This window comes from Macrotis lagotis, chromosome 6 (assembly GCF_037893015.1).
Source record: "Macrotis lagotis isolate mMagLag1 chromosome 6, bilby.v1.9.chrom.fasta, whole genome shotgun sequence".
NCBI lineage: Eukaryota > Metazoa > Chordata > Mammalia > Peramelemorphia > Peramelidae > Macrotis > Macrotis lagotis.
Genome location: NC_133663.1, coordinates 24,810,496 through 24,954,674, shown reverse-complemented (window position 1 = coordinate 24,954,674; position 144,179 = coordinate 24,810,496). Strand labels below are relative to the sequence as shown.

General features: G+C 35.1%; 1 long non-coding RNA gene across 1 annotated transcript; it reads left to right on the top strand.

The window, feature by feature from the left end:
* The first annotated feature begins 48,934 nt into the window (after window positions 1-48,934).
* On the top strand, window positions 48,935-99,114 carry LOC141491600 (uncharacterized). Its single transcript, XR_012469660.1, has 3 exons — window positions 48,935-49,245; window positions 58,886-59,003; window positions 98,658-99,114. It is a non-coding gene; the product is annotated as an uncharacterized LOC141491600 (long non-coding RNA).
* The last annotated feature ends 45,065 nt before the right edge of the window (window positions 99,115-144,179 follow it).

The window sequence follows — 144,179 nt, the reverse complement described above, 5'->3', positions numbered from 1 at the left end:
TATATGTATGTACTCATTTGATTTGGATTTAAATACAATACAAATACCAGAAGCCATCAATATAAAGTATTAAAATTTTTCAGTTTAGAAACCTGAGAATGAGAACCATTAAGGGACTTGCACAATGTCACCCAGTTGCTAAGTGTTTAAAGTAAAATTTAAACTCAGGTCTTATTGTCTACAGGTTGGGAGCTCTATCCAATGAAGTATAGTGCCTAGAACATACTGATGGATTAACAAATGTCTGTTGATTAATTAATCAACTGATTTTTTAACTGGACAATTTCATCTCATGAAGTATCACCCCTTATAACAATTACAATACATTACAGATGACATAGCAGATTAATCATTAGAATTCTCCATCTTAAAATAATGTTTCTACATTCTTGCATATATAAATCAAATTTTTCTTTTTGGTTAGATAAAAATTTGGCATAAAAGAAGAGAAACAAGATACCAATATTCAAATATGGATGTCAAAAAAGAGACTACAAGTGAGAGGAGCTATTGATATGAAGACCATCTTTTCCCCTAAAGAAAGGGTCAAAGGATAGGGAAACATCTTTCTTATTCAAAGAGTCATTAAAGGTATTCTCTCTCAAAAATCACAACTGTCTCAAAAATATAGAGCAAATAACAGTCATTGCTATGATGGAAAAATAAAAAATACAACATTGGAGAGTAAACTGTTGGCTTTGATTTGAACATGAATGCTACTGCATATATGTGAGAGGATTATGTGTATATATATATATATATATCATATATATATATATATATATATATGGATGGATGTGTGTATTTATGTATGTAGACAACAAAACAATATTTTAGAGGTAGTTTGGACTATGTGGTACGCGTAAGGGTTAGAAATGAATCCTAAGTTTCAACAATTTATGCTTTTATCTCTACCTTAGTTTTACCAACTATGAGGCACTGCCAAATATCCTAACTACAAACATGAATAATAGTCAAACTTAAAAAATTTTAAAAAATAAAGTTATTGTAATTTAGTTTTATGCTTGAAAAACATGAAAGTTGGGCAGAGCCATGATGGTGGCATGAGAACAAGCTTTTCCAGGAGCTCTCTCCAAATTCTTTCAAAAACCTAAAAATTATGACTTTTAACTAAATTTTGAGATATAGAACCCATAGAAAAAATCCAGTGAGGCACTCTCCAGTGCCAAGGTAACCTGGAAGATTGTATTGTTCCATGAGGTTGGAGAAAGTGGCAGTGCATCCAGGATTACTGCTGGAGCAAAGGAACTCTAGCCTTCCAGAAATAGTCGGAAGGGTGCCTGGGTCCCTTGAGTCCTCTTGTGGTGGCAGAAGCAGTTTCCTGAACTGCCAACCCAGGAAACACCAAGCACACCTTGGAAGATCAGCAGGGAAACCTCTGCTAGAGAGAGCATGAAGCCCAGGCCAACTTCTTCCTCAGCACAGCCTCTAAGACCCCAGGAAAGGAAAGCAGATCAATGGTGCCACCCAGCAGGGATCCACCTGGCAACTGCTCCCAAAGTGGTCAGACCCCAGAATGTAAAGGGGTGGGGGGAGACTGTCAGGGTTTCTCCTCTGTCACTGGAACAGGACCCTTGTGCTTTGTCCATATTCAGTTCCTGGTCACAGGCTGGGGACCCATTGCCATAGAGCAGGGACCCTTCTCACAGTTCCAGGGCAGAATGGAGAGCTTGTAGGCATCTACAGACTAGAGCACAGGCCAGGAGAGCAGTCAGAGCCTCTCAAAAAGACCTTGAAGGAACTGAGGTCCTTGCAGGGCTGTCCCAATAATACTCAAAGGCTGAGGAAGCAGTCCAAAACCAGGGCACATATTGGATAAATGGGTAAACAGAAAAAAAAGGAACCTGACCATAGACAATTATTTTGGTCCCATGGAGGATCAAAATACACATTAAGAATATCAGAAAGTCCAAACTTTGTATCCAAAGACTCAAAGAAAAATGGAAGTTGGGCTCAAACTAAGGCAGAGTTCAAAAAAGATTTTGAAATTCAAGTAAGGGAGTAGAGGAAAAATTGGGAAAAGAAATGAGGGAGATGCAGGAAAAAACATGAAAACCAAGTCAGTAGCTTAGTCAAGGAGATCCAAAAAAATGCTGAATAAAACAACAGTTAAAAGCCAGTTTAGGTCAACTGGAAAAAAACAGTCCCAAAAACTGAGAAGAAGAAGAATATCTTAAGAAGGAGAATTGTCCAGTTGGAAAATGAAATAAGAAAGTCCTGAAGAAAACAATTTCTTCAAATGTAGAATGGAGCTAAAGGAAGAAAATGACTTTGTGAGGAATGAAGAAACAATAAGAGAACACCAAAAGAATGAAAAACTAGAGGAAAACATGAAATATCTCATTGAAAAAAAAACAACTGATCTGGAAAACGGTGTCAGAAGAGACACTCTAAAAATCACTGGGCTACCTGAAAGTTATGATCAGAAAAAGAGCTTTGACTTCATTTTTAAAGAATTTCTACCAGAAAATTGTTCTGATATCCTAGAAGCAGAGGACAAAATAGAAATTGAAAGAATTCACCAATCACCTTCTGAAAGAGAACCCAAAATGAAAACTCCTAGGAATATTATGGTCAAATGCCAGAGCTCCCAAGTCAAAGACAAAATATTACCAGCAACCAGAAGGACACAATTTAAATATCATATTGCTGCAGTCAGGATCACACAGGACATAGCAACATTAAGACCTCATAGGGCTTGGAATATAATTTTCTGGAAGGTAAAAGAGCTTGGAATGCAAATGAGAATTAACTACCCTGAAAAACTGACCATCTTCTTCCGGGGGAAAAGATGGACTTTCAATGAAAGAGGGAATTTCAAATGTTCCTGTTGAAACAACCAGAGCTGAACAGAAAGTTTGATCTTAAAGTACAGGACTCAGGTGAAGTATAGAGAAAGTGTGGACAAAAATGGCAAATTATGAAGGACTTAATGCTGATGAACTGCATGTATTTCTGCATGAAAAGATGATACTGATAATACTCATATGAATGTTCTCATTTAATAAAGCAGGTAGAAGGAGCTCTTATAGATGAGATACAGCAGAGAGCCAAATTTGAAGATATAATATATTGTAAAACTGGAGTCAATGGGTGAAAGGGAAATGTACTGGGAGAAAGGGAAAGGAGAAGGAGAATAAGCTACAATATTTCATGTAAAAGAGTCAACAAATAGCTTTTGCAATGGTATGGAAGGGAAGAGGTGAGAGGGCATGAGGGAGCCTACATTCTCATTGGAAATGGCTCAAAGAAATAACAGCATACAAACTCAATAGGGGATAGACATCTAGAAGAAAAATCAGAGAAAGGAGATGGGAGAAGGAGGACAGGGGGAAGGGAAGTGTGATATGGTTGATAGAGGAGAGGGTAGATCATAGGAGAGGATAGTCAGATGTAATTTTCTTTTTAACTTTTTTGCAAGGTGGTGGCCTTGATTGGGTAGCCTGTCCAAGACCAAGGGGCTGAGTGATGGTATCGCTGGGTCTCTGGGGTGGGGGGTGGGCTTGGGGCCTCCTGGCCCTAGGGCTACTGTGCCACAGCATACCTTTGAAGAGGGCCACAGTGAAAGGAGAGAGAAAATATAATAAATGGGAGTGGGGAGGATTGGATTGAAGGAATTACAATCAGCAACAGCAATGTGGAAAAATATGGAAGTAACTTTTCTGATGGACATATGATAAAGTATGTGATCCACCCCATGGTCAGAGCTGATGGTATTGGTACACAGACTGAAGCACAATTTTTTTCTTTCTCTCATTTTATTTCTCTTGGAAGTTTTGTTTTTTATTTTTGTGGGAGGGGGGATTATGTTTAGCCTTACAACAAGACTAATTTAGTAATGTGTAAATAAATAAATAAATTTAAATTTAAGTTAAAAAAAAAAGAAAAATATGAAAGTCCCAAATCTAAGATTACAAATATGATCTCAAAGTTCTGTATATATACTTTCTTCTTTCTTTGTCATTGTTGATGTTAAATGTTTTTAGATCTTTGAAGTGGTCCCATCTGTCTCAGGTTTCAAGGAAAATAACTCTATGTTTTATTAATATATAAACTTTATCACTTCTTTTACAGAAAGTGTCATTGTCTATGTCATATTCTCCATAGTATATTTTAGGGTTGACAGATACTTGAGGGGTATCTAATCCAACCTCTTCTTTGGAAGAAAAGGCAATTAAAATTTATTCTGCTTCATAAAGAGCAGAATAGACATTTTTATTTACTTGGTCATAGGAAGAGTAGAGTCCATGGACTTTAAAATAGATGTTTGAAGATTCTGGGAAAGTAATTGCAACCTTTGGTGATCTCGTGAAGCTGACTAATCCCTTCTCAGAATCAAGTTTTTTAAATTTTTTTTTAAGGCAAATGGGGTTAAGTGGCTTGCCCAAGGCCACACAGCTAGGTAATTATTAAGTGTCTGAGACCGGATTTGAACCCAGGTACTCCTGACTCCAAGGCCGGTGCTTTATCCACTACGCCACCTAGCTGCCCCTAAATTTTTTCTTGATTAAAGATTTCATTTATTTTGAGTTTTACAATTTTTTCCCCAATCTTATTTCCCTACTCCCACCAACCCCAGAAAGCATTTTGTCAGCTTTACATTGTTTCCATGTTGTAGGTTGATCCAAATTGAGTATGATGAGAGAGAAATCATATCCTTAAGGAAGAATGATGTTTTTCAATGCATCAAAAAAATAGAGAGTTTACAAAGAAAAGACAATCTGAGTTTAATAAACAATTATCATGGGGGCAGCTAGGTGGCATAGTGGATAGAGTACCATCCCTGGAGTCAGGAGTACCTGGGTTCAAATCCGGCCTCAGACACTTAATAATTACCTAGCTGTGTGGCCTTGGGCCAGCCATGTAACCCCATTGCCTTTCAAAAATCTGAAAAAACAAACAAACAAACAAAAAAGTTATCATGGAATAGCATTGGTAGATATCTGTTGGAGTCATTTTACTCCCTATTTCTGGATAGCTTCTCATGCCTGATTTAGGGGCTGTTTGGGCCCTCCAAGTGCCATATCTGAACCAAAATATGAGATTTCTAGGGATTATATGAACATGAAATAGAAGAGAGCTTTATTCTTTCAGAGCTTGTAACTCCCTGCCATAACGAGATCCAGTTTGCTTACTATGTTCCCCTATTGATTGTAAGCTTCTTGAGAACAAGGACCATATGAATGCAAGTGTATAGACACAATATAACTATGCATATATTTAAATACTTATATATACATATATATATATATGAACATATATCAAAATCTGTTCATGTTTCTCACAAAAAGAATGTTAGTTTCTTGAAGGTAGGGGTTGATTTTATATTTTATTTTTAATCAGAGTACCAAGATTATACACACACACACACACATATATATATATATATATATATATATATACATACATATATATATATATGTATATATATGTTTTTGGATTGTTTTCTGATTGACAACAGAAGGCCAACATGTGAGAGAAGGTAAATTTGAAAAACAAATGGAGGAAGCATTTGGATCTGGAGGCAGAATCAAAGAAAATCAATTCAAATTCATGCTGTCACTCATTATCTGAGAGACATTGAGCAATTCACTTAATTTCTCTGTACTTCATTTCATCAATAAAAAATTGAAAGCTTGAATAAAATGTCCTGCAAGTTTCTATCCAGCTCTCAATCTATTGTTATAGAAGAAAACTAGAAGCAAAAGAAATTTGGAAAGTCATAGAAGAGGAAGAGAAACAACAAATAGGCACTGTAGGAAAGAATAGTGTTCCTTGGCAATTAATAGAAAAATGCAGAAGTAGAGATAGATTGTGTATTAGGGAAAAAAAGGAAGGTAGAAAGCTCATCTGATAAGAAACACAAAGGTATGTCAATTAAGAAGCACAGCTGCTGTCTCTGGAAGGTCTAAGGACATGAGAAAGTGAATGAGTTATCAAGTTCAATTTCCCTTAACAAAAGCAGGACAGGGCAGAGTCTATAGCTGAGACAGGACTATGATGAATTGAAAGAGAAGAGTGTCACATTTCCTTTGTCATTATAATTCCTTCCCAGAGCATGAAACTTTCAGAAATCTCCCTCTTTATCCCCTATCCACCCACTCCCATGCATGCCCTTGAGTAAATTTATTGTTTTATTTTCATTGTCTATCCCTTTCTGTCTCCTCTTTTTAGTTGCTATCACCTCCAGAGATCCAATGCCAGTCAGTATAGCACTATTAAGCATTAATATCTTTTATACTGATCCAAGGAATGGCAGAGTGACAGAAAAGAAAAGGAGGTAGTATGGGAAAGTAGCATTAGTTTTACAACTCAGTGATTAGTCTAAACTTAGCCTCTTCCTCTTCATGTATATTACAGGAATATAGAATTTTAGATGTAAATCTATTAAGATGATCAAATACTGTACAATCCAGTCCCAATCCTATCATTTTTCTGATGGACTCATTGAGCTTGATTGATTTACTTATGATCTCACAGGTATTAAAAGTCAGAGGTAGAATCTGAACACAGGTCCTTAGATTGCAAAACCAATGATCTTTACACTCTCTCCTATTCATTTTCTTTTTAACTTCAAGGACATAGTATTTCATTGTTAAAGGTTGTTCTGACAATTATGAACATTGCAACAATATCAATATTTTCATGATTTATTAGCTAGTAAATCCAATACTGAAAAAGAGAGGAAGAGAGGAGAGGAGAAAGGAGGAGGTGGGAGAAGACAAAAGGGAGCAGAGAAGTGGGAGAAGAGAGGAGGGGAGGGTTGGGAAAGGGAGGGGAGGAGAGGGGAGCTAATATGAGCTAAGTAGAGAAGGGGAAGAGGGAGGAGGAGAGGAGAACAGAAAGTGAAAGGATTTTGGGGTACAATCAAAGGCACATCTAAATCATGGATAATGGAGTTTTTGTATCCTATTCAGAGAAAATTGAGTGTTTTCATCAAGAAATTAATATTTGATTCCTAAGTTTGACATGGTTTCTTTGCCACAAAAGCAAAATTAATGTGGGAACTAAGAAAACATGAATGAACAGATAACAAAACTACAGCAACAATAAATGTGTGATCTCCACAAGGACAGAGACTGTGTTGCTTTTGTTTTTGCATCCCCAGTACAAAGCATAATATTAGGCAACTAATAAATGCATTTTAAAATTGTAGAATAAAATTATGAAATAGATTCTGGTAAAACTTAAAAGGGGAATGATGAATCCTTTTAATTTGATAGGAATGTCAGTGAGTAGAACAGGAACTCTTACTATATAATTATAGAGTTTAATTTAAAAACCTAAAATAATATCTAAGAAATTGTTAGGCTAATTTTGCTTATGTATCAATTCAACTGAGAGTTGAATGGATGCCAGTTATAAGTACCAATTATGCAGTTTTAGAGGAAAAAGGAACAGAAGAGTCACAGCTCACAAGCAGTTGTAAGGTCTTCTTAAAGGGAAGGATGCCAAGCATCAGGGATGGTCTACCTGACTGTAGACAGCTTTACTTCATTGTATATCACAGCTACATCTTCATAGGTCTAGAAATACAAGGCCATCCATGGAGGAGATGGTTATTTTCTCTTCAACTTAGAGATCTATAGTGAAAATTATAATTGTCAGAAAATTTTCCCTTATAATAAATTTTGGTTCTCATTTTAACATTCTTTTTTTTTTCCTCTAAGGGCAAGAATACGAAATCAGCTTTCTTTCACAGGATAACCCCTTAGCTATGTGGATGTCCATGAGTCTCCTTTACTCTGAGAATGAAGGGTAGGATGTCATGGAGCTTTGAACTTTGAGTCAAGAAGACCTACATTTCATTTCCATGACAGATACTTACTAGCTGAATGTCTTTGGGAAAATTATATTATCAATTATGGCCTCTGTTTTCTCTTCGTCAAAGTGAGGAGTTTGGACTCAATGACCTGCAAGGTACCTTTGATCTCTCAACGTTGTTCCTAGGGAATATGTCTTAATTGACTAACAACAACCCTACTATATAGATGGTGTCTATTTTACAGATGAGAAAATTAATAATGAAAGAAGCTTAGTGACTTGACCAGAATTGTACAACCAAGTAAATATTTGATGCAGGATTCAAATTCAGATTTTTTAAACTATAATTCCAGTGGTATCCACTGAGATACCTAAGCAGAAATAATATTATGGCAGAATTGTATTTAATATAGTTATGTTTGTATATTATTGTTTTATATTTTGTTTGTATATTTTAAAATATTGTTCATGCTAAACAAATTTCTACATTAGCCATGTTACAAAAATACCCCCCCAAGCAAAAAGTATAAATTGAAAAAAAGTCCTTCAATCTACATTCAGAGTTCATCAGTTCTCTCTCTAGAGATAAAGAGCATTTTTTTATCATGGATCCTTTGGAATTAATATAATTCTTTTAACCAGGGTTGCTAAATTTTTCACAGTTGATCATCCTTGTAATATTACTGTTATTAGTTTCTATATTCTCCTAGTTCTGCCTCCTTTACATTTTATCTATTCATATACATTGATCCCAATTTTTCTGTAACCATTCCACTTATAGCACAACTTTTTTTTTCATCAAAAATATATATAACTGTGGCTAGGTGGTACAGTGGATAGAGCACCAGCCCTGAAGTCAGGAGTACCTGAGTTCACAGCTGACTTCAGACACTTAATAATTACTTAGCTTTGTGGCCTTTGGGCAAACCACTTAACCCCATTGCCTTGCAAAAACCTAATAAAACAAAACCAAACACATACAAACAAAAATTATATATATATATATATATATATATATATATATATATATATATACATATGTATGTATATGTATATATGTATATGTATGTGTGTATGTGTGTATATATACATATGTGTGTATATATGTATATACCACACTTTGTTAAACTTCCCCAATGAATGGAAAACCTCTCAACCCCTAATTGTTTGCCACCTTAAAAGTATTTTACAAGAGTAAAAGTATGCTGACTTATTTCATTTTGGAGGGAAAAATAATAATTTTGGTGAGAGCTTGCGCCTGTTCCTATGTATCACATGTATAGATGCAAATCAAGCTAAAAAACTGCTTTCAGAACAGGTCAAATGTAAAAATGAGCATCACAATAAAAATAAATAGGAAATTAAAAGCATATACTATTCAAAAACATAGAAGAATGCAATTACAAGGTCATATACCCACTCTGGGTAGGATGCTCATCTCTGGTAGAAGCCTTGAGAGTTTTCATAGTAGTTAACTTTTTCATTTAAGGACAAGCAGGTTTGGGGGGATATTTTTTAGTTTTGCTTTGTTTTTTGTTTTTTTGTTTTTTTAGTTGGTGCACTATGAGAAAAACATGATGTAATTCTACATAATAAAGTTCTTTCTTGCATATAAACACTATCAGTTAAGGATGATTTGAAAGATAAAATTTCAAGTGTCTGTGTGTATGTAAGAGAGAAAGAGAGAGAGGATTATAACAATAATGGTGCTGGTAGTAGTGATGATGAGATATAAATGAGAAAAAAACATATTATTAGTACACAAAACATGCATTTATGGATATATATATTCATATGTACATATATAAATTCCCAAGGTCATTTTAAAAATGTTAAAAATCTGTAGAGTGACCATTCTTGATAAAAGCTGTTTTTCAGGGCAAAAATATCCAAAATATCCATAAAACTCAAACTGAGTTAAATTATTAGGATTTTGCACACAATGGAGGGAAAAAAATCCCTTGATATTTTAATAAAAATGGATTTCCAAGGTGGACCCTACATGACAGAGAAAAGTCAGGATATTGCCAGAGCTCTCCTTAGTTCCCCTCATAAACAACATTAAATCAAACCACTAAATGGATTCTAAAGTGACAGAACCTACAAAAAGACTGAGTGAAATAATTTTCTAGCTTAAGACAGGATTTCAGTAAATGTGTGTCTCCCTTGGTTAAAGGGAGAGCAGAGCCTAGTGCAGATGGCTTTTAGCCACCACACCAATCAGTAACCAATGTCCTGGCTCAACAAGCTAGTAGCTCAACAGGCCAGATGTGAGACCTGCAGCACCAACACTGGAGGCAAACTGACAGCCCTGGAATTCAGGGAGCAATGGCTATGACTAGTCTAGGCGACCCAGTGCAGAAGGCAAGCTTCCAGCACCTGAGACCCCAGCACAAGAAACTTGAGACAGTATTCTCTGTGTCAGTAAAAAGAGAATATTTTTATAAGCTCCCAAAATAGGCTAAAATGAGCAAAAAACAAAAAGAAAAGAACCCCTAGTATAGAAAGCTACTATGATGACAGGAAAAATCAAAACACAAACTCAGAAGAGGACAATATTGTCAAAATTCCTTCATGTGGAGCTTTTCAGGGGAATATGATTCAGTCTTGAAAGATCTCAAAAAGGATTTTAAAGATCAAATAAGAGAGGAAGAAGAAAAATCAAGAAAAGAAATGAGAATTATACAAGAAAAAGTCTACAAATTGGAAAAGGAAGAACAAAATTGACTAACGGAAATGATTCCTTAAAAAAGTAGATCTGGCCAAATGGAAAAGGAGGTGCAAAATTCATTGAAGAAAATAATTCCTTAATAATTAGTTAGTGGAAGTTAATGACTCCATAGGACATTAAGAATCAAGCAACCATAAAAGAATGAGAAAATAGAAGAAAACATAAATTATCTTATTAGAAAAACAACTAATCTGGAAAAACAGATCCAGAAGACATAATTTAAGAATTACTGGACTACCTGAAAGCATAATTAACAAAATGGAGCCTGGACAGCCTCTTTAAAGAAATTATGAAGGAAAACTGTCTGAACTAGAAGATAAAATAGAAATTGAAAGAGTTCACTAATCACTTCTTGAAAGAGATCCATAAAGGAAAGTGCCAGAAATATTAAATAAGATTTCAGAGTTCCTAGTTCAAGGATAAAATATGGCAAGTCAGCATAATATAAAACATTTTTATTTTTAGTTGACGATTATAATGTATCTCCAAGTAGTGGAATACTATAGTTCCAGTGGTTTAAATTTTTGATAAACTAAAAGGCAAAGGAGAATTACAGGGCAGGTGTAAATAGTTTACTATAAATAGACAGAGGCAAAAATGTGAGTTGAATTTGAAGGGATGAAATATTAAAAAAATAAAATTAAAGGGTGAGAGACTAATATTCTTGGAGAGAGAGAGGGAGAAAATTATTTCACATTAATGTGGCAAGAAAAAGTTTTTGCAGTGTAAAGGAAGATGACAGTGATGAGAGGGAGTGAGTGAGAATAGTATCCACACTCAATTGCATATAGAAATCTATCTTACCCTTTAGGAAAGTAGGAGGGGAAAGGAATAAAAGAGAAGGGAGGAGGGTGATAGAAGGGAAGACAAAATGCAAGAAGGAGTAATGAACAATTTTGAGGATGAACAGGGAGAAAAGATAGAGAAGTAAGAATAAACAAAAGAAGAAAAAGGATGGAGGGGAATATAATTAGCAATCATATCAGCAGAAAACTATCAAAGCTAGTTTCTCTTATAAAGATCTCATTTCTCAAATGTATAGAGTACAGAGTCAATTTTATAAAAAAATTAAAATAAAAGTGTCATCGCTTAATATGAATAACTTTCAGATGAACTAATGAAAGCTACTTATAGCCATATAAAAATAGAGAAATGAAAATTAAAACAGTTTTGAAGTATTACCTCATGCCTATTAGACTGGCTTATAGAAATGACAAATGTTGAAGGGGATGGGGGAAAAATGAAAGATTAATGCAATGCTGGTGTAGTTGTGAATTGATTCAACCATTCCATAAAACAATTTAGACCTCTGACTAGAGTGCAATAAAACCTATGAGCTAGCAATACAACTAGTTGGTCTATATTAAAAAAAAGGGAAAGAAAAGGGAAAAAACCTCTATGTACAAAACTATTTATAGCAGCTCTTTTCTGGAGGCAAAGAACTGAAAACCAAGAGGATACCCATCAATTGAGGAATGACTGAACAAAATGTGATATATAATTGTGATGGAATATTATTGTGCTATAAGAAATGAAGTGCAGGATACTCTCAGAATAGCCTGGAAAGACTTATAGAAGCTGATGCAAAATGTACTTCACAAAAAATAACAGCAATATGGCAAGATGATCAGCTGTGAATGACTTACCTATTCTAAGCAATACAATAATCTGACAACTCTGAGGAATTTTTGATGAATTCAATCCATTCCCAGAGAAAGAGCTAATGGTGCCTGAATACAGATTGAAGAAGACTCACTTAACTTTATTTTTACTTAAATTTTATTTTAAATTATTTTTTTCTGTTTCTTTCACAACATGATTAATATGGAAATATATTTTGCATGACAACATATGCATAACTTATTACATGTCTTCTCAATGAGGAATGTAGGGAGAGAGGAAGAGAATTTGGAACTCAAAACTTTAGAGATAAATGTTAAAATTATTTTTACATGTAACTGGAGAAAATTAAAATGCTAAAAAATTATGATGGAAAGGGAAATGGAGAAAAAATGAGGATGCTGGGAAATGAAGTAGACAAACTAGGAGCATTTGTGACAACTTATTTCCTAAGAAAAGTCATCTTCTATGGTAAGAAGCAATTTTGTATGATTTTTAAAGAAATCAGGCACATTTTGTTTATTTTTGTTGTTATTTTATATTTTAAGATATAAGGAAAAACTGAACTGGATTGAGTACAATGTCCAAATCCAAGAACATAATATATCAGAAATAAAGATAGCATCAAGAGATTTAGTTCTCCACAGATACATAAAACTGGATATTTTTTAAAGCATAGAACACCCTGTCAAAAAATAACCTATAAAGAAAGGATGTGGCCATTTAAATGATCAGTCTTATTTCCTATTTGATAGAACTGACAAGTTCTAAAATATGTCCTAATAACACAATCAGCTGTTGGGGATTAAAAAAACCAACTTTGTCCACCCTGGAGTGTCCCTCGTCCATCATCGGTGGCTGATGCCTGCTGTTTTAGGTTTTTAGTCCTGTTCTTCTACAAGAGCTGCTGAGTGGTTCTTAAATTTCATTAAAACAGAAGACTTGCTGATGCTATTAGACTTGAATCATGGCCAAAAAAAGAAGGTGCACTTAAGAGACCTGAACAATAACTCTTATTTGCCATGGTATCCTGCTCTCAGCACTTAAAACTCTTACTGAGGAAGGGAACAAACACACACACAAAAAAAGATCCATACTTTTGCTATTTCCGTGAGAGAGAATTCATCTTCTCTATATTTGGAAGGACTTGTCATCTTTGGACCTACTGATATTCTAGTGATTGACTCAACTTCAAACAATAAACATTTATTAAGCACCTACTATGGCTAAACACTGTACTAAGTGTTGAGGATACAAAAAGTGATAAAAGACAGACCTTGTCCAAGAGTTTACAGTTTAATTTCTTGAAATCACCCCTAAGTGTCATTATCATGGGGTACTCAAATTCATGATTTATTAAATGATATTAGTAGGCTCAAACGTCTCTTCTCCCCATCAGTCTTGCATCTCCAACTGACCGATGAACATCTCAAACTTAATTGCCCTTATGTTTCTCAAGCTTATCCACATAAATAGATGTTAATACAGCCAAAACTGATCCCATTATCTTTGCTCTCAAACACTTTTCTCTTCTTATTCCCATTTAGGACACACTATTTTCTGAGATATTAAACTTAAAAACTAGGTGTTATTTTGAACACTTAAATCTCTAACATTCTCTTTCCATCAGGTGCCAACTCCTGGTGATATTTTATTCAGAATATCTCTTGTATTGACCACTATGACCCCATGACTAGCCTACTGCATTAGCCTTCTGGTTGGTCTCTTTGCCCAAAATCTCCCTTTACTCCAGATGACAAAATGATCTTTCTAAAGAACAGTTTTAACTTTCCATCTTCTAGTTCTACAAAATTCAATGACTTCTTATTGCTTCTAGTATCTACTATAAAAACCTTGTTTGATTTTTAAAGTTCTCCATAAAATGACTTCTTACTGCTTGTCTAGTCTTCATAGTTTTTGTTATCCAGTGACTATGGTCCTTTTGCTAGTCTTCTCATAAGACAATTCATCTGCCAACTTTTCAGATCTTCCCTGGCTATTCCCAGTATGTGTAATCTTTCTCTTCTTATCTTTAACTCCTGGTTTCTTTGCCTTTTTTTCAGGTACTACCTAAAACCCTACCTCTACAAAACAACCTTTCCTATATATCCTTATTAATAGTCCCTTTCAGGAGTGGCTAGGTGGCACAGTGGATAGAGCAATGGTCCTGGAACCAGGAGGACCTGAATTTCAAATTTGGCCTCAGACACTAAACAATTACCTACCTGTGTGGCCTTGGGCAAGCCACTTAACCCCATTGCCTTTCAAAAACCTATAAAAATAATAGTACATTTCTTCTAATATTTTCAGTTGACCAATTATATATATTTCATTTTCTATAATTGTTTGCCTGTGGTGTCACTCATTAGACTGTGCATTCCTTCAAAACAGTTTTTTTGGTCTTTTTTTTGATAATCTTTGTACTTAGCAGTATGCTTAGTACAAACCAAATGCCTAATAATTGTTTCTTGACAACTTGAGAAAGGCTTTGAGAAGGGTCTAAGAACACATGTGATGACTGTCATCATCTAACAATCACTGGGCAAACTCAAACATGATTCAATAAAAGTAAACTAATCATAAAGTGATTTTTTAAAAGTCAAAACAAAAGCCAAGATGGTGGATTGAAGGCAGGAAATTCTCATAGCTCTTGCCCAGACCAGTCCAAATACTTTTAAAGCCCACATTCTATAGGAGCAGAACCCCAGAATAACTGAGTGAAACAATTTTCTAGCCCAAGACAACTTGGAAGATCCATGACAAGAGTCTGTTGCACCTGGGTTAGAAAGGGTCTCAGCACAATCTGCACCACAGTCCAGAGCAAACTGGTTCCAGCCATTCAGGACTAGCCCAAAAGGTTCCTGGGTCTCTAGGGGTACCTGTGTTATGGTAATGGGGGCAGTTTCAACTTTCAAGACAACTTAGGTCAGCAGAAAACTCTGCCACACAAGAGTGAGAGCAAACCTCAACCCAGCACAGCCTTGGTGCAGACCTGACCCTAGGAATGGGGAGTAGGACTGGGGAGTTATCCAGCAGGGAACCACCCATAGGTTTCCAGGGTGCTCAATCCAGAGATGGTAAGGGAGGTGGGGGGTGGGGGAATCACAGAGGTCTCTTTCCTATCTCTGAGGCAGAGTTCTGTTGTTTTGCCCATACTCAGATTTAGGTCACAGTCTGGAGCCCCAGTCTCAGGAAAAGGAACTTTTCTGTCATAGAGGAGCAGAGACCCTCCTCACAGTTCCAGGGCAGAGGGAAATGCTTGTGGTCATCCACAGACAGAGCACAGACAAGGAGAGCAGCCAGAGCTTGCCATAAAAACCTCAGAAGAAATTGAGGTGTCTGGGAGGTGTCCCTGAAAACAGCTGCAAAAATCCTCAAAAGCCTGGAGCAGTGCATTCTCCATTGTGGAAGTAGAGCCCTACCTTAACAAAGAGAAAATCAAATCTTAGATTAGGGGAAATGACAAAGAACAGAAGAAAAATATCTGACCATAGACAATTTCTTTAAACCTATGGAGGATCAAGCACCCACTAAGAGAAGATAACAAGATCAAAGTCACCAAAAAAATGAATTGGTCTCAGATTAAGAAATAGTTTAAAATACATTTTGAAAATCAAGGGAGGTAGAAGAAAAATTGGGAAGAGAAAGAGGAGCAATGTGAGAAAATCAGAGCGATGTGAGCAAATTATGAAGACCAAGTCATTAGTTTGGTGAAAGAGATACCAAAAATATTGAAGAAAATAAACAATTAAAAACCAGTTTAGGTCAAATGGAAAAAAAAACAGTCCACAAGGCCAATGAGGAGAAGAATACCTTAAGGAGCAGAATTGGCCAGATGGAAAAGGAGATTTAAAAACTCTCTAAAGTAAATAATTCCTTCATATGTAGAATGGACCTAAAGGAAGCTGATGACTATGTGAGAAATCAAGAAACAATCAAAATAAAACAAAAACAATGAAAAACTAGAAGAAAATATGAAAAATCTAATTGGAAAAATAACTGAACTGACATGTTCATCAGATACAGGAGAGATAATTAAAAAAAAAATTAGACTACCTGAATGCCATGACCAGGCAAAGAGCTTAGACTTCATTTTCAAGAAATAAATCAGCAAAATTATGCCAATATTCTAGAAGCAGAGGGTAAAATATAAATTGAAGGAATCCACGATCACCTCATGAAAGAGATCCCCAAATGAAAACTCCTAGGAATATTATAGTCAAATTCCACAGCTCCCAAGTCAAGGAAAAAATATCCCAAGCAGCCAGAAAGAAACAATTCAAATATCATGGAGTTACAGTTAGGAAAACACAGGATTTAGCAGTGTTTACATTAAAGGTTCATAGAGCTTGGAATACAATATTCCAGAAGACAAAAAAACCTGCATTACAACTGAGAATCAACTACCCAGCAAAACTGAACATACACTGTCAGGGGAAAAGATGGACATTCAAGGAAATAGGGGGCCTTCAAACATTTCCTGTTGAAATGACCTGAGCTGAACAGAAAATTTGCATTCAAGGACCGGATTCAGGTGAAGCATACAAAGTATGGATGGGAAGGACTAACTATGAGGGATTTAATGATGCTGAACTGTTTGTATTCCTCTATGGGAAGAAGATACAAATAACTCATATAAACCTTCTCATTAGGGCAGTTAGAAGAAATATATTTAGACAAGGTACAGGAGGGATTTTTATATGGAGTTATAATATATTATAAAGATGCAATCAATGTACAAGAAAGGAATGTACTGGGAGAAAATGAAAGGAAAATTAGAATGGTTTAGGTTATTCCACATAAAAGAGGCAAGAAAAAGTTTTTGCAATAGAGAGGATGCAGGGGAAGGTTAGGGGGAATGAGTGAGCCTTCATTCTCATTGCAAATGTCTCAGAGAGGAAATAACATACACACTCAAATGGGTATAGAAATCTATCTTACCCTAGAGGAAAATAGGAGAGGGGAGGGATGGGAGAAAGGGAATGTGGGAGATGAGTAGTAGTATAGGTGATAGAAGAGAGAGATAAGATCATGGGAGAGGGAGTCAAACTGCACACTTTTTGAGGAGGGGCAAGGTAAATGAAGAGAGGTAATAGAATAAATGTGGGATTGGGGGATATAGGATGCAGGGAAATACAGTTATGAATAGAAACTGTGGGAAAAAACAGTGAAGCAATTTCTTTGATGAATTTATGCTGAATAATGCTATCCATCACAGAGACAGAACTGATGGTATCTGAATGCAGTCTGAAAAACACTTTTTTTATTTCTTTTGAAATGTTTTTATCATGGGGGGGCATATTATGTTTACTTTTACAACATGACTAATGTAGTAATGTGAAAATATAAAATAAAATTTCCATTAAAAAGATAAAAAAGTCAAAACAATTCATGAAAAATAATTTGTATAAGGGTATAAAAGTGTCACAATTTCCATTAGTCAATATCACATACTTGGTCATGAAATATTACATTCTGTCCTAATTTAGTCTTCCCAATCTACTGCATTTTTGTTTATAATTTGTTCAGCTTATCTACAAACATATTAACACCTCCTGGTAAGATATACACTGTTTGAAGATAAGGACTATGTTCAATTTTTGTCTTAATATTCCTGTGCTTACTTAGTCTAGTGCCTGATACAAAATAAATGCTTATTAAATGTTCATTATGCTGAATGGCTTTTTGAAGCACGGAATCATAGAATCTGATCAAAGATAACATAGATTTAAGGCAGGAGGGGGTCTTTCTAGGTAATTGAATCTGACTTGTTCAATTCATAGAAGAGATTACTGAAGCATTGTTAGCTTAAATGATTTACCCAGGATCATACACCTAGTAATTTTCTGAAGTTAAGATTTCAACTCAAGAAAGGTGTGGTGACTATAAGCCCAGTCTATCCATTATGCCACCTGTTATGTTTGCAAAATAGAGCCCAATGCTAGAATGACATCTTTTCAAGATGAAGAATGTATACACATAACCATGTATGCATATGTTTAACAAAATATATATGTAAATATGCATATGCACATATAAACTTTAATGATTTAAAATATTTAAAACTATCTCTGCCCAAATACATATCAAAACAGACATATTTATGTTTCTGTGTTTTAGTTGTTCATATATTCTGATCTACACAAAACATCCATATTGTTTATTGATAGAAATGCAAGTCTCTCATTCTCATAAGAATTTTCCAGAATTTATATACTTTTGATTGAATCTTTAAGAATCCAGGGTTAACTAAATATCTTAATGAGGCATCATTAAAGGAATTTAGTAGAGAAAGACTTTAGGCTTTGTCCTCTTTATTTTCAGAGAGAAAATTTTAGAGAAATGGATAGAGATAACAGATATACAGTTGAAGGTTTGATATATGAACAAATTTCTTAACAGGCAGGTTTATTAAAAAGTTGATTGAACTTCCCCAAAGTGTAATGGAGTCCATGTCACTGAAACTCTTCTAGTATCAACTTAAAAGATATATGCCATTGAAGGGATTCTTGGTCAAATGTGGTTGGATTAGCTGACCACTGATATCCCTTCCAATGTCACACTATGTTAGTCAATGAAAGGAAGTTTATAGTTACTAGTGTGCTTTTCTTTTTTCATCAAAGATATTTTAAAGGTGCTGTTCTTTTCTATTTTTAATTTCTATTTTTATTTACATTTTTTATTTATGCATTACTAAAATAGTCTTATCATAAGAGTAAATATAATCCCCCCCACAAAAATACAAAAAAAAACTCATGAGAAGTAAAGTGAAAGAGACGAAAAAACTGTGCTTCAATCTGTGTTCAGATACCATCAGCTCTATCTCATGGTGGATCGCTTCTTTATCATAAGTCCAGTAGAGAAGTTACTTCCACAGTTGATGTTGCTTTCACTCTGCCCCTCGTTAAAAGTGTGCTGTGGGACAGCCAAGTGGTATAGTTGACAGAGTTCCAGCCCTGGGACCAAGAGGCCCCAAGCCTACACCCCCCCCCACCCCTAGAGAACCAGCACCCATCCATCTCCATGGTCCCAAGCAGGCCATCTGATTCTACCACCTTGCAAAAAGTAAAAAAAAAAAAAAGAACATGATATCTGACTATCTTTCCCATGATCTACCCTCTCCTCTATGTCCTACCTCCCCGCTCCCTTCCCCCGGCCCCTTTATCCCATCCCCTTTCTCTCTTTTTTCTTCTAGATTTCTATGACCTATTAACTATATGGGTTGTTTACTTTCTGAGCCATTTCTGATGAGAATGAAGGCTCCCTCAATTGCCCTCACCTTCCCCCGTCCATACCATTGCAAAAGCTATTTTTTGACTCTTTTAAATTAAATATCTATCTATTCTGCCTCTCCTTTCCTTCCTCCCAGTACATTTCCTTTTCACCCATTGACTCCATTTTTAAAATATACCTTCAAATTCGTCTCTCTGCTGCTTCTTGACTATAAAAGGTCCTTCTAACTGCTCTAATAAATGAGAGAGTTCATATGAGTATTATCACTATCTTCTTCCCATACATGAATACATGCAGTTCATCATCATTAAATCCCTCATAATTGACCCTTCTTGTTCACACTCTCTATGCTTCACTTGAATCCTGTACTTGAAGTTCAAGCTTTCTGTTCAGCTCTAGTCATGTCAACAGAAACATTTGAAATTCCTGTTTCATTGAAAGTCCATCTTTTCCCCTAGAAGAGGATGTTCAGTTTTGCTGGGTAGTTGATTATTGGTTGCAGTCCAAGCTCTGTTGGAATTTCTTCCAGAATATTTTATTCCAAGCTCTAGGAGTCCTTAATGTGGATACTGCTAAGTCCTGTGTAATCTTTACTGCAGTTCCATAATACTTGAATTGTTTTGTTCTGACTGTTTGTAATATTTTCTTTTTCATTTGGGAATTCTGGAATTTAACTAAAATATTCCTGGGGGGTTATTTTTATGGATCTCTTTCAGTAGGATAGCAATGGATTCTCTTAATTTCTATATGCCCTCTGATTCTAGGATATCAGAAAAATTTTCCTGTAGAAATTCTTTAAAAATGAAGTCAAGGGCAGCTAGGTTGCATAGTGGATAGAGCACCAGCCCTGGAGTCAGGAGTACTTGAGTTCAAATCCAGCCTCAGACACTTGACAATAGCTGTGTGGCCTTGGGTAAGCCACTTAACCCCATTTGTCTTGCAAAAACAAAATCTAAAAAAAAAAAAAAAAACGAAGTCAAGGATCTTTTCCTAATCATGACTTTCAGATAGCTCAATAATTTTTAAATTGTCTCTTCTCAATCTGTATTTGAGGTCTGTTGTTTTTCAATAAGATATTTCACGTTTTCTTCTAGTTTTTCATTCTTTGATATCATTGTTTTTTGTGTCTTGATTCCTCACAAAGTCATCAGCTTTCTTTTGCTCCATTCTACATGTTAAAGATTTGTTTTCTTCAGGAAAGCTTTCTTATATTCTTTTCCATCTGGCTGATTCTGCTTTTTAAAGCATTATTCTCCCCATTAACTTTTTTGAATTGATTTTTCCATTCAACCTAAACTGGTTTTTAGTATGTTATTTTCTTCAGTATTTTTTACATCTCCTTGCTAAGATGCTGACTTGGTTTTCCCATTTTTCCTGCATCTCCCTCATTTCTTTTCCCAATTTTCCCTCTACCTCCCTTACTTGATTTTCAAAATCTTTGTTGAGCTCTGAAATAAACAGCCTGAGACCAACTCTTACATTTCTTGAAGGATTTAGATACAGAAGCTGAAACTTTCTCTTCTTCAGAGTGTGTGTGTTTTGATCCTCCATGAGACCAAATTGTCTAGGGTCAGGGTCCTTTTTTCTCTGTTTACTCGTTTCCCCAGTCTGTGCCTGGTTTTGGCTTCCTGAGCTTTTGAGTATTATTAGGATACCCCCACAACGACCTCAGTTCTTTCAAGGTCCTATGTGAGGCTCTGATTGCCCTCCTGCTTGTGCTCTAGTCTATGGATGGCAATAGGGGGTCCCCAGACTGCCATGGTCTGAATATGGACAAAGCTCCAGAGTTCTGTCCCAGGGCTAGAGGAAAGACCTAGACAGTCTTCCCGTACCCCCTTACCTTCTGTGAACTGAGCACTCTGGTAAGAGCTGCCAGGCGGTTCTGTGTGCCTGCTTCCGTTTCCTGGCATCTGGGCTGCACTGAGGGCCACAGCTATGCTGATGGCCACAGATGCACTGAGGATCACAGTGGCTCCCACTCACTCTGGCAGAGGTTTCCCTGCTGATCTTCCAAGTTGTGCTTAGTGTTCCCTGGGTTGCCAGGGAAGAAAACTGCTTCTGCTGCTGGGAGCCCGTGCTCCTGTGACTCAGGCATCTAGATGCCCAACAGGCTGTTATGTGAAGATTGGAGCTCCTCCACTCCAGCCGTGCTGCTGCCCCCTCCACCCCCATGGAACAGAGCTGCCCCATGATTTTCCAGGTTATCGTGAGCTGGAGAATTGCCTCATTGGATTTTTCTGTGGGTTCTGTTCTCTCGACAATTTAGTTAGAGTCATAATTTTAAGTTTTTTGTAATATTTCTTGAGAGAGCTCCTAGGAAAGGCTCTCCTCATGCTGCCATCTTGGCTCTGTCCCCCTAAAGGTCCTTTTCTAACTCTCTAAACCCTCTATTAAAATCATGTTGAGCATGCTAAGCCTATCTCTCTCTCTCTCTCTCTCTTTGAATTCTGGAAAGGACTACAAAGAATCCCTTCAGGCAGAGAGGATAAATAGCCTGCCTAGTCATTCCCTAAAATGATAGCTTACTCTTAGCCTACAGGAGAACTGGTCATTGTATGTTACTGCCAAATTGCCTGCTTTGAGAGAATAACTGAAGGAGCATTTAATCATACTTACAAATAATTATTGCTAAGTAGAAAAAAATGACCACTGAATTCATCAGCTATCATGGAATCATTCATATCCAGACCTTCTTTTTATAGATGTCAATTTTCTTAAAGGTAATCATTGATATCTCTGTACCTCTCATTGTACCTAGAAAAGGTTCTTGAAGGCAATGGAAACTCAATAAATATATGTTGAATGAATGACAAACTAAATCTAGGCTAAGGAAAAGGTGACATTTGAGATCATTATTTTCCTCCAAGGAATAGGAGAGGATGGGGAGGGAGGATGGATTTACTAAATGCCTACTGGATGCCAGATATTATATGAAACACTACAAATATTATCTCATTTAGTGCTTTTAACAACTGCAGGGATAGGTGACTCCTGGAAATTGGGCTTGAGCTCAGTTCTTCCTGATTCCAGGCTTAGTGGTATATTCATTGTACCACCATTTTACACTTGTTATATTAGATCCAATACTAAGAAAGATAAGGGTTGATATATCAAAATTGGATATTTTAAATCAATTAATTTATATATCATTCAAATTTTACTTTGTGAGAATTCTCATAATTTTATTTTACATGATACAATATTTCTAGACAAATATTTTTAAATCCTTTCAATAATTTTATCATTTAAAGAATAGCTTAAATGAATATTTTCTTCTTACTGTTAATTATAATTAGTAGTAACCATCATTATCATCATAATTATTATTATTTTGCTTTTAAGACATGTGAGATTAGGGTACATTAACCCTGAGGTTATCTGATTCCTTTGAGTGGTTTTAGGAAATGTATCATTTTTTTTAAAAATCACCTTTAATTTATAATTTTTCACATCTGGGTTACTTAGCACTCCTTAATTATTCAAAATTACCAATTACCCAGTCATTTAAAAAATAGGTGGCACAATGCTTATGCAGGGGGATATTGGAATTAAGAAGACCTGAGTTCTAATACTACCTGAGACATTTATTGTTTCCTTTGACTCAATCTCAGTTCCTTCATCTTTAAAATGAAGATAATAATAGCATTGCTCCAAAGAATAAGGTGATATTCAAATGAGTTAACATGCAAATTTCTTCAAAATGTCAAAATATGTATAAAAGTTTTTATTATGATTTCTAAAACAAAAGTTAATATTGTAGCAAATACACTTTAAATAAATTATATCTAAGTAATCTCAGAAACTGGAAAGTCTCTGTAAGTGCCATGAATTAAAATAGTTATTAAAGAGCTGTTATGATGATATTTCCATGAAATTACCTATAACATTGATAGAAATATTTATAGAATATAGAAGACTGGTCATTGAATCAAGAAAGACTTGAATTCAAATCCTAACTGACAAATATGACTCATGAGCAAGTTTCACACCATTACTGTCTCTTCAAATTTTGTAAGACTACACATACTAGATATGGGGTTATAATTCATCAATGGAGAGAATTTCTCTTCTGGGACTTTCTCTAACAAAAAAAGTACTCCAATCCCCTTGAAAAATCTCAAATCTCAAAAATGAGGAATTTTCTACTAGACAGTTTCAAGATGAAGAATGACAGTGATAGTTGTGATGTATTTGAGTTTTCAAGTCTGAATGTGATGCAGCAAAAGTGATTCCACTGAGGGGAACTCAAGCCATTCTGCTAGGTGGTGCTGTCAGGAATACCTGGGTTCAAATCCAGTCTCAGACACTTAATAATTACCTAGCTATGTGGCCTTGGGCAAGCCACTTTACCCCCTTGCCTTGCCAAAAAGAAAAACCCGAAAAAAATTTTAAAAATTAAAAAAATAAAAAAATAAGATGTTTTTAAAAAACACATTCTGAGTATATGTTTTTTTCCTAATAGGATGCAAATTCCTTGAGGCCCAGAATTTCAATTTTTGCCATTATATCCCAGTTACATATAACAGTTACTGACACATAGCAGTCATTTGATAAATCTTGATTTTTTTTACTACTTCTTCATTTGATATGTTTACACAATATTTCACACAAGATGCATACTCAACAAGAAAAGAAGAAGAAAAGTAAAATTTGGTGGGAGGAGGTACATATTGCTTTGATGAAATGGACTTTGTTCCAACATCCATTTAAAATCCTGATGACAGTGGCCCCCCTGAGAAATAGGTATGTGCTGAGTTGTTTTCATCTGCGGTAAAAACTGTTGCTAGTTAACAGTGATCAGGGAAAGTAAAACTGAGCTTTGAAATATGACTTCTTGATGACAGCATTTGCAAATTTGAGTTTGGGAGTTTTTAACCTCTTTGAGCTTCAAGAAAATAAAAACTAATGTATTTTATATGTCTTTAAAGGGAGGTTTATTGTGAGTTTCTACAGATACAACAAAAGAGAAATTTTCCTTGTATAACACAAACAGCTAGACAAACAAGTCCCATAAACTATTACAAGAGTTTCAAACCCAGTTACTCTGAAAACCATGTTGAATTGTTACCCTCTTGGGGTCCATTCTGTTCTCGGATATGCTGTATTGAGTGTCCCCTGTTAGCTTATAAAATCTACCTCACACAGAGCCAAATCCGGGCATTGTAACTAATTTTATAAGCTACCTAGTGATATGGACCCTTGAATTACCCAAGAATATAAATAAGTCTAAAATTTTGTGAGAAAAAATGTGAAGTACACACGAGTCCTTTTATTTTGGGTGAACTATTTTTTTAAGCAGGGCAACATTTGAAGGTCTTTCTTCAGTGTCTGCATTCTTTGGACCACCTCCACTGGTTAAATAGTGACAGTGTTCAATCTGTCCAGAATTTGGAAAGGAAGTAGTGTAAGTTTGCTGCATTTTGACAGCTTCTTCTTTCAATCTCCATCTTCAATTCTGCTGAAGCAACATCCTCTAGCTTTCAATTACCACTGCAGTACTTTGGAATTGGATTGGTGATGGTTTTGGACTTCAGAAAGACAATGTCATTCCATTTCCACTGAGCCAGCCCTAAAATGTCACATTAGCAATCATCAGCTTTAATTTTCTTTTAATTATAACAGGGACTTTGAAAGATAATGATCAATAAGGCAGAGCCATTTTACAAAATCTTTTATAGGCGTGCTAAACAATGATAAACATTTACTTATAGAATCTATTACAAGTAAAATTTCTCCCTTAGAGTTACATGGGGGCCAAAAATGAAATCCCTACAAAACAAGGAATTCATTAACTTATAGCTGATTAGGACTAGAGAGAAATAGTTACTAGTTCCAAGACAAAATATCCTTTCCATTTTACCGTTTTGGAAAACTGAGACTTAAAGAGATGCTTTGCCCAAATTCCAAGGATCAATAGGAGAACCAGATTCCCTAATTTGAAGACCTGTTCTGATGACCAGTACACTACAATGATTCAGTAGTATTTAAAGAAAAGTAGAATGAAATGATGCCTAAGAAATTATGTCCCAGACTGACCACTTGATGAATTATCAGAAAACCTGGATTTTAGTCATTCAGCTTTATGTCTTTGAAGAAATTACAGTTTCTCTGAGGTCAGTTTCCATATCTGTTTAGATGGTTGGACAAAATAACCTCTCATGCATCACCTTGCATCCTATGATGATTTCCATTGTGGTATAATCCCTTTTCCTTCCAGTTTTCTTTTTCAAATCAATAAAATTTAAATCAATTCATTTCAATAAAAAAATTTTTAAGGGTTTATAAGCATGGCTATCTTGTTCCTGATCTGTCACCATAGTTAGGATTCCTTTATTCAGACCCCACATTCTCACTTATTGCTTAGGTATAATAATAGCCCATTCTTAATGAAAGTTCAGTTTCTTGTTCATATCTCCATAGTAAGTTTTATAGCCACCTAATCAGAATTGCTTGATAGGAAAAAATCTCACTTTGGGGTATTTATTAGGAGAGCCTAGCCTAATGCTTGGACCATAATAAATGCTTAATACATTCTGATTTATTGACTGTCTGCAGCATTCTATGGGATACATGACAATCAAGGTGTATAATGGATTTTGCATCCTAATATCCTGGATTGAGTCTTGGCTGTGACCAAAGATATATAACCTCACTTCTTTGGTCCTGGGTGTTCTCACCAAGGTCCTCCACACCTACTGGAAACACCTGTCTCCAAAGGTAGAGAACTCAACATTGTGTCAAGAACATAGTGTCAGTTTTACTGTCTCTTACACGGAATAAGTTGTTGGCGATAAAAGATCTATACAAGAATAATTCACGGAACACTATTCAAAATGATCGGTAGGTCTTTTCCGCGAGCAAGATGAGATGCACTTTATTATATTTAAATATGCTTCAAAGGAGTATTTTTCTTGAAAAATGGCTAAGCCCATTGTATATGAAAGGACAGGAAATCATTAGTCCTAGTAATGGCTTCTCCCATCTGCCCAGGTCTACAAAGCTTTGCTTTCCTGGATGAGCGAACCCGGTGTGCCATTGATCAATACCTGCCTTCCTTTTACTCTGCCTCTAGGGGAGTAAGAACTGCTGATGGAGAGTTTTGCAGAAGCAACTGCTGTTATAACTAGTGGAGTGGGGAAAATCACTTCTAGAGAGATAACAAAATAGATCATTGTGAATTTGACTCCTTTAAGAGGAATGCAGAAAATGAATCCTAAAGGAAAAAATAAAGCAGACCCAAAGGTTCAGCCATATTTATTGATCAAATAGGGAAGATTAGATTCTTTACCTTTTCTACATCTTTGAAAGGACTCTGCCAAAAATAGAAATGTAAAATTTGTACCTACAATTAGAATATAACTGATATATGTCCTGATGCCATTTTTCTCTTCATTCCACCCATTGATGGTTGACTATTTTAAGAACCTCAAAAATACATCACTTTTAGCCATCTATTCATCATCTCAAAGGAAATTTTATAATCACCAAATCAGTTGACAGTGGAATTAAGGAAAACACAGTAGCAAGAATGGTAACAAAAGAACATCATGAAACAGGCATTAGTTAAAGTTCAGATGCATGTGAGAAGTAGTTCATTCAATTTAAGCATATTGATATTTCCCTCTGTTCCCATATTGTTATTTTTCCAAAGTTTTCTATTTCCGTATTCCATTATGCAAACAAATAGTCTAGGAAGATTGACACTCCCTACTGTTGGAAAGAATATGTGTGTTTCTGTGTGTATTATAGATCAAGCAAAGGTAGAAATTTCTGTACATTCCCTCTAATGGTGTAATTTATATGTTTACTTTGTTTTCAATATGGTGCATGCAGTCTAATTTCCAAAAGATTCCTCATTTGCAATTAAGGTAAATGTTAAATTGTGATGTTCAACACAGGGGCTTATTTGGGCCATGACTAGGGTCACAAGTCACTGACTTCCATTTCTCTCAGAGGCCATTTGAAAATGAATTGTCTTTTACTCTGTTACCAGATTAGGCAATACTCATATTGCTGATTCTTTAGCCTCTCTTACGTACTTTCAGGGAAATATTTATTTATGACTGAACTTGGAGCTAAAGGCTTCCAACTAATGGAAATTATGGAAAAGCATTTTGAAAAATCCTAAGCGCAATACTAATTTTAAATAATAACTGCAGTTAAAGGGAAAGTGGCAACCATCTGTCAGGCATGTAAACTTCACACTCGCAAGCAAAAATATAATTGTGTCCTGGCAATTATGCTACACTGCTATACATTACATTTCATTTCGACTATTGTTTCTCGAAAGAGCAGAATAAGCTTGATTCTGAATTCAGTGCAAGTTTATCCCAAGGAAAGATTATGGGAAAGAAAGGGAGGGAAAAAAAGACAAAAATAAAAAGAGCAAAAAAAATCTAACTGCTCATTCAAATAAAGATTTCCTTGAAAGGATCACTTCAAAAAAAAATAGTAGTATGACATAAGCTCTAAGCAGATCATTGCATGGTTTTGATCCTTGTTACTATCATGTATTGTTTCTTATTATTATTTGCTCTCTTGATGTTAATGGATTAAAAGGAAAATCTCTGGAGACTTTGGCGAACTCTAAGGGCAATAATGAATCAATTCAGCAGTGTGCATTGACAGCTAAAAAGAGAAAAATTCTCTCTAGGTTGCTTTGGGAAAGGCAAAGTGTCCAAAACAAGGAAAGTGACAGTTAGATTTTGTTCAGCCTTGAAGATTAATGCTGGAGAGTTGAGGTCCCTGACATTTTTTTGTATGATGAACCCCTCCTTTGTCAGTATGGCAAAACTGATGGATGCATTCTCAGAATCATTTATGGATGCATGAAATAAAACACCTAGGATTACAAAGGAAACCCAGTTGTATAAAATGAAGTTATCACTTTTTTAAAGTTGACGTACCCAAGAATAGGAGCCTTCTTCCAAAGGAAAACCACAAATAAAAACTCTTGCCTAGAAAATTGATCAGGATGATGAGAAGACTGTAGACTATGTCTTAGAATTAAAAGATATAAAAACCAGAGATATTTAGCCTGTAGTAGAAAAGATGTGGTAACAGGGTCATGTGAAATGTGTTCACTCTTGATCAGAGTTATAACACTGATAAAGATTTAGACCTGACCTGGCTATTCCTCAGAGGGCAGAACTAAAGGGAATTGCTGGAGTTGGCAGAGAGGCATATTTGGATTTGTTGTTTTTTCTTTATTTGTTTGTTTGAGAACTTTTATAAATGGGGAATGGAATACTTTGAAAAGGAGTGGGCTTCTTTAATTGAAGTTCTTTTAACAGAGGAAGGATAACCAGTCAGTCAACAGACATTTATTAAAAGTCTGCTTTGTATCAGTATATACGTTATATATATGTATGAGCTGAATTAAGTAGTCCTTAAGGACACTCACAAGTCTATGACTATTTCTGTGAATTTAAGGAATGAGCCAATTAGGACAAATTGATATATTGGGCAATGTCCTTAAAAGTGAAGGACTTTTTTCTAGGATTTACATCTCACATAGTAGGATCATGCTTATATGTCTTCAGTCTCACGGCCTTCATAAACACAGATCATCAGTAGAGATTTCGTAGAGATTCAAAAAGGGATAACAGAGAAAGAAATGGAGAGGAGTGGGTTTTTTTTTCTGATATTAGTCCCTTACTAAGGACCCTCTTCATCTGATTCAAGTAGAAGGAAATGAAGACAGCAAATGCAAAAAAACAGCTATAACAGAAGATATGGAAAAATATAGATTGGAGGAACTTTCTAATATTGTTGTTTAGATATTCATATTCTTATGGCACTTTTGATTTGTATCTATAGTTTTTCCATTTCATTAGATGCATATAAACCAACTAAGTTACTCAGTGGATCAAGTGTATGATAATAGAGTCAGAAAGACATGAGTTTAAATCTGGCCTCCAATGATCAATAGCTGTATGACTGGTCAAGTCATTTAACTCTGTTTACCTCAGTTTTCTCATCTGTAAGAGGAGATGGCGAAAGAAATAACAAATGTAGATGGTGCAGGGAATACAACATTGACCTTGAAGAAAGGAGAACAGGAGTTCAAATCTAGCCTCAGAAACTTGACTTTAGGGCTGGTGCTCTATCCATTGTACCATCTAACTGCCCCAATTGACACTTATTAGCTGTGTAATCTTGGACAAGTGACTTCACCCTGATTGCCTCACATCCTGGACCATCTACAGTCATCTTGATTTATATCTGATCACTAGAGCCAGATGGCTCTGGAGGAGAAAGTGAGGCTGATGACTTAGCATAATACTCCCTCATTCAAATCCAATTCATGTGCTTGTCATGACATCGCCTTCCCCCCCACCCCGATGTCATGGTCTGCTTCAAGAATGAAGGACAAACATCATCATCAGATGTAAAAAGAAATCACGGTATAGCCCTACACTTGAGACTATGGGGGAAAAAAATGTGTTCAGTACCAGTTGGGTCGTGTTTTAATAATGTCATCATTACCTAAGGTTACTTAAGCTCTTCCTATGTTGTTTACCTCTTTTGTTAAGATACACATCCTCATTACCTCAAGGTTGCTGGGAAAATTCAAGGAAATTATGCACTGTAAGATGTACTCTGCTGCCAAAGAGAGGAGTTTACATTAATGTTGCTGGATAAGAAGTAATATAGAGAAGCTGTAAGGAAGATCATGTTTCATATTTGTCAGTGTGTGTGTCTGTGTGTGTGTGTGTGTGTGTGTGTGTGTGTGTGTGTGAAGAATCAATCATCATTCCACTTCACTTAAGTGACAAGTTACTATGTCCTAATGTTTTTGCTAGAGAAAAGCAATCAATAAAGACTATGAACTAGATATGAACAAGGTCTGGAATTATCTATTTAATCTATCAATCAGAGTTTAGACAAAGAGCAACCAGTCCATTATCAATGTTTTGAAAACCATTGGATGAAAAGGAGTAAACTTGTTTAGGAAATATATTAGTGTTGGACAGAAACTCAGGAACATGGTTTTATATATAAAATGGATGAGCTCAGATTTCAGAAACTGAAGTATCTATCAACTATGGACTTGGATTTGAACTTTCCAACTAAGCATCTCAAAAGAAATCCATTGAACCTCACCCTCTCCCTCTTTCACATGCCCCTTTCTTGTCCTAAGTGAACTTCAGAGAACACAAAGATTTGGAATTTTCATTAGCATTCTAGCAGAAATTCTGGGATAGAATTAATTTAGCAATAGTATCTTTTTAAGGGAAAAAATACAAATCAGACACACAGAGGACAGTGGCGTTGGAGCCCTATAAGGAGTTCAGTAGAAATTCCTTGTTATAGATAAAGAAAACTTCATGACTGCTCCAGTAAGTAGAAAAAAATCACTTTTGAGAGCCAGATCCTGTGAATTACCCCTTTGTTTCAAGTCCTTACTAAGTCTCCATCCACTTTTACCTGGTATGTACAGATGTGAGAGTGTGTTATAGATATTGGGGATGGGAGACAGGGATGGTTTGTACCAAGCAATTTTAGTTGCTATACTACCTTAGTATATACCCCTTAATAAGAGGCAATTACGTCTGATGACTAACTGACTTCAGCTGATAATCCTAACAGACGGCAAATGGTAGAATTTCAAGAATTATACGATATTAGAGTGTTAGAATGTTACCTTCTAAATTCTCAGGGTTACCTCTAAAACCTAGAGGGATGAGGTAGCAACTAATTTCGGGAGACTCAGCTGCTAATAGGTTTGGAAGAATATTTCTGAGACTGAGCAACATTTCATTTGTATTAGGAGTCCTTCACTAATCAATTCCTATATCTTTTAAAAAATAAGAATTGTGAAAAAAAATAAGCCATGCTTGCTTTCCCTCATCCTGTGAATCTCCTATTATTGTAAAAGTATTTTGCAACTCAGGATTAATGTCTAAAAATATGAAAGTTGAAATGGACCTCCATTGACATCTAGTATTTCACAGTTATCTAAATCCTTTGAGATATCTTTGTTTTCTTCATAATTGTAAAATATCCTAAGAATTGTTACTGTAGTAAAGCATCAAAGTGCCCCCAAAGATCGACGATAAGCATATCCTTAAGACAGACTTGGTCTTGAACAGTGGCGCATAATGAATATATCTTCTCCCTGCTCTTGGTCCTACAAAGATTGTGATGGTGACTCAGTCCTATTCCAATTTGTCAATCTGTGAGAAGAAAGTGACACCAAATCTACAACTTTTTTTGCATTATATGCTGGTTCTCACACGCCCCTACCTGTAGCATCCAAATACCACTTCATGAAATTTGTCACATTCTTGTTATCTTGGGGAGAAACTCAGATGCCAGGGGCAAGCCTCTCTGGCTAAATTGGAACTGTTTAAACTGTCTTTAAAACTCCCAGTGTAAGCTGGCCCCATTTTGAAGTTATTGCTGATACTCAGAGACCATCTGTCAATGTGTGGGCACCTTGATGTAGTTATAATAAACTTTTAATTCTCTTTGTCCTGAGTTTTGCCTCTTTCATCTGGATGAAAAGACTAAATGAAGAATTTTATGTTCAATGATAGTTTTGGATTTGGAGATGACATAATCTGCCAAGTTCACATAAGCAATTGCCTTATCATCACCGGTAATTTACCTTTAATAAAATTGAAACTGATCTCTTAATTTGCTCTCAAAAAAATTGTTGCTTCTCTGAAGAGCCTATTTAATGAGAATGGCAGTAGGTATCCCATGACTAATCATTTTAGCTATTTCTATTATCGTATAGTAAAATGCAGTCATGCCTCATTATGACATGATAAAGGAGAAATATAGAGGATTAAGTGACTGATTGTAAATGGGGGTTAAAACCGAGGACTGGGGAAATCAGACACTAAAAAGGTTTTTTGTTTGGTTGGTTTATTTATAGGAGAATGGAGAGTGACAAGATCATCACAGAAGAGGAACATAAATAAATTGGCAGCAAAAAAAAGAAAATACTCAACCCTTGGGGCAAGTCAGAAGGCAAATTATATTCTTTGACTAGTCTGGTAGAGAAATTGAAGAGAAGTGATCAAAAAATTTCAGGATCATTAATTACAAAGGAAATGGCAATAAGACTTGTTGACCAAATGACTCAGATTGCGAGAATTAACAGAGAGGTGAATTCAAGATAATATCAAATGTTCAGACTTGAGTGATTAGGGTAATAATAGGACCATGGATAAAAATGGGGAGGGAAGTTGGAGAGGGGGTTTGAGAAAAAAAGATGACAATCTCAGTTCAGTCATTAACGTTGAAAAGTCTTCAAAGCAGCTAGAGATCTGCAACTTGGGTACAGTGCCTCTCCTGATTCATCTTATTTGCATTATATTTTTGCCAAACAAAGATTCTTTTGGACTAGATGAAACAATTAATGACTGAATTTAAAAGGTTCCCTCAGATCTTTATTATTTGACCATTAACTAAGTCTCCCTTTGAGTTTTTGTCATAATAAACATTTAATTCTTTGCTTCTTTGAAACATTTGAAAAAGAGAGAATAACAGTTGATCTAACCTATAAACCAATATACATTTGTTAAGCATCTAGTATTTGTAAGGCACTACTAAAAAATTTGATGTTTAAAAAATAATGTTTAAAAACAAAAAAATTGGCAGTCAGTCCCTTCCATTAAGCAACTTATGTTCTACAGAGGAATACAATAAGGGGTTTTTTATGAAAAAATAGTATCCTGTGCTTATTTTAAAATGGATAGATCACTGACACTGAAGTCAGGAGGACAGGAGTTCTAATCCTGTTTCAGACACTGGAAACTTTCTAATTGTGCGACCTTGGGCAAGTCACTTAATCCTGACTATCTTGCATTTGGTACCATCTGCAGTTGTCTTGGTTCATATCTAGTGACTGAAGCCAGATGTCTCTGGAGGGGAAACTGAAGCTGGTAACTTAGCACAGCCCCCCTCATTCAAATCCAATTCATGTGCTTGTCATGGCATCATCTCCCTGAAGTCATGGTCTTCTTCTATAATGAAGAACAATCATTGTAATTTTGGTGTGAGCTCCCTCCCTCCCTCCCTCTTTCTCACCCTCTGTAGTTCTGACTAGATGTTTGTTTCTGTGCTTGTCTCTCTCTCTCTCTCTCTCTCTCTCTCTCTCTCTCTCTCTCTCTCTCTCTGTCTCTCTCATCTACCTGTCTTTATCTCTGTCTCTGTCTCTCTGTCTGTCATTCTGTCTGTCTCTGTCTGTCTCTGTCTCTCTTGTCTCTCTCTGTCTCTGTCTGTGTGTGTGTGTTTTACTGTCACCAACAAGAGTACAAAAAGTCATATACAGTCATATACTTATGCTTGCTTATTATCTCAACCAAAAAATTGGAAATTCCACTTATCACTATATCTGGGTCTACTCATTTATTCTTGCATATAGCATCAAGTTGATCCAAAACCCCTAACCTGTTCCTGGCATTTCTCCTTGTCAAATAAGTAAAGTCCACATCTTGGAGGAATCACCATCTCTCCTAAGATCCATGGAGGCAGAGAATTCTTCAAATTTGTCTTTTGCATGACTCTGCTTTCAATACTTTATCTTTGCAAGATTAATTTGGATTGATTAAGAATAGACTGGACAGGGGTGGCTAGGTGGTGCAGTAGATAGAGCACCAGCCCTGGAGTCAGGAGTACCTGAGTTCAAATATGGGCTCAGACACTTAATAATTACCTAGCTGTGTGGCCTTGGACAAGTCACTTAACCCCATTGCCTTGCAAAAACCTAAAGCAAACAAAAAAAAAGAGTAGACTGGACAACATAATAACTTAATTCTACAGGTAGTGTGGTACAAATGCCAAAATATTGAGATTTAAGAGGCTGTATCTGTCCCTGGCAAAGATTATATGAGTGAAATTTGACAATTACCTCCTTCAATCTGGGTCTCAGTTTCCTCATCTATAAATGAAATGTTGTGACCTAAGAATTCTCTCAGTTCTGACATACATACATTTCATATTTAAAACTAAGGCTATCCAGGATAAAATATAATATATGCAAAATGGCATGTCTAACTGTGCTTTGGGGGCTAGATCTCCACTATTAAGGAGCTATTCTAGAAGGTCAGTCACTGCAGGAAGAATCTGGGCTGTACTCTGAATAAGGATAGGAGCAAAGTCTTCAAAGTGCCAGCGAAAGGGGAATGAAAAGGATCTCAAGCCCACAGAGATTAAAGTGAGTTTGAATAATTAAGCCTAAAGGAAACTTGCCATGTGACCCCTTGGGCTTGCCTTTTTCAGAGGTTAAAAGAATATGCTTTGACAGTACTAATAATATGGGGCGGGGATTTAGGCTTTTGAAAAACATTATTCCCAAAGATCATATTTAACCATTTTTAACTAGTTTAGGTAATCTCTATAGCAGGGGTCCTTAACTTGTGTGTCTGTGTGTGTGTGTGTGTGTGTGTGTGTGTGTGTGTGTGTGATAGATTCCTTTAACTGTATCATGAAGTTTATAGACACCTCAAAGATTTTTTGATTTGAATTCATAATTAAAGAAATACTACATTTTAATTAGAGATTGACAAAAATAGATACATAATCTTTTCCTCATCCGAGCAGTCAGGTATCCTAAAATCTATTCATGGACCCCATATCAAGAACCCTTCCTTTAGAAATATAATGGCAGAGCTAGTGCCAGTATGTGAAGCCAAGAAAACAAGCAGGCATATTGTTTAACCCTGGGACTCTTAAAAACAAACAAAATTAAAAATAATCTCTCTCTGCACTCACTTAACAATGTTCGTCCTAACAGGGAAGAAAACACCTAATAGCAATCTGGAAAAGGGGAAGTAGGAATACAAAAACAATGGCATAGTGACAAGTTTCAGAGAGTTGGGGGTGAGTGGAGGAAGGCAACAAAGATTAAAGAAATGGATAGAGATTTCATAAATAAACACCGATGCGGGGCAATTAGGTGGCACAGTGGATTGAGCACTGACCCTGGAGTGAGAAATATCTGAGTTCAAATCTGGCATCAGACATTTAATAATTACCTAACTGTGTGGCCTTGGGCAAGTCACCCCATTCATTGCCTTGAAAAAAAATACTGATGGGAAGAGTGGATTAGACAAATGTTCCAGAGTGAAAGACAATTGGTACATGGTAGATAAATCCTATCAGCAGGGGTGCCTGGAAAAAGTAGGTAGTTTCATCGATGATAGTTCTAGAATCATAGATATGGTAAAAATGAATGAATGGATGAACAATTGAATAAAAGAAACAGAAAATGAACTACTTAGTCAAGTAGATATTCTACTTCAAGGTAGTTATAATTTCAACACTTGGTAATATCTCCACTACTACAGTTAATGATCTCCCTGAGTTCCGAAGGTTATCCTAAGAATAGCTGAGACTGAAAACTGCTTTAGCCTGTAGCCAACCCAATGATGAGCCTTTCAAATTTTAGCCAAGTCGTTTCTCAGACTCCAGATACATCATTCATCATCATCAGTGGGCTTATACCTGGAACCTTTACCTTGAAGCCTTCATCTTTCTGCAGATTTACTCTACTGATGATACCTTTAAGATTTCAAGGTCAATTCCATGCCATGAGTTGTTTTTGTAGGAAGCAAATGATTATCTTTAAGAAATAGCTAAGAGCCTGTAATCCTAAGAGAGCATCTCTACCAAAAAGTATGTGTCTTTGTCTTCTTAAGAATATTGATCTTAGTGTAAAATCCTCTCAGATAAAGAGCAAAAGGCATACAGGCAGTTGAATGCTATTGAATATTTCAGAGTATTGGAAGTGCCACAACTGTATACAAAATGTGATGATTTTTTTAATCATCATCCTCTTAACTCCCCAAATCCTGGCTCCTCAATTCTTCCCCAGGTCATCTCCCTTCTACCACTCCCTCTTTCTTCTTTTTCCCCATCTTGACTTCCTGATGAATGAATTAAATTCTCTACTTTCATGTTCTCTTGAATTTCTAACCTCTGTATCATTTCATTGATCTTGTTCTACAAAGATTCAGCCTTGGTTGATTTGCACCATTGACTGCCTTCACACTATACAGGTGTTGATGAGGAAAGGTGGGGAAAATTATGCAAAAAATTCCCATTGTGTTTTCACTACAAAATTGTATTGCATAATTCCAACTGGGCCTTCACTGTGTCGACGAAATCCAACAATGTTTCTCTCAACTCACTATCCCACTGTTTACAATGCCTTTTTAAACTTTTCATCATCTTTTAAAACTCCCATAATTCTCCCCCTACCCAGTTAAGCTGAACACATTGCATAGTAATTCATAGAAAAAATTTGAGGGAACTCACCATAAGTTCCCTCTTATCACCCCCCCTTTCATTATTTCATATCACTTGTCTTTGCTACTTCACCACTTCACATGAGGAAATGACCTAACTCCTTGCCAAATCTAATCTTACTACCTCCTCAAGCAATCCCATCCCATTCTATCTCCTCTGTCATGCCCATTCTAATACTTATTTTCAGTCTCTCTCTGACTAGTGGTTCCTCCCTATGGCCTATGGATAGGTTCAAATTTCTCCCCTAAACTCATGTGATTCTGCCATTCCCTCTTTCTTTCCATATATTTTCTACCTTTTGTGGCTAATCTTTAAAGATCATCTAAAACACATGCTTCTACTTTGTCTCATCTCATCTTAACTCTTTACAATTTGGATTCCTCAGGGACAGCTAGGTGGCAGAGTGGGTAAAGCACTGGCCTTGAAGTCAGGAGTGTCTGGGTTCAAATCCAGTCTCAGATGCTTAATAACTACCTAGCTGTGTGGTCTTGGGCAAGCCACTTAACCCCATTTGCCTTGCAAAACCTAAAAAAAAAAAAAAAATTTGGCTTCCTCATTCTACTAAAACTGGTCCCTAAAATCTTACTAAATGATTTTTAATTACCAAATCTAATGATCTTTTCTTAGTCCTCATTCTCCTTGACTTCTTTTATGCTTTGACTCTATTGATACTCCTTCACCCTCCCTTCTCTTTAGGTTTTTGGGTTATTACTCTCTCTCTCCTGGTCCTCCTTCTACCTATATGCATACTCCTTCTCAGTCTACTTTGTTGGAGCTTCTTCAGGTCATGCCCTCTAACTATGAATATCCCTTTGAGTCTTTATTTTCCTCCCTCTAGATTACTTGCTAATCTCATCAGCTCCCATTGATTTAATGATCATCTCTATGTTCTTAAATCTAACTATGCAATTCTTTATCTTTGTACTGACCTTCAGTTTGGCATCTGCAACTTTCAGACATTTGAAAGAGGATGTTCAGATCATATTTTAAACTCAACATATCCAAAATCTAATCCATCCTTTTTTCCTGTTAAACATCACTATCTACCACTTTTCCTATTATCGTACAGAGTAATACCATCCTTCCCATCCTCAGGCTTATAACATATAGTGTAAGGTTTGAGGTGTCATTCTTAAATCTATACTATTTTATATCCAATATCCCATGCCTTTCAAGGTCTTTTGATTTCACTTTTGTAACATCTTCCTTCTGATCCTGTTGTTACCTTTACTTCACGCCAAATTATACAATAGGCTGCTAGTGGGTTTGCCTATCCAAATTCACTACCTACTCTAATCCATCCTCTGTTTAGCCAAATGAATTTTCTAAAACACAGTTCTGACTGTCATTTCCTTCTACTGACTATTACATCTAAGATCAAATTCAGTCTTCTGATTGAACTTCCTTCAGTAATTTCTTGTTTTAAATTTTTTTTTCATCTATTTCTCTAGCTAGCTAACTAAAATCAGTAAGTCTGACCACTCTACTCACTTATATCCATTAAGGTATTATTTGGTACCTGATTCTAGAGGGAAGCTCATTTCCAAGAGCAATCATTTGACCTGGCCATGTATCTATTGCCATTATTCATTTTAATCAAGTCAACTTTCCATTTCCAAGCATTTTAACTTATTCTATGTCAACTATACTACTTCATCCTTTGGCGAACCAAATCAACTTGCTATTCTCCTTCAGTGACTTTTCAGACTAATCTCCTCATTACAATTAAAATGAACACGTATATTAAGTTGCTACTATGAGTTTGACTCTGTAAACATAGTTCATGAATAGAGATACAGAAATAAAATTGAACATTTTTTCCTTATTGACTTAAATTTTCTTAGAGAAAAAAGATATGCAAAAATAAAATGAAAAAAAAATGACTTGTATATCTACTTCTTAAAAGAAATCGTGTGAAACAAATAACCATTTCTCATACAACCCTGTCTTCATCTTCCTATAAAAAAGTCTATAACATCTATCTATATTGGAGAGAGAGAGAGAGAGACAGAGAGACAGAGAGAGACAGAGACAGAGACAGAGACAGAGACAGAAAAAAAGAGACAGTGAGAGAGACAGAGAAAGGGTCAAACAGGTGTTGAAACCAGGTTTTGAAAGATTTTCAACAATGGAGAAGTTTTTATTTATTCTTAAGAAAGAGTAGAGTTCTTAATGTACATTTCTCTGCTAGGATTGCAAATTTCAAAGCTATGTTCACAAAATAAAACAAATTCTTGAATGAATAAGCTTATATGTTGTTCAAGCAAATTCATCCCATAAGCAATATGGTATATGGGGCAAAGGAATGTGACAGATGTAAAGTTTTCTACCCAAAGAATCAGCTAAGGTCATAAACCACATGAGTGATTAAAAAAAATACAAGAAAAAATGAATGAAAGGCTAATGTGCCAAGTTTTAGGAGCTACAGAGAAATGGGAGAGATGACAACAGGTTGAGACTTAGCAGCCAGCGTCAAAGAATTATCAAAACATAATGTTATGCAAGAGAAAAAAATAACAGAATGTGAGACTAAAGAATCAAAGGTCAAGGAGTAAAAGGACTAAGAAGTAATAGCCCACTTGGCTAGGAGAAAGTTATCTTTATAGTTCCATTGTAGTGTTGGGGATGCTAGTTGGCAGGTAGTCAGAAAATCAAATAAGACATGGAATCACAAATTATAATCTTTTCAAGGATATCGTGAAGGAGAGAAGAGAAAAGAATAAAATTTAAAATAAATATATAAAACATTTATATTTAAGATAAAAAGAAAAAAATATAAACATTTTAGCTAAGGTGATTGGCAATAGGATTCAGAATATCTCTTACAATGACTTGCATATCAGACAGTATCAAGAAAAAGAACATTAGCTGGAAAATCATGTGGGCTGGTCATCTATTAAGAATGGGAAACAAAAGCTGGACAGTACAAATTGTACAATTGTGCCCCAGGGATACACATAAATGGGATTAGTGGAAGGCCTCCAACATTTGAGGTACACTCTCTAAGATATAAAGGGTAAGGCAAATCACAAACATGAATCAGAGGATAAAAAGCTATGGAAAAGTTTCAATATGTGTTGGAGAAGGAAGTGTCCGCAATAGTGAAATGAAGATTTTATACCAGAGAAAAAGACAACATGTGGGAACAAAAACCCTGGGCAGATAATAAGGGATAAAATGGTAAATTACAGAGTGGTTGGATTTAGACAGAAGGAATAAAATCTCTTTGAGGCTTTTTTTTAATTTGTTTTTACATAAGGATGTGAAGATAGGAGGCAGAATAAAGACATATTAAGGTAAAGATGGGAGACAAGGGATTTTAGGCCAAGGTGACTTGAGCTAAGTGAAATGAAAAGTAAGAATCATTTAAAAGTCCTGTTTAGTAGATTCAGGGCTTCAGAGAGTACTTGCACATTAAAAGTTGGCAAACTAACAAATCAGAACTCTATTTTTGATGACTATCCAGACAAAAGATAACGCAGAAAATGTTAATAATAAACATATAATTTAAATGTAATATATATATATATATATATATTCTTCTAAAGAGCTGATGATTAAATATTTACACAGGAATCTCTTTATGCCTTAAGCAAAAGGGAATAATGATTGACAATGCCTAGTGGATCTAATGTTTAGTTGATGAGTGACCAATTCAATGAATGCTGAGTAATGCCAAGGAGTCAAATTGGGGGTAGCCAAGGATATTCCATTAAGGAGATTTTGTTCAGAAAGATCACATAGTCTGGATACATATGTGGAGAAAAGGCGATAGAAGGCAAAGATGGTTTAAAGTGGGAGATCAGTAGACCATATTGGAAAATCAGAGACCAACAAGACACAGAATATGGAAGAGGGTCCCATTAACATAACCCTCCATGCTGTGTATGAAGATAAAGGTATTCCATTTTGAAGCAGAAGAATTGATAAGAGTAGAGAGAAAAAAATTTGATGGATAATAAATACATTTGACAGAAAGGAGAAAGATAAGAAAGGGAATTGTGAATATGAAGAGATTTGGGGCAATGGATCTTGAAGTATGAATAATACCCTGTGATAGTGAAAGGCAGAGGTGACTAAATTGGTCTCAGTATGGGATGGGGAATGTTGGGAGAAGTAGGGAGGTATAAATCATTCTGATGAATATGCATGGTACTATGTAGAAGCAAATAAAAGGCATTTATATAAAAAAAAACCATTGGTTAGATATATTCTGACCATATTACTCTCCTGTTCAAGAAGTTTCTTGGGTTCCTATGATTTCTCAGGAAAAATATAGGTTTATCTACTTAGTCTTTTAAATTTTTAACAATCTGGATCCAGTACATTTTTCAAGGATGATTGCATATTACTCTCTGTCATGTTTCAGCTAAATGAGCCTGTTTGAGCTAGGCAATATTCCAGTTACCACCTCCATGCCTCTTGGAAAAGAGTACTAATTTATTCTACACACAAACACACATGCATACATATGGGAGTGTAGGTACTCATGAACATATGTGTGTTCATTTATATGTCATCATAGATTGACATTCCTATTATATATTATATTCCTATTTCTATTAATATGATGCAAAATAGTTATGTGTGAGTAAAATTTGAGTTCATTAACAACACGTTCTCTCTCTATCTCTCTTTCTCTGCTTATCTCACTGGCTCACTGGGTCTCTGTCTTTGTCTCTCCTACTTCAGCATCTGGCATATAATAGGTGCTAATAGGCACTTAATAAATCTATATTGATAAATGAAAACAAGAACCACTTGTTAGGATTCAAAGCTTTCAATAGATTAATCTTGCTTATCTGAACAGAAAAGTAACAATTTCATAATAAGGAAATGGAAAGGAAAGGCTTAATCATTAATGATCTAAAAAACTGACAGTTTTCTAGAGACATGGAGCAAACAGGTGAAGACAGAATTTAGAAAATTGAATTCAAAATCATCCTGTTAGGGGGAAAAGCATTTTAGCATTTGTGATGAGATTTTCAAGAAGGGAGCCTGCTCTCATTTAACAAAAATTACTTCAATCTCCAACAGTTTTCATTCATTCTATAAGATACTGCATCATGTAAATAGAAACAATAACAGCATCTCATTTGATTGAACTATTACTAAATGATAAAAAGGTCTTAGAATATTTCAAACGTTTTCCCCCAGTTTGGTAGGATCAAATGAAATAATTTGTAAAGTACCTTGCAAAGCTTGCAGCAGCCTCTAAATGCTGAGATGACGATGACGATGATGATGATGATGATAGTGATATTGATTTTGGTCATGATGATGATGATGATTGTAACTAATAGCAAGGGTAAAACATTATTCTTTCATCACAAAGTGCAGAATATGATAAGAATAAGAATAAGAATTAGAAGAAGTAGGGTGAACAAAAAAGCATTTATATGACCCTTACAGTGTTTACTGAACACTTTATATGTATTATTTCATTTTAATCTCATAAATTCTCTGGGTGATATGTGTTATTTTCTCCCTTTTATAAATGAAGAAACTAAGGCTGTCATTCAATGATTTGCCAAGGTGATTCCAGCTAACAAGGGACTAAGACAAGATTGGAATTTCTTCCTACAAGTTCATCACTTTATCCATTATGCTAAGTATAACACTGACAATGGACACTGCAAAGGAAGAGTTTCAAAAGCAGGGAGAAATGGGTAGTAGTTGTAATCAAAATTGAGAGCCAAGTCAGGGCATAGTAGACCTGAGATCCTTTCACTCACTCTCTTAAAAGTAAGGTGTTTGCCAAAGGGACTGTTTTTATGAATAAGTAAAAGATTTATGCTTAGCTGCAACGAACTGCAAATAAGCAATTAATGTGCTAAAATTCTCAAAATACAGTTTGTTTGCTTAAGTAAGTTAAATATGCCTCTTGAAAATGTGTTTATACTAAGTATTAATTGGCTTGCCAACCCTTTCTTCATGGATAGTGAAGAGATAAACTTCAGCCCAGCCCCAATGGGATGATTATAATTACAAATTAATCCAGTCTAAATGAAAGGTTTGGCTGTATGTAGATCCTTTTTCAATCAATAAAGCACTGAGATTTTGCCTCCAGGCTTATAGTACACTAGCACCATCGCCATCTACAGGTATCAGAAAAGACCAAAAATGGATAAAAGCAAAAAAAAGACATTATTCTGCATAGCTGCTCCAGATAGAGCTGTTACTATCTGTATGCACCAGCTATCACAGATCACTGAACAAGAACATCGAAAGTGGCTACATGCTTTAAGAAATAATGATGATGACGATAACAATAAAGTATTTTATAGACCCTGCAGCTAGCAAAATGTTTAACACACATATATATTATATATATAGATGTGCATATATAATAGAAACATATACTATATTGCTATAGATCTTTAATAAATACAAGCCATACATGAAAATAAATTATGAAAGTGACAGTGTTGAAGTCATTATATTACTTTAATTCTCTTTCATGAAACAACCAAGGGGAACCATTCTTGTTCACCACTAGTATTATCTTCATCATGTTCATTCAGTTGTTTGGTCATAGCGCCTTAGTTCACAAAGTATTGTATTTCAGACCTCTCCTTCTAGCGCAGTTGTGATGTTCTATAATGTTGCTGTCTACATGTGGATTTTGTAGCCAGTCAAGAGCAATCCAAAAACCATTTATTAAGTGCTTGGTAAAGGCTAGGCTTCATGATAAGCACTGGCACAAAATCTGGACTCTTGTCTTTAAGAAACTTCTCTTTCTTGGGAAAGGCAACATGAAAAACCATTTTTTTTCTATGAACAATATATTGAAAGATAACCCCTGAAGAACACCATAATCTAGTGGTAAAGGCTGAATCTGAGTCATCTTGAAGGAATCCAGGGTAGCTAGGAGGGAGAATGCAAAAATATGGGGTATAGCCAGAGGAAGTAGAGAACTGAGAGATAAAATGTAGTCCATAAGAAACAAAAAGAGCCAATGTGACTGGATCAGAGAACCTACTAAAGGAAGAAAAGTATACTCAAAGGAGAAAGGTACCAAGGAGCTACTGGGAAGGAATTTAAAAATGAAACAGGAGTCAGAATGGATTTCACAGGTAATAGGGAGTCAATGAAGTTTATTGAATTAGAGGAGTGAAATGGTCATATCCACACTTTCAGAACATTGATTGTATGACTGAATGGAGCATGGAGTAGAAGGTGAGGTAGAGTGACCAAAAAGGTTATTAAAGAACTCAGAACATACCCTTAGTTGGGGTAGTTTGTGAGTGCAGAACGGGGGAATGTTTAAGAGCTATGAACTCAGAAATGGCAAAACATGGTACCAGATTGGATTTGGGCCATGAATGCCAACAAGGAATCAAGCATGAGGCCTAGAAGAATTGTGTAGTAGACAGTAATAGGGAAGCAGTGAAAAGGGGGGCATTTGGGGAAAAGGTAATGAGTTCTATTGGATGTGCCAAGTCCAAAATGTCTATAGGCCATTATTTGTGGTTAGTTGTCATTTTTTCCTAAAAGGATTTCAAAGTGTTTTCTTCACAAGTAACCTAGGGAATATTTAATACAAGTATTAATTTTCTCATTTGAAAGATGGGCATGTTGGTACTTTGAGTGTTTAAAAGTCTAAGGAAATAAAACTATTGAACAAACTTAAACAGGATTCACATCTAATCCTTATGACTCGAAGGCTAGATGCTAAACATCTAAAGTCAAAGTCTTGCTTCTCTAAGTTTTGTAACTCACTCTAATGCTTAGCACAGTTTTCTGTGGATAATAAGCAGTTAAGAAACTGTGGGTGTTTTTCTATTTACCTGGTTTATTTTTAATGGGTCATTTTATAAAGTATGATTTCACATTATTGAAATTGTTTTTAGTTAAAGTGTTATATAGCAGCAACATGGGGGTGATGATCAACCTTAATGGACCTGCTCATTCCATCAGTGCAACAATCAGGCACAATTTTGGGCTCTCTGCAATGGAGAACACCATCTGTATCCAGAGAAAGAACTGTGGAGTTTGAACAAAGACCAAAGACTGATACCTTTAATTTAAAAAAAAAAGTTATCTTATATAATTTTGATATCTCTTATACTTTATTTTTTTCCTTAAGGATATGATTTCTCTCTCATCACATTCAACTTAGATCAATGTATACCATGGGAACAATGCAAAGACTAAGAGACTGCCTTCTGTGGGGGGAGGGAAGTGAGATTAGGGGAAAAATTATAAAAATCAAAATAAATAAATAAATACATTTGAAGTGGGGGAAAACAGTATCAAATATTTACATGGGTTTATGCTTACAAGGCAGCAAGATTTAAAAAAATTAAAAAACATTTTAGAACCATTTTGACAAATTTCCATTTCAATTCATTGATCTGTTAATAATAAATCACTACTTATGGAAGAGGCAAAAAGAATGCATATTAAGGAGTGTGATAAGTTTGAGAGTTATTCCAGAAACAATGTCTCAACCAATCAAAAGTAATGTAGCTATAACACATATCACTGACAACAATGAACTTAATGGCAAATTATGCAATATCAATAGCATGCCCTTCAGTACTCATTGAAAAAGAATCTCATGCAATTCTATTAGAGTCAGTGGAGAGAGTTAATATCACCAGAGTGATAGCCAGATATCACCGAGTTGAAAATTAAAAAAAAAAAAGATTGTTTTCAATGGACCTTTTTTAGCAATCTACATCCTGTGGAACACATCTGACATTGCACTTAGTTTTTTATTGTCAAGAGACAAGAATCATTTTTTAAAAATTTAATAAAATTTTGCTATATTTTCAAAAATAAAAAAAAATCAGAGTATACAAGGAACACTCAATAGAGAAATTTTGCCAATCGTTCACTAGATTAGTGATTTGGAATTGATGGGTCAGATTCTTTCACAGAGAGAATGAGGGAACATATGTGATGACTACAGTGACTAATAGTGATGACTACAGTAACTAATGAATATTCATGATTATGGCCTATGACTTTAAAAATTATGTAATGCCTTATTTTTAGCATTAAATGATCTCTTTGTGATAGTTGTATTCAAAGTTACTTTTGATCGACTTACCCCGACTTCTCTATGTTCAAGAGGATCAATTTTCAGTGATCTGCCTTGATATGAAATCCTGCAGTCTTTAAAATCTATGGGCCATCCACACTCAGTCTTACATCTGGCTTTAACTTGTTACCTGCATTGTGGTAAATGTGGGTCTTCATTTTTCAGAGCAGAATGAAGGAACTGAGATGCCAATGAAGAGGAAATGTGGCTCAAAGTGATCTTGTGGAAGTGATTATGCCTAATAAATGACATAAGTGTATTTAATGCAAGGTTTTGTCTTACATTTTGTCTCTGCACCTTCAAATTTCAAATCTGACTAATTTAATTAATTTATATGATGACAGATTCTTAAGTAGCTCTCTATAATAAATGAGTGATACAGGCAAAAGCCGCAAAAGAGAAAAAAATATTCAAGTTCAAATATTACAGCATATTGAGTTCTGGAAAGTATAATCTGGAATGTAACATGGACATATGGGAGGGAACACTCTGAGCTGGAACCTGCAGAGAAGCATCAGAGCTAATAATAATAGTAACAAGAACTACAATAGCTACTGATACCTAGCAGAGAACAGGAGGAAGAGAAACACAAGACTGGTATTAGCCTTTTCATTATGACTCATGAGCACGATTAGCAGATGCATCATCATCATCATCATCATCACCATCATCATCTTCATTTTAATTTAAACATGGAATATGTAATTAGAAAGGATTACCAAGGGAATATTGTGATCAGAAATCTCTCCACAGATTTTGGAGAATGAACACCATGTCCAAGTATGCAAATGACAATATGTTAGCATGTCAAGGATCCATGATTTAGTCAGTATTGGGACCCCCCTCCATCAACACAGATGGCAAACTCTCTATGCCTCATTAAACAGTTTTGGGGAGTTGTGGTGGCCAAAAAATTCATCATCCTTTGGCCAACGTGATGATGAGTTGTTCCTTATTTAGATAGGTTGATCCTCGAAGAAGCCGACCATGATTTGGAGCCATGCCAGCTTGGGGAAAGTTGCAGTGAGTAATTATGGTCTTTGACAACCCAAGGTTTCCTCTGATTTCATGATTAAGTCCAAGAGAAATTTTGTGGTTAACTCACTGATGTAATCTGAATTCACCCTAGAGCCAAATGTAACTTTTAAACAAATATTCATTTAATGAAAGTTACTGTTATTTATAAACAAGTCTTGATTTTAATCTACTCTTGCTATAGAAAGATCAACTTTATAAACATAGGGCATGTGATTTTGAGAAAGTGGGTATGAATTTATTATTGAGTGAAAGGGAAGTATATTTCACACACATGGATGTGATTTTCATCCTGGACCATGATTCCTTCTCCGGAATCAGATCAGAACCTAGTTTCCAACTAATTGTCTTAGAAAGATTTATCTCAGGGAACCAAAAGTTATAGTTTCTATTCTCTTCCATGCTTTTCTTGTTCATAGCTGTTAATAGAAGTTAAAAGAAGGTCAAATCCTTTTACTATTGAAATGGAAGTAGCCTAATTGTTTTTCAGCATGGAGGCATGTGTTTGATTTGCAGTTATTTAGACCTATGTTGACGTACATCTATTGTTTTTATGTAGGAATAACTCTTAACTTATTTTATTTATAATTACCACATCAGTAAAATGGAAGAAAGATATGTGTATAACTAAATTACTATTTTTATTAATGTCATTATATGCTTTTTTCTATCCTGTAGTATTGATATATTGCAGAAGTATAATGCATTTTAAATCTGAAATTTTGTCTGATTAGTATCTTTATTAAGCACTTTATTATTATTATCATTAATTCATCTATTATTAATAAGAAAATAATGCTGAGTTTGGGAAGATACAAATAGATCATGTCTATCCTTAGAAAATTTCAGTAGGAACATCAAAACCACTCAGACACTTTCACTTCTAAGATACAGTTGTATATTCATGTAAGAGGTATTCAATAATAGATAATATATTTATGTGTGTGTGTGTGTGTGTAATGTAGATATAGCTATCTATACATTTTAGATATATATTTTAATTTGGGGGCAAGTTAAAAGTGAACTTTCCATTTTCTCATGTCATTTCATTATTCCTTAAACTTCATTTATCACTCATTCCTGCTTTTCCATAATCTAGTTGAAATCACTGTCCATTGGTAAAAAAAATAAAAGTATTGATAGGGTGAGAGGGAGAGTCACAGAGAAACAGGGATAGACAGAGAGAGGACAAAAAGGAGAGAGACAGACAGACAGACAGAGAGAACAAGGAGAGACAAGAGAGACACAGAAAGAAGATGGAAAGAAGGAACAGAGAAAGGGAATGAGAGGAAGAAGACAGAAAGCAAAATGTACATCATCAGAAAATGCAATTAGAGTCAGAGGCTGTGGGTTTAAAGTAAAATCCACCACTTGTAGTCATTTAACCTTGGACAAGTCACCTAACAATACTGAACTTCAGTTTCCTCAAAAGTACAATGAGGGTTTAGAAATTGATATTCTTTCAGGTTCCTTCCACATTTAAATTTATGATTTTGTGATCTGGGGAGTTAAAAAATACCAATTTCAATTTATGTCTTGCAAGTTATATTTTCAAAAGCTCAGGAAACAGGAGATGAGTTCATCTTTTAGACATATATTGCCAAGAAATTAAATATATTTCTATGAAAAAAGAGTTCGGCTGCAAAGACTACTGTCTCTCCTTTGTCCTCGGTCATATTGATCAGTCAGGATGCGAAAGGAACTGAGATTCAGATGAAGCTCCAAGGGCTTTTAACATCTGCATGCAGGTTTATTGAAGTTAAGTGGCCAAAGTCAGAAAAAGGAGCAAGATGAGACATGATTTTATTTTGTACCTTTGTGGACAAATAAATGCTTCCTTTGGTTAGCCTTGATACTGTGGTTTGGATATCTGGTCGCATAGGTAAGTGTTATACACAAGAACACTTTTAAATAATAGATTTGGAGTGGTTAGCCAAAACCATTAAGTCCCTATGTCCACAAGAGTAAAAAACAAACAAATAAGAATAATGAAAAAGGTGTCCTTTAAAATGATTGTGGGAACTCTCCTTCTAGAAAGTTAGTTAACATTTATTGAGTGTCTCTTTTAGTCTAGATACTGATAAAGTTTGTTGTTGCTGCTGTCATTTTTTCCTTTGTGAAGAAGACCATGACATCAGGGAGGTGATGCCTTGACAAACATGTGAACTGACTATGAGTGAGGGGGTGCTGTGCTAGGTCACCAGCCTCACGTTCTCCTCCAGGGCCCTCTGGGTACAGATCAGAATCAGGACAGCTGGAGATGGTCCTGGATGTGAGAGAGACAACATCAAACATGTTACAACCATAGTTTGGGAATAATCTCAGAGGAAAGAAATTGTCATTGAGGTCAAGTAACAAAGACAGAAACAAGGATTTTTATCTGGGACTTAAAGGAAGATGGCAAATAAGAGAGATAGCATTTGGGGTGTGGGGAACAGACTCTGAAAATGTTTGGATTGGAGAGATAGATTGTCTTATGGGAGGAGGAGTAAGGAGACAAATGTCACCAGATCACAGAATTTTCCAGGTAATTCCACTTTCCATCAGCTGTTCTACATTATTAATATCAAATGGGACCCCTCCTGACTGCTTTGCCCCTTCCTTCCTTCCTTCTCTGTTTTGGCTCTCCCCATTAGATTATATGCTCATTATGGGCAGGATCGTTCTTTATTTTTTTTTCATATTCATATGTCTAATGTTAACCACAGTAGCTGCTGCAGAGCTGGTGCTTAATTTATATTTATCTCTATTGATCATTTTGTGGCAGCTAGTTGCTACAGTGGGAAAAGCATGAAATCTGAAGTCAGGAAGCCCTGACTTCAGATTCTGACCTCAGAATTGTGTTAACCTAGGCAAGTTACTTAACCACTCTTTACTTCACTTTTCTCATATGCAAAATGGGGGAAATAATGGCATAATGCCTAGTGTTGTTGTGAAGATTGGACGAGGTAATAATTGTAAAGTGCTTGCCATGCCGCTAGTGATATACGCATTTTATCTATTTATTATTGTTATTATTATTACTATTACTATTTATGATGATGATGATGATGATGGACAATGCATAAAAGGAAGCTGAAAATATGGAAGGGGGAAGGTACAGACTGGGAAGAGGCTTATTTATCCAACAGTGGGCAGTAAACTGAGAACTGTAGAATCAGATCTGTAACATGGAAAAAACTAAGCCATGGCCAGTCCCAAGCTCACTTTCAAATGGAGGTTCTGCTAGGAACTAGTCAATGAAACAAAGAAGACTCAGATGGAAAATTTGGTTACAATGGCTAATGTCCAGAATGGAATGAGTTTTCAAAATGAAAAGTCTTCAGGGGAATTATAGAGAAAGTCCTAGTGGAAAGTCAGGAATATTATAAGTTTAAAATAATTACTCCTTCTCTGAAAAAGGCCATTGGCCACTAGACTCCCATGTCACACATGAAATAATTTTAAAAACTCACAATCTTCCTATGTCTCCTGGAAAGTTCTTTTGCAGACTTTCCAAAGGTACAACAATACAAAATCAAAAGTAATGAAAAGACTTAGTTTTCTTCTCCCTCTAAAATGTCGCTATCATTCCAGAAAATGAGCATATTCTTAAAACTTTTAATAATGGATGATGACTAGGCATTTTAGTCTTTGAGATTTGCTTTGCAAATAATATCAATTTCTCATTATGAAATATAGGAAGTTATTATTATTTCCCTTTTGCAGATGAGGAAATTGAGGCAGATAATTGTTAATAGATTTCTTCAGAGACACAAAACTAGCAGTTACCTGCTGTAGAATTTGAACTCAAGTCTTTTTGACTCCAAATCAACTGTAACACTCTGTCACCTACAAACAGTTCTATGTGATACTCCATTTAGGGCAATACAGCGTAATGGTAAGATTTGAAGGAATTACAGAGATAGGTTCAAATCCTCTCTGACAATCTTACATGTAGAAACACCGACAAGAAATTTTACCTGCTCTTTAAATGAAAAAGTAATAGGAGATACCTTCCTAGAGTGTTGTAAGGATTAAATGAAATCCTTTATGTGAGTTGCTTTCCAAATCTTTTAGCACCATTGGTGCTGTTGTTGAGTCATTTCATAGGCATATCCAATGGGGTCTTCAAGACCCCATTTGGAGTTTTCTTGCTTACTGAAGTACTTTGTCATTTCCTTTTCTAGCTCATTTTTTCATGTGAGGAAACTGAGGCTAAAGTTTTAATTACTTGTCCATGGTCACACAACTAGTAAGAGTCTGATGAGTCTTCCTGACTCCAGGTCTAACATTCTAATCTCTGTTTTATCTAGCTGTCTTTAAGTACTATTATTAACTTTTCTTTTTTTTTTTTTATTTTTGCAAGGCAGTGGAGTTGAGTGACTTGCCCAAGGTCACACAGTTAGGTAATTATTAATTATCTGAGGTCAGATTTGATTTCAGGTCCTCTTGACTCCAGGTACAGTATTCTATCCACTGCTCCACCTAGCTGCCCCACTATGCTTCTTGAAGTAGTCATAAGATCACAGGTATTCAACTCAGATGACCTGACTTTAAATACCTGTTCTATTAATTTTTTTTAATATGTGACTTTTGTGTTAATCACTTCACTATTCTGAGTCTCAGTTTCCTCATTTAAAATGCAGGGTTTAGACTTGATTTCTAAAGTACCTTTTAATTCTTGCCCCACGAATATATATTCCTAAAAATATTAACAGATCACATTTCATACATTTTCTACAATTCATCTTGGGATGTGAGACCCAAATTCTTGGATTCTACTGGTTGTAAGAAAGTTACACTATTAAATCAAGGACAATGATCTAATTCCTCCCTACAAAAAGGAAAGCATATAATTCTAACAGAATTAAAGAAATGGATATATAATTTCATATTAGTCTTGTATCACTCAAATTGATCTCTATTGTCAAGCCAAATTTGTATCAACATAGAGAAAAAAGTTTCCTTTAAGGAGTTTTTCTACACTCTCATATATAGAAGTAAATGAAACCTGAATTATAAAGATCTTCCAGGTTCAAGGTTAAAGAGGGTCAGGTTTATGAATAGGAGAGGCATGTCCAGCTATTAGGAGTTTGGAAGTTAGCCATAAAATCTTTGACAACAAAAAGTCTAATCTAATAACTTTTAATATTTATGATATGACAAGTATATTTTTGCTGGTCATCTGGACTGCTAAAAAATGCGAAAATAATTTCATGACCCTATTTACCTTATTTCCTATTGTTTCATAGCATTGACACTTGATGCTGTGTGTGTGTATGTGTGTGTGTGTACATATATATATGTAATTTTTAAATGAAGCTACCTTTAAATATCCATTTATATTGTATTCTCTTTCAACTTAAAAGTTTTTATTCTTTTTGTCCTTCCTTCATCCTACACTCAGCTCACTAATCTTACCTTTGGAGTTGTTTCAGATTAGAATCAACAAACCTTGCTTCCATACATTTTGTAAAGGCAGGTTCTCTGCCATCAACCATCTTTCTTCTGGTCAGCATTCTCAACTTGCCATGTAAATCTTCACACTTGAATCTTTTAATTTGAGATTATCAATGAGATGATCAATTTTCCTTCATTTATTAATATATATTACTACCTCTTTTTAAGAAAATTTAAAATCACCAGCATTCACTATGAATCATTTTTATTAGGTCGCTTGACCTCTTCCTATCATATCTCATAAATCACTTTTGATTGTTTTTCCTTTTCTCTTCAGACATATGCATTGATTTCTTTCAGTTTTCAGAAATTTTTTTCCTATTACTCTATCTTAAAAAAGTCCCTCAAGTGACATATAAAATTCCTCACAATATGTCTCCACCCTATCTTTTCCGAGAGATTGAATGTTGATCTCTTGCATCTGCTCTGTTGTCAAGCCAATTTGTCTACCTAACAATGTCCAAACATGAGTCAAATCTCTTGTAGAGTTGTCTCTGTATACATCGTTCCTCCAAGTTTAGGATTCACATCTGTCATTTAAACTTGAAAATATTTTTTCTCTCCTTTAAGGCCAGTTCAAAATTTCCTAACACCTCCAATGTGTGTTCCTTTACTCTTAAATAATTTCTTTATATTTACACATTAAATATTTATATTCACTTGTCCATGTAAATGATTCATTTCAGGAGAATATAGGCTGTAAGAGGGCAGAAATCATTTCACCTTTGTCTTTGTAACTAGACTATCTGGCACCAAGGTACAGCACCCAGGATAGGGATGAGTCCTTAGCCTGTGATCACAGGAGTATTGAAAATATCCAGATAAAGAAACTGCTCCTACGACGTGCATGTCAGAATATCATATGTAAGCAAACAATAAATACTTGTCAAATTCAAATTAAAAATAAATAAAATGAAACAAATGTATTTTCTAGGACACTTTTATTGTTCTTTGAACAATTAATGCTTGTTTCTCTCTTCACACCGAGGCTCCGCTCTTCTGAGAAGCTACTCTAAGCTCCTTTAAAACAGTGGTAGGGTGACAGAGTTGACAGAGAAAATGAGTCTACTTATCTCTTTATTGCAAAATAAAACTTAAAATACAGTTTTAAATAGACTCTATTTGTCGGTCTTATTGCCAGTTAAGAGTCAGTAGTTTGCTTGTCTGGAGGCTAATAATTATTACAGATCTTTTGTAAAAGTTGCTTTGCATATATCTTTATATCCTGACTCAGAGAAGAGTCTTTTATTTTATTTTCTTACAAACCCATGAGAAATCTGACTAGATAGGTGTTGATAATTCTGCCAATGCCTTTGCAGAAGGGCATAGAAATACATTGAAGGAACACTTTGTTTTGTTCCTCTGGTTGGTCATCTGAACTGCTAAAAATGCAAAAGTAATTTCATGGCCCTATTTACCTTATTTCCTATTGTTTCATAGCATTGACACTTGATGGTGTGTGTGTGTGTGTGTGTGTGTGTGTGTGTGTGTGTGTGTGTGTGTGTATATAATATATATTATATATATATAATTTTTAAATGAAGCTACCTTTAAATATCCATTTATATTGTGTTCTCTTTCAACTTAAAAGATTTTATTCTTTTTGTCCTTCCTTCGTCCTTCCTTCCCATGATGTAGAAACGCACCTGTAGCTACTCTTCTGCATTTTTCTATTTTTTTTTTATGAAAGTCATACTCCAGTTTCAAAGAATTGCCATATTATTGTAACTTTTTATGGTCCCCTTCCAAAGAAGTTCAAAAATAAAATAAAACAAAAATACGCACTAGGTTAGGTTAGTTAAAAATGGAATATTACAAGGAAAATGAGCCTGATATAGGGCAAGTACCAGGTTTCAGTTAGGAGAAGAAAGATCAATGGTAATTCGTACTCTCGGTTTCCTTTCCCCTGGTAGGCTGAGTTGTTTCTTTGTAAGAGTCAGAATTTAGAGCCAAAATTGTCCATACTCTTATTGTTCTGTTTAAAACTGTTAAAGCCCAGGGAAGGAAAATGACTTAGCTGAGAGCCCATATAATTTTAGAGCCGGGACAATTCATTCATTCTTGCATTTTTTTACAATCCACATGATATAGAGGGTTCTTAACCCAGCTCTTTTGCTACTGTAAAGTCAGATATCCTGAGTTTTTATGGCTACAAGTCTAGAAGTACTCATAATTAATGGCAAAAATTTCTTTATTGACAAATAATGGCTTTACTAATAGATTCTCCTCAAGATTATCAGAAGTGACCAAAATGCTATCAACAATCTGAAAGCTTTCTCTGAATCACCAATAGTAAGAAAAATGCAAATTAAAATAACTGAGTCTTCATAGTACCCCTCCAGCAAATTGAAATAGTTAATATTGGAGGGTTGCATAGTAATACTTTAAGGGTGGGTCTATAGAATAGTCCAACTGGAAAAAATAAATGACATTATGTGGGAAATATTGTTAATTTATTGATAATCTTTGATACAGGACCCCACTTCTGGTCATAAACCCTTAGAGAATACTAGAATGAAAGAATGATCAAATATGTATATATATATATATATATATATATATATATATATATAAATTAAAATAAACATATTAACAGTTTTTCCCCAATTTTATTAAGGGAAAAACCTGCAAATAATCTGTATACTCTGCAATGGGGAAATGGGAGGTCAAATTATAACATGATTGCAATTAAATATTATTATTTTTTCAGGGTTAGCTATCATACTTTTCACAGTGTCTGTTCCCAACTTTCTCTTCTCTCTTTGAGACATTGACACCATCATCTTCTTTTTCCCTAAGCAGAGGGCTTCGTTGGCCATAAACTTGAGGTCATATCTTATGAAGTTCCTTTCTTCCCTGATTCTATAATATGAAAACTCCAGAAGATTGTCCCTCCCTAGTTTTTTTTTTAATTTTGTAAGGCAATGTGATTAAGTGACTTGCCCAAGGTAAGTAAATGTGAAGTGTCTGAGGTTGGACTTGACCTCAAGTCCTCTAGACTTCAGGTGCTCTATCCTTTCTTAGCTTTTTGAGAATAAAGTGACCTTTCTCTTTGCTAAAAACCAGTCTCTTTGTGGTTCATGATGCCCATATCCCTTGAGATCTTGCTATTATGATTAACTCCTTACTCTCCTTAATTTGCAATCTCTCCTTAGTCATTGGTCTATCTGTTATCTCTAAATAAGATCTCTCCCAATACCGAAGCACAACAAAACAAAAATTCTTCCCTTTGACTTACCACCCACCAAGCGATCACTATATAATTCTTCTTCTTTTCATAGCCAAAACCCTAGAAAAATCCACCTCCACTCATTGCCTTGTTCTCTCACCTCCCACTGATTTTTCAACTGCTTGCAATCTGGATCCATTCCATTCTCAATGACAAATTCTCTTTCTCTATCCAGTCATTAGGTGTCATTGTTTTCATAAATCCAATGACTTCATCCAGCTAGAGGTCTTTGGAAACTTGACATTACCGTCTTCCCCTTTCTTCTGAAAGTTCTCTTTTCCTTGGGATTTTTGGTTAATGTTTGCTTTAGTTTTCCCTGACCCTGTTTAATTATATGACAAAGATGAGATGATTGCTTCGCTAAATAGCAATATTGCCATACCTACTAGCTCCTGCATGTATAAGTGACAATTTCTATGTCAAAATATTAAATTTCAACCAAATATACACAAGGCAAACTTTCTAACAACAACCAGAACTTGGCTGATTGCGTTCTTTCTACTTCTTCTTATTTATTCATTTACATTTTTAAACTGAGATTTCTTAATATTTGGGGTAAATTGGACATTTTTATTAAAGAGCTCATAACATTTTGAATTGTGTTCAAATGTCTGAAATGTATTTGAAACAGTATTGTGTGTTTATCTTATACAGAATAAGTGCCAAAGAGAGGTTACTTAGATATGCTTTAAAAACATCTTGGTATTTGCCCTCAGAAGCATCACAAATGGATAATTATGAGAAATTTAAATTTAATGCTATAAAATATTCCTCAGTTTTCTGAAAGTCTCATATTCATATTGAAAAGATAATATTGTATTCAAAGAGGAAGTCACAATCCTGCAATTGACTACAAATAGCATTTATTAATTAATAACAGTTTATCATGTATTAATTTTAGTACGCAGTTAAAAGTTTTTGAAAGCTTAATTATCCAGTTGTTTTGTACAATAATTTCACTAAAAAGTTTCTTCATGTATCTTCTGACATGTATGAGAACTATTCTATTCAAATAAAATTCAATTTTCCCCTTTTATGGGAGCAGAATGGAGGGAGAAGGTGAGGAATCTGTAAACTAGGAGACCTGTGCTTACTAGGTAGATGATTCAACAAAGGAATTCCTAATTTCTAATAAAACATACTAATCAACACAGACTATGTAGTTCATGACTTTTGAATGTTATTTTAAAATCCAAGGACCATACAAAGTGACAGTTCAAATTCATAAATTAGATAGAAGGGACATTTCTCTACTGTTATTATAGACTATTAACTTTGAGAACTGATTCAAGTCTGTCCTCAGCAGAACTTTGGAATATACCAATTTTGGTTTTGTATATTAAGGATAAGAAAATCACATACATAAAGAACATAATAGAAAAAATAAAAAGGACAAATAATACAGAAAAGTTACCCTATATAGTTCATTTACACAAATATGGCTCAGCATGTGCTATGATGTGCTACTTAGCCCCTTGCTGCCCAATGATGTCTCTAAGGTTACCCCATTCTTTTATTATTCAGACTCAAGAATTTCTGTCTTTCTTGTGGGTTATGCTGGCATGGCTAATGAAAGAATGAAAGGGATTCCCAAACTCATTTCAGGAACATTTGACTAGGAACAGAGAATATATCTGTCTTGAGGTTAGCTTTATATGACCCAAAGTGATTATTTTTTTCCTTTGTTAATACAAATTAGCAAAAAAAATATAGACCTTGGGTTCCAAAGAGTAGATCTTGCTGCCTTAAATTCAGAAACAGGATTACTAATTTGGAACTCTCTGTGAAAATGTTTATCCTTTTTTACATATTAAGCATCTCAGAATTGGAACAAATTGTTACTTCCATGGAAACGAGGTCAATGTAGAAAGGGAGAAATGTATTATTATTACAGATTGAGTTTCATCCAGTTTTGCCACCTAGGCATAGAGAGAGAATTACAGTTTATAATTTATGGGATGTCATTTATATACCTTTCTAATGCTTTAAATGTACTCATCTGTGTCTGTTATTTTTCAAATATGATGTAAGCTCCTTGTAGAATGGGGCGGTTTCACTTTTATTTTTGTATCTCGAATTTTAAACATACAAATTTACAGACAGTAGGCTTTTAATAAAACCTACATGTGTTGTATTGAATTTACTACAATATAGAAATGTTGTGACCTGTTTTGCAAGAGGGACAACTTCACATATTCATGAATTCCTTATTCAAAATAAATTCAGATTATTTTATGTATTTATTTGTTATATCTCCATATGGTCAAATAAATACTATACCTTCACTAGAAATATGCCATTATCAATATTTATTTTGTGATTTTTTTAAAAAGGCTCTTCTTCTTTTACTTTTTTTTAACAAAGCAATGGGGTTAAGTGACTTGCCCAAGGTCTCACAGCTAGGTAATTATTAAGTGCCTGAGTTCAGATTTGAACCCAGGTACTCCTGACTCCAGGGCTGGTGCTCTATCCACTGTGTCACCTAGTCACCCCTAATTTGTGATGTTTCAGCTAGTAGACAAGGAGATAGTTCAGTCTATAGAAAACAAGAAAGACAAGAAGAAAATCATTTGCAAGACTTTAAGATGCATCATGGAGAAAACGGGATTGGATTTGCCCAGTACAAAAGATCTTCAAGCAAAGGAGTGGAAATTTCAAACAGACCTATTTGGGGCTTAATATAAAGAAAATTCTATTTTTGAAACAGAGATGTCTGAATGTAAAGTTAATTGTCTTGGAAAGTAGCAAGTTTTTTACTCGAGGTCTTCAAGTTAAGATCGCATGCTCATTTATTGTTGAACACTGGAGACAGGATTCTTGTTCAAGCACAAGCTGGAATATCCCGATGCCTTCTACAGTTGCATCGAATTCCTAGACTATGTAAGTCAAATTTGTTTATTTTCTTGATCTTAACATAAGGATAAAGATCTGTTTAAATATATAAATATAGCTATGTGGAATGTAAAGCCAATAAAATTCAAGCTTGATACAGAAAAATTTGTTTTATTCAAAGATAGAAAGTTACCAGATTTTGTATGTCGCTCTATCTAGAAAATTATATAAACAGTACTAAATTTAGATTTTGCTTTTAATTTGACTGTTTCTGATTTCCAGATTTTCTATGTTGTTGAAATAAACAGAAGTTAAAATTTGGGAAGTTCCACTAATTTTTCCTCTAGCGTTAGTGGCCTTAGAAATATTGAGACACAAAACTTTAATAGGCTTGCCCACAGAGTAACTCTATTGATCTTTTCACTATCATAACATCATTTTGTGCAGGTGATGGTTCATTTTTACCACATTATACTGCTATCTCTTGAGTAGGGAAGAAATCTGAAACTTTGATTTGGTTATGGCTTGGAATCTCCTTATGTCCTAGTGATGATGCTTGTCCTTCCTTCTCGAAGAAGACTTCTGACCTCATGATAAGCACATGAATTGGATTTGTGGGAGGTGGGGGGCTGTCCTAAGGCACCAGTCTCACTTTCTCCTCCAGAGCCATCTGGGTTCGGTGACTAATATGGATCAGCATGAGTGGAAATGACTTGCCCAAGTTCACACATCTCATCTACTGTCTGAGGTTTGATTTGAACTCAGGTCCTCCTGGCTCCAAGGTAAGTGCTCTATCTTCTGCACCATCTAGCTGTCTCTGTGTTCTAGTATAGTATTTAAAAAATAGAAGTTTTTTTTTTAAGAAACTGTTGCTGAATTGGAATTAATTCAGGTGGAATGGACTGTCAGGTAAGTTTTAGTTTGTTTTGTTTTTAAGGTTTTTTCCTTACACCTCTGATATTATTAAAATTGGCAACTCGAAGGAAATAAGGAAAACTAAAACTGTTTCGCAACTTTTATACCCAAACAATAGCCATCAGGCACTATGAGATAGAGAAACTTGCACAGCATCACACAGTGGTGTGTGTCAGAGGCCAACCTTCCGCCTAGGTCTCTCTAACTATGAATTGTCTCTCTAGCCACTTTATATTGCCATTCCTCATTATAGGGATTTATATACTGAAAATATAACTGGAAGAAATTGGGAAGGGAAACAGAGAAGGGAAAACAATGAAGGGGAAAACAGCAAAGCCTAGAAAACACAAATTAACTTAAAAAACATTGTCTAGTTCTGCTTGAGTAATGCACTGATGGAACCAAACTCTTAACTTTAGTCTTACCAATAAAAGGAAAAAATAGCAGTATAAATTGTGCTCCTATTTACTCAACTTAACTGCAAATCCCTGGGAAAGCATTTCTCTTGTAACTTTTCAGATGATGATAAGTATAGGCAACTGCCTCCAGAAACTGAAACAGGTCCTGCATAAACAGTAAGTTCAAATAAGGACATGTGAAAAATATCACGCTAATGCTATACATAAACATGTATATATATATATATATATATATATATGTGTATATACAGATATAAATGCATATGCACATATATAGTTTCACCAGTTAAAAGATTGCTAGAATAGAATATTTACAAAAATCTAGATAAATAAAATTATGTAATAATAATAATAATAATGTGAAACTATCATATTAAAAAAACAAGATCAAAAAGTTGGAGATGATGTTAGAGGTCATTTAGCACAGCAGCCTCATTTTACTGTGGGTAAGAGAGCTCAAATAATCACAAGGCAATAAACAGTAGTCAGTATTTGAACCCAGTTTCTCTGACTCCAAATTCAGGTCAGTTTCCAAATTGCTCCAAAACATTTTTATGATTATTAAAACGATTGCCAATTTTAGACTTCCAGCACTATTAAAAATAGTTGATACTCTAGTAAGTAATTTGATGAATTATGAAGTTTTCAGAGATGGCAAAGGTATTTAACATAAAATCCACACAGCAAGTCTGCTCACAATGATAATTTAGGATCATTGATTGAGGATCTTCCTATTTAGCTTGGTCCCTATATATAAGATTTTAATTGAGGGGACACTGACAATGAAATAGAAGAAATACAGAAGGCACAAATATTTTTCTATACAAAAATCATGCCCTAGTTGTCAATGAGTTTTCTTGGATTCTCTGTTTTCCAGGAGAATTTATCTGGCATTTCACTATTTGACATTAACTAAAATTCCTCTTTTGGATATTGTTATGTCTAATGGAATGTGTCAGTTCTCAAAGCTAAAAATGACATTTAGGGATTCTATTTTCTAACAATTAAGCACTAAATAAAAAACTTTGAAATCCTGGAGGCATGTATAAGCCTAGATATTTCTGCATTTCTTTAGGAATAAAGAAAATTTAGGGCATGCCAATACTACTCATCAGTCATTAGTAGTGATGAAGAATAGGAATGGTGGTGGCAGTAGCGGCAGTAGTAACTGATATTTATATAATGTTTTAAAGTTTACAAAACTCTTTATAGGCATGATCTCATTGGTATACAGCTCCACATTAGTAGAAAATTCTTCAAAATCAAACATAAATACTAGAAAAAAATAAAAGATCACTGCACAGCGGTACCAAATGCAAGAAAATCTTGACAAAAATCAAAACTATTTATTCATGCCCCCTGAGCCATAACTTCTAGAATAGATGCTGTGAGGAGATGCAGAAGAACACAGTGACACTTTTAGAGCTTATGGTCTAAAAAGGATCAAAGAAGCAAAAGGAAATAAATGAAATATGGAGAAATACAATGTGAAATATTAGGGAAAACATAGGGTCTTTGAGTCAGAGGAAGAGGGTTCATTCTGGATAGTTGCAAGACCAATATCAAGTAAAAGTATTTCCAAGTCACAGTCCTCATCATCAAATTTAGGAGGTTGTATTTGGATTTCCCAAGTTCTGCAGTCATTTGTGAAGAGAAATACATGCAGAATTTCAATAATGCCTTGGAGGATATGTGGAAAAATTTTTGTTAGGGAATGGATTGAAATAGACCATAGTATATACACTGATAAAATTGCAGGTTTGGAGTCAGAATATTTGAGTTCTTGAATTCCAGATCCATCCATTTACTATCTGTTTGTCATTGTCTTAATGTCTTTGACCTCAGTTCCTTAATCTGCAACATGAAATGGTTTAATCACAGCTCTAAAGCTATGAGATCAAAATGACTACTGAAGTTGCTTCCAAATGTAAATATTCTGAGATTACTTTCTACCCTCTATATTTCAATTATTTAAGATGTCACCAATTTAGGTACTCTCTCCACACAGATCATAACTGTGAAGATCATCTTTTTAGATTAAGAAAAGAATTCAAACACGTCCACAATTCTGCCAAAACTAAAATGAGGGCTCTTGCTTTCATGTAAATACTTTTCTCTCCTTTATAATTATGTAGAGAGTATACCAAAAAATTAAGATTTTTCTCATGCAACCCCTAATAACTATAACCCACACATAAGTTCAGATAGGTAATTTATTTCTATTAATGAGAGTCACGCATGCAATTGGACTTTGAATTTTAAGTTACATTTGCATTATGATTGTTATGTTAACAGATGTATGAATGTATGTACATTATATGTGTGTGTGATTTAAGTAGTCAATACCTTGACTTTGATTTTAAATTCAAAATATCTAAACCCAGTCCTCCCTTCTTTCTAACTTTCCTGCTACTGCTGAGGAATTACTATCTACTCATTCACCAAGGCTCCAGATCCATTTGTCATCCATTACTCCTTGTATCTCTCACGATCACCCTGCCATTTACTAACTGTTTCCAATAATCTCTCAAGTATTTCTCTGCCTCTCCTCTAACACTGCAATCACCATAGTTCAGCCTTTCATGAATTCATGCCTAGACTATTGCAATAGCTTTTAGGTTAACCTTCTTGCTTCAAATTTCCCCATTCTAATACATTTTCTACTGACTTGTCAAAGTGATATTCCTAAAGTTCAGGTCAGATCATGTCCCCTTATTCAGTAAAATCCAATGACTTCCCATTACTTCTAGAATCAAATTCAAAATCCTCTTTAACTGTTAATGCCTTTCATATATAGGTCTCATCTTCTTTTCTAGTCCTCTTAAGCACATTCTTTTCAGCATGGTCTGTGATCTAAGAACACTGGCTTCCTTTCTGCTCCATTCAAAAGACCATTGATCTCCTGATTTTATGAATTTTCAGTGACAGCTCTCCCTATATTTTCTTCCCAAATTCCCTGTATTCTCTTTGAATATCAACTGAAATTCTAGTCTCTCCAAAACGTCTTTTCTCCCTGACTCGATCTTAAGACCTTTTCTCTGAGATTATCTTCAATTTAGCCTACACATGTATCATCTATACAGAAGTGTTTAGATGTTGTCTCTCCCATTAGACTCTGGGTCCTTGGTGTTCAGGGGCTATTGTTTCCCTTTCATTTTATGACCTGCGGCTGTGATGTAATTATTTGCTTAGTTACTTAGTCCTACCTTCTGAAGATTCTATGACAGGAGAAGACTATGACATCAGAAATGTGATGTCATGACAGGCAAGTGAATTGGATTTATGTGAGGGGCCAGATATGGATCACGTTGATTGGAGAGGGAACTGGAGGCATTGGAAGACCCTGACCTTTTTTAAGCTAAGGTTTCAGTTTGGCTGAGGCAATGCTATTCATTGATTAAGGTTGAGTAAAAAAGAAATGAGACAAAGAATGGCCTCTTTTAACTAGTACAAAAAAACAGACTGGGAAAGATTTCTGACTAAAATAAGAAACAATTACTATCTACCTTCACTCTGAGCTAGTCAAGGCTCAGAAATTGACTATGTAAGGCTTGATCTGTGGGACCTATTACTGGAGAGCCAGTATGATCCAGGGCCTGTAAATTCTAACTAAGATCTTACCAGGGTTAAGAGTTCAAATTTGCCTTCCTTTGTGTTGAACATCCACATATGAGAGAGAGAGAGAGAGAGAGAGAGAGAGAGAGAGAAGAGAGGAAGGGAGTGAAGAAGGAAAGAAGGAGGGAAAGAAGGAAGAAAAAGAAAAGAAACAAAGAAAGATAGGAGATAGAAAGAAAGAAAGAAAAAGAGAAAGAGAAAGAAAAGGAGAAAGAGAGAGAGAAACAAAAGGAAAGAGAAAGAAATTAAAATATGTGCTATTATCATTCAGTTTAGCAAATGAGGAAAGTCAGAAAACTAATTTTCTGTGGTCACAGACTAATAAGTATCAGAGTGATGATGATTATAATAATGATGATGATGATGATGATGATGAGAGAGATGAGAAAGACTTAAGAATAACAACAATAATAGCATCATGTTGAAATGGAGCAAGAATTCGTTTCAGAGCTAGAAAGACGGGTTCAAATATGGCTTCTGACACATAGCAAGCACAGAATCTTTGGCAAGACATTTCACCTGAGAAATTCCTCGAAATTATGAGTTAAAAAGGAATTTCTGGTTGGTATTTGTAGTAGTGGTTTCTTCATAAGAAATTTATCACACCATTACCTTATTGAAATTACAGTTCTGGGGAAAAACAAATTAAAATGCAATTATCATTTAGGAATTAAATAGTTGTGACAAGCATTTTTCCATTTGGTTTTTACAATAGCCTTTTTTGGGTAGATGCTTTCTCCCTGTTTTACAGAAAAGGAAACTAAGGAATGTGCAATTCAGTCTTCTGACTCCAAGTTGTATGGTATTTTAATCATAATAATCTAATTGCACTGCTAATTGGAAAAATAAGAGATGGGATTCTGCTACCTTTTTTAACTTCCAAGAGATAATAGAATAACCCTATTCTTGTAACTTACAAAATCAGAACTCTTTTCCTGAATCTCAAAATTTGAAATCATTGGATACCTAAGTTCAACCCCCAAATGACAATGAACTTAAGATGAAGTCTCTGATGTATTATGAACATGCTGCCTCCTCTCCCCGCCCCCCCAAAAAATCAGGAACTTTCTTTATCTTTTTTCCAAGTAAGAAGTCTTTTTGGAGACTTGATGTTAACTGATAAGATCAAATCCCTTCCTTCATAGGGAGGAGATGGGCCAAGCAGATATAAATGGCAAAAATGAAGGATGAATCCAAGATTGTAGCAATTGACGTGTGAAGAATTCTACCATCCCTGAATTTCTCCTCATCTGACCCACACAAAATTAAAAAGGTATCTGAGATCTGTTTAGCACCTATTAGTCTATTAGTCAGAAGTCCCAAATTCCATTTTATGGGTGATAAAACTGTAGAATCTCTAGAAGCTTTGGGTCATGCAAGGTCAAACTAAATCTGAATAGAGCCAAATGCCTTAGAGAAGTAATGTATGTAGCAGTTTGTTTTTTCCCCAGAGCCAAACCAAAATTAGAATTCAAGATTGTCAGTTAACTGGAACCACATGTATCCCTAAGACATTTTTATATGAGTATTTACTTGTAGCATATATGCTACTGGTAAGCCATAGATTTATTTAAAGTTGAATAAGACTGTGTCTCTATAACCCAAAATCTCAAAACTAGCTTGCAAAATATCCAGCTTTGGGAAAGGAAGAATGTGAGCCGAGGAGTGATGTTTTAGATACCAAACTGTCATCAAGGTAAATTAGTTAATAAGTTCAGAGTGATCATTTTAGATTTGTTGTGGCTGTTGTCTGCCCTTAATTCTCAAAGAAGACCATGACTGATATCAGGGAGATGATGCCATGACAAGCACATGAATGGGGCTTCAGTGAGGAGGTGTTGTCCTAAGTCACCAGCCTCATGTTCTCCTCCATAGTCTTCTGGATTCAGTGACCAGACATGAATCAAGACAACTGGAGATGAACCTGGATGTGAGGCAATCAGGGTTAAGTGACTTGCCCAAGATCACACAGTTAGAAGTGGCAAGTGTTTGAGGATGGATTCGAACTCCTGTCCACCTGACTCCAAGGCTAATACTGTATCCACTGTGCCATCTATCAATTCTCCAGTGAAATGACTTGATCAAAACTATCCAGATGAGGTTAAACAGTGTTCCCCTCCTCAGGGAATATAGATAATTGTCTCCATACACATGAAAAACCACTATTTGATTGTGTCCAAAACTAATCATTTATTTTGAAATATAAAGAAATAACTAGAGAATTTGGATATCCAAATAAATGTATAAAATAATACTGATTAATTACTCAAAATGAGTCATAATCTACTATAGGAGACACAACATATCATATCAGAAGTAACAAAAAAGAATGCTGAGTTAAGAAAATCCATGCTACTAATAATAATGATAGCAATAATTAACATTTTAAAAGCATACTATATTTGCAAAGTGATTTACAGTTATATATCACTTAACATATATAAGTTGAAAAAATATCTAATAACAACTTTTTTAATTATTTAACTTTGATAAGTCATGTAAATTTTTGATTCTTTACTTATAAAATAATTGCATAGAATTGTTGTAAGATGATAAGTTAGTTGTATTGCACCTCAGTCATGGATATTGTTTTATCCCTTTTATCAGTTAAACACTGGAACTTTGGGAGAGAATCCAGAATATGGTTGAGAATAGTAAGATAAGCAAAATAGTAAAAAAGAATGAGTACCTTCTCTCCTGGCACATCACTTGAAATATGATCATCATGCCCTCTTGAGTAGGTATAAAAAAAAACTTGATGGAAACTTTCTTATATAATCAAAGAAACTTTAAACTGATGGCACACAACTTCTAAGCAGACTCTGTTAAAGTATATAGCTTGTTCTAAAGATAGAAAAGTATGTGAATGTCACTATTTATCAAGGAGAAATACTCCTGATTATAAATCTAAAATCATGGAAGGAGTAGTAGCATTCAGGTAGTATTCAGAAAGAGACTGTTCACATTGATAGTGAATGTATCATTGGATTTTAAAAGAGAGCAAAATAGAAATGATAGAATCTTGTGAGTGCACTTTAAATTGATCAAATTGTTGATGAGTTTCTGATAGAGAATACAAAATATGCACAACAGAAGACTCTAACTGTGTCATGGGCCATTTTTTGTAGGCATTGGTTAAAACTTTTTGTCCATCCAGCCCTGAAAATGTTCTAGAATGGATTATTAAATGGATTGTTGCTAGTAAAGGAAGTCATAAGTGACTATGAGTCATCATGAGTTTACTAAGAACAAATTATATAAGAGTAATCTCATTTCCATTTTTAAGGATTTGCTGGTTTGGTATGTCAGGAAAATGCTAAAGATATAAATAATCTAGACTTCTGAGACACATTTTAAAAAATTCATGATATCATTGTGATGAAGATGGAGAAAAAAATAAGTGAATACAGAAGAGGTTTAAAGCACCCAAAGATCATTGATAAATATCAGTCTGAGGATTATGTTGTACCATATTTTCAATTCTCCTCTGTTCTTTGTATGACTGGTACAGGATTTAAAGTTATTTTTAAAATGTCTAGTGACTTGTATTAGATTGGATTGGAAGCCATTATGTGATTCCATATTTTAGAACTAGAAATAATGTTCATAAGTTATAAAGAGGCAGATTTCAATTAAGGAAGAATTTCCCAGTGATTAATCCAAATCCCAGATGGAGTGGAGGCCTCGTGAGATAATGATTTCACCACTCAGGTCCAATGAAATTGCTGAAGCACAACAATGCTGAGAATTCTCACACTGGGAATTATAGTTATCTTATACAGCCTTTACACAATGACAATTTTCTGATTATAAAATCTAAAGTGCTATTCAAATGTTATTCCCAGATGAGAGGAATCCCTACCAAGGTGGTCTGACCTCTACTTTAAGTCACAGTCTTGCCCACCGGAAGACTGAGGAACTTGACCAGGGTCACACAACAAAGATATATCAAAGGCAAGATCTGAATTCATTTCTTCCTAGGACTGAGATCTTATCTTTATCCAGTAGAACACAATGATTCTCAGTAATATTGATTATTTTTATACATTAATCAAGTAATAACAATCATATAAAACAACTTTTTTGGTGGGAACTCTTTTCTTGAAGGTATGAATTTTATCTATTTCCCACCAAATAATTTTTACAATATTTCCCTTGCTGAAAAAATTAAGGTCCAGAGACCCACTAGGAACAAATGACATAATTATTTTCCCTAATGGAAAAACATCCATTTCTCTGTCAGCCTTAAATGACTGTTACCTTGCAGGCAAAAGCTTTATATATTAAGGATTTGAAATGTGTTGATTGGCTATGTAATCTTTTGAAGGGAGGGCACTGCTATTAGTTCAGTCAGTCACATTACTGATTAGCAACCTGCATTAAGTTATTTCAGTTCTTATAACAGGCTCTCAGATTATAAGTCATTCTAACTCAAGGCGGCAAATTTTACTTTTAGTTGATTTTAAGACAAACATGTTGGTCCTAGTCTTGCTTATTTATCTATGTATTTTTTTGGAGAGTGGGAGTTTTTGGAGAAAACACAGATTGAGTCAGTAAAACCTCATTGTGTGACTCAGTGCAATATTAACCCATCAATGGTTATTAAATTCTGCAATAAGAATTTTACAAGAAATACAGAGATTCACGAAGGATGTAACTTTGTTTCTTAATGAATTCATGTTGGTGACCCAAAAACTACTACAGAATGCAAATATAGCATCGGAGGGTTTATTAGATTTATTTATCACTAATTTATCCTAACAAATATGTTGCTTCCAAAGCTTCAAATTACAATTTCTTTGAAGCAGCTGACATTATCTTCATGGTTCTCATCGATTAACCTCTATATCTTTTATCAGCAAGCATCAATTTAATTCAGTTATGGAGTTGGAAAATGTGAACAAAATGGAAAGTGATTGGATAAACTATTTTCATATATACTTATACTAGTCAGTCTGACATGTTATCCAAAAGCATCTAAAAATAATAATCTAATATCATATCACAATTTATAAAACTACATGAAGCCAGATTCAGGTTAAAATCTGGATTTTTTTCTTTTTTTTTTTTTAGTTTTTTGCAAGGCCATGAGGTTCAGTGACTTGCCCAAGGCCACACAGCTAGGTAATTATTAAGTGTCTGAGGTCGGATTTGAGCTCAGGTACTCCTGACTCCAGGGCCAAAGCTTTATCCACTGTGCCACCAAGCTGCCCCCTAAAATCTGGATTTTAATACTGATTCTGAAACTAACTTTTGATCTGGGTGTGTCATGTAGCACATGTGAGTGACAGTTTCCACATCTGTAAAATGGAAAAATAGTGGGGGGTTTTGAAACCATGATTTCCTATGTGGTTCAGGCTGAAAGTACAGGGCTGAGCGGAAATGGTACTCAGTCCCATTCTGTTCAATTTTTAACCTGAGTCAACGTGACCTTTTTCAGGTAAGCCTGTGACTCTCCATTCCTGGGCAATCACCATATTAATACTGCACATGGTGCAGATACTCCATCAGCTTAGCCTGTAGTAGTTCTAATCTCCCATCAGCTTCAGCTTCTTTACTAGTAGAAATTAGAAGGGTAAGATATGCAGGTAATACAAGTATTATCATAGGATTACTGTGAGGACAGTGTATTATAATCTTCAAAGTATTTTAGAAATCCATAGTGTAACATCTGAAGGGACCTTGAGATTTTTCCTGCCCAGGTGCCAGGGCATTCGCATCCTTCCATGCACTACAGCTATCTCATCCAAGATTAGCTTGCCTCTACTATATATGCATTTTTGTATATCTACATTTGTGCAGATTATCTCTCATCAAAACATCAACTCAAAGGAGAGAGATTGTTTTGCTTTTGTCCTTGTGTTCCTATTACTTAGTACATTGACTGGCCCTGAGTAACTGATTAATAAATCCCTGTTAATTAATTGGTTGATTTATTGATTTACAAATGTAAGTTAATTGTTATCATCTTAGTGGTGAGCAAATTGACATATACTAGAATACAAATATAGTAGTAAACAGTGTAGCCCAGCATCCCCACAATCACTCCAACAAAGTTCTGGAAGAGTACTGATTTTTTAAAAAATCTAAGGAAACACAAAGGGTTATTTTCCAAAAAATAGGAAACATTTGAGTCATAAGGCAAGCAAACAGGGAAGGAACTTTGCAATAGGGGTGGCCAGGATAGTAGAGCCAGAGTACAGGAACACAATGGAGTTTTATTACTGCTGCCAAAGAGGAGATCCTAAGGACAGTAATAAAAATTAATAACAATAATAAGCATATGATAATAATAATAATGCCATTTCTCCATTCAACATGTCTTTTGACTGTCTATTCCTCATGACAAGCATACTCTCCCTCCTCCCCTCTGCTTATTGACATCCCTGGCTTCTTTCAAGACTTAATTCAAATGCTATTTCAGCACAAATTCTTCGAGGACCATTAGTCACTTGAAGTCCCTTCTGTCCATAGTCCTACTTTCATTCTGATCTTTATACATCTTGTATCTTGCTGTTTATTTGAATGTCGTCTTCTTTGTTAATATATGCACTTTTGAAAAAATTGAGCAGGTTTGAGAAAGATAGAATAATCATTTTCTCTTTTTGACCATTCTTTTTCTCTTCCACCTTTTTCACAGTGTCTATTCTAAATTAGCACACTTAAGGAGTAACTTTTCATTATATTTATCTTACCACCATGCTGCCATCCTACCACATGATCCATCCAAAACAGGCACCAAAAATTCCATATTCGTATCATTTTAAAAGGACATGATTCTCCCAAAATGCAATGAATCTGTGACCTACTCAATGTGATAACAAACTTCTTGTGTCACTCTTTTCCACGTCTTCCTCCACTAAATCCTCCATAAGACATCACATGATACACTGGGGACCATGTTCACACTTAGACATTGCATTGATATTAGAAGAGCCATGGGCTTATAGACTCCTCAACCCTTAATCCTTTCTCTAGCTTTTTGGTTTACCCCCATTTTTGGTTTCATTTTGAGCAAGAATGTCAATCGGCATGAAGCATTTCCTCTAGAAACATAAAGCCTTTTTATTTTTGCATAAAATAACAAATTACAAAAGTAAGAGATAAAGCAAAATACAAAGAATCCAAGCATGGAATATCAGATTTCTTTTAGACAAGTATGGCCATAATATAATAGTTCTCATTTAACTAGAGACATCAGGGAAAATTGAGTCTCCTAACTTTGTGTATTCCACATTTTTTTTGCAAGAGCACTGTTAAAGATGACTTTAAAAAAAACTTCCAAAAAGATTATTGAGGCACCCATTAAATTGTATATATGGTATTATCTTTGGGTTCACATGACTATTATCTAAAATAGACAATAAATATTAAGTTAGTTGTATTATATGCAAATGGGTATTAATGCTTGGGCTGCCTTTAAAAAAAGTCTTATTTTTTCAAGGATCTCGAATAGACTAGTAACCCATTTGGAGTTCAAATGAAAATAGTAGTTTAGCCTGTACATCATCATGTAAAATATTGTTCTAGGAGGCTCATTGCTGCTGACAAGATAGTTACTGCCAAAAATAGCACTTTAAGCACATTTAGCATCGAATACATGTTAGCAAAAAACCAATATGACTAGAGGGTATTTTTCTTAAGTTTAAAATTCCCAGCAATGAAGATAAATGCTCCATTACAGAATATTCTGTGGCATCTTTAAAATTCCAAAGTGATATTACTTTCTTAAAGGACCATTTTAATGGGTGCTTAGTGAAGTTGGACTCTCTAAATTCCCTCCAGAGGTGGCAGATATTAACATAGCATCACAGCTGCTGTTTGTACCATGGATTTACCAAAGAAGCAAGAATTTATGCAAAGAAGGGAATGTTTCATTGGACACATCTTTTCACATTTTTTGTAAGGTATTCATTTTCTTCAGGAAAGGAAGGTAGTCAATTCAGTTCAATTCAATTAAAGAAATATTTATTAAAATCTCTATCTTGTCAGCTAGGAAGACAAAAACTTAAAATAGATCATGTCCTTAAAGAACTAACATTCTGAGGGGATTCAATGGATAGCCGGGTGGATCCGTGAATAGATTGTTGTGGACTTGGAACCAGGAAGTCAAGTTCAAAGACTACTTCAGACTATAAGACAAGTCACTTATCTGATTCTATGAGCCTCAGTTTTCTTGTGTAAAATAAGAATAAGGTAAACATCTACCTCACCAAGGTAGGGAGGATCATGAATTAGTACCTACAGAACACAGAATAATACATAATACATAGTGATGTTTCTCCAAATACTCTACATTTCAGATTCCTTACTCAACACAGTTTTACTCCATCTAAGATACACCTAGAAGTGGTCACACATTTGCGATTTCTTTCACCAAGAAGTGGTCCAAATCCATGACTGTGAACTCTCCAATCTAACGATAGTATTTTATCATTCCTTCTCTCCCTTTGCTTTGTGATCTCAACGTTATTATTTACCATGATCTCTGACCCTTCCACCTCTGGATACTTTCCCAGGATACCTCTACTCTGGCTAAACTTCCCTCCCATTCCAATCTCTATCCTTTGGTGATTTCAGTAAACTAGACAATCGTCTTGGCTCATATCCCTTGTCCTTCATTCTCCCATATCCATTCTAATGTCAAGGTCTGCTGATTTTGCTTTTTTTTGTTAACAACTCTCCTATAAAACTTTTTGCCTCTGATATTGCCACCAGTCCAGGATAGTACTTCATCACTTCCGGCCTGGACTGTTGCAACATGCTATTGGTTGGTCTTCCTGCTAAAGTCTCTCTCCACTCCAGTCCACCTCCACTTAAGTGGCAAAGGGATAAAATACCGATCCAACCATGCCATTCCCCTACCCATGAACTTCAGTGACCCCCCCCCCAAGATCAAATAAAAAAATTCTCTGGCATTAAAAACCTTTTATAATATAACTCCCTTCTATCTTTCCTATCTTTTTTTCATTTGCTACCACCTGTATTCCAGTGGTAATGATTTCCTTGTTTTTCTTTGAACAAGATATCTATCTGCCAATATGAGACACTTCAGATGATTATCCCCACACCTGAAATATTCTCCCTCTTTGTCTCTCCCTCCTGGTTTCCCTTTCAGGTTCCAGTCAATATTTTACCTTCTTCAGTCATTCTTTACCAATTGCTCTCTATTCAAGTATCTTCCTTCTTTGAATTATTTCTTATTTAGCCTGCATATAGAAGGTTTAAACATAGCTGATATGTCCTTCATTAGATTAGAGGCTTCTCCCAAACAGGAAGGTTGTTTTGTTTTGTTTTGTTTTGCTACACCCAATGCTTAGCATTTTTTCTGTTCCTCCTGTTCTCAATTGTCTCAAGATGATGTGGGCATTCTTGCTGAGGCCAACATCTATCCATTTAAAATAAAAATTTATTTTAAAAGCCAGATATTGTTGGTGCCTCCAATCTCATTCTCTTCTAAATCAACTAAAGCTGCTCTCACCAAAGTTACCAATGACTTCTTAAATGTTAGATATATTTTTTCTCAGTCTTCATCCTTTTGACCTCTTTGCAGCATTTAACTCTGCTAACCACTTTTTTTTCTTCCTGTGTGCTTTCTCTTTAATGGGTTTTCATGACACTGCTCAGTTGGTTCTTGACCTACCTGCCAGACTTATCCTTCTCAATCTCCTTTTCCTCTATCTTTATTCATGCCATGCCCATTAACAGTGGGTGTGCCAAAAAGCTCTCTCCTGGAAGCTCTTCTCTTTTCCTCAACAATCAGTCTCTTGATAATCTCCTGGACTTCCATTGATTCAAAATTCAAATAACATTCAAAGTGAAATCTCCAGCCCTTGGCACATTGCTGAACTAGAGCCACAGATCTGCCATTATCTTATAGTCATTTGAGCTGAATATCTTGCAGGTATCACAAAGGAAGCACATCCAAAACACAACTCACTATATTTCTGCTTAACTCCACACCTTTCCCAAACTTAACAGTTTCTATATTCAGATATATATCATTTTGCTGCTTAGTCTGATTCCCAACTTTAGTGTCATGCTCATTTCTTTCCTTTCACTTGAATATATATCTAATAAATTGCCAAACTATGGTGTTGTTATTTCCACAAGTCTCATCTGTATTCACTTCTTTCCACTCCACCAGCCACTTCCATAATTCAAGTTTTCACTGTCTTTTTTCTGAACACTGCTGAAATGAACTAAATTTTTAAAATAGACTCCAAGTTGGTGTCCTTGACCCAAGTCTCCTCCCACTTCAATTCATTTTTATATTGTTTCCAAAGTGAGTTTTCTAAATTCCGAGTCTTATCATGTCATTCCACTAAAAGAAATGAATAAACAAACAAAAAAATTCAGTGACCCCTTATGCCTTATATTTACTCATCCATTTTAGCATTTAAAACTCTTCTAATCTGACCTCTACCTATTTTACAAATTTCTTATACCTCACTTCCCTTAAGGAACTATCTGGACCAGCCATACTAGACAGCATACTATAATAAAATATGACATTTTTATCCTCCATGAATTTCCAGTGGTCAGAATTCTCTGTTTCTACACCTCTGCCTTCCCCTGAATTCTTTCAAGATTTATCTCAAATCCTGTCTTCTGCATCAGACCTTTTTCTGATACCTCAACTATTTAAGCCTTTTATTCTGGTGATTCCCTGTGTCTATTCAGACTATATATTGCGTAGACTTAATTTTGTACATATTGTTTCCACTTATGGAATGGAAAATCCTTGAGGTCCCGGACTGTTTTGACTTTTTAAAAAATTCCCCTAGTTCTTAGCATACTGTCTGACATTTAATAGGCGCTTAATGAATGGCTTTTTTGTTTGAATACTGAATTGATTTATTGGTGTATGAATGGAAGGATTAGTAACTGAATGAATCAATGGTTAGAGGGACAGATGGATAAACTGATGGATAGCTTGATGGGTGAATGGATAGAAAGAGGAATTGCATAGATGATTGAAGGGATAGGTGGAGGGATAATGTTGGGGAATGAGCCTGGACTTTCAGTCTAAAATCCTCAAGCTGCTACTTATTTCCTGCATAATTTTGACAAGTCTGTTCATCATACAGTACTTGAATTTCTTCATTTCTGAAATGCAGTTCTAAATGAGATGGTACAATCTGACTTAATTCACCAAGGGTTCACTAAGTATCTACTCTGCAAGAGTAACTATAGTGACTTTCCCAGAGTAGATACACGAGGGTAAAAAACTAAACTGAAACAGTTGTTAACTTTAAGGAGCAAGAATATTATGAGATGTTCTCCAAGAGCCTTTCCTAATAAAATTCCTATAATGATACATCAAGTTTAGGATTTATAAAAATTGAAAACAACTTTCCTTCTCACCTGTTTCTATAACTGAATCATTACTTCAGTAAAAACAAACCTAAACTTAATTGCTCTTTTTGGCAGGGAATTTAAAAAAAAATGCTTTGAGTCGAACTGATGCTTCTAAGACCTGAGATTTCATAAACACTTAGTGATATCCTTGAAAAGCCTGCCTTCTGATTTCCCTAAATTAGCAAGTCTGAGCTACTGGCAAAGCCACAAATTCTTTTCATTTCAAGAGCATCATCTCTTTCTGCTCAAGTAATAACTTTTTCAAAAGCATCATTTCTGGTGATGCCAAGATCAGCACGTGCAGGAGCCACTCAAGGGCCTATTATCCTGTTTCATTCTATCTTCTGAGTAATTTCACCCGAATGGAGCTTAGCCTCAGTTGTTTAATATTCTGGGCATCATGTCATCACCAGGTAATCACTAACCTTACAGCAACCTCTGCTGGCAAACAGAGGCTGAGCTGCAAGCATTTAGGAGAGTTTTAATGTAGCATTTGAATTGGGGCAGGAAATAAAACATCAGTAAATAAAATAAAAGTCCTTTGAGGATGAGGAGAGTTGAATAGACATATGTTTTTATGTAGGTATATGCATATATATTTATGTCCACACATGTGCATATATGTAAATATTTAATGGCAAAGTGGTATTTCCTCTTAGAAGTTTTTAAATTTATCATATTAGCAGTGTTATTAAGGACCTAAGGAATTTGATCAATAGATCTTTTCTTTCTTGCCAAATATGATTCCTGAAAGAAAGAAAGAAGAATGATTATCTTCTTTTATTATATGTGTGTGTTTGCATATGTATGTGTATATGGAGATAGAAACATGAGAGAGATAGGGACAGAGAGATGAAAGAGATGGACATGAGAGGGAGAGAAACAGAGATACAAAAAAAGGTGGAAAGGGAGAGGAGAGAGAGGGATAGAGAGAGGGAGGGAGAGGAGAGGAGAGGAGAGGAGAGGAGAGGAGAGGAGAGGAGAGGAGAGGAGAGGAGAGGAGAGGAGAGGAGAGGAGAGGAGAGGAGAGGAGAGGAGAGGAGAGGAGAGGGGAGGGGAGGGGAGGGGAGGGGAGGGGAGGGGAGGGGAGGGGAGGGAGATGGAGGGAGAGAGAGAGGGGGGTACAGAAAGAGAGGAGGGAAGGAGTGGTTTATGGACAGAAAGGAATAATCAATTAGGAGGGTCTGGGTTCAAATTCTTCCTCAGATAAATATTATCTGTGAAAATCTGAGCAAGTTGCTTTGACTCTCAGTGCCCTCATATAAGCCTCAAAACATTTAAACTTCAGTGAAGTTTACAGTTTGGATCAATGCAAGGAGTTTGTATGGATCTAGGATTATTTTCTTGCTTTTGCAAGACAATGGGGTCAAGGGACTTACCCAAGGTCACACAGCTAGGTAAATTATTAAGTGTCTGAGGCTAAATTTGAACTCAGGGCCTCCTGACACCAGCACTGGTGCTCTATCCACTGCACCACCTAGCTGTCCTTGATTTTAGAATTTTCTATAGCAGTGAAATAAACTATCCAGTCAATAAAAAGTCAATATTTCATACAAACATATCCTTATAGCTATAGTTCCCATATATGCTAATTATTCACTACCCTAATCTTTCTTCAAGCTTCAGGGGAAATACCTTAATTTCTGGTACCTTTCCGCGGTTCCCTATAAACCCTTTGATCCAATGTGATCCCCTTGGTTGATAGTGCTAGGTACTCCCTCAAGCTCCATATAATTATGAGTCCATGTCTCAGTATAAATGGCAACTTCACAAAAGAACATAACTTTCTTGAGGTCAAAGGTCATTTTTCTTTGTATACCCATCTCTAAGCATAGTGGTTTTCACATGATTCATTTAATAACTGGCTGTTGGATTGAATTGGGAACATTTCACCAAGTTTAGGAGTAAAAGCTAGACCTATGATTTTAGTGATATAGGGAAACTATTAGACTGGAGAACTTCCCCCTACAAATCGCAGGAACCACCTCCTCTTCGACTTGTAAACTTGATTATAAGTTTGACAGACTAAATCACTAACCCCGAGATATAACCATTATGGTTTCCTGGATCCACACCTATTTTTATCCCCTTTTCACTGCTAGCTTTTTGCATCTTATAAATTCTGTTCAAAGGATACCAAAAAAACCTATACATGACATGTACAAATCGGCTGTATCGCTTTACACTCACAAAGCGGTGTAGAAGACATCATCACAGATGTACTTGAATGAACAATATGTCCTTGGTTTGTCATGAAGCCAAAATGAAAGCAAACTGAAGAAAACTTCATTTATTGCTTCTTCTATCTGTCATATATTTTTACTCTTTCCATTCTAGAATGGATGATTCAAAGTGGTATGGGAAAATTACCAACTACCTTCAATTCAATGGAAATAAAATTCATGTCAACAAACATGTCAGCATTGTATAATGGATGGGCCACTAAACTCAGTGCTTAGAAGATCCAAGTTCAAATACCATTACAAAAACAATAGCCATTACACTGAGCAAGACATATAATGACCCCTCACCCCTCTGTACTACACTTATTTTAACTATAAAATTAAATGGTCAAATTTGATAGCATCATAAACCCATTCAATTTCTAAATCTATTAGTTAATATATAATAATAATGAGCAACTCTTCATGTGGGAGGTGGTTTTTATGTGCTTAGGATATAAAAGTGAAAAATCGTGTTTCATATCGACTAAAATTTAATTGTTCACAAAAAGTCATATCTCCTTTTAGATTTCTTTTCTCTGCATCAACTATGCCATTATCATCATTACTCAGCTCAAAATCTTAATGTTATCCTCAATTCCTCTTTCTTCCCATACATGCATGTAGCCACAAGGTCCATAATTAAGCATTCCTCCCATATCCATTTTTATCTTTCAAGTCTTATTGTCACTAATCCAGTCCAGGCTTTCTGAGAGTTATGCATGAACTTTTTTAGGGACAAAAAGAAATTACTTAGAAATAGTTGTGCAAAAGGGAAGAAAGACTAGCAGTAGCATTAATAGTAGCCACCTTGAGAGGAACAGCAATAAGGAAAGGTAAAGGAATATAAGAAATGATTTGGGGGATTACATTTCTCAAGAGCAGGTTGACCTCCCAAAGGAAAAGGAACTAGATATGGGCCTTTGATGTAGTCTTCTAATTAATTGCTCTTTCTCTCACCAGGCTCTCTAATTCAATGCATTGTTCAAAATAATAATATTAATAATAATAATAAACCTGTAGGTAAACCTTTCTGAAATACTGGTTTCCACACATCACTCTATAGCCTACAAGAGAAAATCCAAACTCATTACTATGGGATATCAGATTCATTATAACCTTGTTCATCCACATACCAACCACCCCATCTGAGCTTACTTCCCTTTTTTCCCTTAAACAAATGTTATAAGACCAACCTAGTCTGTGGAATGATCCCTAAATCTGCCATTCATGTTCCTACTTTTGACCCCTTAATCAAGCTCTTCCTTTCTGAGATGATTTTTAGACTCCTCTCTACATCTTTTATGCATTATTTATTATCCAGTTTAAGATGTATGTTTAGTAAAAGAAAAACAAGAGAGGAAGCTAGATGGTGTAGTGAATAGAGCACTGGCCCTGGAGTCAGGAGTACCTGAGTTCAAATCCAGCTTCATACACTTAATTACCTAGCTATGTGACCTTGGGCAAGTCACTTAACCCCATTGCCTTGCCATAAAAAAGACTTCCCATGTGATTCTTATAGAAAAAAAAGAAACATTCACTTATTCATTGCCAAGCATTGATAAAAGACCTGGTACTTTACTAAATGTGGAAATTGAAATGTAAGGAAGAAGGATGACAGTCCCTGCACTCAAAACCACACATCCCCAGAAGGATGAAAAGGGATCACATAAGAAGGGTCTAAAGAAATAAAGTTCAGAAATTCAAAAGTAGAAACCAGAGAGAAAGGAAGGAGCTAACATAACTGGTCTGGGCATTTTCCCTCAAAAAAAAAAAAAAATACTGGGAGGACCCAAGGAACTGGTCCATCAGAGGAAGGGACTACAGGGGGCAGTTATCTCCCAGCTTCAAGAAGACTGATGGCTCATGGTATAGAAAATAGTCCAGAGCATAAAGAGAGCCCAGAGGGTTTAAAAAGTGTTATATAGAATAGGTGATAGAGTTAGAGCTAGAGAGATGGAGATGAAAAGATACCTATAGATAAATATATATATATATGTATATATATATATATACATATATATATATATTGTTAGCTAGCTAAATAAAGACAGACAAATAGATGGGTACATAAATCGATAGACAGACAGATGAATGTTTGTCTTTTATTCTTGAATAAGAACATGACATCAAGGATGTGATTAAATAACTTGCAAGTGAATTAGATTTAAGTCACCAACCTCCCTTTCTTCTCCTTTGGCCTATGAATCAGAACAACTGGAGATGGCCCTAGATGCAATTTTTTTTAAAGCTAAATTCATTAACAAGTCTTAGTTTGACTATGGCAATGCCCATCCAGTGATTAAGGCAAGAAAAAAGAAAAGAGGCAAAAAGTGGCCTTTTAACCTAGTCAAAAAAAATCAATTTAGGAGGGGAAGATCCCATCCAAAACAGAAACAATTTCTATCTACGTTCATTCTGAGCTAATCAGAAACAATGACCAGGTAAGACATGTCCTGGTTTCTATTATTGGTTAAGCAATGAGATCCATAGTCATTTGAGTGTAAGATGTGGTTCTTAATAAAGAAAAAATAAAGGAGGAGGAGTTGCCCAATTGGTCAGACATCTACTCAAGTGACCTTGAGCTAGTCCCTTAAACTTTGCCTGAGTTTCCTCTTCTGGAAAATAAAAAATAATGGCTAATAACTGTACCAACTTCCCATGGTTACTGAGAGGATCGAGTGTAATGATGTTTGTAAAACACTTAGCACCAATCCCTGACACAATATATAAGTGTTAGTTACTACTATTATTGTTAAAGGGAGAAAACATAAATACATATACATACATATATATATGTATTCATATAGAGAGAGAGACAGATGAGACACAGAGATAAAGAGACAAAAGAAAAATTTTTGAACCTTTTATTACATTCACATAGGAAAATCATAATTAGAAAAATCCCTCAGGGGCAGCTACATGGCACAGTGAATAGAGCACTGGTCCTGAAGTCAGGAGGACCTGAGTTCAAATATGACCTCAGACACTTAATAATTCCCTAGCTGTGTGACCTTGGGCAAGTCACTTAACCCCATTGCCTTGCAAAAAGAAAAAAGAAGAAAGAAAGAAATAAAGGAAGAAAGAAAGAAAGAAAGGAAGAAAAGTAAACCCCCTCTATTGATTTAAAACTTCTATTACATAAACTTGCAAGTTTGCTTAAGGCAATAAGAGATTAAAAGATAAGAGTCATACAGTTATATGTTAGAGATAAGACTTAAATATAAGTCTTCCTGACTATTTGCCAACCCATTCTCTGCCATGTTATATTTGCTCCTTCTATCTCTCCACAACACTCATATGTAAGAATCAAAACAGAATGTGAAAAATATACAAGATGAACTATGAAAGGGACACAAAACAAAAATGCTACTTATCATTTTGTTGATTTATAGGAGTCCTGTTTATTTGTTTTTGATAAAATGTGTAGTAGCTTTTTCTGTCTTTTGACCATCAAGAAGTGGTAAACATGCAGTGGTTTGGGATGAATTTTGTCCCATGTTTGGTTTGATTATATGTTGGTTTGGTTTGTAAATCTTAAAATTGTAGTATTTGGAGAGGAAGGTGCTGGGGTCTATCTATGATGTCAACAGGGAGGACACACCCGCCAGCAAAATAGACCTACAATTGTTCTGACACTTAGAGAGTAGCAAAGGGAAGTCCAATGATTTAACCAAAGTCATGAAGACAGTAGGTGTGAGATTTAGAATTTGAACTTAAATTTCTCTTAGTCTTACACTAGTCTTCTATTCGTTATGTCATCATATCATACTTTCTCCTTTAGTAATAATAATTAGAAGATTAATAAATATAATAAATATGCATACACACACATATATATATATATATATATATATATGTATATGCATATGTCCATACTATAGAAATAGAACGTAATGCTATTTGTTTTCTCTTAGGTCTTATGTCTGCTTGGAGGACTTGTGAAAAGTGTTGAGCTGTTTGTATAATTTCAGCGAAAATGGAATTGGCTTATTTCCAATACTAGTTCTATGTAGATGTTTTTCCTCCACAGAAGGCTTAGCGGGCAGCCCATCATATTTTAAAAAGGGAAAAAAGTTATTAAAATAACATTCTAGAGATATAGCAAAATCGAGCCCTGTAAGATTGTTTTCTCCTTTGTGGTATTTAGCCAGATGGTGAAGATTGCTGGGACTATTGTTGAGTGGGATGTCAGAACATTTCCACATTGTAGCCTGAACAAGTGTCAGTTAACAAGAACATTTCTAATGGAACATTTGATGAAAGTGAATATCACACTTTAGTAGTGGAGTATTTCTACTCAAATAATTCCCATTTTGAGGTGCTCAGATTGCATCCTGAACCATAGCTGAGACTGGGAATTCCCTGAAATATTTCATTAGGCTCATCTTCTAGATTTATTCATAAATGAGAACAAATGAGCATGTCAGCATAAGTTATTGTGGTAATTTGTGAAACTGTTAATGAGAAATTTTCAGAGCCCATAAAGGGGAAGAGCTATGTCATTAAATTACTGCACAATGATTTTATTTCGATACAATGAGTGAGAGAATATTTGATCAAAAATGATTCCCGATGCACCAGTGAACTGAAAATGGGTGTGAAAATATCGCAGTGAAAGGGGTCTAAGCCTATCTTTGGAAGTCATTAAATAAATTAGAAAAGAAAAAAGAAGTTATTTTCTAAGCATCAATTATGCCACTTTTTTACCTATTTGAAAAATAATTTGGTCTTAGACAGAAAATCACCGATGGGTAACAACTGAAAGAGAAAAAGGAAATATCAGGGGCTCCTATCAGCTCGTGCTCTGAGTGTCCAAGGCTGGCTTGGCATCTGTGTTCATTCATTAAATATAATGTCCAAGTTCTTGTCTTGTCATTTTCTTTGGTGGACCTTCATCCAGATCAAAACATCTAACTATGAGAGATGCTCAAGACTCTCTCTCAGACACTGTTTTATTTTCTCTCTATAATTCTGTGCCTTCTTGACCCAATCAATGCCCACAGGGCAATGTTTACGGGTATACAGGTACTCAAAGTACTTTTAAAAAAAGAAAGTTTATTTATCAAGGGCTGAATATATAATTGAAAAAGTCAAAATAAGGTGAGGGTTAGAAGTGTGAACTCAAGTATAGGGATTATCTCTTTTCTCTTTTTATATTCCACTAGCTCAGTGATTGACATATAGTAGACCCTTAAATGTTTAGCGACTGATAACAAGTAAACTTACAAGAATGACCAGTATATAAAGGTCATGAGCATGTATGCCTTTGTACTAGGTCAATTTATAAAATTTGGTCGCATGAGGAAAAAAAAATAAAACTTGGGAGTCTATAGCTCAAAAAAGCCAAAGATCTTAGGTAATGCTACTTTTTAAAAAGAAAGAACTTGGGGTGGCTAGGTGGTGTAGTAGATAGAGCACTGGTCCTGGAGTCTGGAGTTCCTGAGTTCAAATCCAACCTCAGACACGTAATAATTACCTAGCTGGGTGGTCTTGGGCAAGCCACTTAATTCCATTTGCCTTGCAAAAATCTCAAACAAAAAAACAACATAAAAATTAAGGAAAATTACCTAAAAACAAAAAAAGAAAATGAGACTGCTCAAGACAGGTTTTGACTTACACCATAAAGGTTGCCTTGACTTTATGCTAATATTGATTTGAAAGATAACTTTTTCATCCTTTCCCCACATGGAGAACTGAGAGGTCAACCACAAGAACACACTTTAAACCAACGTTCCCTTTTTTTCCTGTACCATACCACATTTTCACATAATCATTAAGCATCCCCAAGCCCAAGATCTGCCTTTTTCATTTTACCATTACCAAAGAAAATATTTTCACAATTTTTTATCTTAAAAGGAATAAGTTTTGATATGATATACCCTGCCTCTAACTCTATGGTCTGATTCCTCCACTCCTATTTCAGTAAGTCAAGTTATAGGCAAACTGTATTGAAAGCTCCTAAAATGCCCTGGATTCAGGAGAAACTGAGTTCAAATCCAGCCTTAGATAATTAATAATTGCCTAGCTCTGTGACTTGGGCAAGTCACTTAACCCCTTTGCCTTAAATAAATTTAAAAAAAAGAAGAAAAGAATAAAGATCATAAAATGGAGCCAGAGACTGTAGATTCAAATTCCTACCTAGTTTGTTAATACTTGTTTGATCATAGGCAAATCTTTTTTACCTTGCTAGGCTTCAGTTTCCTTTCTTATAAATTGAAGGGATTATATAAATGAGCTCTAAGACTCCTCCAAGTTCTAAATCCCATAATTCAATTTGACTTTGGTCTTCTTCCCATATACACTTTATTTGATTATTTAAATGAATACCTTCATGAGGTGGAGTCTCAAATCTACATTTATCCACTTCTGTTGTCCCATAGCTCCAGTCCAGGACTATTAATTATCTTCTTACATTGTCACCAAGATGTCTAACTTTCCCCAGATGTGTTTCATGAACAAAAGAAAGCTCATCAATTTACCCATGTAAGCTATTTCTGTTTGTTACATGCCACCATCTACCCAACACTCTGACTCAACGCCTAGGTGTCATCTTTTACTTGTCACAATTTCCTTAGAACCCACTCCCTTCTCAAGTCCACATTGGCTGACTTTTGACCTCATCAATCTTAAGAAAATTGTCTCTCAAAGACAGCGTTTCCTTTGCTGGTAAATCTGATGACCATTCTAATTCCCATCATTTTTGTATTTTTCAGCATGTCCACACTATAGACCAACCCACAAGTTTACTTTTCTTTCCCTTAGTTTCTTCCTTAGTCAACTTACTCCTGGTTCGCTACATACCCATTTGATACCTGTTAGTCTCATTTGCTGCTTCATTATCTGTCTCTATTCCTTTATTATGGGAACCCTTAATTATCTTTATTGTACTGTCTCAGTGTTTTGTTCTTTTTTCTCTGTTTCCCTCTGTGTCGCTTTGTCTTTTTTCTCTCCCAGATATCTCATCTTACTCATTGTTTACTCATAACTGCCATGCAGATAACACAGGTAGATAGAGAGAGAAAGAGAGAGAGAGAGAGAGAGAGAGAGAGAGAGAGAGAGAGAGAGAGAGAGATGAGAGAGAGAGATGGGTAGGTAAATAGATATCCAGATCTAATCTATCTCCTAAATTCTAGTCCCCTTATAGCCAAATTCTAGGAAAGACATCTCCAACTGAATGTTCTGTAGATACCTCCAATCAACATGTCAAAAACGGAATACTTTTCATCATTAAATGTTTACCTGTTTCTGTAGACTAGTTTGCCATCTTTCCGGTACATAGTTTTATTTATGATTCTTCCCTCACTTGCCTTCACCAAATCGTTGAAAAAGTGCTATTAATTCTCTATCCATACCCTATTTCCCATTTAGCTGCTTTAGCCTAGCTTACTTCAGGGCCTGGACAATACTCAGCTACACTATTATAATACGATCCAAGTAAGACTCCCTGATTCCTATTGACTCACATCTTCAATCCAGTTTCACACAGTTGCACAATAATCATCCTGGCTCTGACTGTGCAACTGTCCTTCACAAAAAAAAGCATACATACATACATACATATAGCTATGTATGTATGTATGTATGTATGTATGTATGTACATACATAAAAAATCCTCATTGTTTCCTCATAGATAAACTAGAAACTCTTAAGCCTTATATTTAAAACCTGCCATGCCTGAACTCTAACCTACCATCCTCGATCTGTTCTCCTTCTTCATGATTCTATGTATTCAAAGTCCTACAGTTGAATTCCAACCCAGCATCCCAGTCCTCCAGCGCTGCTTCCTAGATGTGATATGTTCAAACTCCCCCACTCAGTATGGCACTTCCCTCCTTTTTGTGCTCCTTGCTTACTTCTATTCACTTTTCTTCCTTCAAAGACTCAGTTCAGGTGCTGCTTCTTTAGGTTAACTTTCCCTGATCCTTCCAGTTGCTTGTCTTCACAGTGTTCCTCAGATATTTCTGGAAATGTTATCTGACCTCTCTTTTCCTCCCATCACTTCCTATCTTGTATAATTACTGTGTACCTGTCATATTCCTGCTTCTGAAATCTAATGTAAGCTCTTTGAGAATTTTGACCATATTGGGTTTTCTCTTTGCCTTCTTGGTACCCAACAATGAGCCTTACTTGCACATGATAGGTGTTTTATCTTGATTTTATCAGACACTTCCTGCTCATGTCTCACACTGAACAAATTCTACTTCACTTATGGCAATTACACCTCTGTCTTCTACTCCCACAGAAAATAACTATAGTTCAGACATCATCAGCAATTACCTGGTCTAATATTGTTGCCTGACTGCCTTCATTCTCTTTTCTCCTAATCTTTCTTTCACATTGGTTCAAAATTAACCTTCCTAATGGACCATTCTGATCACATAATCTTGCTCAAAATGAGTCAGTGGTTTCAACTTCCTTTCTAATCAAGTACAAGTCTTAGAATGAAGTCCTCCCCACCACCCCATGGAAACTTGCCAACTTAGTGCCACATCTTTAGCTTCTGTCATTTTCCTTTATATATTCAATCTTCAAACAACACATCTATTTTTGGATCTCCTTTGTCTTTTTGCTCTTTCATATGTCTGTGTCAAGATTGCTTACCACCTCCCCCTTGACATAAATGGAATGCATTCTCCATGAACCCTCTCTGCTTATTCAAAGTTCCCAATTTTTTTCAAGACTCAATATGGGCAACACATTTTCTATAAGCCTTTCTCTATGATTTACAATCTGAAAGTACAATAAAAGTGTTATTGTGGAGAAGGAAGATGAAGATGATGATGATGATAATGATAATGGTATTCATCCCAACCATTTATTGTGTTCTCTCATTAATCAATCATTTCATGGAGTAATAGTAATAATAATAATAATAATATTTAGAAGAAGAATTTACCTAGTGATTTAAGGTTTTCCTTTTTCAAATACTTTATTTTGCCCACACAATAACTGTGAGAAGGAATTTGCAGATGAGAAAATGGAATTAGCCAGAGGCCTAATGATTTGTTTAAGCGAGACTTTATTTAATCTCAGTTTTTATCTACTCCAGCTCTATTTCTCTATCTACAATACCATGTAGAAATAAGCTTATTGTTCTTTCCTTGGTACCAATCTCATTCTTCCTTTCATTGGAATCATTTTTAAACTTATTTCCTCTATTAGAATATAAGTTCCCTTAGGACAAGTTTTTATGAATAGGGCTTGGCAGTGCTTTTCACTTAGTAAAAACTTAATCAGTGCATATCGAATTGAATCACTAGTTTAGTTATAACCTCTGTACTATTTCAAAGACTAATACTCAAGTATGGAATACTCTCTCTCTCTCTCCTCACCTCCACCTCTTAGAATCCCTAGCATCCTTCATGCTTCATGCACCACTTCCTATATGAAGCTTTAGTTTTCTTTGCATTATTATGTACTTGTGCATATATTTATCTACTCACACTTCATATGTGCACCTTAGAATGTATTGTCATTGAGAGCAGAATCTTTTTTTTTTCATTTCAGTCTTTATAACCTCAATTTGTTTTTGTTTTTGCAAATCAATGTTGTTAAATGACTTGATCAAGGTCACGCAGGTAGGTATCTTTTAAGTGTCTGAGGTTGAATTTAAACTCAAGTCCTCCTGACTCCAGGGTTGGTGCTCTATCCACTGTGCAACCTAGCTGCCCATGCTCAGTTCTTAATATGACACCATGCACATAATTCTCTCTCTGTCTCTTTCTGTCCCTCTCGGTCTCTCTGATTCTGTCTCTGTTGTTGTCTCTCTCTCTCTCTCTCTCTCTCTCTCTCTCTCTCTCTCTCTCTCTCTCTCCCTCTCTCATTCTATCGCCTTCATGTGTGTGTGTGTGTGTGTGTGTGTGTGCACGCATGCCCGTGCCCTCCCTGAATCGGAATGACTGGAATGCATTATGAATCCCTAAAGTTAAAAAGGTGAATCACATGTTGGCTCTGGGTGCTAGGTTGGGCAAATTGTCCTCTTTAGCTGCCTTTTCTATCATCAAGGAACCTCAAAATATTTTACAATTATAAAACGCAGTTCTTCCTCCCTTCAGTTAAAACGCAAAGCTGCGGTAAACCACCCAGACAACTTTTCTCAATGATAACTTTACAGGCAAAGTGAAGATTCATCCTTTAATTGAAATTTAGAATGCTATAGATAGGTAAAAATTAATTTCCTGAGATACACCTTAGCCAGGTACATGAAAATAATATTCATCTTTTTATGAATCATGCTATGAAATTACTGAAGGCCACAAGTATTGGGGCACCCATTTACATCTTATCTACCACTTTCACAGTGATACTGGATGCAAAAATAGGAGCATACCCTATAGAATTTGCAAAGAAGTCCTCCCATTCTATTCAATTCTGGTGAGATCCAACTGTGTCCAGACTCCGCAACTTAAGAAGGCTTGGAAAAGAGTAACAAAGATAATTAAAGGGTTAGAAAAATGGGAGCTGTGGAAGAACAAAAAAAAAGTTAAAAAGATTTATATCGTTTAGGCATGAGAAGAGATGGTTGAAGGATTATTAATAATGTTTTTAAGTGAGGGTGATTACCCAGAGTGTGGTAATCTTTCCATTTACATGGAAAACAGAACAAGAAAAAATGAATTTTAGCTGCAAAACAAGTCACAGAAGAAAGAAACGCTTGATAATGGGAAAAGACTGCTAATTACTAAATGGGTTCTCATGAGACTTGGGGAAATTGCATTTCTGGAAATATTTTTAAAATGGGATCAATAACATCTATGTCCTGAAGGGAAGGGAGGGGCTCAGTGACCTTTCCTTGCCTATTCAAAGGCAGCATCAGAGAAAAAGCCTTGGCGATTCATTCCCTGCCAACACGAACCATGTAGTTAGAGGCTAGTGAGCGTCTGAGATAGGATTCAAATTTAGGACTTTGTCGTTGCCAAATGAGGGAGTTGGACTCCATGAACCTCTTCAGCTCTCCATCTCCCATTGTCTGACCCCATTAAATCTTGGGGTATAAGCCTTGGCTAAGACCAAAGTAGACAAAGGGCTTGAAAATTTGCTCACTACTTTGTATGCATATTCTCATTTAATCCTTCCAACCACTCTCTGAAATATGCATTATACGAGTTATTATCTTTATGTTATAGATAAAAATAGAGTTTCAGAGTAGTCAAGGGGTTTACCCAGGTCATCCAGCTGACAAGTGTCAAAGGCATGATCAAAGCATGTCTTTGAGAATCCAAAGGCAATGCCCTAAGGCTTTTCCTACTGTACTACACTACACTCCCTCTCAGTCTAAATCCACATTCAGAAAGTCTACAAATGAGTGAACTCAAACTACAAAAAAGTCTTCTCTTAACAAAAGTGTCTATCCAACATAAATGGATGTTTATGGCCAACTAGGTGGTATTCAGAACATTTTATTCTTGGCAGCAGTGAATGAGGCTAAAATAAGAGCTAATGACCTAAACCTCTTTTATCAGATGAATCTAACCATTTTCCCATTGACAGGGACATCACTGTCAAAGCATTACGCACTCTGAACCAAGCCATGTGTCATCATTCTTTCTAAATGATTCTGCTCATTACCGAATTATGCATAAAATAATCCCCTTCTCCTTCCTGTGCTCATTCTCTCCTCCTTTCCCTCTCCCCCTTGCATTTATTCTTCTTTTCCTCCTTTTTTTTATTTCTATGTCTTCTATCTTTGCAAATATTTTGCAAACTTTAAAATATTACGTTAATGCTAGTTTCTGTTATTGTTGCTGTTAAGAAACTGTTTTAAGTAATATTTCCTGGTCAATGAGAATTATGACTCATGAAAGAAATCAATATTTTTAAATAGGATGTTCATCAATTAAAGAATGCTTTTATATATACTTTCACTTCCTTTACATTTTACTGATGAATTTTGTTTTGTAAGAATAACTGCTGTTACCCAAAAGATCTTCTCTTTGATAAAATAAATTACTTAAAAGTTGAACCTGGGCACCTGCTGGTCTTTCTATGCTTATATTAATTGGAAAAGACCACTTTTTAAGTCTAAGTCACATTCACACGCTGCTAATTCATGGCAGAGGACTACTCCTTACAACAGAAATTTTTCCCCCATCCTATAATTTAAATATCTCAACATCAGAATGATAAGTATAGAAAGCAAGAGAGGGAGAATAAAGATTATACCTAAAGAGTGGGCATTAATGGTTAGAACAAAAGATCCTGCTGAGCCTTTTTTGCCATTTGAGTTTATATGCCTAGGTCTTTTTTTAAAAAAAAAACATGTATGCCATATTTTACTTTTATTTTCTTTAGAAGTAGCAGATATATTACTAGCATGTTACGGTCTACCTGTTTTTCCATTCCATTCAAGGATGCCAGAAAAACTAATATCTGTTTGCCTCATTTCATTTGAGGCATGTTTCTAAAGTGATTCCCTTTTATGCAAATGACACTATTTAAAATCAATGTTTAAAAGTAAAACCATGAGTGGTGGTGACATGAAAGTCCTATATTAAGCAAGTCCAAAGAAATGAAAAAAATACCTAAAGATTCACAGGAAGCTAATATAAGAGAGGAAGATGAACTCAGGAACTCCAACTGCAGTATTTTTGCAATGTACTGAGACCTATCTAAAATAATGTTGTAAATAAAGGATTGTTTAGATAGTTCAATGCATAATATTCTGGACTTGGAGGCAGGAAAAATTTGAGCTCAAAATCACATACATTTTACTGGAGATATAACCCTAGGCAAGTGACATAACCTTCTCAGTCTCAACATCTTTACTTATAAAATGTTGGTAACAAACAGCACCTACCTCACAGACATTTTGTGAGAATCAGATATCACAGAATATGAAAAATATTTTGCAAATTTTAAAATGGTATGTACAAGCTAGTTGTTCTCGTTCTTGTTAATAACTTTTTATGTAGCATTTCTTGGTACTTAGAGTTATGACAAGGAAATTAAATTAATATTTTATTAACTCGAATGTTTTTCATATACTTTCCTTTTTTGACACAGTATCTAATTTTTTCAATTCACATTTAAATGTTTTATGATATATTTGTTTTGTATCACCTTCAAGTCATCATTTTTTTAAATTTACTTTTACTTTTTTCAGATCTGCACTTTCTCCCTGACTTCAACAATCCATTAAGAAAAACATTGAGTTATATAGATATAGATATATAGATATGTATGTATAGATATATTAAATATAGATATAGATAAAGACATAGACATAGACATAGACATAGACATAGACATAGACATAGACATAGACATAGACATAGACATAGACATAGACATAGACATAGACATAGATAGATACAGATAAAAGCAATACAAATTCTTCCTTTGGCCATATCAAACTACCTCCCTCAGTCACCCCAATATTTTCATGTAAAAACACAAGAGCATGCAGTATACTGGTTAGAACAAGTAACACATGGATGTTTCTACTCAAAGGGATTATCATTTTTTAGCAGAAATAGTATTAAACAATCAATCATCAGGGCGGCTAGGTGGCATAGTGGATAAAGCACCGGCCTTGGAGTCAGGAGTACCTGGGTTCAAATCCGGTCTTAGACACTTAATAATTACCTAGCTGTGTGGCCTTGGGCAAGCCACTTAACCCCATTTGCCTTGCAAATACAAAAAAAAACAATCAATCATGTAAACATATTGTTACACATAATGCAACACATATTTTCAACAAAGATAAAAATATCAGATTTCAGATCATCAAATGCATCTCCCTTTGTTTTACTTGGTTGGTTTGTATCCTTCAATATTGAAGAGGACCAAATGACTTCACTATGTTAGAGACAAAATACAGTGGGTCCAACTAGAGCCAATAGGAATTCTGAATGCTCTAGCACAGGTTGGGCACAGATAGTCCATATGAACATTTGGGTGGATTCTATAAACTTGCACATTTCATATTTTCTTTGAGTTACTTGAATTCTACCCTGTACATAGAGCACAGCACCTTCTATGATGAGAGCAGGACATATTGGGTGGTCGTGTGCCACTATTTGCATTGCTGCGAAACCAATTCCAAAGTTCTTAAGAGAGGCCTTGAGAATGGCTTTGTATAATTTTTCTGACTCCCCCCTCCCCATGAATATTTGACCTGTTTAAGTTTTCCATAAAATAGTCTTTTTAGCATCATATGTTTGGCATTTGAACAACATAGTCAGTTCATCTCTACCATAATGTTTGAATATTTGGTACTTTATCTCAAGAAAGCATCTCAGTATCTGATATCTTCTCCTACCAGGTGATCCTCAGAATCTTCCTAAGGCAATTTAATTGGCATGGCACTGGTAGACCATCCAGGTTTAACAGGCATACAACAATGAAATCAGCACAATGGCTTTGTAGACCTTCAGTTTGGTACACAAGTTACTACCTCTTTTCTCCCATACTTTATTTCAGAATCTCCAAATACTGCGTTAACTCTGGCAATGTATGTTTGTGTGTGTGTGTGTGTGTGTGTGTGTGTGTGAATTTTTTTATCAACATGGACCTCTCTGGAAAGTACTCTGCCAAGAGAAGTGAACTTATCCACAGCAGTCAGTACTTCTCCATTTGCTTTAATCAATGGTTCCACATATGGATGATGTGGTACTAATTTTTCTTGGTATTCATTGTAAGGTCAAAAAATCACAAATAGCAGAGGATAGATCCATACTTTGTGGCATCTCAGCTTCAGAGCTGCCTTGAGTGCACAGTCATCTGCAAACAGAAGATCACACACTGATACTCCCTCTACTTTGGTCTTGCCTTGTAGCCTTTTCAAATTGAAGAATTTATTGACCGTGAGGAAGTTGAGATTGAGGCCGTGTTCATCCTCACTGAAGGCATTTGGTAACATGACTGAAAACACCATGATAAAAAGCATGGGAGTAAGGACCCAATTTTGTTTCAGCCATTGGTGACTGAGAAACCATGAGAGCATCTTCCATTATCCAGAACCCAGGCAAGCACACTATCATGCAACTGATGTACAATACTGATGAACTTCTCCAGGCATCCAAATTTTGACATAATTCTCTTTTCATTTTTTTCTTTTTTTGCTTTTTGGGTTAAATGGGTTAAATGACTTGGCCAAGGTCATATGGTCAAATGACTTGTCCAATTTCACACAATGAATTAATTATAAAATGTGAAAGGTCAGATTTGAACTCCTGATTCCAGGGTGGGTACTCTATCCACTATGCTACTTCGCTGCCTTGACATAATTTTCCAAAAGCCCTCATGACTGACGGTATCAAAGGCTTTGGTCAGATGTACAGACATTATTAAAAAAGATCTCTGTTCCTGTTATTTTACCTGGAGTTTTTGAGCAATAAACACCCTATCAACTGTTTTTCAACCCTTTCTGAAATCACACTAGGAGGCCTTTACTTCCAAGTAAAGGGTCAGGCAATTAAGGAGGATTTTGGCAAGAATCTTGCTGGCAATGACTAAAAGAAAACCCCTTTGATTGTCAAAGGACAATATCTTCCCTTTTACCTTAATAGAGATGGACAATGGAGGCATCCTTGAACTCTTTTGCTTCAACTGAAAAAAACTGAGGTACAAGAAGATTAAGTGATTTGCCCAAAGAGCTAGAATGGAATTTCAGGCCATTCAGTTTAGCCCTATAAAAAATACAGTCCCTTATTCACAAGGCTAAGTGACTTGTCTAGGAGCACACAGCTAGCAATTCTCTGACGTTGGATGTCTTTCCTGATTTCAGGACTGGGTCCTATCAACCATACTGGTAATAATTGCTTGATTTTAGGAGTCTGTCCAAGGTTTTTACTCCAAGTCTGAAGTATGTGCAGTGAGATCACTAAGACCATATTGCTTAAACTGAATTCACCTTACCACCCCCTGCCTAACCCTACACTGTTATCACCTCTTAAGAGGAAAAAAAAGTATGTTTACATTTCATCTTCTTACATTTTTTAGTGGAGATAATTGTGCATGCTGAAACAAAGAATAATTTAAGGAAATCATTTTTTTTGCCAAAAGGACCATAAAAAGAACACTAAGCAATAGATTTATTAGGAACTCTTTGTAGACATTAGTTCAAGTTTTATCTTAGCCCATAAAATATACATCAATAAGCATTTATTAAGGGCACACTATATGGAATGCTTTGGGGAGTCTGTGAGATGCAAAAATAACTTCTGACCTCAAGGAGCTTATGCATTAATAGACAATCAACTCTCTAAGCATGTGAGTGGGAACTACAACAATATTCTCTCAAAAAATGTTAATATTTTCCACATAGCTATCAAATATAAACTGGGATTAATTTGATTCAATAAAAAGAATCAGTTCCCTCTGAGACTAAATTGGCAAGACAAGAACATAATCATAGAAATTTCATGTTTAAAAAAAGCTAAGAATTCCTTTGGTTTAAGGCAAAGGTAGAAGACTGGTCAAAGTCGATTGATGTTTGTCCTTAGTTTTCGACTAAGTTTGTCACATCAGGGACATGATGCCATGAAGTGCAAGTGAATTGGATGTAAATGAGGGGATGCTGTGCAAAGTCATAAGCCTCCTTTTATCCTCCAGAACCATCTGAGTCCAGTGGCCAGATATGCATCAGGATTTCTAGAGATGACTCTGAAAATATTGGGAGACACTGGCCTTTTAAAGCTAAGTATTTCCCAGGTCTCAATTTGACTGTGGCAATACCCATTGTGCAATTAAAATTAGATGAGAGATGAGGAAAAAAGACCAAGAGGGACCATTTCCAAAAAAAAAATGAGATGGGAGTATAAGACTCTCAGAGTTTTTCATTAATTAAGAGAGATAAGAAAGAAAAGAAGCAAGAAGAGTCTTTTTTATAGCCAAAAAAAAGAAAGAAAGAAAACAGACCACCTGCCTTTGTTGATCAAGAATGGCATGAATGTAAACCTCATTCTTATCTTTTAGAACATGCAATAACAGGGGGTGGGCTGTTTTGGCCCCTTGTCAACCCATTCCTGATAAATATTCATTTCTACAAGATACCAGAAAAGCAATTAACAAGCCTCTGAGTTCCCTTCAAAGTGGAGAAACCCATCATCCCTTGAGGCAGCTCATATCATTTTTGATTACTAATTTTGAAGAAAGTTTTTTCCTATTACAAAGCATCAGTTTGATCCTTGGCACGTACCATCTTTTGCTCCTAGTTCCTCCCTCTAGAATCTTAACTGAATGTATCCACTACTTCTTCCACAAGATAGCTCTTCCAATACTTGAATGAAGGGTTTGTGGTCCCTCTTCTTCCCCTTCTTTGTTTGCTTGTTTGCTTGTTTGTTTTTCAAGATAAACATCGCTGGATCTTCTTAAGGGACAGAATTGAGGCTCTTCATCACCCAAGTCACCCTTTTCTGAAGCTACTCCAGCTTACCAAGAACCCTTCTTCAACAATGGGAGCGACAATTGAATCAGATACTACAGGGACAGACAAATCAGGCAGAGAGTATCAGAACTATCAGCTCAGAATACTTTCTCTCGTAATCCAGACTAGGATCTCATTAATTATTTGGGTAGCCATCTCACATTGCTGACATATTAACATTGCTATCTACTCAAAACATCAAATCAGGCCAGCTGCTATCTAACCACTTTGTCCTTCCTCTGATATGTGTATGTGTATGTGTGTATAGACATACAAATACATATGTGTATGTGTAGGTCCCAAAATCAGGTTCTCCTGATTCTAGACTGGTACTCTTTCCATTGCACCACATAGCTACCCCAGTTGACACTCACTGGTGTGACCTTGGGCAAGTCACTTAACCTGAATGCTTCATATCCAGGACCATCTCCTGTTGTCCTCATTCATATCTGGCCACTGGACCCAGGTGGCTGCAGAGGAACAAGTAAGACTGATGACTTGGCATAGCACCCCATCACTCAAATCTAATTCACATGTTTGTCATGGCATCACCTCCCTGATGTCAGGGTCTTCTTCCAGAAGGAAGGACAAACAACACCATCATCACCAAGGTCATCATCACTTCTGAAATCAGATGATTGAATTTAATAAGACTTTACTTTCAGTTCAATTAAACTTCATCTTATTTGATATATTCTGATGTTCTAATCTGCTAGTGTCCTTTGAAATTTTAACTATACTCGAGTATGTTAGCAATCCCTCTAAGCATTTCAGAAATTCTACTTCTTATATTTCTAATTTTATGATCCTTGGTCAATAAATCCATTTCTCTTAGTTTACACTTCCTTATTTGTAAAAGAGGAATAATATGTAATGACAAATAGCTGTACATGTAAAATGCATTGAAAACAAAGCACAATAGAAACTATTCTAATTTTCTGCAAATATGATAAGGATATGATCTACTCCCTTTTCTAAATCAGTGAGCCATTGATAAAAAATGTTTAACAGCACATTTGACAACATTGTCAAAACAGTGGCACAAGTTGGCCTATATTTAAAAAGCTGCTTTTCTAACAAATGACAAGAAAAAAATTAAAACATTCTCTCAAGGGTAATTTAAAATGACTTATACAATTTTAAAGCATTATTTATTTTATTAATATTTGGGCATTTACAAAATTTAACAGATTAATCCAGTAACAGCATGCAGATAAGAAAAAAGGAGGGTAAAAGATGCTATAGAATAACTTTTTTCTCATCCATACTATGGAGACAACTTAAATGTCACAAAATACTGTAAATATTAGAGTAGATATACAGTCTCGTCAATATGAATATACTTTCCAGAGATACAAATCTAAACCCATCCATGCTTTTTTATCTTGTGTGAATCTTGTCATTGCCCTCCCATGAAATTATGACAGAGTCCATCCAAAATGGCAGAGGCCTTCCTTGCTTAGCTTTGACTTTGGGAAAATCCTGGTTAATTAATCAGGTTACCCAACTATCACACTGAGTCAGCTTTCTTATGATCAGGTAAACAGAATCTAGAAAAGTACATCACTTTATCTGGTCTGATCACTTGGTTAGAAATTCATTGGTAATGGCATTCCATAACCCCAAAACACATAGTACAACAAAAAGTGTAATGAATGAATATCATTTAGTATTTTATCACTGATTCAGAAACATTTATTTCTGGTTTCAGAATTATGAACATCACCTGTCAGCATGCCATCAACTAGTTAAAGTGTTGATTTATGTCAAACTCCTTTTACATCTCAAGTCAAATGCCAACCAAAAAATCTTATACCTTTTATATGAAATCTTTCTCAACTTCTGGTTCTGTTGCCAATCTGAAATTACTTTGTCAAGCAAACTCAAGTCCAAATAATCAGCATTTTAAAATACTTTTTATAGGTCAGAAATTGTGATAAGTGCTAATAAGCAGAAAAAATCAAAGTTTCTGATTCAAGAAGCTTATATTTTAAGGAAGGAAGATCACAAATAAAGTAATCTGAAAATTAGAGAAAGATGAAGGTGAAAGTATGAATGAGAAAGTCAGGAGTACAACCCGGAGAAGAAGGAAATATGATTGACCTAACTTCCTTCATGAAGAGATTCTGGAAGGACCTATCTGATTAAAAGGAGAGGTCTTAGGATATTTCTAGTTTGTGATACTTAGGACAGGAGTGAGTCTGGGAAAAAATGATTTGTTTTCCTGTTCAGATCAACCCAAAGAATTCTTGATTTGGATTGCCATATCCAGGGTCTCCTAAGGGTTCCACCCCAGGCTTCTATTTTAGGTTACAGTTACACATCTCTATCTCATTTTACCTTTCAGGATTTCCTCTCAGCACAATTATTTAACTGCATACATAGGGTTCCTGTGTAAGATATGTATCAAAATGCTATTTTATGTAAATCTTCTGGAATCTGGATAAAGACAGATACTCTCTTTACAGATCATTCTTACCTACAAAATGTCCTAATAAAGTTCTTTCTAATATTCTCTCAGATTTGAGGGTCTTTTCATACAAAACCTATGAACTTCCAGGATGAAGAGATTTCTGAGGCAAAAAGAAGAAAGTCTGAAGTATAATACAATGAAATATAAAGTGTTAAAAATGCTTATCATTTTCAGTCTTCTCCATCAGTATCATTTCCTTGAAACCCTTAGAAAATGGAACACTTTTTAGTAAACAAAATTGATTTTATATTTATTTAGTATTTGGTATTTAAAAATCTCTATATGATTTTTCCCTCAAATATGGAACTATTTTATCTTTATAAGCTAGTATACACTACCGTGACTAGCACATGGTAAATGTTTGAGCCAATAGACCATCCCATTTGTAGACTTCACTGCTAAATCTACCTATCCGCAGATAATCTTAAAATTTGGAGAATTTTAAGCAAAAGTATAGAAATAGGGAAGAAAGGAGGTATAGAAATAATTCTCTATTGTATTTCCTAAATGCCAAGAAATACATGGGAGCCAAACTAAGATGAAATCCATAATTAATTATATTTTTCAACACTTATATTCCCTTAATATGTCTTCACTATGACTGTCTCTGTCTCTGTGTTTCCCTCTCAGTCTCTATCTCTGCTTCCTTTGTCTCTGTCTCTCACTCAGTTTGAAAAGGTCTATTTTATCATGTTTCCTAGTCTTCATCTCATTTACTTAAAACTCATTTTGGCAACCTTTATACATTTTCTCCTACTATATTATAATACATCATATTTGAATTCCAATCTTTAATTCCAATATTCAGATACAATATATTCAGAGCACTAATTTCACATGGGCAAGGAAATGGTTTTATTGTAACTATTGTTAAAGAATAATGTATTTTCTCATATTTGGTGTGATCATTGTTCTGTCTATAGAGCTCATACCTCCTACATGATTTATGATCTTACTAATAATTCATTTTGGATTTTTTTTATTCTATTATATGGAATTTGTCATTTGGGTGGGAGAGTTCTTTTTACCATGTCAAGCAAGGCATCTGCATGTCATGGTACAATGGAAGTCAATGTATTTTTGTTCGTGAAAAATTAAAGAAACCTGAGGGGAGGGTTTTTGTCTCAGTCAGGGGAAAAGAAGAAGATTTTAAAAAGAATTTTTAAAAATTTGAAATGTGTTCTTGTTAAGAAAAGGCAGTTTCTTTGAGGGTCAGGCTCAAGGATAAATAAGGACACTTCTTAAGAAGACAGGCTGTTCCCTGTCAGATACAAATGATCCATTGAGAATGAAGAGGGAGAAGATTAAAGGGAAAAAAATTTGGCCTGTCATGAAACTAAAGTAATGCATCAGACCTCCCACTGTTTAGACCCCGTATTTATCCTCAGAGGTTTAGCAGCCTTTAAGAGAGCTTCCATGGGGCCCAAGGAAAAGACAGTTGTTAATCTGTAAAAATGGAAATACCTTAAAATAGAAGAGGATTTACCTTCTTTCCAACATCTAAAATATGGTAAAGATCACATTAAATTAATATAATCTTTCTGTGAAAAAATTCTCCTTAGACTTTCCTCCTTCCTATATACCTAATTTTCTATACACCCCATTTTGGGGTTCCCTGATTTCCTCATAAAGAAAAAGAAAAAAACATTTAACTAATCTAAAAACAAAACAGAGCATGGACATAGCATTCACCCCATGAAAATAAATGAGGACCACCTCACTATGTGCTCCTTAATGAATTCATCAATTTACCTTACATTTCTGTTAGAAATTACTATGTCAACTATGAAAAATGCCCTTTACTTATAAAGCAAATTGTGTACATTATAAACATTCAGAAAAAACAAGCCGCTTTAACACTCAGAATTAAAAGGAATGAGATGGTTGTCCACCATCCCTGCCAATGAAAAGTGGGCAGTCGACAATTTGTACAGGTCCACTCTGATCATGGATCAGGAAATCTTAGCCCTCAATTTCAAGTCTACTTCACAACAGCATTTCTTGCTGCTACTAAGAAAAAAACAATAATCTGAATTAATGTAATGTTTTTTCTTTCCAGGATCTCAAAGTGCTTCCCCTAAATGATCTCATCAATCCTCATGACATTCTCATGAAGTTCAAAGAAGAGAGATATTACAGGGATTACTAGTGTGCACTTTACTAAACAACTTTGAGGAGTCACTCTGGCAGCCTGGCATTGAATGCTACATGGGCATACCTTACCGGATGAATGTCCAGTGTGTTGGCACCATTGAACCATGGGAAGGGCTGGCCTCACATGTATGCAGTGCAAAGGTCGGATACACAGAATATCTAGAGATTATTCAATAGACCTCCCCCATTTTAGAAGACACAGAGACCTGAAGTGACAAAGTGACTTATAAAATGCATACATTATGTGATTTGAAAAATGTCCAGAGATCGTACAAAACCCTCTTCTAAATTATTTTAATCATGAGATAGGAGATATCTCTGTGAAAGTTAATTGATTATGTTGATTTAAGATCTTTGTTCAAAAGTGGAACATCACATTTGTAAATCACTTGTTTTGTTGTTATTCAGTTATCATCAATCATGTCTGACAGAAATACTGTAGTAGTTTGTTGTTTTCTGATAGACTTCATTTTACCAATGGGGGGGGGAGAACTGAGGAAAATAGGGCTAAATGACTTGGCCAGGGTCACACAGGTACTAAGTTTCTGAGGTCAGATTTAAATTCTGGAAGATGAGTCCCTGACTCTAGGTCTAGTACTCTACTGTGCCACCTAGGTGCCCAAGAACCACAGGTGCAGGGCACATCATTTGTTTCTGATTCAGATAGAACATAGTTTCTCCTATGACTTTGACTCTAACTTATTCTTCATCTGGGAAATGAGGATAAGGAATCTTCATGGGATTATTGTGAGGTCACTTTGTAAACCTAATATAACATTCTCATTTTCTCTTCACAATAACTCTGTGGGTATGCCTGGCAAATAAAAGTAGTCCTCTTTATCCCAAGAAGAAATTGAGATGCCCAAGCTCACTTAGGAGTATGTTAAATGACTTGCCTAATTTTAAATTGCACATAAGTGCCATGGCCATTACTCGTAATCATGTTTTATGATGCCATGAATGTTATGGAATATTATTGTTCTATAAGAAACCATGAATGATCATGCTTTAGAGAAGCATGGAAAGAATTACATAAACTGATACTGATGGGAGAGGACAGAGCAAAGAGAAAATTGTACACATTAACAACAACATTGTGAATTGACCAGCTATGTTGGATTCAGCTCCTCTTAATAGTTCAGAGGTCTAGGAAAACCCTGGGAGACCTGTTATGGGCAACAGCATCCACATCCAAAGGAAAACAAAACAAACCAAAAAAAAAACCCCACAGAAGCTGAAACTTCTCTTCTGTCTTTCCTTCTCATCCAACGGTTTCCTTTCTTTTGCCTTAGTCCTATTTCCTCATGCATAAAATGATTAATACATAAGGATGTTAAACACAAATGAACATGTACAATTTTAACTAGACTGTTCATTGCTGAGGGGAAGGGAGTACAGAAGGAAGGAGGTAGAAAAAATGTGTCATTTATAAATATGCAAGTAAATAAATGTTGAAAAACTTTTATAACATGAAAGTTTTATGATGTCTTGAATTCTATACTATGTAATTTTTTTCAGGTTTTTGCAAGGCAAATGGGGTTAAGTGGCTTGCCCAAGGCCACATTTGAACTCAGGGACTCCTGACTCCAGGGTCTGTGCTCTATCCATTGAGCTACCTAGCCATCCCTATACTATATAATTTTAGAAACACAGATATGACTTGGAAAGAAGCACACAAAATACCATTTTTCATCAATAATTTATACCAGTTTATTTTATCAAATCCTATTTAAAACAATGGAAAATTCACTAGGTAACAAAGAATAATAATTTATGCACTATGGGTTCAAAGGTAATGAAGGCAAAAAATGCAAGACAAGAGATGAGAAACCCTTTGATGATGGATAAGAAATAGTCAGCCAGTCTGTTAACAAGAATGCATTAAGTGGGGTAGCTAGGCACACAGTGGATAGTGCACTGGCCCTGGAGTCAGGAGGACCTAGTTCAAATTCAGCTCAGACACTTAATAATTGCCTGGCTTTGTGACTTAACCCCATTGCTTTAAATTTAAAAAAAAATTTTTAAATGTTTTTAAAAAAGAATTCATTAAGCATTTATTTTATATCAAAACTATGGGCTAGAGATAAAAAAAGCAAATCCTGCCCTTAGAAAATTTAAGTTCTAATATAATATAATATAATATAATATAATATTATAATTTAGTATAACATAACATTATAACAATTAATGTAATAAATATGATATAATATTTTATGATATGATATAATGTGATAAATATTGAAGAGGAGAAAGGAATAAGTAGTGGTCTTGGAGTCAGGAAGATAAAAGATCAAATACTGCATCAGCTAGCTTCATGATCCTAGGCAAATGGCAGCCTCAGTTTCCTATCTGTAAATTAACAATACCCATAGCAATTTCATGTACTTCTTGTGAAGATAACAGCTGTATTTATAAATGCTTTGAAAACCTTAAAGTGTTACTTAAATGTTATTTATTATTATCTAATGATAGGAGAAAGCAAGCTGAGATCAAATAGTGTTGAGAAGTGGAAGAAAGTTCTTCATGGGAAAGTGTAAAGACCGTGAAGAAAACTTCATAGCTTTGCCTTGAGTTAAGGGGTGATACAAGGAATGTCACCCCAGTGCTCTCAAATTGTAAATTGCTCAAAACTCCTTAGAGTTCTACAAAGTACTCAGGATCAGTTTAGGGCCAGTCTCTGATAGTAATGATTTCCCCTCTCATCATGGTGGATAGGCACAGGCCCTCAGAATCTTACCTCTTAAACAAGAATGTAGGAAATGATTGACTTCAAGCCAATATTTGTTCCAGGTCACAAACTCATTAGCAGATCAACTAAACAAAGATGAATCCCTGATGTTTTTCATCCCAAAATAGCTCACACAGGCTATTAAAGACCTACCAGGATTCAGAATACACAGCAGATAGATCACAACTCCAGAAAATCTAAGAATTCATGTGATTCAAACCTTTTATTTGACAGAAGAGTAAATTGAGGTTCAGGGAGGTAAATGGTGATGTCCAAAATCACATAGGTAAGAAGACAATAAAAAATCTGGTAATTAAATTCCAGGCTTTCTGACTGCAAATATAGAGCTCTTACCAATATGCCATGATGACCATTAGTCAATAATTCCAAAGTTGTACAGATTTTTAAAAAAATTCTCAGCATTCAGTGAAGAAGCTAAGTGTACAACTCTCAGTCCTAAGTGAGACTTCCTAGTGAGTTCATACAGCCAACAACCCTGTTTTTATTGCAATCCTAGCTAATCTGCCTTCAGCAGTAACAGCTGTGTTGTGTGAAAACCCAGCTGCATCAGCACCATGGCCAGCAACCTCTTCTGGGCTTTGGTGCTGATGCATCCTCTGAGAACTAGTATACTCTTCTCCTTGACTGATTCTACAAGACCACATTAAAAAAAAAATTAAGTGGGAGGAAGGAAAAAAAAATAAACTCATGAGAACACCAATAGGTTAAAATATTGCAAGCCATTCTAAAAGGATCAAATCCCTTGGATAACCCTGAGAACCAGGAATAAAAAGCTTCCCAACAAGAAGATTGACTTGAGATAACCTCCTTGGGACTTATCTCCATTTTCTTCATCTTCCAAAACATCTTAGAATTTCAATGAAGTTTCAGAACAACTTACTATGTTTAAAAAAGATAATAAGGATTTATAGGATTCAATCCTTTCATTTTATTGTTGAGTAAACAGACAGGCAGGTTGTTTGTCCAAAATCACTTAGATAAAAAAGTATATTAGCAAAACTGACAATAAAATCCCTGGTTTAATGATTGCAAATAGAGAGCATAGACTGCTGCTGTGACCATTTGGAAATAATTTAAGAACTGGACAGTTTCTAGTGACACTTGTTGGGTGTTCGATAATATCTCATCTGAATGCATCCTGCAAAATTAAAAGTGGTGTTGTTACCTTCATTTTTGAAAAGAAGAGATCTATGTCTAAGGAGGGGGGTGGAGATTGACTAATTAACAAGGTAAATCAGTCAGAATCAATTTCTCATTCTAGAATTCAAATTTGTTTTCTGATTAGCCCACCCTATAACCAATTTTAAAATAGTTTTCCCTCATTTTTATAGACAAAAAGTGTTCCAATTTCGCAATAATGAGTAATAGTTGCCTTGCACATGATGTTTTTCTTTCCTATTCTAACTCCTATTGTTTTTACTTTCTATCAAATCCTTCAGCTTCAAAGAGATTAAAATGAAATATAAAAAGTCCCTGAAGATTGAACTACCCATGGGACATTGATGCATTGTTGGTGGAGCTGTGAAGGGATCCAACCTCTTTGGAGAGCAATATGGAACTATGCCCAAAGAACAAACAAAAAAAAAATGTTCACTCCCTTTGACCCAGCAATTACAATTTTAGGCCTATATTCAGAAGAAATCATAAAAATTGGGAAAAGTCCCACATGTTCCAAAATATTCATAGCAGCTCTTTTTTTTATTGGCAAAGAATTGGAAATTGAGGGGATGACCATCAGTTGGATAATAGATAAACAAATTATGGTACATTAATATTATGGAATATTATTGTTCTATAAGAAACCATAAATAGTCATATTCTAGAGAAGCATGGAATAACTTAGAGGATCTGATGCTGAGCCAAGGGAGCAGACCCAAGAGAACAATGTGCACATTAATAACAACATTGTGAGATGATCAACCTTGATGAAGGCAGTTCTTCTCAGCAGTTCAGAGAGCTAGGACAATTGTATTAGACCAGCTATGGACAAGGTTCTCAACATCCAGAGGATCAAAAACAAAATAAAAGCAAAAAACAAAACAACCCTTCAGAATCTCATGAACACTTTGTAAAAATTATCTCTTATGTATCTGTTTCCCTTAATCCTAATTCCTCACACTGAAAATGACTAATTTGTAAACATGTTTAACTAAAATGTGTATGTACAATGCTAATATGAATGTTTGCCACTGGGCAGAGGGGGTGGGAAGGGAGGGTTCAAGGAAATTTTAAAATGTGAAAATATACATGTGCATATGGATGAATAAACAAATAAATAAATAAAGATAATAATAATAAAAACGTTTAGACTCCCCAGAGGCAAACTGAATTACCAACAATCTCAACAGAATATGCCTCTTCTGACAGATTTTTATCCTCAGCATAGCAAAACCTAATTCTCAATTGAACTTTAGGATTTAGGATTTCATTCAAAGGGAGAGAAACTGACTATGTAAAACTAAGGGGAAATGGGACTACTAATAGTAAATTTCTTACAATTAAATTTATAAATGAAAAAAGAGGCTACACACATACATCTGCTAAATAACTAAAGAGTACATAGAGAAGAATATAAAACATGCAAATGTAATATAGATACACTTCTACAATGCAAGTCCTGTGATAGACAGTGTCTGTTGATAAAACAATGCAAGGTATGTCTATTCACAAAGCTTGTGATCCAGTCAGAGAAATAAGACTAACACACAAAATTAAAAGACAATACAAGACTTCCTGGTTTTTCATTCCTTTAACTGGACATTGAGAAGGTCCACTAGATAAATTTTAATGTGTTTGGCAACTTGAACCTTCTATAAATCTTTAAGAGTATAATCAAAACTGACCTGCCCAAGATGGTGGTGTGAGGACAGGCTTTCTGAGGAGCTTTCTTCCAAACTATTCCAAAAACCTTAAAATCATGACTCTGACTAAATTTTCAAGAGACAAAAACCCACAGAAACACCCAGGGAGGCAATTCTCCAGCCCAAGGGAACCTGGAAGATTGTGGAAAGGCTCTGTTTCATGGGGTTGGAGGGGTGACAGAGCAACCAGGATCACCTGGCAGTAGCTAAGGAGTTCCAATACTCAGGGTGCCTGAGTGGCTGGGGATGCTGGCTCATGGCAGTAGAAGCAGTTTCCAGACCTGTCAACCTAGGTAAAACCAAAACTTGGAAGATCAGTGAGGAAACTGCTGCCAGAGTGAGTGTGGAGCCCAGGCTAGCATGGCCCTCAGCACTGTCACAGCCCTCGGCATAGCCGGGGTCATGGGAAAGGGAAGTAGATCCAGAGAGCCACCCAGCAGAGAACTGCCAGCAGCTGCTCCCAGAGAACCCAGAGGGTTGGGAGGAGACTTTTGAGGTCTCTCCTCTGTACCTGGGATAGGCAATGGTGCTTTATCCATATTCAGATCCAGGTAGCAGTCTGGGCCCCCATACTACCATAGAGGAGTAGGGACCCTCCTCAAAGTTCCAGGGCAAAGGGGAGGGCTTGTGATCATCCACAGACTAGAACATAGGCAGGAGAGCAGTCAGAGCCTCTCATAAGACATTGAAGCAATTAAGGTCCCTGTGGGGCGTTGCGATAACAACTCAAAAGCTCCAGAAGCATCTCAAAAGCAGGGAACAGTCTGGGGAAATGAGAAAACAGAAAAAAAGGAACCTGACCATAGACAATTACTTTGGTCCCATAGAGGATCAACATACATACTCAGAAGATGACAAATTCCAAGTTTCTGTATCCAAAGCTGTCAAAAAATAAGAATTGTGCTCAAGGTATGACAGAGCTCAAAAAAGATTTTAAAAATCAAGAAAAAGTGGTAGGGGAAAAATTGAGAAGAGAAATGAGAGAGATGCAGGAAAAACATGAAAACCAAGTCAGTAGCTTAGTCAAGGAGATACAAAAAAATGCCAAAGAAACAACATGTTAAAAACCACTTTAGGTCAAATGGAAAAAGTAGTCCAAAAAGTCAATGTGGGAAAGAATACCTGATTGACCAGATGGAAAAGGAGATAAGAAAGAACGCTTAAGAAAACAATTCCCTCAAATGTAGAATGGAGATAAAGTAAACTGATGACTTTGTGAGAAATCAGGAAAGAATAAAACAATGCCAAAAGAATGAAAAACTAGAAGAAAATGAGAAATATCTCACTGGAAAAACAATTGCCCTGGACAACAGATTCAGAAGAGAATTTAAAAATTATTGGACTACCTTGAAGTCATGATCAAGAAAAGAGTTTTGACTTCATTTTTAAAGAATTTCTACAGGAAAATTGTCCTGATATCCTAGAAGCAGAAGGTAAAATAGAAATTGAGAAAATCCACTGATCTCCTGAAAGGGATCCAAAAAAATAACCTCCAGGAATATTATAGGCAAACTCCAGAACTACCAAGGTCAAAGAGAAAATATTACAAGCAGCCAGAAAGAAACAATTCAAATATCATGGAGCTACAATCATAATTTCACAGGACTTAGTAGCATCCATATTAAGGGCTTGTAGGGCTTGGAATATAATATTCTGGAAGGCAAAAGAGCTTGGAATGTAACCCAACAAAATTGAATATCCTCTTCCAGGGGGAAATCTGGACATTCAATGAAATAGGAGAAGTTTAAATGTTCCTGTTGAAACTAACAGAGCTAAGCAGAAAGCTAGAGCTTAAATAGAGGATTCAGATGAAACATAAAGAGGTTGGATGGAAAGTTCAAATTATGAGGAATTTAATGATTTAAACTGCATGTATTCCTGCATTGGAAGAAGATACTGATAATACTCATATGAACCTTGTTATTTATTAGAACACTTAGAAGGAGCATGTATAGACAAGACACAAAAGACAGCTGAATATGAAAGTATAAGATAAAGATGGAGTGAATGGGAAAAAATGGGAATGTACTGGGAGAGAGGGAAAGGAGAAATAGAATGAGGGTTAAGATATTTCATGGAAAAGTCAAATAAAAGCTTTTCTAATAGAATAGAAAGAGGGAAGGTGAGGGGGATGAGGGACAATTCATTCTCATTGGAAGTGCCTCAGAGAAGAAACATACATACTTGATAGGGTATAGAAAGCTATAGGAAAAAGAAGAGTAAGGGGATGGGAAAAGGGGGATGGAGAGGGGAGGGGGAATGTAGGTGATAGAGGAGAGCATAGATCAGAGGAGAGGGTAGTCAGTACAACACATTTTTATTTTTTGCTTTTTGCCAGCTGCTGGTTGTCTGGAGTGAGATATGGGCTTGGGCCACCTAGTCCCAGGGTCAATGCTCTGTGCTGTGCCACTCAGCTGCTCCATAGCACAGAGGGACATAGGGAAAGGAGAGAAAATATAGAATAAGTGAGAGTCAGGAGGAATGAATTGAAGGAATTACAATCAGCAATAGCAATTGTGGAAAAAATATGCAAGCAACTTCTCTGACGGACTTATGATAAAGAATGTGATCCACCCCAGAGACATATGGTATGTTAACATAGACTGAAGCACATTTTTTCCTTTCTTTCACTTTATTTCTCATGAGGCTTTTTTTAATTTTTGTGGGGGGATGGGGGATTATGTTTACTCTACAACAAGATTATTTTAGTATTATATAAATAAATAAAAATTCAAATTAAAAACTGAACTGCCACTTTTCAAATTTATAGTATTAGGAAATATAAACTTGAGGTTAGTTTACATAGTGCAAAGAGTGCATAGAGAATTGAATGTAGCTTCAGATACCCTCTGTGATGCTCCACAAATCTTTTAAAATCTTTTTATCAGTTTCCTCATCTGTAAAAGTGGAAATATACTAATACCTATTTCTTAGAGTTTTATGAGGATTAAATGATATAGTATATTTAAAATATATTGCAAAGATCAAAATGTTATATAAATACTATTATCATTATCATCATCCTTGAGAGTTTGGGGTGTCTCTCACCTTATATGTATAGCATAATACATAAATTCTTGGCTTGGAAATCAGTAATATCAAGATTTGAATTCTACTTCTAACATGACCTATGTGATATTGGATAAGTCAATCGATTTCTCTAAGGCTCAGTTTTTTTTTCATATGCAAAATGGGAAGAATAATAGCACCAAGCAAAACAGTCTATTTTTGAGGCTCAACTAAGGTATTGATCATATGATGTTTTGCAGAAAAAATATGGACTATAATTTTTTTCATTAATTTCTCTGTAGCTAATTATGATTGTGACATCAGCTAAATTCATTTTTAGCAACTTCTCTGTAATACCTTATGTTTATAAAGAAAATATAGTGGTTTGATCTTTGGTGTTTGAGCTATATCTTTTAATTAAATGATATTGAGAAATGATCTTGGTCACTCTGATACTCAGCTGAAGGGTTTTTTTGGCTTCATGTGTGTACCATAATCATTCAATCTTCAATGACTGGCCTTCTAGTTTCCTGGAGATTCAGCACCTGAACTCACAGAGCTTACTGGTTCCATTTGCTTTGAGCCCTTGTGTGTGGCTTTGGGCCAGGACTTATTGGCAGCCAAAACAGAGGTAGTGGGAGTCGGGAGAAAACATGAGGTCACCATCTAGCCAAGCATCTGCACTGGATTTCTGCCACAGAGTCCTGCCTTGATTACTGACTGGGAAAGTTCCCAGAATTCAATGTTTAGAGGACCTTAGCATGGCTTTGAACCCAGAGTATAGGAGATAGCACAGCTGCAACACAATTACACTTCACTCAGATTTAAGGGGTGAATGCTTTCGGTCTTGTGGAGACTACTCCGTTTTGACCAGTATGAAGCTAAAGTCTGAAAAGGTGAAACCTCATTTGCCTCTGCAAATCACATATCTTCACTAGCTTCAAAAAAAGATGTCTCCTTAGAACTTCCCTGGAAGTTGTACACTGTATTATAACTTGTTACCTTGACAGTTCTACAAAATTATCCTTTAGCTATTTCACATATTTATTTTTCCTCTCTAAATTTTGTTAAAATCTTTAGAATCAACAACTTTTTTATTAACAAGGGATTTTAGAAATCATCTAACCCAACCTATTCATTTTGTAATGAAACTGAGGCCTAGAGAGATAAAGGCACAGAAGTGGATGAGATAAAGTCAGGCTTAAAAGGTTATTTGTAATATTTTATAGAGATATCTATACTTTATCATACTATTTCCCGGAGAAAGGAAAGAATAATGTTAAAATAATCCTTCCATCTCTTTCTTCCCTAATTGTCCAAAAACAATAGCAGTCAATCACCTCTAGGGGAACAGAGGATTCTTGATGACCTTAGTGAATGCACCATTGAATGAGTAGCTCAAAATACAGAGAAAAATCAGTGAGAAGAGAAGGATATGATGATAGCTTCCCTACTTTCTCTCCTAGACATAGAAAAATTCTCATAATTTCCTTCTAGACATCAGTATATGGAAAAACCTAAGGATCACTCTTCCCCAGAAACCAGTAAATTGATCATCTACTGAATTCCCACAAATCTCTCCCACTGACACAGACAAAAAACAGAGGTAATGGTGGTGGTGATGAAAAGGAACTAAATCATTCTAGGTTCACCAAAGTCCTAACTTATCTGCACTAAAAAAAAAATTCATTGTTGATTCATGAGGAAATATGCAGATTTACAACACAGAGCAGAGTAATCTATTTACCAGAAAAGCCATATAACACTCTTTACAACAGAAATAATTAAAAGTTAAATTCTTCTAACATTGTATCACTTATTGACATCATTCTTCAATGACCTTAAAAACCTACAAATGGAGAAAAGGAACTCCTAATTAGTCTAAGGGGTCTCTTTTAACAGTTATGTTACTACTGCCCTAATAGAATTTCTGAATGGATTGTTCATCTTCCCTACAGAGTGGCTTTGGATATAGGGCATGGTTCCTTTGTAATACAGAGATACCAAGACTTAAAACTCTATGTATTCTTTGTAATGCACGAGAGTATTACAGTTTTGATTCATTGCCAGGTCTTTTTTTCCTTAATATTAATTTGTAACTATAAATTGCCTGGAGAAATAGAAAATTTTAACATATGATGAAATATTGATAGAAACTCCATTTTAAATAACTCAATCTATAAACATTATTAGCCATCTATTATGTTTCAGTCATTACACTATGTACTGATGAATTTGAAAAAAAGCAAATGATAATACCTGCTCTCAGTGACCTCTGTTTTATGGAGGATACAGTATGCAAATAACTATGTTCAGATATGCTATATATAGAAAAAATTAAAGATCATCAACAAAGGGGAAGGACTAGAATTAAGATTGAAAAAAAGTGTTTTTATTTTAATTTCTGGGACTTGAAGGAGTCCAGCAAAATCAGTAAGCAGAGATGAGGAGGAAGACAATCTCAAACATTTGGGACAGCTAGAGTCAAGAGAAGGAGATATTATGAGAGAACAGCAATGAGTCCCGTGAAGTTATCATAAAGGTAAGGGTGAGCAAAAACTCAAAAGGGACAGTTTTTGAAGAGATTTGAATACCAGAGGATTTTTATATTTTATTCAAGAGGTAATTACATCCCACTCGAGTTTGTTGAGTATGAAGGAAGGGTTCCATAGTCAAACTTGCACTTAAAGAAGATAACTGGCATCTGAGTGGAAAATGAAACAGAGTGGGAGGGAAAGTAGGGAGATCAACCAGCATACTATTGCAATATTGAGGTCTGAAATATTTTGGACTTGCCCCCATGGTGGTGATGACTTCACTGGAGAGAGAAAAAATGATGAAGTTGATAAAGATCTAGGTTGAAATCCCACCTATCATAGATTTTGAAAAATCTGGACAAGCCCATTTCTCAATGCTCTTTTCAACTCCTTAAAATTGTAAGTTGCAAAATTATGATTTGCATTACAAGAGGAACTTTCTTCATCAGAAAGTTCTCTATTCCAAATAAAATCACCAGTGCCATTCATGTCTTTATAAAGAACTTCATAAATAACACTTTAAAACAATTACTAGAACTACATTTTCTTTTTTTCTTGTTTTTGCAAGGCAATGGGGTTAAAGTGACTTGTCCAAGTTCATACAAGCTAGGTAATTATTAAATGTCTGAGGCCCAGATTTGAACTCAGGGTCTCCTGACTCAAAGACTGGCGCTCTATCCACACTGTACCACCTGGCTACTCCATAAAAATACTTTTCAATAATACACACACACACACACACACACACACACACACACACACACACACCACACACACACACACACACACACACACACACATATATATATATATATCCCAATGATTTATTATATAGTGATAGTAAGGACTCATTCTACAAAAACAAGCTTCAATCTAGCTATAACTTATAGTCTCAGATAATTAACTGAGTCTCAGGGAAAATTTGATTTTCACTTGTTTTTACTTCAAGAATGTAAGAATTGGAATTTGAACCCAAGTTTCCCTGACTCTGTGTCAAGAAATGTTTCCATTATAACACATTGACTTTCGTTTGACATATGGACAAAGATTGGAATAAGAATTGAAAATGGAACTGCTGGTATAAGACAATCCTTCATGAAAAAATTCCCCTCTACCAAGATAGGCTGGCATCTTCTCTTCAATGTATAATTTTAGAAAATTACATAGGGAATTGAGATTTTAAATGATTTTATAGGGTCACATAAAGAGTCAGTGGAGATTATATTCAGTGTTTTATTACTCCTGTTCAATATTTGTTCTCAGAATCAGCAAATTTATTTCTAATATTGTCATCTCTATTTCAAATTAAGAAACAAAAATATAATTCAACTACCAATGATAATGTTTTTTTTTTTGTGAGTCACTTTGCTAAGATCTTTGGACACAAAGACGGCAAATAAAACCAGTCATGTCATAAAAAGCTTGCAATTCAAAAGGGATATTATGACATGGACACAAATCTGCATTATGTGAAATATAATACGACAGTGATAACAGATTGATTCAGATGAAATGTGCTAGGAAATTTCAAGCAGAGACAATTCATAATCTACTGGGAGGATCCCAGAAGTACTCATGAAGGAAGAGGTTTCTCCTGAACTACACCAAAAAGAGGAGAGAATATGCTGTAGTTTGGGGGGATAGGATAATCTATAGAAATATACAAATAATGGAGTAAAAATGAAGCTTGGTTTATCTGGAAGAGAAAGTGAATGGAATAATTGCAAAATAAATTGTCCAGAAAGGCAGGTTAGAGTGACTTTGTGGATACCTCGGATAGCAAGTTAACAAATTTATATTTCATTTCATAGGATAAAGGAAATAATTGAAAGTGTTTTAGAAGAGGTTATGATTTTTTTAGATGTGCTTCAGAAGGATTATTTTGGCAGAAATCAAAGAAAGAGAGTTAAGGGCTACTGAACAAAAATTCAACAGTGAGAATTAGTCCATGTGGAATAAGGATTCCCTGAAAACTGAAGTTCACAATATATAGAAACAAAGAATTCTAAATCAGAGGGAAATAGGAGAGTTGCCTGAATAACCAAGTGTCGATTCATGGAGAAAATGTCAGCCAACTTTTATGATAAATTGTTAGTATACAAGGTAAAATCTGGAACACATAGTGGATGCTGAATATTAAACAGCGTCATGGTCCTATAAAATTAGTATCATTGGGGCTAGACTCTAAATGAACTGGAGTGGCAATTAAAACTCAGGATAATAAAACAGTCTTATGATAACCTGAAGATATATAGAAAAATCTAGACAAAATAGGTTTGTAATTCATAGTGGAATAAATGGTGACAATGAATGCAACAGATAAAATACAAATATTTATCTCCTATCCTTCTGCTTTCTCTGCCAAGGAAAGAAAAATGTTTATTAAAGTGTTGATGCCCAAGATGGAAAATTTTTAAATTTTCACCTATTTCTCCTCAATAACTTCAAGTCAAGAGCTGAAAGAAATAACAAATATGATCTTTAATATAAAAAGTCTCAAAAATAGTAGTTCTGTTTTATATTTTGATACAGTAAAATTATACTAAAGCTTTTAGGACAATTTGAATTTAGGAGAAGTTTCTTTGAGAAAGCAGAAGAACAGCTATTGTTTTGGCTATAGATAAAAAAGAAAACAAAATACCTTCAATAAACTATATCAGTGAAATTGACTTCAATTTCTGCCAAAATGTTTTAATGTATTTCTAAAGGTAATGAATACTAGAAAAGAAAAGAGTGATTCCAAAAAGTCAAATGAACAAATCAGAGATAACTAAACTCATCCCAAACCCCAGAAAATAATCTACTTGAGGAAGGACTCTTGATTTGACAAGAACAATCGGTAAAAAAAAAGAATGAAAAGGTGTCAGACAAGTAGGTTTAAAGTAGCACTTTTACACTAAATACCACGGTAACTTTCAAATCTATATTCCACCTGAATGTAAGAGGTCACATCAAAGAAAAAATAAAGGGAAATGGATAGAGATGCATTTACTAATTCTACCTGTGGAAACCAAGAATCCTTGGCCATAAAAATGAAAGTGTATATCATTAAAGAAAAAAATTAGAAGAAAGAAAATACATGAAAAATCAAGAAAGCAAACACTAAAAAGGTAAACTGTCAGTTGGAGAGTGAGTAGGGAAGTCATATCAAACTGCTGTTAGAGGTTATGTATACATAGTATTTGCAGTGTTTTCATTTTTACATGTTTTTAGGATTTTGCAAGGCAATGGGGTTAATTGGCTTGCCCAAGGCCACACAGCTAGGTAATTATTAAGTTTCTGAGGCTTGATTTGAACTCAGGTACTCCTGACTCCAGGGCTGGTGCTCTATCCACTGTGCCACCTAACTTCCCCCTATTTACAGTGTTTTCAAAGGAAGTGCAACCTATTAAGAATTTTTTTGAAAAATTGCTCCAACTCTTAAATTATATGAGAAATACAAATATTGGTATAGATTCACCTCACATTCAGAATATGGAAAAGAAAGAAAAAATGGAAAGAGTTTAATTTTAAAGATGCTATTGAAATTTAGGCATGAAAATTCATTGTGGTTTATGTGCACTGATACAACCATTCAACAAACTAATTTGAATTATGAAAGAAAAGTCAACAAACACGTTGTTGACTCAATTTTTTTTCTCTTGGATATATAGCCAAAATAAAGCCACACAAATACCAAAATATTCATAAAAGAATTTTTGTAATGGAAAAAATAAAAAATGTAGGCATATATTAATGGAGGATGAGCAAATAAATTATGATACATCAGTGCATTATAAGCAATAAGAAATACAGATATGACAATTCAGAAAGACAAGGGGAGATTTGTGTGAACTGATGAAAAGTCAAGTAAGCAGAACCAGAAGAAACTATATGATATGATTACAAATTTTTTAATTACAAAAATGAAAGCATATGTTACTTGATAATTTGGAAATTGTAATTATATCACCAATATATGAAATACTATATGATATAATATACCTTTGTCCTGATAATATATTAGATAATATACTATTGTCCTTTCCCTAGAAAAGTGATGGATTATGGCTATAGAGTGACCCCAAAGTGGTTGCTATATGGATAGGTTTTGATTAAGGGAAGACTTACTGGGTGGTGACAAAAGGAAAAATGGAGGAGCACATCCAAAAATTATTTTTAAAATGGAAAAATTTTATCAATAATATGTCATGGAAGGTTTCATTTTTTGCAGAGATATTAGTTGGATAGATAATATGAATATTCTACATAAAATTTACCTGGATTTTAGAAATGCATTGGATAAAAACTTAGATATAATTTCTGTAGGCTAAATGAAGAGATGTGGATTCAATGATAGTAGTCAATCAGTCAGCAATTACTTATTAAGGATTTAACTTCCAGACACTTTACTAAGTGCTAGGGATGTAAAGACAAAGATAGTTCCTGCCCTCCAAGAGCTCACATTCAAATATGAGAGAAAATATGCAAAGAGCTATGAACATAAAAGTGATATATGGTGAAAAAGGAAGGTAATTTCAGAGGGGGGCACAATTAGGTGAATATGGAACTGTCTGCATGCTGGTGTTCAAAAAGTAATCGTTAATTATTCGATCTCAACTTCAAAGTCACTCTCCAGGGAAACACTCCAGGAATCTATTTTTCTCTCTGAGCTATTTATCATTTGCATCACTAAATATAATAAAAGGCATATATAGGATTCTTCTCAAATTTACACCTGACACAAGATTGGAAGAGATAAATAAAACACTAGATAACAAGCTCAGTATTCAGAATGATCTTAACAGCATAATATAGAGATAAATCTAAAACCTGAGATTGATTTATTATTCCTTTTAGTCTTTTGTATTTATATCCCCAGTGTTTAACTTAAACACATTGTATTTAATATTCTTTCATTCATTATTTCACTTCAAATAGATAAATACAAAGTCTTAGATTTGTGGTAAAAATAAAATATCATAATTACATAATGGAATACTTATGGTTAGGAAGCAGTTCATCTGAAAAATATGTTGGAGTAGAGGGGTATTAGTGGACTATTGTTTCAATATCAGAGACAGCTAGTTGACTCAATGGATAGAGCACTGGGTCTGAAGTCAGGTAGACTTGAGTTCAAATCGGACTTCAGACAATTTCTGTGTGACCTTAGGCAAGTCATTAACCCTTTGCCTTAATCTGCTGCAGAAGGAACTGAAAAAACCTCTTCAGTACTTTTGCAAAAAAAAAAAAAAATCTCATAGGCAGCCTGGTTTATGGGTCACAAAGAGTCAGACATAACTTAAGGACTGAACAACAAATTCAATGAGTCAACACTGTTGTATGGCAGCCAAGAAAAGTAAGGCAATTTTAAGCTTCATTGAGACAAGCAATATATCCAAGACTAGGGCAGTGGTAGTCTCCAATGTATTCTAGTCTCATTAAATGACATTTGCAACAGATTTTAGGATAGATATTGATAGGTTGGAGAGCATTGTGTGTCGTATATCCAGAAGAGGTGAACTCCATATCATGAAATACATCATTTGAAAGAACCGAGCAGCTCACACTAAGAGAAGACTATGACTGTTGTCTTCAAGTAGAAAAAATGATATCATAGGCAAGAGGGATTAAGGCTTGTTCTAATTAGAGTCAGAAGGCAGAACAAGAATGATGGCTAGAAGTTACAGAGATGGAGCTCTAAGTTTAATTGGAGTGGGACAGAGCCAAGATGGCAAAGAGCAGAAAGGAAATTCCCTGACCTCTTCCCAGTGAAGAATTAGACAATGGCTCGACAAATTCTGTTAAATGAATGTAATGGAATATTATTATTGTCCTGTAAGAAATCATGAGCAGATGGAATTCAGAAAAACCTGGAGAAACTTGCATAAAGCAAAAATAGGAGATCATTGTACATCTTAACAGAAACAAGGCAGCAAGATGGTACAGTGGGTAAGTCACCAAATCTGGAATCAGAAGGACCTGAGTTCAAATCTATCTTCAAATATTTGACACATACTAGTTATGTGACCTTGGGCAAGTCACTTAACCCTGATTGCTTTATATCCAGGGCCATCTCCAGTCACTCTAATCCATATCTGGTCACTGGACCCAGATGGCTCTAGAAAAGAAAATGAAGTTGGTGACTTAGCACAGGTCACCCTCATTCACATTCAATTCACATGCATATCATGTCATCACCTCCCCAATTTCATGGAAGGAAGAACAAACATCAGCAATATTATGGGATGATCACCTATCCTTAGCTCTTCTTAGCAGTATAGTGATCAAAAAAAATTCTAAATGACTTGTGATGGGAAAATACCTTCCACATGGAAAGAAAGAACTATGGAGCCAAGTGTAATAATTTCTGTGACTCTGGTTTATTTTATTTTATTTGCAGAGTTGACATTTGTTGTATAACCTATGAAAGTTCTTTGATATTTTCAGGTATAATAAAACCTGAAAGGAAGGTCCTATTATTATCATCATGTTTTTTGATTGAGGACCTGAGGAAGACAGAGCTTAAGTGATTTACCCAGGTTCACACAGACAGTAAGTGGAAGATAATAAGAAAGTGAACTTGTGTTTTCCTGACTCCAAACTCAGGACTCTTTCCACTGTACCACCCAGCTTGCCTTTATCTAGCTGTCTGTCTATCTATCTATCTATCTATCTATCTATCTATCTATCTATCCATCCTGGATTTGTGATTTAATTGGCATATGGAATACCTAAATAAAAAAAGTCTTCTACAAAACAAGAAAGTATCTTTTATGGACTTTTTCATATTAATCATCTAGATTCTCAACTAAGATATTAACTGATTTACCAAAGAACCCACAGACAATTCACATCAAAGGTGAGATTTCAATCCAGTATTAGTGAATCTGAGCCTAAATCTCAAAATCCTTTATAAATTTTATAGTTTCAAAAAATAATGAGAATATTCTTCAAGTACAGTCACAACCCAAAAAAGATAAAGTATAGCCAACATGCTTGTTTTTATCTTATGTATTCATTACTTACCAAGATGACTTAAGGAATAGAAACTCTAAACTTAATGCATGTACATTTACTTACTAGCTCTAAATTACTATAATCTCACTTACCTCTAACAGATCCTTGGACTGCCAAAACTTGGTCAATAATCCAAAAAAGAAGAAAAAATCATTGACAGCTTGTCATCTGTCCCAGGGAGACGTCATATTCCTACTCATCTCCTTCACTGTGAAAGTCTAGTAGATAACATTTTTGTTCTGATCCTATAAAATCAAGGATGAGAGGGCTCAGATGAGTCAAAACCTCAGGAGCTCAAAAAGTGTCACTTTCATAACAGAAAGTACATGGAGTATTAACGTTGCGCAATAAATCTTTACAATAGCAAATTTTTATAGATCATAGAGGTCAACCTGTCTCTCCAACTTCTGCTCAAAGTGAAGGATATCCTATCCTTTACTTATTTGTTGGCTCTTAAACTTTGTAGTTCACATTTTAGACAATCATATTACACTAGGGGAGCAGAGGGGTAAGGCATATGCACACTCTTCATAATTCACATCCTGCCCTCAGTCACAATTGATATTGAGGCATGGATGTCTTTCATCTATGCACATTTTGGTACTATGATTCAAATTCATTCACTTGTCATTTTCTGCTCCAGAGACACGCTGAGCTAGATTAGCAAGGATTTATATGTCAGAACTGGGGTGTACACACAAGCGGATGATAAAGTCAGTAAAGCTGTTTCCTACAATGTACCTCCTTGATGGGAGAGAAAAGAACCCTTCCCATTCAATACTGCTAGAATTACTTCCTATTTTGAGAAATCAATCTATGAATACACAATCATTTATTAAATTCCAACTAAAGGCAAAGTAATAGGTAAATCAGTAAAAGTAAAAAAAAAAAAGCAAAAATAAAACACTTCCTACCCTTAGGGAACTTTTATATTTCATCAGGTAAAATGATTTTTACACGTAGAATAATAAGCATGCATACTTGTGCCTAGATAAAGTTGGGTGTGGGGATGGAGAGGAAAGTGTCTGTATTCTAATTTGTATTATCAGTTTCAGAATACTATCATCTTCCCAAGGTCACAAAACTACAATATGGTAGAACTGAGATTTCAACTCAGATCATCCTGATTGTAAAATCAGCTCTCTATCCATTTTGCCACGCATACCAAATGTTTATCCTTCATTCTTGAAGACGACCATGACATAATGGAAGTGATGCCATGGCAAGCTCATGAGTTGGATTTGAGTGAGGGTGGGTCTGGGCTAAGTCACCAGGCTCACTTTCTCCTCCAGAGTCATCTGGGCCCAATGGCCAGATGAATCAAGAAGCCTGGAGATGGCCCTGGATGTGAGACAATCAGGATTAAGTGACTTACCCAAGGGCATCCACTTAGAGCCAAGTGTCTGAGGCAGATTCAGACTCATTCCTGACTCCAAGGCAATGTTTATTCACTCTGCCACCTAGTTGCCCTCTCATACCAAATATATATACACAATAAATATAAGATAATTGGGGGAGGAATTAATTAGCAGCTTGCACATTGGGAAATACTTCATGAAAAGGTAGTCCTTGAGCTAAGCTTTGAAAGGAACCAAAGTGAAAGTTAAGATCAGAAAATGGGCCTATAAATTGAAGAAACATTATTTTGATCCATAAAATTCACTACCACCTGTATTTGTATTACTTTGTGTATTCATGTACACGCATATACATACACATTCATATGCATACATGTATATATGTTTATAAGATTTTATATATATACACACACACGTGTGTAACCAGATTTAGAAAGATCCCAAAGTTCATCTTTTCATAGAATCACCTATTTAACGTCAATTAGAATCTTAGAGATAATTTAGTTCAAATCCCGCTTTGTGTAGTTGAGTAAACTAAAGCATCACAAGACCTCTGACTAGCGCAAAGCTTTGAATATAATTGAGATTTCAACCAGGATCCTCCACCACAAATCCGACAGGGTTTCCTTTACATCACTCTGGGTCCATTTCAGAATGCAGAATGAGAAAAGACAATTCCCAAAGCACACCTTCTGAATACAGAAGAATGGGATTTTGCAATATACTCTACTTAAAATTATTGTCCTTTCCCCAAAGTATCACCTAAGCTATCCCCAGCACCAATAAAGTACACGTCTTTAATATTATATTCTGACAGTTTGAATAGTGCAGTGCTTCAAGGCACCCTAATTCTCTTGGTGTCAGTTTTGGTGAGTTAGTCACTCCCAACTTAATGCCACACAAGGGTGATATCAAGAAATGAGGACTTCATTGAATTCAAATAATAAATTAAAGTGCTTTCAATCTGTGGCCAAAAGCCTGCTTTGTTTTATAAAACTAACATTGATTTATAGAAAGAATTTAGATTGAAAATAGCGTATGTGAATAGGTGAGGTTAATTCTAACCTTAAAAGGGAGCATAGCAGAAGTCAGATAAATGGCAAATAGAGGATAACTTGAGAACAAAGGATATGACCATCCATTCCTCTATGCCAAGCCCTTTCAGAACTTGGTGTGCTGATTCAAAGTGAAGGTAAGGATTTGAAACATATAAATGAATATATTTTTGCCTAAATGTTTTCTGTCACAATTTATTATGCTGCTTGGGCTGCCTCATACAATATCCCAATGTGACAGGACAAAATGATGCGACATGTCTGATGTGACACAAAGTCACAGAGCATACAAGAAAAACATCACGTACAGAATCATCATGTGCCTTTAGCAGACAGTCATTCAGGCTTCCCATCTCCTGTTTACATGGTATGGCTGCATTGTTTGCCCAGAAATGAATGCCTGTTTCCTTTCCCATTAAGAAATTCATTCTTTTCCTATGAATTCCTTCATAATAAAGATAATAGCATTTTCAATTAAGATTTGCTGTCTTTTGGTTTATTGATATTTTAATCCCTATAATTTCACCATGACTTCCCCCAAATGAATAAATGAATCAATTTAAAAGTATTTGTTATGTACAAGGTAACAATAACAAGTAATATGTGATGATAATAACTAATATTTCTGTAATGCCTTACAGTTTGCAAAGTTACAAATGCATCCATGAGATATAAAGGGATCTCTATATAGGACTATAGATTAAAATGTGTATATATATATATATATATATATACATATATATATATATACATATATATATATATGTATGTCTTTTCTCATTTGATCCTCACATAATTGTTAAATTTAGATGCTATCATTATGCCCATTTAAGAGATCAGGTAATTGAGGCTGAATAAGAATAAGGGACTTGCCTAAAATCACAAAATGAGTAGGTATCTGAGGCAAGATCTTCCTTAATCTAATTACAAATCTATATCATAAATATAATATACTATAATAACTTATAAAATTAATATATACCTTATCTAAAAAAGAATATTTCAATATATTAGCCATGACTAAAATCATGCACCACATTGTATGCTTCAAATCTACCACCTTTCTCTCACAAGGTAGGAAATATGCTTTATCATTAATTTTCTGACATGACTATTAATCACTTCCTTGATCAGAGCTCTGAAATCTATCAGTCTTATTTTCCTATCTGTCAATCTTTCTTACATATCAATAGGTTCAATCATTCTTTAACATTCTCCTTTAATACCACCATAAGGTCTGCAGGTGATTGCGTTCTGAAAGTCTGTACAGAAGCCACAGGTTCGCTAGGTCTTGCTAAACTGGAAAAATTCTACACATCAATGGAGTGATGGACTGTAGGAAGACAAGCAACAGTGGCAACTACAAAAATTTAAGATGACTTTTTCCCCATTGTGAAGGATCACCATAACTCCCAAAGAACAAATATTGATGTATGCAAAGACAAAATCTTGTTTAATTGTAAAATCATAGGTATTAAATATATTTGCATCACACTATATCCAAAAACATGAGGCAAATGCTCCCATGGAAATGATCCTTGTAGCTCATAAATTGTCTATTTTTAAATCTCTTATTTATTGGGATTCGTACAAAATTAAGCATCCACGATGCTTACACCAAAAGATTCCCATTTTATTCAATGTCCTCAGGGAGCTCAGATTTCAGAGTTTGATTAATTGAGATCACTAAATTCTGAGAAACTCACTCTATTTTTGCCTCACTTTCAGATTGCAAAAAAAAAAATATATGACTCAATTCCATCCTAAATGATAGAACACCATACAAAAAGAAGTACAAAGTGTTCTAAATACCAAATAATGTGCACATGCATATGGACATAAGCATACATGCATGTGCTTGAAGGTTTTGGATATCTCTTTTTAATTGAGTCATCAAAGTGAATTTTAGCTTACAACTGAAGAAAGAAACTATAATCATTAGAAATTTCAAAGGAAAATATCTCTTTTCCCTCTTCCTATTATCTGTCATATATATATATATATATATATATATATATATATATACATATATATATGTATGTATCTCCTTCTCTTAATGTTCTTCTCTTTCTACCTCCCCTCTAATATATACATTTCCTTCTATTTGATTTTCTTGGAGAAGAGAATCATTGATCCATGACTGATGGACTATGAAAGATCTGGATCTGATCCTTTCCTATGAAGTTTTTAAAAATTGAAGAGTGTTGCTATGCTCAAATTAAAATAAAGGCCCTTCTCTATGGATTTCCCTAAAGTTATAAACAACTTTTAAACAGTTCTAATAAAAAGGTAATTATTTTACATTTGTATCTCTTCCTAGAAAGTATTCATTTGAATTATCTTTTCCTCATGATGAGAGTTATTATTAGACAAATTTAATAGTTGAGGAAAATGAAACTGGAAAAGGTTACTTGGCTATAAAGTGGCAAACTGAGAACTCAAACTAAGATCTTTTTACTTCCCACTTAATGCTTTTTTTCAGAACACTATTATATTATCTCAAATTCATCCATGAATGATCTGTTTCTCCTGTCAATAATCCCATCATAAAATCGAAACTTGTCATGGGGTAGCCACCTTATAAAAATAATTTTAGTACTTTGTGAGAGGTATGTCTTCTAGCAGCAAAGAAGCATCCCTCCTATAAAAATAATTTAATTCCACTAAAGGTTAGTAAAGATGAAAAAGAAAGACCCAAAACAAAGCACTGTTGCCATTTTTCTACATATAAAGGACTATATATTGCAATGGTTTTGTGATTTTATCAATGAAGTTATTGCTTCCACTGGTAAATACCACAACACCTATCCTTGCTTTCTCATGTTGCATAATTCTTTTTTTCCTCATCCTGCATAAAATTTTGCAGACATTATCCATCAAGATTGTGTGTGTGTGTGTGTGTGTGTGTGTGTGTGTGTGTGTGTATGTGTGTGTGAGGGGTGGCTAGATGGCCGAGTGGATAGAGCACCAGTCCTGGAGTCAGGAGTACCTGAGTTCAAATCCGGCCTTAGACACTTAATAATTACCTAGTTGTGAGGCCTTGGGCAAGCCACTTAACCCAGTTGGCCTGGCAAAAAAAAAACCTAAAAAAAATGGGGGGGGGGGGGAATGGAGACTCTCCACCAAATCTTTCACTATTTCCATGGCATCAACTTGGGAGCCTGTCCCTTTCTTTCACAAAAGTAAGCCACATGTAGTGGTTGTTCTCAATCCTCACTTTTGTCAACCTCTATTGCAGTCTTTGATTCTGTGGATCAATGCATCTCTATCTGAGTGGGTTTACTCACAACATATCTCTCCCACAGATACTGGAAAGTATACTACAATCATCTTTGCTGATTTTTGCATTATTTTAAAGTGTTAACTGCAAAGTAAAATTTTGTAAAATTATATTTCTTCTTTCCTCTTGGAATAGGATGAAGTTAATTCTTTTTTTCACCTTTCACTCACAGCAAATCCCTCAAGATAACCCTCCATTTCACTTTTACTCCATTTTTTCTTCTGTTTATATTTGGATTAAAAATCTCCATGTTCATGTGCTTTCATTGCTCTAATAGGTTGGTGGTAATGGGCTTTCAGGAATTTCTGGTTATTTGGGATATTTATGCAGACAAAGAACCCAAAAGCTGAATAGGTTAACTGGTATGTCCATTTTATACAATGTGAAAGGTAGAAGTGGAAATTCAAACCCAGATTCTCGGATAGTAGAAGCTTATACTTTCTCTGCCAACTGCTTCCTAACAACATATTTGTCCTTGAACAAAGATCTCATGAGATAAGAACAATACTTAAATCAATGTTTAGACATGGTCCAAGAATATGTCTTACAGAGAACCCTTTCCACCACTCTCCTCATACTCTGTCACTGTCACTGCAAAAACACAAGATAGCCTCTCCAGATAGAGCACCAATTTGTATTTTATTTTTATAAAGATTTTCATGGTCAAACAAGTCATTTTAAGTGGACAAAATACTGGTGATAAGCCTCTCTGATTTCTCTAGGTTAGTCCTAAGACAGCCAATACAGCCTGTCACCAATTCTATACTTGAAGTGTTTACAGCTTCGTAGTGGCTGCCAGGAAATGTTATTTATACCTGCTGCATAACCTTCAAGAGTGCGGGGTCTCCTCTATACCATGATCATTTAATGAAGTAGAACTTTTATTGGGGCCTCAGAGTTTAAAACAGAATTAATAAAATGTCACAGCTAGATAAGTCTTCAGAGATAGCCCCATCCAACTGCCTCATAGCTCAGTAATGTACAAGAAAAATGATAGGAATCACTAAATAAATATGTATATATGTATTATATATCCATATACATATATACATACATACCCATGTACAAATATAAAATGTACACAACAGTGAAAATTATTTAATTGCTCATTATATATGCAGTATATTTGAGATCATTTTATATTAATGTATTCTAAAGTTTTACAATTCAGAAAATAAAGTTGCTTTCCCAATAATGAAGGAACACTAAATACCATTCAGGAAATGATATATAATATTATACAAAATAAGAAATAGATTAGTGCCAAGAATAAAATATGTGGATCAATCTGTCAGAAACAAAACTAAAATCTATATAGAAACCTATTTAGATAGTCACCCTCTATATTGCTCAGAGTTTTTATTCTTCTGAAAAGCAAGTTAACATGACATGTCTCCAAATGTATTATTTGCTCATTTGTATCAGTCTATTCATTTTAACAGTTTTCTAGATAGGTATATGCTTTCCCTGAAAAAATTCAGTCTTCCTTTTTTTCTTCCTACTGAGGATAAGAGCAGTAGAGCCTGAACATGTTTTGCTTAAACATGTTGTTTTCAATCTTCCCCACTTTTTCCCTGGTCTTTCAAAATTATTTGAATAATTGTCACTATAAAGAATAGTGAGACAAATTAGAAATTTGGTGTTTAAATTAAGCCTCACATAGAGGGGGTATTCAATAATTATGAAATGAGAATAGCAAGTGAAAAAGATATCAAGAACTTCTTTTAAGTATTAATTCATCATTCCACTAGATTATGCTCTTAAAAGCACTACTTCTATTGATTATAATATATATGACACTTTTATCAGGAAGTCAAGGCAATGGGTGAAAGAGATCAAGGTTGAAATGAAAAATAATGTTATTTTCCTGACAATGGCATAAATCTCTTGGATAACAATCAAGCAAATAATGTAAAAAATATGTGAAACTAGAAATAAACAGAAAGATACCCTCTATCAAGATGTAGTCTAGTGGAATGAAAGCTCCGTGATGCTATGGACTCATTTCCATTTTGTCTTTTTTGTCCCTAGCAACTAATGAATACACATATATAAATATCCTTTTTAGAGGATAAAACTAATGCCAATGCTCATATGTAGCTCATGGGGAAGGATCATGTGGGAACCATGTTAGTCAATGGCAACTATCAGTCTTATGGTTCTCTATTCATTGAATCATTGTTTTCTAATTTTCATATTAGATACTGAGGAAATAAAAGTCTATTCCAAGAGTTGTCAGTTAGTTATTAAGCTTTTAATATATTTCATTCATTGATCAATTAATTCTGAGCTCCATCCTCTGGGTTTTTTATTTATGAAATAATTTTTTCTCATATACTCCCATCTCCTTCTCTGTCTCTGTACCTCTCTTTCTCTTCCTCTCTCTATACACACATATCTATATACCTATATAAGCATGTGAATAGATTGTTCATTCATTGTATATGAATGGATATATGCATATACATATATAGAGAGGCATATAAATATATACACACATTGATGACTACACATATATTTTTCCTCTAATATCCTAGACTTAAATATTAAGCTTATTGATTATGTTCATTACATTATAAAACTAATAAAATAAATACATGTTTTTTTACTATTTAACTGCTTTGGAAGTGAACACAGCTAATGTAGCCACTAATCTATTTCTGATACTCTTGATAATATTCTCAACCCTGGAAACAGAATTCCACCATTCAATTTATGCTACAAGGCAAAGTCTTGCCAAAATTCTCATCTTGATGTTTATTTACAAATTAAGAGGTAAACTCAATATTCTTTTTTCTAACCAAATTCTCTTTATTGATCATATTTCTCTGTTTCCATCGGGTACCTCCCTCGGCATTAGAGCATAAGAATTTTACTATCAGTATCTTAGTACCATTTTTTGATCATAGTCTGCCCATACTGAACTCCAAATGGCAAAGGAGTAGACAAATGAACACTCAGAAATAGTGTGCAAAGGAAGGAATACTCAACATGAAGTTATGACAGTGGGCCAAGTTCAGGTTCCATCCCTGAAGCATAGTAAGTCAAATCACCTTGGGCAAATCAGAGAATATTTTCTCCACTTCAGTTCAAGTCACCTTGGGCAAATCATAGAATATTTTCTACACTTCAGTTTGTTCATCTGTAAAATGGAGATGATAATATTTTTAGTATGAACATCATGGGACTGCTATCAAGATGAATGGGGATAATGAATATAAAGCATTGTGCAAACTTTAAAACACTAAACAATGTCAGATATTATTACTGTGAAATTTATGGAAATTAATGCTAGCAAAAGAAGATTGAATCAAAATGTAAACATTAGGGAAAGAGGAAGAAGTCAGCATGATATATTGCAGAAAAACAAATCCCAAGGACTTTTCAGAGCATCCCAGAAATACAAGGATCAAATTTTTGCTCTCTTCCCTTCCTGAGCTTCATTATCCTCATTTGGACTATGAGAGGGTTGTATTGAGTTCAGAGGTCCCTTTCAGTTCTCAGTCAAGGATCTTAATATACAATTCTCAGCACTATAATAAATTAGATCAAACGATTAACATCAACTAACCAAATAATAGCATTATGCTTATACCAAGAGATAGATACAGATTTGCAAGTTAAGGAAACAAAGTTCACACCTTCTAGAAGCTAAAATAAGATTGTGGCATACAGTAAAATTAAATGTCAATTGGATCCTCAAAACACTAAATGATGGAGTTGGGAAAAGAGAGACATCACTGTGGGTCAGGAAGTCAATGAGAGGTAACTAGGCCAGGGAAACTCAACTTTTCATATAAGATGCTGAATTTGGATGATGCTCACAGCAGTCCTAAATATATAAACAAAAAATTCTGTACGCCATTAGTAATAATTTTAAAATAGGGAGGTACCAGATGTTAAACAAACTCCAGATGGGCTCTTGCCTATCATGACCCAGTTCTCTTCCCAATCTCCAACCAGCATGGCTTCTCCAGAACTTGTCTCAAGTTGTTCACAGGTCTTTATCCATGGTGCTAGGGCCCTGGCTTTACTCCAATTCTTCTGGACCCTGCCCAAGATATTTTTTTTAAAAATACTGAGGTTTCTCTGATGGTCAATTCAGGAAAAAAAATTGCATAGTGAAGAAAGGACCTAAGCTGGGATTTGAAGGGAATTATTAAGCACTTATTATATACTAGATGCTCTTCTGAGTACTTTAATTATCTCATTTGATCTTCACCATACCCTGTGAGGTAGAAACCATCATGATCCCCATTTTATCATTAGAAAAAAATAAACTGGGTGACTAGGTGGCACAGTGGATGGAGCACTGGCCCTGGAGTCAGGAGGACCTGAGTTCAAATCAGGACTCAGACACTTAATAATTGCCTAGCTGTGTGGCCTTGGGCAAGCCATTTAACCCCATTGCCTTGCAAAAAATAAAAAAATAAAATAAACCTGAAGCACACAGGAATTAAGTGACTTGCACAGGGTCACACTGCTAATAAGTGTCTGAAGCCAGATTGGAATTCATGTCTTGTTGACAGCTCTTGCTGTGTTATCAATATTCTATTCATTATACCATCTAGGTGCCTGTAATAAATGTATGTAATTAGACGAGGCAGAGCTATTTTATTGAGCGGGAAGAAAGGGAATCCTTCATGAAGGGTAAAAAGTATTGACACAGAAATGACCCAAGTTAGGAGAATGTAAAGCCACCCTATGACCTAAAGCAAGAATTCTGTGTTGAGGAATGATCAAAGATAAGTTCAGATGGTGAATTAAAGTCATGTAGGATAAAAAGTTTGAGCTTCATCCTTTAAATAATGATGCTTCTGACACTCATCATCATAAAGGTTTTCAGTGTTCAGGGATAGTCATCTAGAAGATACTTATTTCTTCCCAGGTGCTATGTCAAAAAAAAAACCAAAACTGTTCACTTCCGCCAAGTAAAATGTTGAGCAATGTCATATAAGCCAAACCGATTAGACATTCCCCAGCCTCAGACAATTGGGTGCATTGCCAGGTCTAATCTTCTAAACTGGCAGGAATCTCAATAGTGTTCCATAGCAGTCCTTGACATAGAGCCCTAAGGGAAATGGGGGAGGGGGGGCAGAGCTGTTCTCCTCTCTCTGTTGCTTGGCTGCAACACAGTTATTCTTATAGAAAAGCTGAAGGATGTGAGCTACAGGAAAGTGCAGTGGGGATGACAAAGGAAATGGTTGAATGACTGGACTCAGTTATTTTTCTTTAATAAATCAAAGTCTGTTAAAAGGAGAGTTGACTGCCCTGTGCATTTCCTTTTTCTATGAAACTATTTTAGATCTTAAAAATGATTTATTTGGCAGCATATCAAAATAAATAGTAATAAAATCACAGATAGCATTTTTCAGGGCAATTAAGGAAATGTCATGCTCTCCCACCAAATCACTCCATCCCCGGTGGAGGTTGAGAGGAAGACTGGGTTTGTACTTCTAGCAGCATGGCAGGGAAACACATGAAGAAGGAAAATCCATATGTTCCGAGTCATCTAGTAAACTTTTTAACAATGACTTTGAGATCAACAAATAGAGAATGCATGGCAAATTTAAAGATGATAATGAATATATGAAATGATTCTTGTTTATGCCTTCAATGAGGAGCACAACTTTCAAACAGTGTTTTGGGAGATGAGTTCCCAATCATGCACTAAGAATGATCCCTCTTTATCTTTTGGTTCACATTTTGTCCTTATAATCCAAACAAAAAAAACATTCAGCAACAGAAGGACAATGATGAAGTTTGGTGAGAAATAATATTTTCTAGCAATTGTATTCTTAAGCAGAATAAATTTAAGAAAAACACAAGCAAAAGTATTGCTGGGAAGGATATGGCTGGCCAATTCTTCTAGCTGGTGTTTTTCCCCTAAATGAATGCCCACAATAAAATATGCATAGTCACACACAAATAGTTTCCAGCATGTCCATTTAGATAGCAGTCATCTTTCATGGGATTAAGGAAGAGTACTTCAGAGGAGACACACACCATCCACAGCAATGAGAACGGTGTCACTGCTGCTTTCATCTCCTTGAAAGTTCCAGAAATTCCCATTCACTGAACATGAAAATTTTCCTCACCATTTCCCTAAGGCTGATTTTGCATCAATTTCCACTTTTCCCAAACTTGGGAAATACTACAAATCTCAGGACGTTTGGGGGTTAGGCAATCTCTCACCAAGCAATATGGATAAATTGTTTGACTTCCTATACATCCATTAAGGACATTATAGTTACATTATTTTCAGCATTATAACTATTTAAAATTAGTGAGGAAAAACAAAAATAATCTGTTGCTTCTCTACTTAACTCTATTCAATATACTTTAATTTATGAAAGTTGATCCAAAGAAAAATCAAGTAATCACTTGATGAACAGTTCACTGGGAATAGGCCATCCTTCCGATTTAAAATTAACCTCAGAAACAGAGAATGTGAAAAAGCATGAAATTCTTATAACTTTTGAGAGTTAAAAAGTCAAAAATTGTAACAAAAAAGAAATGGGGAATGATGAAGATGAAGAATCCATTGAAATATGTTAAAATTCTCATGACATAATGTAAAGTTAAGTTACTAAGTATAGAGCACTGTCCTTGGAGTCAGGAAGACAGGAGTTCAAATCCAACCTCAGTCATTTGACATTTATTAATTGTGTGACTTTGGGCAAGTCACTTAAGCCCGATTACCTCGCATCCAGGATCATCTCCAGTTGACCTGATTCATATCTGATCATTAGATCTAGATGGCTCTGGAGGAGAAAGTGAGACTAGTGACTGAGCACAGCCCCCCCCACTCAAATTCAATTCAAGTGTTTGTCATGGCAACACTTCCCTGAGGTCATGGTCTTTTTCAAGAATGAAGGACAAGTATTAAATAAGCATTTGTTCCATGTTTGCTATCTTCTGTACATTGAACTGGATAACTGAGACCCAAATACTAGATTCCCCCTTTAAGTAAAAAAAAAGATCTATTTTGCCCTCAAAGAGCTTATATTCTGACAAAGAAAAACAAGATGCTATCCATAAGGAAACATAGTCACAAAGTCCTAAGAATCAGCTGCAGAGTAGAGGAGTGAGTCTTTTCTCACATGGAGATTCAAGGAAAAGCTGACCAATGAAAGAAGGTCGTTACTGTGCAGATGAGAAGTGGTGCAATGTAAATGGGCTGCTGAAGAAAAGCAATGAAGTCAAAGGCGAAAAAGGGGAACAGAAAAAGGAAAGTAAAGAAGCTTGATTGACCTGGCCCTTCCTTAACAGAACTTGAAAACAATATTCACAAGAATGACAATAATATCAATTATTTTTAAAAATAAACCAAACATTAAAAACTGTGCCATTATAATGACTAATCTTGGTCTTGTATGAGAGATGCGGAAATATGCTCTGCTCCTTCTTTTTGAGGGTGGCAACTACGACTATCGTCTTTCACTTGCCATCTGACAGTTTATTACGTAAGCTATTGTTCATATACACTGATGATATAGCTAGTCAATTATTTTTGCTTAGCCATTTTTCTTTATTACAAAGAAACCAATAAAACATCAACTTTCCAAAAGAAAGAATTTGTGACCTGAGTAGACAGAACATAGTAGGTGGAGTATAAATATTCCAGTGTTCTGAGAAATGCCTGTTTTTCTTCATGTCTTTTCCTGGAAGGTAGAGGAATGAGAAACAGGGCTATTTGTCATCCTAATTGTAGAAGACGCATTTTGTCATATAAAAGTGAGCAGATGTGATATTCTTCTCTCATACGCTTTTGGGAAGGTATAAAGGGGAAAAAATAATCTCTTCTCTTTCTTACCTCTTTCTGCTTCTCTTTGTCTCTCTGTTCATCTTTTTTCTCTGTCTGTATCTGCTTTTTACCCACAATGTCTGATTCTCTTTCTGTCTGGCTCTCCAATCTTTCTGTCTCAGTCTTGATCTCTGTCTCTATGTCTCTCTCCCTCCCTTTCTTTGTCTAAGCCCCACTTGGAAATGGGAAATTAAACTTATTCAATTTTAAAATATTATTAAATACCTTTTGCTTATTTTAAAATATTTCCCAATTGTGTTTTTTAAAAATTCAATTTTTATTTTCCTAAATTTTGAATTCCAATTTCTGTCTATCTTCCACCTCACACCCACCCCTTGAGAAGGCAAGTAATTTATAAATTAAATGTGCAAAATCATGCAAAATATAAACAAGAAAATAAAGTTTAAAAAAGTATTCAGAATTTATCAGTTTTCTCCCAAAAGCTGTAAAGCATTTTCTCTTCATGAATGTTATGAAATTTTCTTTTATGATTATCTTGATCAGAGGAGCTAAGGCTTTCATGGTTAATCATCGTTAAGATATTATCGTTACTATACACAATGTTTTCCTGATTATCCTGACTTCACTTTTCATCGGTTCATATAAATCTTACCAGGTTCTTCTGAAGCTATCCTGCTCACTGATTCTTATGAAACAATAATTCCATCAAAATTATATACCACAACTTATTCAGTCATTCCCCTTGTAATTCTTTGACACCACAAAAAGATACTGCTGTAAATATTTTTGTCCAAACAGTTCCTTTTCTCAATTTCTTTGAAGTCTTTGAAATACAGACTTGTAATGGCATTGCTGGATCAAAGGGTATGCACAATTTGAAAGCCTTTTGGCCTAGTTCCAAATTGTTCTGCAGAACAGTTGGGCCAGTTCACTATGCAAACAATAGTGTCATGTTGCTGTTTGGTCTTTTCCAACTTTTTGTGAACCCATGTTGTGGTTTTCCTTGACAGAAATAATGGAGTGGCTTGCCATTTCCTTTTCCATCACATTTTATAGATGAGGAAGTGAGACAAACAAGGTTAAATGACTTGCTGAGGGTCAAACACTTAATAAATTTCTGAGGCAGATTTAATCTAATGAAGATGACTGTTCCTATCTCCAAACCCAGTACATCCACCTATTCACTTTTGTGCATTAGTGTTCCTATTTTTCCATTTCTTCACCAGAATTTTCCTTTTTTGTCATGGTAGTCAATCTGAGAAGTATGAAGCGGTAACTCAAAGTTATTTTAATTTGCATTTCTGTATTCAATTTCAGTGATTTAAAGTATTTTTCACTTGATTATTGGTAACTAATTTCTACCTATTCATAGTACTCTTTGAACATTGAGGAATGTCAATTTGGGAATAGCTCACATTTTTTACAAATTTTACTCAGGTCCATATATATATATATATACATATATGTATATATATATATATATAATATATGTATATATATATATAAGAAATGAGACATTATTAGAAAAATTAGTAAAACATTTTCTCTAGTTTACTTACTGAGTCCCTTAATATTTTCCTTTCATTGAAACCTTTTTGTACTTCTTTTAACTTGTATTTGAAAATCAAATTTTCTATTAACCTCTGGCCTTTTCATCTGGAATGCTTTTAAGTCCTCTATTTCATGAAGTATTCAATTTTCCCTGAAGCTGTTGCTGTTGCCATCACTAAGTGGCACCCCTCATAGGGCATCCATGTGGAATCTGGGCCAGCTCCACCCTTGTGTCCTTAATTATTTGAAAAAACTACCTTACCAGACTTGTAATATTTGAAGAAGGGATAATTAAAAAGAAAGGGCAGAAGTTATATAGGGGTCAAAAGTAGAATAGTATTTCTTGAGAGGAAGATAGTGTTAACTCACTGGAGATTATCAGAAGGGACTAGAAAACTCTTTTTGGATATACTCCAAAGGGATTACTATTTGCTTAATAGTTATAATAGTTGACGCAGTAGAATTTCCTTACTTGAGCGTGTGATATTTCCATATTCAGTAAGAAAAAACTTTGGATCATGAAAAATTCCTTTCAGCCTCATACAGATGATTGGTCCCCTTTTAAACTTCACCATATTGATTTAAGTGATAGCATGTTTAGTCCCCCAATGAAGAAGTTGTCAAACAATAAGAACAAAGAATTATTAAAAGGTCTATCAATAGAATATAAAAGATTGTTTATAACTATTAAAGAGAAAATAATTGCAAATGAAATCAGTTCTAAGGTAAGTAACATATCTAGTGAATTGAAATTAAAAATAATAAAAAATTATAAGAAAAATATTTTGTAAAAATTTGGAATACAACCTCATAAAAAGTGAGACAAATGTGCATTCTCTTTGATTCAGAAATATCATGTGTAAGTATATACTCTAAAGAGGTTAAAACACATAAAAGGGCCACAAATATATCAAAATATCCATGTCAACATCATTTATTGTGCTACAAATGATTGAGAAGCAAAATTAGTCTGTATGAATTATGGAATGGCTATCTAAATTGTGTGCATTCATTGTGCAAACACTGTCATGAAGGAAAATGAGTAAAGCTATTGTTGCTGTCCTCAAGCATTTGGGAAAACATGGAAAATATAGAAATGTGTATGTGTGTGTATATATTATACATATATATTTATGTATAGTATATATTCAGATAAACACATTTGTGTATGTATGTAGATATATGTCCACATAAGTTTTATATATGTATATATGTGTGTGTATGTAGTCATTCAAATTTTTAAGTAATTATTGTATGTTCCATATCCATATGAAAGCAAAATTGAAGAATGGTTTCAGAACTGGCCCTGAGGCAAGAAGTTTTACTGCCTATGTTATCTAAAGGGAGTCATTGAAAAGCCCAATGTTCTAGGCACTATAAGAGAATTTAAAAATAAAAGTCCTAGAGAAGGTATTGACCTCTATAATTATAGTGTTTATTCATTCAGTAGTGTATTTATTTTATTGCTCTAGCCCATATTTGTGTCTTACTCTGTTATTCCATTCAGCATACACAAATACACAAATACATATTCACTATTACACACAATCAAATGCACATGTACAGTAATAATGCAATAATTGAAACAAAGAGGCCATGGAATCCTTAGAATAGACAAAAAAGTGATAATGAAGAGATGGCTCAAGAGGTTTCTTCTTTTTCTATAAATATCATATTTCTGTTATATCTATGTCACATGTGGGATAAATATTGGGTTTGTAAGGACACAGACTCAAAAGAGATAAATACTTTATGGAGGGGGAAGGGATAGATTAACTTTTGTCCTATCAGTGAATAAAATCATCATGCATTTGCGTATTAAAATCTAGTTTGAATAACATAAACACAATTCATTTAGTTTAGTATTAGAAAAGGTTCCAGATTAATTCCAACACTGGTATTCTAGTGTTACTAATCCTTCCAGTCAACAAGACAAAGGCACCAAATGAGACAATGAAGATCTGACATTTAATGAGCATGTGACAGATAGTTCTGCCACCATCAAGCACCGTGAACATAGGTCAGCATACATCCAATCCTATTTATCAACAGTATTTATTTACCAACATTTGTCCATGTATCAGCATTAAGGAAAGTGGCTTACCTCCACAGTGCAGTTTTACTTCTCTAGACAGCACCATTTTAGGACGTATTTCAATTTTGTTTCAGAGTGTACTGAGTTCCAAAATAAATAAATAAATAACATGCATTAAAATTTTTGTGATGGTTGGGAAATAATCAAGTAAAAATTGTTGGTAAAACACCAAAGCTAAGTAAAGATTTCTTATATATCAATGAAGGTGTTAAGTCCCTCTCAAATGGAAAAATTCTAGGCAAAAGCTAACTTTTTGCTACAGCACATCCCGAAATCCCATATGATGTATGGATAAAAAGATACAATAGTTAAGGCCTTGGGAGGAAAAGAATAGTGGAGATTTGAAAATATTACCTTAAAATAAACCCTATCCTAAGAAGTAATCTTGAGATTTTTTCATCTATTGCTCTCCAAGGGAGAAAGAGAACAGTGCTCTATACATATGAGAAGGATCACAAACCAGCATTAGAAGGCTATATAGAAAATAGTATTTGCTTCCAACCCAAAAAGAATAAAGGAACCTTTTTTTTCAAATACATCAATGTCTCATTTGCTCAGCACTGAGTGGCTCCACAGCAGTGAGTTTTCCATCAACTGAGTTTATTTTCTTATATCCCCCACAACTTTAAAAAAAGGAAGTTATTTGGATTAAAATTCTTTTAAACGTATTATATAAGCTTTACCTAATATAACCCAATATTTCTTTGATCAATCAATCCAGCTCAAATTGGTCCTTTTCATGTAATTATAATGGGGGGAATTTTAGTTCAACCTCAATTTGTACCCAGCATCATTAGATCTAAGACTTGAATCTAAGATTCAACTTTCCAAATCTGAGATTCTTTGTTTATATGACTATTATGAATAAATAATGTATTTGCTGTAAAACACTAAATAAAACATAGGTTTACTGAGTATTAAGGTTTATTTTCTGCTACTTTCCATTATGCTAAATTACTACCAAATAGCTATGATCTTTGAGTTTCTATGTCTTCTTTTGTCCAGATCACATTCTGTCAGTATAATGATTGTCTCTTCTTGTGGACATCAGTGCTTGTCTCCAACAGCTCTCCCCATCTCCCATCCAAATGCAGTTACTAATGTGTTGCTTGCTAGGAAATCTAATGCCAAGCTTTATAGAATTATACAAATGGTCATTTAATGAGGACCTCTTCTAGAGTAATGTCTAATTGGACTAGCTTTGAGGTCCTTTCTTCCTTCCAAACTTCAGTTAAGAAAACCAGAGAAGTGAAATCCAGATAAGTGAAGATTTCAATTTTTAAAAACATATGCAAATGTCATTGGTAAAGTCTGGAAAAGACTTATGAAAAGAAAGCATTTTTCATGGTTTCTTAGGTCCCTATAAACAACTAGACAGGGAATTGCTAAATTAAGAAAAATCACAATAATAAATGACTTTGACCTCCAACATGAATTTTTCTTAATTATAAGATTTTAAAATGAAATATTTAAGATCCTATTTTACATGTATTTCTTTTATGAATATGTTATAAGGATATGTTGTATTTATCTGTATAAATGTTGTATAAATTTTTAATACAATTGTATCTGGGGAAGATATGGAGGGGTAATAAATTCATTACTAAAAATTTCTTCCACAAGTTGTCCTATAATTTTAAAAGGATCATCAAGTGCTATTTCTGGTTTCATTGTAATAAGGAAATAAATTAAAGAATAAATATTTTTATATTTATTTTCACATATCATAATAAGTCCAATGAAGGAGAAATGTTTTTTGAAAGATATGTTGAACTATGTTGATATATTTCTTCTATCTTTTCTTCTCTCTTCCTAATGCCATTTCTTTAACTATATTGTTTTCTCAGAAATTTAGTAGCAGAATGGTGTATTTGTTCAATATTTTATAAATAAAAAATGATTTTTTTCTCTTTTTAGCAGACTATTGATTTCCTAAATGCCTATATTTTCATTTAAATGAAATGTTTATTTATTCTTCTCATTGTAAACAATTATTTTCTTCATCAAAACATAGGGAAAAATAGAAAGATCATGAAATGTGAACTTTCCATTAGTGATATTCTTCAGTCATTTTCAATATCTGATTCTGTGCTATCACTTGGGGTTTTCTTGGCAGAGATTCCCATTTCCTTCTTGAACTCATTTTACATATAAACACAATGAAGCAAATAGAGTTAAATCCCTTGCCCTTAAATCCCAGTTATTCCTGAGACCAGATTTGAACTCAGGAAGATACATCTTCCTGGTTGTAAGGTCAATTTTCCATCTATTACACCATCTAATCACCCAGAACTTTACATAAACATCATCAGTATCTTCTATCAACACTTTGGGAGTGATCTCTGTTCATTTACTTCCCTTTACTTGACGACCAATTCCTCAATATAGTTCCTTATATAATGTGATATTGATATCCACACCGAATAGTATTCCAGATAGGACAAAAAAAAACAATGAAATTATCATGTGTTGTATGAATTTCTTCATTGCAAAATAGATTAGTTTACTCTTCTGGATGCTAAGGTTCACAAATTCCCAGATTTATTTTTTTACAAATTATTATCTGCACATTTTCCTGTACCTTAGTCTCACTACTGGCTGTGTTTCGATCTAAAGGACTTACTCCTTGGACTTATAGAGTCCAATTATTGTTGTTGAGACAGAAATGTGAGAAATGCAGTTCATAATAAAAAGGTAGTGACTACCCCGTCACTAGCGCCAATTTTCTCTTCCGGTCTGAACTATTTCAAACTCTTGAGAGGCGGGCAGCTTGTGCTTTCTCACCCTTGCTCCTAATTGACTATGAACAGATGCTATCTAAACTCCTGCCCAGTCCGGCAAACCTGAGTCTAGGCTTGAGATACCTCTTTTGTGTTTGTTCTTTCTAATTGTAGGTGAATGAATAACTATCCTGATATGGACATATCTAGGCTTAGAGGTGAACTGATGGTTAGAGGTATCTGGAAATCCTTGGTCCTAAAGTAACAGAACTAAGTGTTGGCCAAGGAAAATGTTTACTTAACTAAGACCATTCCCAATTGGAAGATTTGCTCAAGCATGGTCCATTTTACCAGAGTTTGCATAAGTCTGGTCCATTTTACCAGGGAATTGTTTAGCCAGTACAAAGCCAAGGCAAAGTTTAAAATGTCAAATGATTGATGAAGTTTAAATATTAATCATTGAAGACAATGTAATGGTAGCTATTAGGCTATTCTATCAAGGAATTTTCTGAGTCTTTTATATCTATTGATATTTCTGGTATGTAGGAATAAAACACATGTTCCATACCTGATTATCTTGTCTACCTTGCTTCTCCCCTTTCGAGGAATCACTAGATGTGAGGCTAAACCTAATTAGCTGAAGAATATGAGAAAATGGAACCTCAAACATTTTTCTCATTAGATCTCCAGAATTGAACCTAGATGATGGTCCAAAGCAGCAGGCTTCTTAATGGGGAAGTGGGAGTTATATTCTAGCACCAATAGGTTCAAATGGAGGGCTCTAATGTTCCCCATATAAAGAGCTTGGTAAATATTACATATCTATGTAAACATAAGCTATGATTATTAGCAGGTTTAATTTTTTCAATTTTATTTTCAGAATATACCCCGAGGTATTATATTAAAGAAGGAAACCACAAGTGATGATGAGAATTCTCAATTCTCCCATGAAATATAAATATGAGATAAGGAAACTAGAACTGCCTTTGGGATGAACTAAATGCAGATGCCAAAGCTGTCGGACTGAACACTGATTTTCTAAACGTTCTCAGTAAGTCAATGATTTCTCCAACTTTTTAGCTCTTCTGGACTGCGTCACCCAACAAAAACTTTTCAAGAGTTGTATATAGAATTTAATATTTATTTATGATTATAATCTGTTACCAATATTATCAATTAATATAATATAAAATGCGATAATGCTATATGAATGGACTTTGAGGGCTACATGCAGCCTATGGACCAAGGGTTAGACAAATGTGTAAAGGAAGCCAATCTTGATTACCCTATAGTTAGTGGCTCCCCCCAACATCCAGCTATTGTTCTAAATAATTATCTCTTGATTAGGCATGTACATGATATACATGTGCACACAAACACACACACACACATACATATACACAAAATCACCATCATCATTACCAACAAAATACAAGTTCCTCAAGTGTAAATATTATTTCATTTTCTTTGAATTCTCAGAATCCAGTATCATGTCAAACTCATAGTAGGTACATAATAAATGTTTGCTGAGGAAATGGATGAATAAATCTTAGTTTAAGTATGATCACTAATTATCATCTGAACTGGGATAAGCTGCTTCATTGAATCACAGAATTTTATAATTATCAAGACATGAAGAAATGAGGGAACCAGTTATCTCCCTACTCAGCTTTCATGACAAAGAGCCTCACAACAAGGGAAGCCATTGACATTTCACCGATTTCTGAGTGGGCATTTTGAGGTCTCACATAATAGGGAGTCGGCCAAAGAAACATTTTGGTGAAGTAGCATCAGGACATTATTTAATATGACGGAGGATATGCACAAAAGAGAGGATGATTTGGTGGTGATAAGCTGCTAAGTGAACTTAGGGGGAAGAGTGCTAGGGAGGAGATTTGCCGAGCCTGGGAGCAGTGCCCACAGTATAGCATTTCCTTCTCCTCTCCTTGGGGTATATGTTGGCTACTAAGAGGCGTTTGTATTTTCTCAGGTCTGAGACTCAGGATGCTCCAGTATCCACACACTCAGCATGTATATTGCTATAGAAAGCAAGTCATGAAGTAGTGAAGTCCAACTGAGCAGTCTGGATCAGAATTATACCAGCTGTGCTAGCTTCTGGGTCCCTGTCCTGAAAAGGGAAGGAGGAAGAAGGGGAAATGAATGCATGTAGCAGTTTTACCAGCACACCAGGGAGACAGCTCTTCTTTCCCTAGTCACTTGGGATGACTTGTATGAATGAAGTGGGTGGGTAGGTGAGAAACAGCAATTAAAGAATTTTCAAGCACAAATTAGAAGAGTGACTCTGCAGGAATGCCCTACACATGGTTTGGAAATATACAGTAAGAGCTGGAAAGAACCTTAAAAATAATTTGATTTAGTCTCATCATCACCATGCAGATGAGAAAACCAAAATCCTCAAGAGTAAAGTGGCTTGCCCAGTATTATGTGGGTAATGAATCTCAGGATCAAGATTTGAACCAATATCCCCTGGTGATGTATCACCATCCATTCAGGGTGATAACCCCTTCCCATGCCAACAGAATTCAGGGAATCCTTGAGCATTTTCTAATCCAAGGAGTTCATAATCTTTGATGTCTCATGGAACCCACTTGGAGTTAAATACCTAATGAGCTACCAGAGTTGGCATAATTCTCATCTAGACTACTCACTACTCAATTGGGCTTCACTACTATTTCATATCCTGGTTCCTTTACCAATATACATGCTGAGTATGTGGATAATCTTGAAAAGATTACACATGCTTCTGAGAAGCCAACAAATAACCCAAATTATGCCACAAGAAGAGAAGAAAATGTTATTTTGTGGAGCCAGATCATACTAGTGAAAACTGAATATTTTTTTCAGAATAAATGTTTTTAAATGTGTAAAATGAAAGGCATAGGGTTAAAAAAGAGACCAATGATATTAGAATAGTCATACATATTTATATATTGTTTTTTTCAAAAAAAATTCATGAATCTTAGTTTAAGAACTCAAAACCAATACTTCTCCTGAATCCCTGTTTCTTTTGGACGCACTGCCATCCTACCAGAACTTTGGCATTGAACCTCAAGTGTAATCCTTGATTCCTAATCCAATGCATCCAATTCATTGCCAAATCTTTTTTTTTCTATCTCCATGTTATCTTATACCTGTCCCTCCTTTTCATCAACACAATCACCATCCTAATTCAATCTCCCATCACCCTCCCACTGATCTCACTGCCACAAGCCTCTCTCAAAAGCATTTTATCGTCCAATAAATTGCCAAAGTGTCTTTCCTTAAGTACAGGACTGACTATTTCACATAGTAGGTCATAATAGATGTTTGCTGAGGAAATGGATGATGAAACTCTAGTGGCCTTATAAGCCCCGAAAGAGTTCACAATCTGAACCCAACCATCCTTTCCAAACATTAGATATTTTTGTCTTTACCAAATTCTCCTATCCAATAAACAAAAGTGCTTTTTCTCATATTCATACAAAACCAAGTTTGAAATATTCAAACAAGAATAGGAAATTAAGCTGAAAGGCCACCCATTCAGCACATCCTTGTAAAGAAAAAGGACAGATTATGTCAGAAACAATTCACTTTCAATTATTGTTTTTGCATTAGGTTTGACAAATATTTTCACACAGAGGAATAGGAGTCCTGCCGAAGCGAGCTTCTGTTATTTGTTTGTTTGTTGGATATCTTTCCATAAAAAATTCTTCAAATACATGGGTCTGTTTAGTATATTGAGGAATAACTAACTTTAAAATTAAATATAAGATTATTTGCAGCTATGCCTTGACCCTCAGAAAATGTATCAGGATTTAAAAAAAAAGTATATTCAACCATATATTAGGATTACCTTTACTAAGAAAAAAAAGCTTGCGTTTTCAGTAAAGAAAATGATAATGTGTTGTGCATTTCATAATTCTCTCTCATTCTTTATAATGTATATTTTATAATCATATTATTTAGGCAGTTAGGTGGCACAGTGGTTGGGGTGCTGAGCCTGAAGTCAGGAAGAATCATCTCCCTGAGTTCAAATCTGGCCTCAGACACTTATTGGTTGCTTGACCTTCGGCAAGTCACCTAACCCTGTTTCTTCATCTGGAAATTCAACTGGAGAAGGAAATGGAAGACCTCTCTTGTATCTTTGCCAAGAAAACCCCAGTGGAGTCACAAAAAGTTAGAAATCAGTGAAACAACTAAACACAAAGAATTATATTATTTTCATGCACATATTATAGATGTGCATTATCTAATTTATAACTAGATATCCCAAAATCTGAAAGGAGGCTCAAACATTGCTCTTCCCTAGTCCTTTCTTCTACTCCATCAAGGTTCAAGACAAGAGGGAGAGTGAGTTGATAAGATGAGAGACTGACTTAGTATATCAGGAATGGAACCTATCATTGGATGATGCAAAGTGAATACATAGTAAAGCTTGTAGGATCATAGTTTCGGAGTTATGTAGGAATTTAGAAATGATCTTGCCTGAATGCGAATGCTTCATCTTGTAAATGTTGATAATGAAACACAAGGCATTCAGGGGGTATGCCGTCTGAATCTAAATCTTCTAACTCCAAAAACTGTCCTATTTGCTAGTGATAAGCTAGAAAAGGTTTGCCTGGAGACTAAAATAATAGAACAAGGGTTCTTGACCTAGAGTCTATGAACTTTTAATATATACATATATATATATATATATAATATACATATATAATATATATTACATATTATTATATTATCATATCATATCATATATATATATATATATATATATTTTAACCTATATAACTGTGTTGTTAGAGCTTTCTGACATTTTTACCCCAATTGGTGTTCCTTTTTGCAAAGATACTAGAGTGGTTTGCTATTGCTTTCACCAGTTCATTTTATAAATAAGGAACCTGAGGCAAACAGATGTGACTTTCCCAGAGTCACACACCTGGGAAGTGTCAAAGGTAAAATTTGAACTTTTGTCTTTTTGATATCAAGTCAGGCACTTTATTCACTGTGCAATCTAGCTGGCCCATGATAAATATATTTCAGAAGAAAATTTCTTTTTTGGAATCCTAATTTCTTTTATGCATTTAAAAACAGTTTTGTTTTGTTTTTCCTAAGAAGTGGTTCCTAAGCTTCAAAAGATTGATTGCTTCAGGGTAATTGGCCAAAAGGTAAAGAACTTTGGGGATAGAGACCAAGTCAGTGCTGCTCCTCTCTTATCCTCCTCCATTTAAGGAATTCTCATCATAAGAAAATTCCCACCTTCTACCTTCCTTGATTTCATCATCTCCAGAATTTGATAATTTCACAAATTGAAATCAACTCAGAACTTGACACCTCCTAAGATCCCTTCTCACCCTAGCCACAGATCATCATCATGACCCCCATCCTCTTTCAGCTTTATTTTAATGTGTTATCTCCCCATTAAATTGTGAAATTCTTGAGGGTGGAGACAGTCTACCTTTCCTTGGATCCCTGCTGACTGGCACAGTGACTGACATATGATAGATACTTAATAAGTATTCATTGGTTCTTCCCAGGCTATTTTCATTTGCATATTTTGAGGGGCCGAGGGAAGTAGAAGGGGGATGTAGAAGTCTGATTCATTCTAGTTAAATGTAAACTCATTGAGGGCAGTTTAAATTCCTTTTAAAAAGGTTAAATATATATCTCCCATTCACATGCACATCTTTTTCAGAGCAAATGCTTAATTGATTTTGTTGATTTAAACTGAAATTAATTGGTTGAATTGAAGTCAAAGGTGTTTGAGTCCTATTAGTTTATTTGCTACCAGTTTTCACATATACTATTCAACCACTAAGGAGAGTAAACAGTGATGAAAATCCAAGGTGACACCACCTACCTGAATCCAACAGCTGAGTGTACTTCACCATTCTCATTTTATAACCAAGATGATTGAAAAGAAAATGACAGATGGGGTCGGGCTTATAGAACAAGGTGCTTCAGAGATCACCTAATTCAACTCCTTATACCAACCCCAACAAATGAGCAATGAACTGTTTCAAGTCCTAGGGAAATTATTACTTTGGATACCACATATTCCACAGTGGGCAGGGAAAGTTTCTTTACCTTCTATTGATTAGACATCCAGCAATTTCCCCATGTATGAAATGACGATGGTTAAATAGATGATCTATTGATTCAAATCCAGCTCCAAAAAAAATCTACAATAACAAGAATACTGGAAATTTAGATGGAGGAAAATAATAAATTCCTATTAATAGCAGAAATCTAAAGTATTTGATACTATTCTTCTTAATTATAATTATAGGGGACCTACCTAATCATTATCAGTTATTTTAGTTGGGTGTGATTTTAAAACCTATATCTATTATAATAAGGCTTATTTAAAATATGCTTGAATTGGAGTTTGGGAAGGGTTGAGAGGTTGGGGTGAGATTATAAGACTTAAAAATTCATTTTAGATTTGGAAGAAAACTCAAGAGAGATCAGTCTTGATCCTTTACTTTCATAAGGGCCCCTCTCCTAATATAAATCTCCACTGGAGGACATCCCTTATAACTTCCTGCTATTAGAAGAGCCTTCTAATTGGTCTGCCTCCCAATCTTAGTGTCAACCTGAACTCCTCAATCAAATTCACCTGACACATCCAATCTGTTTTCAAGTCTCATCCGTCCTGCTTCCACATCTTTCTTCTGTCCTCATTTCTCCACCACCACTGATGAATATGCCCTCATTACCTCTTGCCTGCATTATTGTAATACCTACCTAATTGATCCCACCACCCAAATCTCTGCTCATTATACTCAGCTGCCAGAGGAATGTTCCTAAAACTCAGCTCTGACTATGTCAGTCCCCATTCAATGAATCCTAGGGCCAAGCAATTACCTCCTGGAGCAAATATCCAGTTCATAAGATTCTTCACATTCTGGTTTCTTTCTACCTTTCCTATCACCTTACATGATACTATCTTTCATTAATTCTAAAATCCAGTAACACTAGTTGAACTTCAAAGAACAGCCTATCTTCTCGGCCTGGAATGTTTCCCTCCTCATCTTCACCTCCTAACTTCTTCAATTTCCTTCAAGATTTGACTTAATTGGAGCAGGTAGATGGTGCAGTGGATAAAGCACCAATCCTGGAATCAGGATGACCTGAGTTCAAACACTTAACAGTTTCCTAGCTGCGTGATTTTGGCAAGTCACTTAACCCCACTGCCTTGAAAAAAGTATATAAAAAAATTTGACTTAATTTCTACTTGAGGCTTTGAAAGGAAAAATTCTTCATTCAGGCTTTTCATTCTTATGTATGAGGCAAAACTCAAACCAAAGAGAATTAAAAGGATTTTATTAATAACTCTAAAATGATAGCAACAAGTTGTAGAAGAACATCCATGGCCAGTTTATTTAGGCATCTTTAAGATGATTCTGATAGATCCACCTCAGGTCCTTCCAAAGGTAGCAAGAACA